The 122,155-nt window shown below is 40.3% G+C and overlaps 3 protein-coding genes across 12 annotated transcripts; 1 reads left to right on the top strand and 2 right to left on the bottom strand.

The window, feature by feature from the left end:
• The first annotated feature begins 975 nt into the window (after window positions 1–975).
• Window positions 976–18,827, top strand: stat1a (signal transducer and activator of transcription 1a). 6 transcript variants are annotated; one of them, XM_026158693.2, is made up of 25 exons: window positions 976–1,116; window positions 4,310–4,437; window positions 5,191–5,335; window positions 5,421–5,516; window positions 7,112–7,198; window positions 7,285–7,363; window positions 7,741–7,832; window positions 8,011–8,162; window positions 8,611–8,769; window positions 8,875–8,967; window positions 9,382–9,441; window positions 9,533–9,553; window positions 9,650–9,740; window positions 9,868–9,909; window positions 10,575–10,664; window positions 10,761–10,859; window positions 10,952–11,087; window positions 11,397–11,452; window positions 14,244–14,341; window positions 14,430–14,569; window positions 14,815–15,003; window positions 15,089–15,164; window positions 15,245–15,341; window positions 17,489–17,539; window positions 18,475–18,827. In XM_026158693.2, the coding sequence occupies exons 2-25, from the start codon at window positions 4,310–4,312 to the stop codon at window positions 18,505–18,507; spliced, it is 2,310 nt and encodes a 769-aa protein (XP_026014478.1). In that variant the 5' UTR covers window positions 976–1,116; the 3' UTR covers window positions 18,508–18,827. The 6 variants fall into 6 exon arrangements, with proteins under 6 accessions (XP_026014478.1, XP_080153813.1, XP_026014477.1 ...); XM_026158692.2 differs by having other exon boundaries at window positions 977–1,116; window positions 4,307–4,437; XM_026158694.2 differs by having other exon boundaries at window positions 977–1,116; window positions 4,307–4,437; window positions 14,247–14,341.
• Window positions 18,828–23,439: 4,612 nt separating this feature from the next.
• LOC113016065 (glutaminase kidney isoform, mitochondrial) lies at window positions 23,440–54,580 on the bottom strand. 3 transcript variants are annotated; one of them, XM_026158570.2, is made up of 18 exons: window positions 54,192–54,580; window positions 42,595–42,685; window positions 41,488–41,606; window positions 38,907–39,036; window positions 38,649–38,728; window positions 38,242–38,405; window positions 36,575–36,633; window positions 28,836–28,868; window positions 27,825–27,883; window positions 27,541–27,607; window positions 27,206–27,256; window positions 26,929–27,105; window positions 26,545–26,676; window positions 26,074–26,166; window positions 25,367–25,428; window positions 24,035–24,111; window positions 23,894–23,957; window positions 23,440–23,728 (listed from the first exon to the last, which is right to left on the bottom strand). In XM_026158570.2, exons 1-18 carry the CDS (start codon window positions 54,443–54,445, stop codon window positions 23,584–23,586), a joined length of 1,857 nt encoding a protein of 618 aa, XP_026014355.1. In that variant the 5' UTR covers window positions 54,446–54,580; the 3' UTR covers window positions 23,440–23,583. The 3 variants fall into 3 exon arrangements, with proteins under 3 accessions (XP_026014355.1, XP_026014354.1, XP_080153815.1); XM_026158569.2 differs by having other exon boundaries at window positions 42,595–42,691; XM_080297689.1 differs by lacking the exon at window positions 54,192–54,580 and adding an exon at window positions 50,597–50,613 and having other exon boundaries at window positions 42,595–42,691.
• Window positions 54,581–64,067: 9,487 nt separating this feature from the next.
• nab1b (NGFI-A binding protein 1b (EGR1 binding protein 1)) lies at window positions 64,068–84,432 on the bottom strand. Of its 3 annotated transcripts, XM_080297994.1 has the most exons (9): window positions 84,255–84,432; window positions 83,864–83,963; window positions 74,998–75,800; window positions 74,776–74,909; window positions 74,451–74,502; window positions 72,299–72,418; window positions 69,487–69,658; window positions 64,598–64,750; window positions 64,068–64,374 (listed from the first exon to the last, which is right to left on the bottom strand). In XM_080297994.1, exons 3-9 carry the CDS (start codon window positions 75,796–75,798, stop codon window positions 64,298–64,300), a joined length of 1,509 nt encoding a protein of 502 aa, XP_080154120.1. In that variant the 5' UTR covers window positions 75,799–75,800; window positions 83,864–83,963; window positions 84,255–84,432; the 3' UTR covers window positions 64,068–64,297. The 3 variants fall into 3 exon arrangements, with proteins under 3 accessions (XP_080154120.1, XP_026014829.1, XP_080154121.1); XM_026159044.2 differs by having other exon boundaries at window positions 83,864–84,414; XM_080297995.1 differs by lacking the exons at window positions 83,864–83,963; window positions 84,255–84,432 and having other exon boundaries at window positions 74,998–75,941.
• Window positions 84,433–122,155: the final 37,723 nt, after the last annotated feature.

Here is a 122,155-nt window from a genome sequence, read left to right on the forward strand (position 1 = left end):
AACCTGAAGCAGTCTGTGTTTCCTTGTTCTCCCAAGCTGCTCCCGACGTCGTAACTAACCCAGCTGAATGGCATACCTGAGTGTTACTTTAAATAATTAGGAATCTTATAAGGAAAGGACAGAACTCTGCTTATCGCTCACGCCACGGAGGAAACCCGGGAAGGCAATTTCCTTCATCTACCACTTCCTTTTTTCCTCTGAAAGACTTAAGTGAAGTGGAAATGTAGCTAATGCCCAAAGAAAAACTTTGAGAGGTCCTTGGAAAGCCTGGGGAAATACTGCTCAAAACCACTTAGAAAATTACAGGAAATTCTGACTTCTTGGAAGAAATGTGGGCTGGGGCAAGACTTTTGTTCTCCATTGAAGTTTTCAACTTTGTAAAATATAAGAACTACAAAGAATAAATATTAGTGAAATATTTACGTTTTAAAACCGGTGATTAGCACCTTTTTGTTGTCGGTACAAGAGTATAACTTTTGATATTTAGACTACAATAAGATTTTTTTTTAAAGTTTAGTTTTTTTGTTATGTTTTTTAAATACGTCTTTTATTTTCAGTTATTACTTTCTTATTCCAGAATTTTTTTCACATGTCAACGATCAAACATAATTTTTAAGTTAAGTTTCAGTTTCAGAGTTGTAGGCGTCCTTGCAGCTTTCGCTTTCTCTGAAAACACGTGGTCACTCTTGGCTCTTCTCTGTACTGACTTTCTCCCTCCGAAAAGCCTGCGTCATGTTGCTTTAAACTCAATTAAAAATACATTTTATGTACAGTGTCGTTCTCTTTGACTTTGTACAATGACAAAATACATCTTGACTCTTGATGTTATGCTTACAGGGGCAGCTTTAAACAAAAAAACTCCTGTGTATTTTTTTTTTCAGGCATGCTTGGTAGCTGTCAACAACAGCCGTTTTTCCCTCTTTGTGATTGGCTGTCTCGTGGAAAAGGGCGGGGGCTTGTCGTAAATGGTGTGCGGTGATTGGCTGATAGTGTTCCGTAAAGTAAGCTGCGCCACTGGAGTAGAAAAAAGGTAGGAGAGCTGTTAGGGACTCAAGCGTTTTCGGAAACACAACTTACTTCCCGTGGAAGCTTGTTCACGTTACCTTTACATTAAAGGTAAGTTACATGACTTACATGTTCAAAAGGTGACGTTGTTTTATATTAATCGCATCTGTGACCCTTTTACACAGCAAGCCGTGCTAGGAGAGCACTTAAACTTGCTAATCGGTAATGCTTAAAAAAACGACTCCTGCAAACACTTGATGGCAGTTTACGGGATATAAGCGTTCCTCTGTGTATGTGTTAATATTTGTGTATCTGTCCGTAGCCGTTATTTAAATCAAATCTTAACTTTTTACACGCTTACGTCCATACCTCCAACCATTAGGGGTCCGAAACGTAAATAATTACCTGTCAACCCCGTGTAAAAGTCGGGATCTTAGTCGATGTGTAACACCAGATAAATTATTGTATATGCCGATCTCTCAGGTGAGGCACCAACATATAGATAATCTATTGAGTCTTGTATTGTTAGACGTTAAAATAAGGGGCTCTGCTTGAATCTTAAAAAAGACACATTACCGATTAGAGTTTGGCTGAGGAGAGCTGGAAAGGACCACAGGGCTGCCTTAAGTGACTTGGGGAGCCAGAAAGATTAAAAATTAAAGCTGTGAAATGGATTTACTGGCTATGATCGTCTCATGAATGTGGAATTAGGTCATATATATATAGATACACATACGTTTAAATACTCTTAATGATATATTTTTTAACTGATGCTGGAGGCAGAGTCGCATTTGTGGGGAAATTGAAACCTAAGCTGACCTTAGACGCCTCCTACATTCAGGTTTAGCCACTTGGAACAAGATAAATACAGATAAGATTGCGTTTGATTTAAAAAAAACAAAACAACAAAATGTTAATTTGTCTCTTCTTTAGCTGTCAAACAATCCTGTTTTACAATATGGGAATTAATCTGTGCAGCTAATTACAGTTTGAGCTTCAGTGTCTATGAAATCCAGCTACTTTTAACAGAAATCAGTGTTGGATGTTCCTTTACATCATCACACACATCTTTCTTTGTTTTTACTTTCTGATCTTAAGTCAGAGCACAACTGAGCCAGGAAGGAGGCGGGTGGCAGCCCGCGACAATCCTCGAGTCAGCACTTATCATTTCACAATTTCTCACACTGTAAACAAGCAGCTGGTTTTCTGTAGTGAGAAAAATGTTTTGGAGCTTCCTGACCTTTGTCTTCTGTCCACAGTGATGCAAGGAGAGTCAGAAATAAAAAAATATTTTCAATTAGATCTTCAAATTATTGAATTATCCTCATATATTTATGGATTTAAGATGAGTTCTTAGAAAACCAAGCTCAGAACAAATGACTAAAAAATGTTTCCTTTATTTATTCAGGATTATTATACACTTCTACACTGTATATAAACTTTAACTAAGTATCCACGTCTAGCGAATTCTCAAAAAGCGTAAATTCCCTTTAAAGGGTTTTTTAAAAAGTCTCAGATTTCTGCCACTTTTATCTCACAGCCTCATGATAATAGATTCTGTATGTTTTTATTAACTGTTGTGTGTCGACAGCGGAAGACTGCAGACAGAAATGTGACATACATGTCGATAAATTTACACACATGATCTGCTTTTGTGGGCGTTTAATAACCCAGCTAGGGTTTTCTTCAGTCTTTGATGACACACCAGTGAAAAAGTATATAAAATCAGACTTTTTCTGCTTATTTCCAGCTCCATATTTTCACTCCTGGACTCTGCTAGAGTAGCTTTGCATGATTCCCAGATTAGAATAATAATAATAATAATAATATTATATGGGGGCGATCGTGGCTCAAGAGTTGGGAGTTCGCCTTGTAATCGGAAGGTTGCCGGTTTGAGCCCCAGCTTGGACAGTCTCGGTCGTTGTGTCCTTGGGCAAGACACTTCACCCGTTACCTACTGGTGGTGGTCAGAGGGCCCGGTGGCGCCAGTGTCCGGCAGCCTCACCTCTGTCAGTGCGCCCCAGGGTGGCTACAATGTAGCTTGCCATCACCAGCGTGTGAATGTGTGTGTGAATGGGTGGATGACAGGTTGTGTAAAGTGCTTTGGGGTTCTTAGGGACTAGAAAAGCGCTATACAAATACAGGCCATTTACCATTTTTATTTATCTCATACTTGGTCTCCAGTTCATTCTCTGTCTAAGCTGTTTTAGCTCCTTCACTTTTAAGCTGACTTTAAGCAGCTCTGATTGGCTGCCCCTCACTATCAAGACTTTTGTTGCACATGTTAGAAATATGTGCCCTCCATGACATCATAAAGATCAAAGAGTAGGAAAAGGAATTTTTGAAACTGAGTATTTAGAGCAGTCTGAGGCTAGAGCGATTACTCGCACATACACTGTCCTCATTATTTGAGGCTCTGGTGCATGAACATCCACCACGAAACAGGATATGTATGACAGAAAAAATGCTTTAACATTTCTTATCTGTGAAACTAAAATGGTGAATAATCTTGCCTGATGCTCGGTAGAAAAGCCTGTATATATGTAGCCACCTTTTGTGCTTTTTAGGAAAATGATGAAGCTGAGCAATTTGGCCATCACCTACCTGTTGTTTTGAAACTGAGTGGCACTGATTACCTCTTATTTCTGACACTAACACAGATAAAAAGCAATAAAATTAAGTTCATGTTTAATTAGCAAGATGTGAAAATACAGATTTTAGTGAAAAAACGCACCAAGAGAGTTTATTTTATTGGCATCGCTGAGCAGGGGAAGTATGGGCTCAAAATGTGGTCATAAATATTTTGTACTTGTAAAAAAGATTTGTATGTGTAAAAAAAAATTTGTGCATGCGTAAAAAAGATTTGTGTGTGTAAAAAAGATTTGTGTGTGGACTTAGCCCAAAAAAACCCCTGCAAGTTACAAGTATGAATTTTGACCCTATTTTTCTTCCTTTAAGCTGATTGGTCAACGTCATGTCAATCACAAATTCTGATTGGATTGTTACATTTGTGATTGACATGACATTCACCAATCAGATGAAAGGAAGAAAAATAGGGTCAAAATTCGTAGTTGTAACTTGCAGGTTTTTTTTGGCTAAGTCCACACACAAATCTTTTTTACACACACAAATCTTTTTTACAAGTACAAAATATTTATGACCACATTTTGAGCCCATAGGGAAGAGGCTATCTCACTGCTGGTCATTAGTAAGAATGCAGCTTTTAGACTCTCCTGTCTTTTGCGTAGACTGTGCCACATCGTGCAAAAAATGTCCTGACAGAGCTGCTTTCATTCACCAGAAGATGGCGCAGTGGGGCCAGCTTCAGATGCTGGACAGCAAGTACCTGGAGCAGGTGGATCAGCTGTACGATGACTCGTTCCCCATGGACATCCGTCAGTACCTGAGCAAGTGGATCGAAAGCATCGACTGGTAAGAAGTCCGAATAAAGGGCAGCGTCTTTTTTTTTTTTTTTTTTTTTGGCAAACGTTTCTCATCGACTCGTTTGAACCATTAAAAAGTTGTTTTTATTGTAATACCTGTACTGATTTACCTGAATTTTTTTTATCTGGCATATCCCCTCCATACAATAAAAAGAGGAATAACTAACACTAAAACAAGAAAATCAAAGGTTGCAAAGCAAATAAAAGCAAAGGTTAAACTGGATGTCCTGATGGAAAAGAAAACTGTAGGTGCATTTGTATCGACATCGTAGACCAAACAGAAGCGAGCTCACACTTGTGGACGTGGATCTGGATCTATGGTCCTGCACTGGAAAACAACAGGGTCACCAAGGATATGGAAAGCTTCATGACATTGTATCCACAATGCAGGGATATCTTTGCGCATATTGAGAGTTTTGGTTCAGCTGCAAAAATTTAATTACATGTGGGGGAAAAAGTCCTCACAGCCCATAAAATCCTGGTTGTAAAAGTGCAGAAATACCTGTCCTTCATCATCATTTCAGCATCTGTTCATTAACTGTTCCATTGCTAGATTTTTATCAGACCAAAGCAAAAGTGTTTGAGCTAATGAGACTGATAATCATGGACTTCTCAATATTTGGATAAAGGTTTTGTTGAAGCACAGCATTTGCTGAAAACCAATTTGTAACCCTTTCAAGGTTAACCCCAAACTGAGCGTCTTCTGTTCATGCTACTCAAAGACTTACTGTGGTCTCCTCAGGGACACGGTGGCCATGCAGGACTCTCTGGCCACGGTTCGTTTCCACGACCTTCTCGCTCAGCTGGACGACCAACACAGCCGCTTCGCTCTGGAGAACAACTTCCTGCTGCAGCACAACATTCGCAAGATCAAGAGGAACTTGCAGGTCCGACCCTGGATTCGAAATACTTCTGTGTGAGGCAGGTTAAATTCCTTTATGTAACTAAAAGTACGAGCGGTTCTCTCTCCAGGATCGCTTCCAGGAAGATCCCGTCCACATGGCCATGATCATCTCCAGAAACCTGAAGGAGGAGCTGAAGATACTGGAGATTGCAAAGAGCACAGAGGTAAAAGCTGCAGCTCGGTTTCGTTGTTAGAACATAACTATGACAGCAGAATAACACCCGACAGATCTAAATCCTTCCGTTAATCAGACTCTGGCTTTAAATACACATTTACTTTTAGGCTCACACATCTGGGGTTTAAATTATAGACGAGTGTTCAGGATTCAAACAGCTTATAGGTGGATTACAGCCAGCTTCTGGTGCAGGTAGACCATCGTAAATCCTACCAGATGCAACTTAAAGCAAGAGAAAAGATGCTTTCAAGACAAAAATAGCTGAACAAATGATAAGAATTGTATTACTTTTCCAACTTAATGGCTGCTTGAATGCTCCAAAATCATGCTGATGCATGGTGCGTACACGTCTGCATGCTCTATGAATCAAAGCCCAATATGCACACAGGGACTGAGTTCTCATTCTTCAAAATGAAAAACCAACAGAAACAACCTCAGAATCAGCTTTTTTCTTATGTACTATAACTTTAGTGCATTAAATAAAGCTGTAAAAACCATTTCACCTTCATGCTGTTTATATTCTCTTACTCTCACAGAGTAAAAAAATAAATCATCCTTTTTTTGTTTTTTTTCCCAGTAATTTTTCATCTGCATGTTATCTTTCCACTCAAACACAGAAATTTCTATTTCACAGCCACAAGCCGTAATCAGAAGATTAAAGCAACCTTCTACTAGATCTAAAAGATAGAAAGAATTGGAAAGGATCTACTTCATTACACCCCTTATACCTATTTTTTTTTTCATGTATAAAACTGCAACGCTTGTGGGATAAATTACTTTTAATTTAAAAGGAAATACCATCTGTCCATCCATCTATCTTCTTCCGCTTATCCGGAGCCAGGTCACGGGGGCAGCAGCCCAAGCAGAGATGCCCAGGCCTCCCTCTCCCAAGCCATCCCCACCAACCTCCTCCACTTATCTGGAGGAACACCAAGGCATGCCAGCTGTGTCCTGGGTCTGCCCTGGGGCCTCTCCCGGTGGGACATGCCTGGAAAAGGAAATACTTGCCTGTGATATCCTCATTGATCCCAGAGTGATGTTTTTGGCCCTGATGAGAAACTGGTTAAAATTTGCTCCTCTGCAGACAGATCAGTGGACAAAACTATGACCCAAGTGAAACGTCTACAAGTCAGAACACTTGTCAAATACCTGAAAAGTCTGAACACCTTAAAACTACAGCAAGTGTTCCTTCTTTATTTAGCATGTTTTGCGATTCTGTTTTCTTCCCTCTTCTTTGTTTTTACTTTTAAATGCCTTATCTAGAAATCTGATTAAACATGAGGGTAGCAGCACGGGTTTCTGTTCATCTACACCACATACATTAAGATTGATGCAGTTTTGCTATCAAAACTACGATATACTCTGTGATAATGATGCTTAATGTTAGCTAAGGAGAGCGGATTTTGTCTTAAGATTGAGACACTTGGAGTGGGTGTAATCTTGATCTGATTTCGTTGTTTAGCAGAACTTTAACCTCTATGTCTAAATTAATACCTGAATTCAGTTTCACTTTTCAAGGTACCGAAGAGTCTAAACCTGTTTCTGTTTCAGAGACGTTAAAATGTGTGACCTCTGTTTCGGTAGGATGAGACCGATGGGGCAGTGTCGGCCATGGTGGTGGAGAAACAGAAGCTGGACAACAAAGTGAAAGAGATGAAGCACATAGTCCAGGTAAAACTATTACGCAGCGTGTAGGTCCCAGCTCGAGGTTGGCCCGGCTCTGCTGGAAAATCTCTAACGGGCTCTTTGACTATCAGGTGGTGGATCAGAACATTAAGAACGTAGAAGACCTGCAGGACGAGTATGACTTCAAAGTCAACACACTGAAGAACAGAGGTGAGGAAATCGTCCAGGCTCAGCTGTAGAGCCAAACCCCAAAATGTGATTGCAGTGATTTGGATGGCTGAGGAAGTACTTTTGGTAATACAGTGAAGATCAACATGTCAAGGGGCAATTTGAGTTATGGAGGCAGAGAAATAATTTCAGAGAGCTGACGGAGTTTTGAGGTTTTGAGCTAAAGCGCACTTGTTGCCAAATGCGGTGATCTGATCTTAAAAAATTGGAACAAAGTAGCTCGTGTTGGTAAAATTACAGAGTGAAAGGCCTTTTCCAAACTGACATATATTAAATGCTCTTAAAAGTTCATTTTAAATTCAATCTATGTTGCTTCCAAGTTTTAATTGTGTGCATTTTTTTTCCTTCTTCCTCCACAGAGAATGAAATGAACGGCATGACGGTGAAGGACCTGGAGAAGGAGAAGATGACAGTCGGGAGGATGTGCTTTGAGCTGAAAGCCAAGCGTCAGGTGACGAGAAACACGACTAACATATAATCCCTTTGAGGTCACTGGGCTGTAACAATAAAGTCATTTTGATCTTATAAACTTTTTCTTTCTGAGGAGTTTTAAACGCCATAACAGGACATTTGATGTGACTGATGCGATGGACTCTTGGGTGTGGGTTTTTTTGTTTTGATTTTTTTAGGACGCTGTGCTCGGGCTGAACGAGCTGCTGAACGTCACTCAGGCCCTGCTGGCAGAGTTGATCTCCGAGGAGCTGCCCGACTGGAAGCAGCGTCAGAAGATCGCCTGCATCGGTGGCCCGCCCAACGCCTGCGTGGACCAGCTGCAGAACTGGTGAGCCGCCCTCTCCATCCCATCTCTTCCTCTTTAATCGCCTCTTTCTTCACTTCCTCTTCTGCTTAGCCATCAATCTTAGTGTCTTTTTCATTCTTCCACCTATATTTAATATTTCCCTCACCTTCCTCATCGTAATTTTTCCATCAGTTTTTTTTCATCAGTTCATTTTGATTAAACACCTGCGAGGATGTGAACCTGTTTGAGAAGAAAGGTTAAAGGGGTTTAATAAGATGTTAAAATAGTTTGATAAAAGACGTAACATGGTAGATAAACAGATGAAAGTGGTCACTAAACAATATGGAAAAATCCTAAATGGAGGAGATAAATGACTGAAAGTAAATGGAGAACCAAAAGTAATCCAGGGTCCAGTTCATGAACAGTTCTTCGGTCGACTGGGTGCTTCATCTGGTGTGTTATCTGATCTCCTGTCCTCGCCCTCCTGCAGGTTCACGGCAGTAGCGGAGAGTCTGCAGCAGGTCCGTCAGCACCTGAAGAAGCTGCAGGAGCTGGAGCAGAAGTTCACTTATGAGAACGACCCCATCACATTGAAGAAGGCTTACTTGGAAGGCCGAGCTCTGGAGCTCCTCAAAAACCTGCTGTCCAAGTATGAAACCCTTCACTCTTTATTGTTATCATTATTATTATTATCATTATTATTGCTGAGTGTTGTTATTATTGGCTGTTAACCTGGATTCTGATCTGTGTGAAGCTCTCTAGTTGTAGAGAGGCAGCCTTGCATGCCCACCCACCCACAGAGACCACTGGTGTTGAAAACAGGCGTCCAGTTTACGGTGAAACTTCGGTAAGAAGTTAAATGTGAAGTGTTTACGTGTCTTTCTGCCCTGACCACTAAATCATTTTTACATTTATATAAGTTATATAATAATTCATATAATTTCTCATTTATATAATTTCTAAAAAAATAAATAAAACAGAACCAGTTTATTACCACTCTTGGTCCTGTCATGCTTGGTATTGATCCAATACTGATACCAACATTGGTATCCATACTATCTATACATCCCTGAGCCTGGCTCTGCTGGAGGGTTCTTCCTGTTAAGAGAGAGTTCTTCATCCCACAAAATAAATAAAATAAGAATTTTTCCTTCTTTGTTTTGTACCCAAATGAAATGAAAACGCAGAAATTGCGTCAGGTGATGTTTATCTGTTGGTGAGCGTCAGCTTCCTGTTTCAGTCTCGTTTCCTTTCGGTTCAGGTTTCTGGTGAAACTGCAAGAGTTTAACTACCAGCTCAAAGTCAAGGCCCTGTTTGATAAGTAAGCAAATTCTCACCTTTGCTTTTGCCGCTTTGAATCATCATGCTGCATGTTTCCAAATATGTAACACTTTTTTTTTTTTTCTCCTCAGGGATGTTACAGAGAAGAAAGGGTACGTCTGAAATGTATTCATACACATTGAAATATATAACGTGTTATTCAGTAACGCAGCTGATTAATAGCTTTCCATTGATCATCTTTGAATCAGGTTCAGGAGGTTTAACATTTTGGGGACAAACACCAAAGTCATGAACATGGAGGAGTCCAACGGCAGTCTGGCAGCAGAGTTCAGACATTTGGTAAAATCAGTGTCTTAGTATTAAACCCACAGTATTCCCTTCCACTGGTTATATATTGTTTTTATTATTTAGGGAGATTTCTTAGACACCCTAATAGTGATGCCTTTCCAACTTAATCTCCATACAGCAACTCAAAGAACAGAAAGGACCTGGAAACAGAACAAATGACGTAAGAGCCTTTAAAACTTTATTCCATATAATACACAAACCTGCTCTGTGTGTTTGAGACTGCAGGTCACATACTGGCTGTTTTACAGTCATCATAGAGGCCTTCAATATGCAACAGACTCGTCTACCTGGATGTTTTTTCTTCCTCTTCTTTAGCTGTAGGAGCGCGCCCTCCTTCTCTGCGCTGATTCTCTTGTGTGGTGGAATATAACCATTAAATTAGTAATTCTGTCCAGGCCGAATGTCACATGAAAATCACCGTTTCAGCTTCCCACGGCATGTTAGTGCGAAAGCTTCAAAATAAAAGTTCTTTAGAAAAAACTGAAGGGATTTTATAGAACTAACAGTGGCCTAAAAAATCATTTTATATGTAATGCACACTAGAAAAAGAAAAGAATTCATTGTCCCGCATTACAGCTTACATAGCTATATGAGGAACCTTGTTCTACTTTATATGTAACCTCTGTAAATGTGACGTAAGGACAGATATGGACACATAGTTTGTTTTGTTGGAGAAAGATTGTAAACTACATTTGATGTGGTTTTACGTGTAGATTGGTGATGTGGAGTGAAGTTTAGTTACAGGAACGTTGCATGCTTCCTGCAGAGGCTTGGGGAAGGGTGTTGTGTGTTTTGGGTAAGCTGAGTGTGTCTCTGGGTGTTCAGGGTCCTCTGATCGTCACCGAGGAGCTCCACTCGCTCAGCTTTGAGTCGGAGCTGCAGCTCAACCAGTCCGGACTCGACATCAAACTTGAGGTGAGACCCGCCCTTTGTTCATGCTCAGAATTAAACTGGAGTTGATAGAGGAGATTAAACCCTGCTGCTTCCTCCTGTCGTTTTATTTATTTCTAGGCCATTTCTCTGCCCGTGGTCGTCATCTCCAACGTCTGCCAGCTACCCAGCGGCTGGGCCTCCATCCTCTGGTACAACATGCTGACCACGGAGCCCAAAGTGAGAACACGCTTTGATTTCAGTCCGCTCCTAGCACCTCCACGTACCCTCGCTTTTGTCTCTTACCAATCTCCAACTGTCATATTTTCCAGAACCTGAAGTTCTTCCTCTCCCCTCCTGCGGCGAAGTGGTCTCAGCTCTCCGAGGTGCTCAGCTGGCAGTTCTCCTCCGTCACCAAGCGAGGCCTGAACCAGGAGCAGCTCAACATGCTCGCTGATAAACTGCTCGGTGAGACGCACAAAAATAACATGTGGTAATGTTTTAAGAAAATTCAAGGCCACTAAATATCTTTTAAAGTCTCTGTTTTATTCATAACAGGCTTAAACCTTAACTATAACTAAAGATCTTAACCCTCAATCTGTCGTTTCTTTACTACTGATGAAATATAAGACGATCTGAGGCTCAGAAAGCTGCAGACCAAAACGAATGGCTCAAAGTCAACAAATGGCCGACTGTCACTGCTGTGCTAATAAACTTCTACCTGCAGCACACATGAATAACCTGCAGATGTTTGTACCTGGTTGTTTTTCTGTGAAGGAACCAAAGCTCAGAGGAACCCGGAGGGACTCATCCCCTGGACCAAGTTCTGCAAGGTGAGCCATAGTCTGATAAGCCTCATTTATCCAGCTGATAATGATTTCATTTATATTCAAAACCAGGAGACTCAGAGGGCAACGTAACAATCACAAAGGTTAAAACTTTAAAAAAAAATGCAATTATGGAGGTGTTGATGTAAATAGTTACAAATAAAAACAAAGTCCGTAAAGACTGTTTGATACACTGTACTGCCAAAAGTACTCACTCGCCTGCCTTCACACACACACATCAACTTGAGTGACGTCCCATTCTTAATCCATAAGGTTTGATATGATGTTGGCCCTTTGCAGCTATAACAGCTTCAGCTCTTCTGGGAAGGCTTTCCATAGGTTTAGGAGTGTTTTGAGGAATTTTTTACCATTCTTCCAGAAGCACATTTGTGAGGTCAAACTGTTGATTTGAGGACAGGACTCTGTGCAGGCCAGTCAAGTTCTTCCACACCAAGCTCACTCATCGATGTCTTCATTGACTTTACTCTGTGCACTGGTGAACAGTCATGTTGTACCAGGAAGGGACCATCCGCAAACTGTTCAAAGCTGAGAACATGATATTGTCCAACATGTCTTGATATGCTGAACCCTCTATGTTCCTTTCACTGGAACTAAGGGTCTGAGCCCAACTCCTGAAAAACAACCCACATCATAATAACCGCTCCAACAAACTTTACACTTTGCACAATGCAGTCAGACAAGTACCGTCTAGACCAGGGGTCAGCAACCTTTAACACCCAAAGAGCCATTTGGACCCGGTTTCCACGCAAAGGAAAACACTGCGAGCCACAAATACTTTTTGACATCTAAAATGAAGATAACACTGTATGTATTGTTTTTTACCTTTATGCTTTGTGTGAACAACTAAGGTGTGTTGCTTATGAAATCCATGAAGTGCTACAGAGAAAATTACATTTTATTTATGTAATGAACACATTTTGAACTCTTAAAGAAATATAACCAAAGGAAAACGATCCATGTAGCAAAGAAAAACTGTTGTGTGCCACCCTTATATCGTCTTTGGGCTTTTGGAGCGTAGCAGAGCCTTGACCTGAATTTTAAAAAATAATTGGAAAAAAGCACTACGCTACTATGCAACGGGGCGATTGTGGCTCAAGAGTTGCCGGTTCGAGCCCCGGCTCCGACAATCTCGGTCGTGGTGTCCTTGGGCAAGACACTTCACCCGTTGCCTACTGGTGGTGGTCAGAGGGCGCCAGTGTCCGGCAGCCTCGCCTCTGTCAGTGCGCTGTGGCTACAATGTAGCTGCCATCACCAGCGTGTGAATGTGTGGATGACTGAATGTAGTGTAAAGCACTTTGGGGTCCTTAGGGACTAGTAAAGCGCTATATAAATGCAGGCTATTTACTAAAAAATGAAAAATAAATATTTGCATAAATATTTATTTATTTACTTATATTTATTTTACCTGGTAAATGTGTGTGGCGGGGCGTGGTCTGCAGTGCCGCTGCATGTGAGGAGGCGGACGCACCTGAGCGGCACCCGCAATCACGCCTCGCCGCCTTAACGTCTGTGCTCTCTATGCTGTTGTGTTGGTGTGTGTCGGGCTGTGAGCTGAAAAGCTACAGCCGGCTGTATACGTACAGCAGCTGTGTGTGAAAAGTGGTCAATAAAGAGATGCTGAAAAGCATGTTCATGGAAATATCGTCAGGTCTGCCGTGGTATGTTTACAATGGAACTTCTGCTGCTGAACCTCTGCGCACAGTGAAGTGACTTTCATCTTTGCGCGGGACTGTAAGCGGTCATCTGTGAGGCGTGAGCGGTGTTTGTTTTTAACATAGTTCACGGTGGAGCTGCTGACATAATGTGGATCTGAAGATCCATAATTGGCCTACCAGGGGTTGAAAGTCTCGGGAAATGCACGGCGTTTCGGCGGGTATACCGGCTTCCGCGAGTGTGACGCTATTTTGAGCGACGAAAAATAATAAAATATTTTTATATTTCAATATCACAATAATCTTCCAATTTAGAACTACAAGTTTAAAAAGAACTAACACAAAAAATACACTTCAGCTAAATACTTGTCATTTATTTTCCCAAACCACGCGGAGCCGCAGTATAAGGACTGCGTCTACACCAGGTTGCCGACCCCTGGTCTAGACTGAAAACTGTGATTCTTCGCTCCAGAGAACACGTTTCCACTGCTCTAGAGTCCAGTGGTGGAGTGCTTTACACCACTGCATCTGACGCTTTACATTGGCAGTCTTTGGTGATTGACTTTGGAGAAAGTCTGCATCCCACAGCTGACTGGAATATTTAGTAGTAAGGAAATTTCATGCCTGGACTTGTTGCACAGGTGGCATCCTGTCACGATACCATGCTGGATTCATTCAGTCATTCATTCACTGAGCTCCTCAGAGCGACCCAAATGTTTGTAGAAACAGTCTGCATGCACAGGTGGTGGATTTTATCCAGTCGTGGCCATGGAAATGACTGGAACACCCGAATTTTAAGATTTGGATGGCTGAGTGAATACTTTTGGCAACATAGTGTATTTATATCAGTGTCTTCATCTATATCCATCTAACAAGTGGGTATCTTTGTCATCAGCTTCTTTTCTATTGGCCCTAAGTTTACTCCCAAATAAAGCTTTTAAAGATTGTTTTAATGTTGAGTATAACTGACGCTTGAGCCACGTTCCCATGGCTGCAGCCTCCTCAGGCAGCTTGCTCCAAAGCCTTGACTCTGGAGCAGCTGCCTCGTGATCTGAGCCAACAAATATTCGCCTGTAATCACTTTTATTCATCGTGCACTGAACCAGACTTTGTGATTCGTCCAGCAGCAGAGCGCAAACGAGAAGGCGTTCCCTTTCTGGTTGTGGATTGAAGGTATCCTGGACCTGATCAAAAGACACCTGCTGTCCCTCTGGAACGATGGGTGAGTGGCGCTCTAGTGAAGCTGCGAGAGTCCGTGGGGGGAGAATTTAAGCGGTAAACATGAGTTTGTTTGTTTTCTCCTCCTGCAGCTGCATCATGGGATTCATCAGTAAGGAGAGGGAGAAGGCTCTGCTGACTGACAAGTGTCCGGGCACCTTCCTGCTCAGGTTCAGCGAGAGCAGCCGAGAGGGAGCCATCACCTTCACCTGGATCGAACACGACGTCCACGGTAATACAGTCACTTCATTTGACCTTCATTTACACTTTCAACAACACAAAACTTGAAATTTTGAAGGTTTTCATGATTAAACGTCTCTAAAGATGTGGCTGACGAGACATTTTTATTTTGGGAGATTTCTCTACGACTTCAAATCAAACCACATGAACCAATAGCCTTGATGTCCTGTGCAAGAAGTAAGTTTGAAGGAGGTTTAGTCCTCAGATTTAATCTCTTTGGTCTCTTTTTCCACGCAGACAAGCCGGTCTTCCACTCCGTGGAGCCGTACACGAAGAAAGAGCTTTCCGCCGTCTCGCTCCCCGACATCATCCGCACCTACAAGGTAATGGCAGCGGAAAACATCCCAGAGAACCCGCTTCGCTTCCTCTACCCCAACATACCCAAAGACAAGGCCTTTGGGAAGTACTACCCCAAACCATCAGAGGGTAAGAGCTGCTGTTACGTTTGGTTTTCGCCCATAAATACTCTGATACTTTGCAGACCTTCATCCAAGCTTCATTTACCTTCCAGCTGCTGAACCGATGGAGTTTGAGGACACGGACAAGACTGGCTACATGAAGACGGAGCTCATTTCGGTTTCAGAAGTGTAAGCAGAGAGAAACAAACGCATCACGACTAAAGAGAAAGACTTAACGTGTAATCATGGTTTGTGTCCGTGTGGTTCAGACATCCGTCCAGGCTACAGGACAACATGATGCCGATGTCTCCGGACGACTACAAGGCTCTGGAGCAGTACGTGAGCCCCAGAGACATTGACGCTGTGGTGAGTCAGCACTGTTTAAACTATAAATTTGGTATTAGCCGAGCAGTAGTAAAACTTCAAAAAAGTACAACGCAAACCAGAAATGAAGGCTGTTCACCTTCAAAGTAAAAGTTGCAATCTTTGTAACCTAGGGTGCTTGGGAAATAAAAGCGTCTGGACTTCTTTAAGTTTCCTTTAACCTCCTAGGACCCGAACTCTTCCAAAGCATGCATTTTTAATTTCTTTTTGATATTTGGGCATATTGGGGCCCGATGAATGTAAAAACAAAGAATTACCCGATTTTTTTTTTTTACCTTTTGTTTTTAAGAAAAATAAGAGCCACATATGAGGATATTCGTTTAAAATTTTGACAGAACAGTAGCAGTATAATGTCCTCGTAGGTGTATATCAGGCCCTTGTAGAGCAAAATTGAGTATTTTGGTCTAAATAACCCAAAATGTGGTGTCCACAGGTCCTAGGAGGTTAAGATGTTTCACCTCCTATCCAAGAAGCTTCTTCAGTTCTAATTGATCCTCTATCGAATCACAAAGTCCAAGGTGTGAAAACGGTGTGGGTCACAATCAGCCAAGGTGTCGGGTGTACGCCTTGTGAAGCCCAGCCCCACCCTATCATGTGATTTACTGAGGTCAGATGGCCCAGGGTGTGAGTGGGCGTTAAGGTGTCTGGGAAGGGATCTCAAAACTGGCGTATAGATGGCAGACAGTTGGCGTTGTAAACCATCGCCTCTGTTCAAAGACAGTCGTTCACAGTGGACATAGATGGCGTCTTTCACTCTCTTTTTCAAACCATCTGTCCTCTCTGTCCAAAATGTGAACATTGGCATCCTTAAAAGAGCGACCTTTGTCCTTTAGATGCAGATGAACAGCTGAGTCTTGTCCCGTGGAGGAAGTTCTTCTATGTTGTGCCATGCGTTTATGAAGTGGCTTTAAGTCCAGATGCTTTTCTTTCCAAGCTCTTTAGACTATGATGACCTGGATGACTAAGAACCTTCACAGACACTCTTTGTCACCCTTTGCCAGAGCTTTTATTTTGAAGGCAAACGATCTTGAGCAGTTGGGCAATGTCTGTAGACAAGTCCAACTGCTCACAAGGAGGTCTTTGCCAATCGGATGGGCAATACGCATTTTTCCCTAGCAACAGGTGGTTGTCAGGGACCAAATTGTCAGTACGTTTAACTGAGGCTTTAGCAATTATTTTCCCACCAACTATCACAATTCATTTCTCTCTCACAACTGGTCTGTAAGCGTGTGTGAGTGGAACTTTATTTGCTCGATCCTACATCATCACAATGACAAAATGGCGGACAAGTTAATATCACATGCTTATTGGTCATGTGTCCTCAAATCCTCAGTTTTACCCATCATCACTTGAAGTTGCTGGTTGTCATTGACTCTCTTGTCACCACCTTGCTGCTCTCTGTGTGGATGGCCCTTTCAGCACCACCTATGCAGATTGCAGCGGGCAAGCAGGAGCCCGAGGATTTGGACTGATTCTGGTTCATCTTCACTTTCATTGTTTCCATTCGTGTGTGTGTGTGTGTGTGTGTGTGTGTGTGTGTGTGTGTGTGTGTGTGTGTGTGTGTGTGTGTGTACTTACTTTTTGGTGAACGAGGTCGCCACAAAACCGAGAGGTCCTGTCAGCAAGACCATCAAGTTTGGTGCAACCAGGAGGGTGAACCTGAAGATCAAACCTCCTAAAACATGTTACTGTTGTCTTCTGTCTATGCAAAGATGCAAATTAATGGAAATTTGCTCTGCATGCTCTGAATGGGGACAATTGTCCAAAACCCATCAGCAGTGATTCCCCTCACTTGGCCATCAGTTAGAAATGATGAAGGAGCTTATTGATGGCGTCTGAAAGCAGCTGGCGCTGAATCCTTACACTCTGATGTCATTTAGAGATGAAAAGAGAGAAATTTTGAGTAATCTTTGTCTCTTTTTTTAAAAACATGGCAGTATAAATGACCTTCTGCCCCTGGAGAAACAGTTTTTGTTTTGTTTTTCCTCTTGGCACTGCATGATGTCATTGAAAAGGGACTTCCTTTTATGGACACCAGTTTCTAGTGTTGGGACAGGCTCCAGCCCCCCTTTACTGCATCAGCTGTTCCTGTTGTCTATCCCTCTACAATGTTTCTGTCTGTCTTCTAGGTCTGCTTTCAGGCCAACAATCTGCTGGATCTCGAAGACTTTGACCATCAGGTAGATGCAGCTTCAGCGTTGCGCTGCTGTGTGTTAAAGTTTAGTCGGTGTAGCTTTGACACACCTGCTGCATGTTGCCATACTAATGTTTAAACTCCCTCAAGTGTTTAGTACATCATCCTCACTTGTGTGGGCCGCCCAGGTAGATTAAGTTTATTTCCTTTTTTTTTTTCTTCTTTAAAAGAAAATCCATCTGACAGGACAACACGGTCCATGATTTGGACAGCCCTCCTCGTTCTTATTTTCAAAGTTTAGGGTCCAGCATGATTTTGGAAGGGTTTCTAAAGATTTTAACATTTATTTGGCAGTTTAGCAGTCAAGACTTGATCGGAAGGCGAGAGGGTGCAAGGAAAGATGAAGCAAAGGATTGCTGGTCGACCAAACCCAAGCTTTCAGCTGTAAGGCATGCGTGCCTGCTAACCAGTAAACTAAACTGCACCACTGGTTTTTAGACTGGCTTCTGACATGCCAATTTCTGATATGACTTTGAACTGGTTTCTGACCCTTTTTTGACATGAGTTTTGACTGTTTTCATTTTTATTTGAGTCGGTAGCTGCGCTTGGTCTCAGTATTGTATTTTTTCACGTAATCCAGTCTGCCTCTGTGATGTTGAGCTCTGTACTGTGTGATTTAGACCACTGGCTACAGGACACATTGTTCTTCATGTAGCTGAGAATATTTCCCAGATGTATTTTGGCCTAAATTGTCTCAATTTTGTTGAAATGAGAACATTGATAATAAAAGCATGAAGCTCTTCTTCCTTGCTAACCCTGTTACCCTGTAACTGCCAGCACGTTTTGTGTTTTTCTGTTTTCTCTGTAATATTGTAGGTTCTTTACCTTACAATATAAAGCGCCTTGAGGGAACTGTTGTTGTGATTTGGAATTATATTAAAAATAAAAAAATTAAATCAAATTTTACTTATTTCTTTTCAGATGAGTGCAGCAGACTTTCGAGATGGAAACTGAAGGGAAGTCATATTCCTTTGACCTTCATTCTTCTCCTTGTACTGTACTTTTCACCAGAGGTCATCAGGTTATGTACTCGACTCTTAGATTCCTGTATGATTTTGACAGCACGGTCACCTTTCAGAAACAGGAGAAAATTTTCTCCTTTTTTTTGTACATAGTGTTTCTTTTTGATTAACTGTGAACTTTAAAGCCCTCAGTATCCTCTGCTGTAAAACTGTAGCATTTAAAACGTTTCTGCTTGCTTCATGAGAAATGATCATCATAAATGACTGTTTGGATTCATTTTATCAGTATAATAAATGCTTGTATTAAAATGAGTCAGTCATGCTTTGTTTTTAAGGTATAAAAACCTACTCTTTCACTCACCCCCTCCCTGATCCTGTTGTGAGGTTTCTTCCTGTTTAAAGGGAGTTCTTCTTCCCCACCATCGCATCATTTGATGGTTAGGGTTCTTTCAGTAATACTGTCTGATCTTTACCTTTATAATAAAAAGCATTAAAACAACAGTTGCTATAAAATTATATAAAAAGTATAAAATTAAGTTAACCTCCTAGCACCTAGCGTCCACATGTGGACATCACATTCTGGGTTTTTGCTCTACAGGGGCCTGATATCCACTTACGAGGACGTTATGCTGCCACTGTTCTATCAAAATTTAAAACAAATGTCCTCTTATGTGGATCTCATTTTTGTCAGAAACAAAAATCAGGTTAAAAAAATAAATAAAAAATTCTACTAATTGTTTGTTTTTTACATTCTTCAGGTCCCAATCAGCCCAAAGAGCAAAGAGAAATCAAAAAGGCATGCCATGAAAGAGTTCGGGTCTTCGGAGGTTAAACTGAACTAACACACTGTTAAGGTTACAGGTTTCACACTGATATTTTTCTGCTGCTTCTAAACTGGGCCAAGTAACATCAGTATAACGATTGATACATGTACTGTCAACAGAGCAACTGATTTTACAAAGATGAGAGTTTAAACAATGCAGACCAAAAACACAGATGCTGCAGTGTGAGAGGAAAAGCATTGTGAGGTAATATACTATTCAAAGGATGTTCTTCAAAAGTTTTGGCCAGTAAGGCTGGAAAAGATCTAATACATTAATAAAGTTTAGACTTTGTGAAGGCAGGAAGTGAGTTGAGACTCACAGCTCTATCACTGAGATGCAGGAGAATCTGAATTATTTCAATAAATTCATTTAAAAAAAAAAAAAGATGGTTTTCAATTTTTAGTCTTTCAGCTGCTTCGGCGCTATGTACAGTAGCGCTCAGAGTAAAGAAAATAAAAACAGAATTCAAATACGCTTAGTCTACCTGCAAAGTACAAACAGATATCCTCTTTTAGGGTCATACAGTCCCAGTCAAAAGTTTAAGACTCGAAAAATGGCAGAAAAAATCGTATTTTGCATGGTTGGATCTTAACAAGGTTCCAGGTAGAGCTTCAATATGCAACAAGAAGAAATGGAGTGAGACTAAACATTTTTTAATTGGTCTTAAACTTTTGTTTAGTAATGTTTAAAGAACAATAACTGTTGAACTGTTTACAGCCAACAGGTGGAAAAAAGTCACAGAGCAAAATTGTGTTTTAGAAAACAAATTTCACAACACAAAGACTTTAGACCTTCCTGGCGTTGACACACAGAGGTCAGAGGGATCTTCCAGGAGTGGCGATGCTGGTCATTTAATTTCAAACCTGTTGCTCTGGAGTGAGTTACTGTATCTAGATAAGATGAAATCCTGACTACTGGCCTCAGGTGTCTGCCACCATGTTTCAAACTGGTTTTAAAATCTATTTCTTCCATTATTCTGAACTGGTTCTAGACTGGGACAGTTGCTGTGAATTTAAAGATCAAAGTTTAGTCTAGTTGTACACAAAAATGTTTCCTACAAGCTAAATATTCTCCAGCCCAAAGTCAAGAGTGCTGCGGCTGACTTAAAAACCAAAGAAATCTCATGGGGCCCATCCAATCTTAACCTTCACTCTAACCAAAATACATCACTTTTACTTTCTCTTGTATTTCACTGAAAATTGTATTTAAAAACAAACCACACATAAAATACTAAAACTACTCAGTCATAAGTGTTACCAGGTGAGACATGAGTAATATCACCAACCATACTGCCTGTAAATACATTTATATAAATATGTTACTGTACATACTCGAGTAATGCCAAAAGTTGAAGTCTTTGAATATCAGGAAAATAAATCTGTTTGATCAAATACAAACAGGTGAAGTTTTATATTTTAAGACCTACTGCTCTCTTATTTAATTTCAGCCAGTTAAACGTCAGTTTTATATCATCACATTAAAGGTACTTTTTTCTTTTCTTTACACATTTACAGAGTTTTAGCACTTTTTGTTGTCTTCGGTCATTCGCAGTGTTTGCCGGTTATTCCGAGCTTTCACTGGCTGTGGGTTCAACCTCGGGCCTGTCAGTGACTTTTAGAGGCTTGAAAAGTGAAGCACAAAAGGGTTGATCTGCTTTTCATCTGACCAAGCCTTCACCTGCTGTGAAAGGAAGTAAAAAGCCTACTCACTGAGTTATCAAGGAAAAGAAATACTGAAATCCTCTTGACGTTTTCCCTTTTTTTTTTTTAGGTGGAATAAAGAAAAAAGCGTGTGGTAGCTCTTGTATCGCCTGAGCCATCTTTTCAGACGAGAGAAGAGATATTAAAACGTGACGATGGAGATGGTCGTGGGTTTAACCAGCATCATGGCGGTGAAGGAACCTCCTAAATCATTCATATAAAACTCAAACAGCCAGCTGGTTTTTCTATGTTTTTATTCTGTGAATAAATATCTGGGCCGCCTGCATTTGCTCAGTGAGCTGCAGCAGCTTTACATACACATGAAGAAGAAACAGAACGACACCAAACACGTTACATTCAGAATACTTTGGACTTGGATTTGGATCAGTTCACCTCATCCTACAATCACGTCATCTTATTGCTACTAGTGTCAAAAATATTGGTGTTTTGTGCTTCCTTTAAGTTCCTTTTTTAATTTGAAATGTAAACTGGATGAACTGATCCAAACCCGAGAAAAAAACAAAAACTGTTTGTGGATTTTCTAAGTTGTGGATTACATTACAGACTGTCTGGTTCAGTTTGTTTGCTCAAAAAGAAGTAAAAACAGTCAAGCGTGCTTCAGACACACAAAAACACATCTGCTTTTCAAGTATGACTGCTCCTCCAAAATAAAAGCCTTTAAATTTGAACAGCAGAAAATGAGAGGATCAACAAAGGAAGCAGTTCACTGGTTGTTAAACGAATGCTGGATGTTTTTAATTCCAACTTTAACTAGCTTAAAATGCAGGATTAATTAAGATGTAGATCCGAGGACTTACATGTGGAATTTTCACGTCTACAGCAGGAAAGAAAAAAATAAAGTACTCAAGCAGTTTCTTTTAATTCTCCATTTAAATAACACTGCATTTAAATGTTGTTTGGGGGGATTTTACAATTTGTGCCTAGAAACTACAGAGGCTGTCGTCAGACACTGGTAGAATTACCAATAAAGTTTTAAAAAGAAGTTCAATGAGGAGAAAGATTAAGAACCATCTATAAGATATATAGATGATTTATGAAGTCAAAAGAAAAGTAAGGTGAAACTGTCGAGTTGCTCTGTGTTATCTTAATCCTAGAGAACGTACAGGTTGCTAGGGAAACATGCATATTCATTTTAAGGTCGATTACAAAGACTAGTGTAGCAAAAACCTCGCTTTAGTGGCTAACAGGCTGCTGCATTTGTGCAGTTTGTATGGAAGACTCCAACTTGTCTGACACTTGCCAACTGCTCACTGAGTGGTAGAGAAATTATGAAGACTGAGAACAGACCTCTGCAGACCGGTCGGCATCTTCGATGCCATCAACAGGCGATCACAGCAACCTGCTGACTATCAGAGCAACACAGTCTTTGCAACCAATTTCAACTCAGCGACAAGTCTCTAGGTCTCTATTAGCGAGACCTTAAAATGTTTAAACTGATTAAAATGTGACGCTTTCTGTTTTCAAACAAGGCCACTAAAGGATTTGTGATAATAACTAGAATAGTAAGAGTAGTAGTAGCAACTTTCACAGTACTCCTTAGTTACTTTAAAGCAACTCACAGGGACCAATCAACTCACTGTTTATGCCACATACTGAAATACACTAGACAGACTTTCAAAATAAAAGTATTGAAATATCTCCATTGCTGAGTGCATCCATTTTCTGCTGTGACTTCTTTAAACTAAGACAAAGTGTAAGAAAAACATTTTCTTGCATGTTTACAGTCATTCACTCTCCCTGCAGGAGCCCTGGCAGTGTCGCGTCTGATATGCAGAAACGCTTTCAATGGTCAGGAGACGAAGTAGGAACTGAACTTTGGCTGGCTTGCTAAAGTAAATAAAAGAAAAGAAGGGTGAAAATTCCAGTTTTAGTGGAAAAACAACAACAATAAAAACAAAAAACCCTTTAACTCATCTGTCGCCACATTAAAAAACTGCTTACGAAAAAAAATAAGAAGAATAATTTTATGGTTCAAATACTATCCAAAAGTTTGACTGAAACACACACTGTCATCAAATCTGAACCCATCACCACACGAGACCGATCGACTACACATTTTTACACCTATTTACAGAGACTCGCCGTCCTCGGTTAATATACACAAACACTACAGTAATGTACAGTTTATCTTACATCGATTATCACAAACGCACATCAAAAAGTGTTTGGGGGGGAGGAGTTACATTCCATAACAAAGGTTTTATACTGCTGCTGCTTCCTGTTGCTGATGTTCAGAATAAAAAGAACCGTCAACGTAAAAGCTGAAACACGGAAAATAAGAGTACTTCCACACTTCCATACAAAAACCCAACGACACCTAAAGAGAACATGATGACGAGCATTTACACTCGGAGGGAGGCGGCTGCTGCGCTAACAGATACTGTAAAGGTTTGTTTTCAGTTATTTCAGCGATGAGTCTACTTGCGATCTTTCCAGTTTTTTGTCTAAAGCACCGCCTGATCTCTTCCCCTCGCCGGCGTAGGCAAGCGCCCGGCCTCACACGCCTGAGCAGCGCATTCTCCATCACAGCAGCCCGTCCAGGTTCTCTTCGTTCTTCTTGGCCGTGCTGCCTTCCTGATGGGTGTACTGATTGTGGTAATCGCGGAGGATGGTGACGACGTCATGGTGGCCGAAGTGCACGGCCTCATCCATCGGCGTGTTCCCCCACCTGCACCAGACACGAAGAACTTTAAACACAAATCCACCTCGTTTCATTTAACACATCTGGCTCAAAGAAATTCCCTCCATCTCCATCTATCTAGATAAGGTTTTTGTTTTTTTTTTACATGTATTTATTAAAAAGATAACTAAAGTAAAGTGTGGTCTCGGTTACCTGTCTTTGGGAACTGGGTTGACCTTGCAGGCCTCCAGCAGGAAGCGGACCACCTCAGCATGTCCTGAAACACACAAACATCGGGTCAGCTGACCAAACAGAGTAATTGCCATGACGACAACCTGACTGTACGCATTTCACCTTCAGCGGCGGCCACGTGCAGCGCTGTCCTCGAGTCGTAGTCCCTCTGCTCCATGTCCATGGAGGACAGCGCAAACCTGCACAAAGACAGAACAGCCAAGCAGGAAGGAAGGAGTGAGAGCCATGTGGAAACAACCAGACTAATTTGGACTTGGTTCAATCATGTGAGTTTCTTTAAGTTTCAAGCTCTTTGCGATGGTGCTGAAGGTAAATTACCTAAAGACTAGAAGTGATGTTTGCAGACTAAACTGGGGGGGAAAAGCCATCTAGTGGCTGACATCTTCATATCAGACCTCTACCTCCTTTTCCTTGGTGGACATGCTGCACCTCAGCTGTTCAGAAGAGACTCAAAACAGGCAAAGATGTCTTTCCCTTTTTGCAAACTCCCTGATTTTGGCTTCCCACAACTGCATGACTATTACTGACTGATATTTAAAATGCAGGCTCTGCCAATGAAAATGCAAAGAGCTAATTTCAGCGGTCCCTAAATCAGTACTGATGGTGTGTCCCCATGTGCTAATCACAGCCTTCCTCTGCACTGAGCAGCTTGAAGTTTACAGGACTAGTCTGAAGACAGACAGGCACACAACAAAAAATAAATGTGGATACAATAGATGGTGTGGGCTACTCCCACTAAGCAGTTCCGATTTAATGCAAGTGACGTTAAATAATAAAAACATTGCAATGATTTCTAACGCGATCTGTTCAACATCAGTTCAGATGTCCCATAAAAGCGAGGCTGTATCCATCCAGCTCTCAACTGAAATGGACTGAAATCAACCAATCACTTTCCACTTGGCCATAGACAACTATCCAGTAAACATGATTCGCTAGTTTCAGGAAAATGATCAGTTTACTAAAGATCCCCCTCCAAAGTGTCAAAATCCTGCAGTGTTTGCAGAACATCACAGCAGAAAAAGAGGAACCGTCAAGTAGTTTTATTCACATCCATCGTGGGAACCCAATGAATGGAATGAAAGACTTTATATTATTAGCCTGCAAAGATTAATTTAGAAATATTAACTTACAGGAACGTAGCAGAATGTAAAGATGAGAGCAGGACCCTGCTGATTTAAATTGGTGCCAAGTTTTAGTGCAGTTTTTTTCCCCCAAACCAACAAGTCAAATAATCCAATTGGTGTGCCTGGGCCCAAGTGATGTAGATGCTGTCATCAGATGGTGAGCGCTCAAGTCTACACGGAGGTTTGTGTACCTGCCTGTTATCTGTGTGTGGTGGCCAAAAATCATATATGAAATTAAAATCAAATGAATGTCTCCGTGCTGTCCAACGGTCCTGAGTGTTACTGACACTAAACCTGAGAGCTGGCGTACCTCCTGAGAGCTGACACGTCTCCTGTGTAAGCAGCAAACAGCAGGTTGATGACAGACTTCACCTGAAACACGAGAAAACAAAGCAGAGACCGTGATGCTATAATAATGCATCATAGCTTAGTGTTACTGTGTTTTTGAAATATGGTAGAACTGAAAAATCTAATATTTGTTGTTTTTCATGTGGTTTAATGTACAGTGAAAGACACCAATGATCAGGTTGTGTAAAGCTGGGAAATAACACAGCTGATGCAGTAATCTTCCAGCAGATGGCGCTGTGGATTAAGCTTCCACAAACAAGGAGGGTAATCTGCCTTTTATGGTGACACTTAAGAGTCAAAATCAACACAAACTGCTCTAAACCGCAGAAAATAATCAAAATAATTACATCAATGATCTCTGTTGGTGCGTTAAAAGGAACTTCCGCTTATGTTAGTTATGTTGCAGTGCAGTCTGGGTAGTGATGTCTGGTGATTTCTGATCAGTCTTTTTCAATCTGAACCCCACAGTAATGTAACTCAGACATTACTCACTGTGAAGAAGATCACAGCACACAAGCTAACAGCAGCTTTAATGGCTCAAAATATGCATCAAACATTCAGGATTTTAACACCGCACTCCAGCAGAAGGACATTTACAGCGTGTAAAGGTCAAAATAGTCGAGGTTGTGAAAATGGAGAAGGATGAAGGCTGATGGTGCTGGCGCTCACCCTCTGGTCTCCTCCCTCCCTGCGAGGATCCAGCTTCTTTGCAAAGTGCCTCAGGTTGTCATAGTTGTGGAAGTTACACAGGGAAACCAAATCCTAAAAGGAGAAAACATGACCCAAATATTAAAAAAGAATAATAAAAGTATCTTAGGGTGAGATAAAGGAGATAAAGGATTATTTTGAACTTTGAACTACTGGTGGTGGTCAGAGGGCCCGGTGGCGTCTGTGTCCGGCAGCCTCGCCTCTGTCAGTGCGCCCCAGGGCAGCTGTGGCTACAATGTAGCTTGCTATCGCCAGTGTGTGAATGTGTGTGTGAATGTGTGTGTGAATGGGTGAATGACTGAATGTAGTGTAAAGCGCTTTGGGGTCCTTAAGGACTAGAAAAGCGCTTCACAAATGCAGGCCATTTACCATTTTGAATCATGCAAAGCTACTCAAGCATAGTCCAGGAAATGACTTTAAAGATGATGTTACCGTGCAGAACTGGATGCCTCTGACGCTGTTGCCCAGCTTGTCGAGCGGAGGAGACCAACACATGATGCCCATCACGTTGGGAACGACCAGCAGGATCCCGCCAGCCACACCCGATTTAGCCGGCAGACCAACCTGAGGCAGAAAGAGAGAATGTGTGATGTGAGATTACCTGTTAAAAGTGTGGCTCACATCTTTCTTAAAGTAACCAACAGATCCCAACCCCCCCCCAAAAAACCATTACAGTAGAGCACTGTATTTTCAATTGTCTAAGTTATAGGAAACCCTGCAATTGCAGATTGCAGATTTTTAAAGTTCTGGTGCAAAACGGGAAAACAGGGAGATGGTAGCAGGTTGAACATGAGATCAGGACGAGGAGATACTGACGTGAAAAGCAAACTGTCCCGAGAAGTCATACATGCCGCAGGAGTGCATCAGACTCAGGGTGTTTCGCACAGACTCAGGGCTCAGCACACGCTCGCCCGTGATTGGACAGAAACCGCCGTTGGCCAGAGTTGCCGCCATAACGCTGGCACTCTCACAGGTCACCTCGATGGAGCACAACTGATTGAGAAACAAAGATTCGTGAATGATTGGATCACAATGACAAACAAAAATCCTGTCCCATTAGTGATTCCACTGCATCAGGATGAGCTCTACTCACCTGGAAGTAGAAGTCCAGGATGGACGTCATGTCCGTCCCCTCTGGAAAACACTGTTAAAGATAAAAACACTTTAAAATGGGAACTCATAACACACCTGCTGCTTTTCTTCAAACAGAAAAAAGGAAAACCAAGAGACATCAAAGGATAAACCAGGTGATAAACTGATTAATTACTGGAACAGAAATCCTAATATTTATGCAGAAATACCAAAAATAAAATTCAAAATACAAAAGCTAAGAATGAAATCACAAATATAGTGTGTTCACAAAAGGAAGAAAAGCTTCCTTTTAAACAACAAAAACCCGTCTCAGTTGTCAGCAGCATCTAATCTCACCTTCTTCTCCTTCAGGTAGTAGCCAATGGCGAAGTTTCTGTCTCCAGACTCACGCTCTGACTGGAAACTGAGCCACACAGAGAGAGGAGAGAGGTTTATTTCATGATGCGACTCAGATCCTGTTACATGAACTCAAACTGAACCAGGAAGTTGCTGCGAGACCTGAGATCCACCTCAGAGATGCAGAACTGTTTTGTAAACAAGAAATCTGTCAAAGACATTAAAGTGCTTCATTTCATCTAAACATGGAAAATCTGTTTTATTTCTAACTCTGCTGCACTCACGTGGCATTGCTGAAGCCCACATACTCGTTTCCTGCCAGCTTGTTCATGAAGTTCATGACCTGCAGAGCAGAAGAGCAGATTCAGAGTAAACACGCAACACAAACACAAGACTACGAAGAAGGCTCAAGGACACTGAGCATACATATAAAAAAATAAATAATAATGATAATGCAGAGCAGCTGACGCTAAAGTTAAAATTGAAAGAATAAAACTGAAACTTCTACAAATAAGTCACAATTGCTGGCATTAACACTTACTCAATTTAAGAAAACAAATATACAAATTTGGGTAGAAAATCATTGTTGTAACTTCATCAGTTATACATGAAATTACAACAATACAATTAAAATATCCAAAATAAACTTATAATTTTAGTACAAAATCATAAACTTAAATCTAAATTTTAACCAAAATATTGCAATTTGGAATATAATACTGAAATTATACAACTAAAATAATACTTAAAAAAGTAAAACTTTCACAATAAAATCATCCTTTACAGTTTAAAGATTACATTTTAAAGACAAAGGGATATTCAAAGTATTCAAAAAATAAGAGTAATTGTAATTTTAAATAGTCTAAATATTAAGAATATTAAATATTAAGATTTAAACCAAACTTTTGAGACTACAAAGTAAAAACGTTATGATTAAAGTAAAAACTATGTCAAGACTAAAGACAACAGAAAAGTTAATTAAATAAAAATGTTTAATGAATAATGTCGTATAAAACAACAATATATAAAAATAAAATTCAAATTTGACAAATGTCAATGAAATTTTGAGTGTGAAGCTAAAATTTCAAGAATAAAATTGAAAATAAAGTAGAAATATTCACAATTAGAATCAAATTTTTGAGAATAAAAACAATTTTAAAGTGTAAGTGTTGAAGAAAAAGGTATAATTCCAAGAATAATGTAGCCCTGACATTTTTTTTTATATAACTTCAGTTTGGAAACTTCTCCTTCAGTCAATATTTAAATATTCAATAAATCTTCCCAATAGTACTCACATAATCAAATTTCTCAGCGTTGCTTGCCCCTTGCTGTAACACAAACAGAACCAATCAAAATATTCATAAAACAAAAACTGCAGTAATAAAAGCATGAAAAACGGTCACCCGTGTGACGACATTAGCACTATCACGTATGATCCACGTCTCTATGAAATTAAGCTACGGCAGGAAAACAGTGCAGGTTTACATCACTACTCATGTGACCAGTTAAAAAGGCCATTCAGGCATGACGTCAGATGAATTAAGATTAGGGGTGGGAGACTAGCTGGAGATGGAGGTGAACGAAAATTGTTAAATCCACTCGGGGGCTTCTGCTTTTTTGAATAGAGAATTAAATAAAAGGTTCATTTAAATAAGTGACTTAAGAGCACAGCTACTGATTACTACAGGCGTGTTTACTGTATGGTTACGTGATTAGACTTTAAGGTGCAATCACACTGCGAGCCACAAAATTAAGTTCATATTTATCAATCTGCTGCTTCTACAGCTTTCTGCAGTCATTTACAGTAACTGGTGCGTTGGTGTGGCGTGGACGATGGGGAATTGTGTGAAATATTACGTTTCTTTAACACTGAAGCCTTTTTTTTGCATTTCTTTTCACTTCCAGTGAAAAGAAATGCAAAGAGATTCAGTGATTTCCAATCACTGAATCTCTACAAACCAGATGTTTGTAAAGAAGACTTCATTACAGTTTGTGTTGATCTCAGAGTATTACAGAGTCACCAGATCATCTAGATTTGGTTTGTCGAGGTATATTTGAATGAATTATGTATCACAGTATGTTTGTATCATTTAAGTTTTTCTTCTACTTGGATTGAAGTATGAGAAACAACAGCAGAGTCATTTTAAAGACGTCTGCTTTATAAAATATAATTTCACTCCTTGGTCATTTTAGTCCCTAAAATAAGGGGTTATGGGTTAAAGGCTCCGGTTTACAGGTCAAAGTCAAAGAAAACTTCTGGTGCATTGTGGGAAATGTAGGAGCCACTGTATTTTAAGCCCAACAGTTGCTTCAGCCTTTCTGAGGCCAACATTTCTTTGTCCTACCTGTTTACAGATTTTATTGATAATTACGATAACTGACAAATACAGATGTTGATGTGGAATGAAACCTTACTTATTTTACACCTAATGTCATTTAAATTGTTTCAACTCTACTCGATTCTATTTGAGTCCTTTCATTAAATCATGTTTCCCTACATTTTTTATTATTATTACAGTAAAATTATAAACATTTCCAGAAATATTTATACAGTTGATCCAGATCAAGTTACGGAGCACTAATGTATTTAAACCTATAAAGAAGAACCAAATTTAAAACTTTACTAAACACTGCAGAACTTCATCATTATTACTATAATACAGCAGTAGATGTAGATGGAGTGAGTGACTGTTATCTCTCAGATAACAGACTCAGTCATGTGGTTCGCAGTGTGAACTCACCTCCTTCGATTTAAATCAGACAAAAACCAAAACTTTGGCCAAATGTGACAAGAACAACAAAGCCTGAAGCACGGGGAACGTTACTGCCTTTATTCAACAGCCTGAGCATGAATTCTCATTTTCAGATCATGTAACAGTCTCCCTGAAAGCTGCTGCTCTACTTTTAAACTGCACCTCAGATATTTATAATTACTGCTGCCTGCAGAGTTTTTCTGGGCTCCAGCTTCACCTTTACGCTTTCATTTTGCTTTCCCAAAGTGATGCATGAATCTGCTGTGACCTCAGGTGAAAATCAAAGGTGGGACCCGGGGGTCCTGATCCCCTATTTCTAGGAAGACAGTGTTGTCCTCCCCAGTGCATCACTCTAAATATGACTGTATAAGGTTAAATAATATTATATGAGGCACCGAAAGCCCTCGTGTTAATTACACATGCAAAACAATAGATCTACATAAGTTCAGTCCAGTGCCTACTAGTGGTGCAACGGATCCAAAATCTCACGGTTCGGATCGGATCATGGTTTTAAGCTACGGATCGGCTCAATTTTAGGATCAGCAAAACAAAACAAAACAAAAAAAACAACCCAAAAAGACAAATTTAACGCGCCATTTACTTATTTAAGTATTTTTTGCCTATTAAAAAACATTCAACTCAAGACTCATTCCACGCAATTATATAAAAACTAATTAAGCTCACGAATCTTGCCGTTGCCATGGAGATCCACCCATTTGTAGTTAGGGCAACAGAAGACACCTGGGACAGTTCAGCCATAACTTTAGACTTTTCCTGTTCATACATGCTTGGAACGATCTTGTCACTGAAGTGGATGCGCAACAGGATATCATGCAAGCACGTTCATCACAGTTTAAACCCCTTGTTTTGCACAACGGAATACGGCCTCACGTCTGCAGCTAAACACCCCAGTAGCTTTTGTAATAGCTTTATCCTGGACGGACTGGGCAGCAAAGGGCTGCTTAAACGCCGCAAACTCCTCTGCTTCTCCACCTGGACCGCTAGCGCTGGCCATAACTATGGCTTGACAGACTGACCACGCACACCATACACATACTTTTTTTCTTCTTTTTCGAATCTTCGGATCACGTGCGCGCCGAACCGTGGAGTGGGATCGGTTCGGATTACGGATCAACAGTGATCCGTTGCACCACTAGTGCCTACCAATCCCTAACTCTCTGACATCGTGAACAAATGATTGCTTCTGTAAATAAACAAGTGATAAAAAGAAATAAATAAATCCAGTTAGGCACTCTGGAGATGGCTGTGAAAACATAACTCACTCTGGAGTTATATTGTCCTTGTTGCTCATGACAAATCATCACTCTAGGGCTGCTCGATTATGGCAAAAATGATAATCACGATTATTTTCACTGAAATTGAGATCACGATTATTTGACGATATTTATTTAACCCTTTAAGACCTACTATAGAACCAAGTCCACCAGAGCTTATATTATTTTTTTTACATGCTGTAGTGCCATTTGTGGGAGCATTTCAAGTTGCTATACATCAATACAACTGTTATAGCCCATATTTTAATAATATGTATGCATTAAGTCCATAGTAATTACATAAATTGCAAAAAAGTGCAATAAACTACAAAAAAAAATTGAAAATCGCTTTTGTTTTGTTTACATATATTTCTACTTGGAGAAATTTAAGAGGTTTATCCCTCAAAACTTTAAATACAATAAAGTTGCAAAAAATAGTTTCCCACCACAGGAAATTTATTTTGAGTGTCTTCATAGTTTTATTTTGGAGATACAGCAATTTTTATATACTGCAGGAAAAACAAAAAACAATCCTATGATGCAAATTTGCAAAGAAAACAGCAGGTGCATCATTTCACTGTGGGAAGTGTTACGAACAGCTGATAGGAACGGCAAAGCGTGTTTCTGGAATATTATGTTTTTGTTCCTGCAAGCGCTTTTTATGCAATTTTTGCAAAGCTATATGTGGAACGAAACCGTGACCGAGGACAAGCTGATGGCATAAGATGTAAGTACAACTCCTCCGGTTTCATATGCAAAACAAATTATTGCGCTAGCTTACACGGTTCAGGTTCTACAGGGATTTAAAAATAGTTACGCAAAACGGAGCGTGCTGCTCTGACCGGCTTTAAAGGGTTAACAATGACTTTAAAAAATAATATAAAATAGTGTGCAACACCACTGAAGTTTTTTTTTTTTTAAACTCTCTTTTCAACCAACGGCAGTCACTCTCCAAATAACTTCTGCTTAGCTTTCCGAGCTTCCCTCGGGTCCTCTTAATCAGCGGTCTCCAACCTTGTTTGCGCCACAGACCGGTTTATGCCCGACAATATTTTCACGGACCGGCCTTTAAGGTGTCGCGGATAAATGAGGGAGGGGCTAATAATCGGCTCAGTCATTTTTAATGATCGTTGAAAGCCCAGATCGTAATCGTGATTAAAATTCGATTAATTGAGCAGCCCTACATCACTCTCAGAGAATTAAAACGGTGACTCTTCCTGCTTTTCTCTAACATATGATGGAGCTCTTAATCTGCCGCCAGAAAAGTTTCTCAAACTGACGGACCACACTTTTGAATAAAGACAGCAAAACATCCCCATGAATTTACGAGCATCGCCACTAACACGACTTATTCTTTCATACCGATTACTAAAGACAAACAAATTGCTTGAAAAGAAACATATGCACAAAAAAAGAGCTCCCTCTCCAGAGAAGAATGGAGTATGATATAAAACCAGTGTTTGTGCCAGAGCTGCACTGTTTATAATCCAGGTGTATAAACAGTTTGGTTTTTTTGAGGGGGGAGGGGAAATGCAGGCGGAAAAGTATAAAAAGCAACATTAAAACATTCATAGACAGCCATGTGGAGGCTAAAGCTTCTCACAAATCCAGATCAAATAAGGGAAAAAATAATTAAAAAGGAAAAATTACCAACGTCATTGACCTGAGGCTGTGTGGTCATAATTTCCCAAAGATCCTAATGCTGTAAAATATGCAACAACACATAAAACCACACAACGGGCCTTGAAAAGGTACATCACAAAGGAGAGCGTTTAAAGTGATTTAAACAGTGATTGGCTGGGACTCAAGAAAGCTGATTTTACATCTTGTGGGAATGATTATCAGAAGTGGAAAAGTTCACCTTTTTCCTCTGCTGACGACATACATTATGTCCACTCAGCTGGATATTCATTTGAAACAATCATCTTCATACAATGTTTCTACCAAAAGAGATACACGAGATGATTCATCATAACATTACCAACATAAAATGTTTCTTTTTAAGGATGGAAAGCTGGGCTGTTTATCCGGTTGTTCAGTCTGACGTCACTAGCCGTGTCTGGGTCTAAACTCCGCTGCAGGTCCATATATCACTGTGGCATTACTGAGAGTTGAAAAACTGTCTAAAGTCTTTCATCTTTAATAAAATGATCAGCGTTCTGCTCTACCAGGTGTAACAATTGAGTTTAACATCCAGGCATCCATGAAAACGGAATTTATGACATTTAACGGAGTTAGAAGTTAGCAGGAAGTTAGCTCGCTAGCTTCTATCTAAATACAATATAGCATGTCCTGACTGCGGGGTTTTGGAAACAAATTAAAACGTACAGCTCTGCTATCACTTCCAGCATAAATGAAGACAGAAAACTAAACAGCAGTGACGTTTGTAGGGTTACTGAAGTTTGGCTAGCTGGTATATAATGATGTGCTACGTGACCGCTAGCGACACAGCTATGTTAGCATAATATAAACAAACTAACTTTTTTTCCACTCGATAAAAGTTACCGTGAGTGTTCTCGGTGGTCAGGAACAAATGTAATCGCATGGCAGGATGCTGTAAAAGGACCAAACTTCAGCCAGGAGAACAACTGAGATAATCCATCCATAATAGGTCAAGGGTCAACAGTGATCACTGACTGTTTTAGGAGCTTTTTGAGATCAAATAGAAGAAAATACATAACATTAAACATGTTAACAACACAAAAGCCATATTAAACGCAGACTACTTTAGACCCGGAAGTAGGATTTGTCGCGTCATCACTGAACAACCGGATAGTGTTGGAGGGAGGAGATTTGGATAAGGAAATCAGGAATAGAATAGCTGACCTCTCTCACACTTAAAACTATTAAATAACTGGGTCATAACGAAATGACAAACTTAAAGAACTCAGTTTAATTTTTTTATAGATATGATTTTCTTTTTCTGTGGATTCCTGTAGATGAATCCTAAATCCTTCCTCCCTCGAGAGTAAACCGCCTACAGTGTGACTCATAAGGACCTTTTCAATATAAAAGCATAATGATGGAGACAAAGAATTACTAACCCTGATGTAATATAATCCTTTCCCTAAATCTTCTACATTTCACAGTCCAGTAGATGTGTTAACATCATTTTGGAGTTGTGCTGCTGTTTTTAAACAAATGATGAAGCAGTGTTAGTTTATGGAAATCTTTTCAAACAAACCTTTATGAAAAGAGACGGTACGATAGTGGAAAGCACAGCGGCTTTATTTTCCTTTTGTTGAGTTAATTGTGCAATTTTTTTGCTCTTCTCTAACATCAAGTCTGAGGCTGAAAACTGCTGTGATTTTGCTCTTTTAGGATAAGGAGGAGTTCTGGGAGGGTTCTTGCTGTCAGGGTAAAATAGATTAGAGATTTTTGTATTGGGTGTTATGGGCAGCAAATTTTCTTCTTACAGCTAGTTGAGGAGTTTGCCGTGTTTTGAGTTTGTAAGTCATATCTCTACATCTCCAAGATAAAAACTGCAGAGAACACAAGAGTATCCGCGTTTCTTCTCAGCAGTCGGCACGTAGAGCTCTGCAACATCACAAACTCACTTTCATGTAGTTTTCTTTTTACTTCCCTCTAGTATCAGATCTGGGACATAACATACTGAAATGTTAAAAATACAACCATCAGTGGAAACACTTTTCTGCCTACAAGTGGCTGAATCAGTTCTTCCCTTTACTTTAATATTGTATCTGGGGCCTCGCAGAGCTGGCAGAAATAGGAGCTTTGGCACATTTAGAGTTGTTGCTCAGCACCAGGTTTAGAGGGCAATCACTTTTTCCCCTTAATAACAAACACCTTCATTTAAAAACTGCATTTTGTGTTTAATTGTGTCATCTGTGGTTAACATTTAAATTTGTTTGATGATCTACAACATTTACGTGTGACAAACATACAAAACAATAGATAATCAGGAACAGGACAAACACTTTTTCACAGTGTTGGGTCAAAATCTGATGGTAACAAAGGCTGCTGTGTTATCCTGCAAGTCAGCTATTACAGTTTGAGGAGTTTGACCTCAGATGTGTTCTCACTCAGCTGCCTGTCCTTGATCTGAATAGCTGTACTGTTTCTGGAGATAAACATGCATAAAACTTGCCCTTACCCTGTATCTCCCTCATTACATTTGCTCAGTTTTGACCTGCTAATTTATAAACCACTGCACTGTTAGCAGCCTCACTCTGTCTATTTCTATTTTCTGTGTAATGGAAATGCTTCTTCACCTTTTCAGCCATTTTGTTGCAATACTGTATTTGTTTTAGTAAGCCAGACATTTTTGGCTGCTTTAACCATTTTCCAGCTTTTGGGAAAAATAAAGTATGCAATGCTGTTTCCTACAAGCACTCCAACATGTTCACTTCCAGGATTTGCCTGAAGATTTTCCAACTTGTTTGATTTTGCGTTCCATCTCTCTCTTATTGAATGTAATTAAACTCCTCTCTAAAAAGCCCTCCTGGACTCATCCTCACCGGCCAAATGAGGAAGGAGTTTTTAATTTTGATTCAATCAGCAGGTGGTGCTCTTGTATTCACCGCAGCTCCCTGTGCGTCTGTACGCAGGTCAGAGGAGGATATTTAATGAAACTCCCGGGTAATAGAAGAGTTCTCTGATTAAATGTGGTGGAGCTGACCTGCTCTCCAGCTCCACCCACTCTGTGGAGTGTGTGTGCGCAGGATCTCCGAGCGATGCCGCTTTCAACCAAATCCCCTTTCAGCATGATTATCTATAACCTTAATCTCCCTGTATACACTAATCTGGCGGAAACACGTTCTGCACACGATTATAATTTTATTCCATTCAATTTCTCTCCAACTATTTTACTCCCTGCTCCAGTCAGACATCCAGAAAAATCATCTTTAGGGGAGTAAAACGTAAATCTACATATGTGGATTTATAAAACGAAAACGAAGCAAAAATCACAGGGGCCTCAAATCAAATTTACGGGGTTGTGATTGAACATTTGCTTCCACAGTGAATATATGTAGAATAAAAGCTTACCTTAATGAGGGAGGTGCAGACAATAGCACCAGCATTAACCATGGGGTTGTGTGGTTTATCTGCAGGACAGGAAATAGAAGTTAATAAGAGCAGGTTTTAGCAAGCTAATGCTACAGGAACACCTTCACTGAGCACATCACAGCCACATACTACTCTGTTGTATATAAGCTGATAGAGTCCACAGTTTATTATTCCGTATTATATTGTTTGATGTTCTTTTTAAAAATTGGCCACTCTGCCGATGGAAGTCCTGCTCATGTTTCTGATTAGCCAGATACTGCAAGCTCCGCCTCTTTGTTCTACAAGCCCTTGGAAAAGCAACTTGGGAACACAGTAATTTGTGACTTACTGTTTACTTTCTCAAAAAGTATACAGTAAAAGAAAAAGAAGGGAAGCCTTTTTGTGCCAGAGATCAAAACACAAGTGAATAATCTACTGAGTGAACTAAAAAACCATATAGGGCACAATTACAACACTTCCCCTCTGAGTTGTAATTGTCGTAAGCAACAGGAAGAGCCATGTTTCCTTCTTTTCACTTTTTTTAAAGGGAAAATAAACAGCTGGAATATCTGTGCCACCACCGACTTCTCTGCTCGGTTTGATAACAACAAAGAGGAAACCTGGAAACGTTCTCACACCAGTTTCCGCTCAGAGAAGCTACAGACACAATAAAACCCAACTCTATTCAGGTTGAACAAAAACTGCTAACCGTATTTGTATTCAACATATGACATTACTTCACTTCACCAAGTTACTGCTCTTTAACATTTCGACATGGTGAGTATTGCAGCAACATGTGTTCCAATGTATAAGCTTTGTTCAACTGCAAATAAAATCCTCAAAGTTAAACTTTGTCAACATCTCTTATCCAAGCAAACAAAACCAGAATAATCTCACAGATATAAAACCAGAGACAGACATAAAAAAACAAAAAAACAAACATATGAACAAGGAATGGAAGGAGTGTTTTAAACATGTGATATGTGCAAAGTACAAACACACAACAACAGTCAACATATGGCTTCCCTAAACACTCCCGGTTGAGCACCTAAACACGCCATTAAATCTAAAATAAATTCAAACTTATTCACTCATTTCTTGGTTTTTTTAAATTGATTAAAAGCATATGCTTCACAATGATTCAACCAAAACCCCAAATCTCCATGACATTAATGCCCACGATAGGTGAACGTAACCTTCTGACCACAGCTGTATGAGGATTACTCTGAACTGTGCAAGATGCAAAGTTACTCAAGTAGAGTCCAGAAATAAAGTGTTTTTTTGAGCTCATAAGGCCCACTGTGCTCGAAGAACAAATGACCTGCTCTATATTGAGATAACTGATATCGCCTGACATCCTCGGTGTATTTCAGACCTGTGGGAAACCACGCTCTGATTCCCCTGCACTGCAGGACTGATACTAAAAGAGCGCCTCTGTGTCTCGGCTGCTCCGTTCTGCCTGCTTTTTAAGGAACCACATGCCAACAGCTTGTTGTTTTTCAAGTTTTTTCTGTCTCCGTTACACACTGCCCACTTTGTTTTATCCAACTACGCTCCTTAACAATTTATCATGGCGCCATGGAAACCAGGCCACGTGAATGGCTCCTCTTACAGAGACTGCATGCACCTGTGCGCCATGTGAAGGTGTGAAGTGACCGATTCCTCACCGTCCTCGTTCAGGAAGAGCTTGTTGAAGCGCAGGCCGCTGGGCTCTTTGCCGATGAAGCGATGTACGTACTCAGTGCCGTGGTCGTGAACGGCGATGGCGTATTTCAGCGGCTTCACGCAGGACTGCAGACAGAAGGGAACTTTGGTGTCGCCGACAGTGTGCCTGCGAAAGACACAAGTGTATCACTTATACACTTATACCTTCAAACTCTTAAGGTGTATGTTAGTAGTTTTTCAGAGTCAGAGGAAATAGAAAATCTCTCTAAATCTACGTAATGATAAGTCTGGCTTTTACCACATCCCCATTTTCTCATATCTGACAGCCACTTGTGAAAAATACATTTACTACAAAGCTTCTGGTGAAGAAACCATCCTCTGTAGGTTCTTCTACACGTAGTCAGAATACCTCTGTCCGTCGACTGTGCACAGGGCGACGGCCCACAGGTCTGGGCTGAAGCGTGCCAGCTGGGGAATATAGTCTGCCACCTACAGGGTGAAGAAACAATGAGGTTTAATCTGACCTATTCCTCACTCCCAACCATCTTGTCCTGGCTGTTATTTAATGTCACAAAGTATTCGACAAACAGACAAATGACTCACAATGTTAAAACTAGTCTATAAGGAACGGTTAGATACAGTTCTACTCAGCTCTGCTCTCACTGACCTGCCCTCCAGACATTTTTTTGGCGTTTTCGTACAGCTCGTCGATGTGAGCAGAGAAGGACTGGAAGTCTGGAATAACAAACTTCTTCCTGAAGGCCTGGGTGAGCAAAACGATGTTGCTCTGGACACATCTGAGGCAGGAAAGAGAAATATTTAGGCTGAGGAGTACAGAATGTCCTTATTGACCTTTATGACTGCTTCAAATCCTCTGAGACTTTAATGACAAGTATGGAGCTAGTTAATGGACACAAAGCTTTTAAGGTCACGCATTACTAAATATAACATTAGATATAATTAGGGAATGTTCTGATTTTTGAACACTAGATAAGACTAAATACAGTGAGTCTGCGCTCCCTCGCTCAGCTCGTTTCCTCTTAATAACACCTAAACTTGAGGAGTCTGAGTAGAGAGTATAGCCGTGTATGCGTCACAATTCATCCTGCTGCTTCTGTCAGCAGGCATATCATCAATAAACACCAGTGGTCTGGTTCTACTGGGAGCCATACATGCCCATAACCATAACACTACCTCCACCATGTTTGACAGATATGCTTCAGACCAGGAGCCGTTTCTTTGGTTCAAGCTCATTTTGGTTTCATCTCTCTAAAACATTTGTTTCCAGATCTGTGGAGTCTCTTTCAGATATTCTCTGGTAAAGTCTAATCTGGCCTTGCTTTTTTTGAGTGTAACCAGTGGTTTGCATCTTTTTATAAACCTTATAAAAGGCTGACGGACTTGTCAGTCAATTGTCCAAGTACTTTTGAGGATCTAAAAATTGTAAAAAAAAAGAATTGTGTAAAAAAAGAAAAAGTCTAATTTATAAAAAAGAGTTAATAAAATACTTTTATTAAATCCCTTGAGTTAAAGCTGAAAGTGTGCATTTCAAAGACCGACTGTGGTGCTGGTGTACAGACGGGCCTGACTATATTTGCTTTTCTGGTTCAAAGCTTCTATTTCCAGGCTAAAATTTTCCAGTAAGCGTTCTGGGAGAGCTGTATCCTCAGCTCGACTCGGCCGACTCTGTTGACCTTTCGCTGTGGCTGCTGTAGTTTTAGGAAAAGATCCCCACTTGTTCCCTCGCAGCATGGAATTAAAATTACACAATAAAAGAAAATAGGTACTCCTTTTCCCAACATGTTCTGTACTCTAGATCACCCCTAAAGCAGCATGGTCTGGCTTTTTTTTACCACTTATAGATTTTGTCCTGGGCGTTTTATGCGAGCGATTATGGATGCAGACCTCGTAGTAAACACAGCTCCACGTAACAAGGCGGTGAGATAGAAGCTCTCCGTTAGCAGAGAGATTTACAGCTTGGCTATCTTACTGCATCCGAGCGGTCTAATCCCTGCAGAGAAAACACACGCTACACTCCACCGCCCGCTCACGTGCTTCCCTCTGAGAGGTTCTATAAATAAGCCCAGGGCGCGGAAGTGATGGACGCCAGCCAGGAGTGCCGGCTCGGGGTCTGTTCAGTGAGGATTTTTTGCTCCCCGGTGAGCCATCATATGCCTGATCTCACCAAGCTGCCACCCAGTTCTGTCTCACTGTCGTTTCCTCCGGGAGGGTGGTGGGGGTCACACAGCAGTGATCCAATGACACAAGGGGGTGGGTGGAGGTGGGGATGTCATTTTACTCCACATATCTTTCTTTCCTCTCCAGCTGTGTTTCAACAACTGGTTTGGGTGGCTAAAAATGTTCTGATTACCAAATAAACATGAATTTGAAGGTCGTGTGATGGCCCCCTGCAGACCCAAGTCAGCAACATCCACCATCACAGAACATATCGGCCGTGATCGAGTGCAGTTGTATTCTCTGAGCACTGCCGTTTTTCCTGTTCCTCAGTCCTCGGGTCAAAGTAAAGTCATGTGGAAAAGGAGGCAGGAGGTAAACTTGTGGACTTTTCAAGTGCACCATCATTCTGAGTTAGATTACAAGGAACATTGTTAAGTTTTTTATGCAAAGTGGAAACTAAAAACACCTTGTTTTTCTTCCCCCTTTCAGAATAAGCAGCCAGTATCAAAATTAAACCTCCAAACACTGAAACACAATCAGATTGCGCCAAATCTACTCCAAATCTTCACCTATGAATCTCCTAATTATCAATTTGATTTCCAGTTATTGAAGTCTACCAGTTTCCCTGAGCAGATTTTTCTGGGTGATGAAAACCTGAAGATGAGGTTGCTGACGTGCAAAGCGAGGGATGATGAATGATTAACGGCAAGCGGTGACCCTGTTCTGCTGCAGGGACAAGCAGAGGACTCTAACCAGCTTTAATAATTCTTGTGATGAAACATTGATGCTGGTCATAAAGGTGGGACAGCAGGCAGGGTATTAAACACGGGATACACAAAATCTATAAATATATATAAAGAATATCCATATAGTCTCAATAATGCAAGGTTCTGTCTTCTTATACATAACATTAAAATCCAACATCTGGCTTTTGACTCAAACTGCACATCTGGATCTTTTATTAAATTTTACGGAGCCAATTAGGCTGCAGTTTGTTAAATGAGAGTGCAAAAAACTCCTGCTCGAGCATATCAATCCATCGTTGCTCAGTAAATTAAAGACAGGCATACTTTTTGAAGAGGTGTCGGTCCAGCGCTCCATCTGAGGTTGTCTTCAAGGTCACCTTCAGCATCTCCATACATTCTTTCAGCCGGGGGTCTCCCGTGCGAAGACCTGTGGCCTTAAGAGCCTGTGCGAGGAGAGGAGAGAGACACCAGGATTAAGACAGCCTGACAACAAAATCAATAAAGCTGCGAGCTGTGATTCCTCCAGAGCCTGGCAGGAGGAGCTCATAATTCAGAAAGCTACAGGGCTGAATCACTGCCAACAAGTCAGTAATTTATGTGTGACATGCATTTATTTAGCTGCTATGCTGTAAATGCTTTTTGTCGTACATTTTATGAAAGTCTTTTTTCAGTTAAGTCACCACAGCATTATTTATCCATTTGTAAACATTGTGTGGATTTCCCATCTTCTTTTCACCTTCATAACTGATTCAATTCAGTTGTATTTATATAGCACCAAATCACAACAACAGCTGCCTCAGGGCGCTTCATATTGTAAAGGCCTTACAATAATACAGAGAAAACCCTAACAATCATGACTCCCTACGAACAATGAGTGGGAAAGAAAAACTGAATTTTAAACGGAAGAAACCTCCAGCAGAACCGGGCTAAGCGAGGAGTGGCCATCTGCCGCAGCTGGATGGGCTGCAGCGAAGACGATAACCACAACATCTAGTTAGTAGTTTTTATAGGTCATTTATCCAGGGGAGGAACTGTTGTATAAAACCACCCCGAAGTTCCTGTTTCAAGCTGGTTTTAAACTGGTTTCCAACACTGCAGAATGGTATTACACCACTGTACTTTCACTCCAAGAGAAATTTAGACTACATTGATATCTTCAAAAAGTTTGTGTGATTCTAAGCCAACACCTGATTTCACTTCTAAGATCTATCCAAATCTGCACAATGTTTAATGACTTAATCTTCTCCATTATTCCCCTAATGAAGTTTAATAATAAGTGAGATCTGCTCTGTTACTCTGTCTCCATTCCTGTGGGCGATTTGGGGCCATTTTCTCTTGTGTAATTTATTTCTAGTAATATTTCTATTTAACAAAAGGTTCCGACACCATAAATATCCAACTCTCAGACATATCACTGCTGTGATAACTCACTGTGGTAAATTTGTGTGCAGGGATTTTTTCTTGGCCCTCTGCGATGGTGTAGAACAGCAGATCCTCCAGGCTGGGCAGGATGCCCGCCTTTCTTCTCCTGCAGGAAGCAAAAATAAACAGGCAGAGACAGAAAGGTGAGAAAAATAACTCCACAGTGAGGAGCTGTGGTGGAAATGTGGACATACAGGAGGAGGGGGGGAGGGGGGGGGGCTGCAGCAGAGGGAGAAGAAAACGCTTTTTCACTGCAGGGAGAAGCAGTGAGTAATAACAGTAAGGAAAACACGGCCTCAGCTTGCCTTACCTCAGCATTAAAACCTGTGGAAAAGTATACCTCCATACTTTTAGTAACATACTTTTCCAGGAGGTTAATATGCTACTTTGAGGCCACAGGAATTGTTAATTGTACCTTGCTTGAATACCAGCCAGGAATGTGTTTGAAAAGCTCCCAGCATGCAAGCTAACGAAACCCAAGATTTAACGATTTAACCAAGTTTACACAGAATTTAACCAAAAACGCTTCAAACCAAGAAGAGAATTTAGTGCTAAATTTCTGTCCTAGTTTTAAGTTTGGAGACTGCAGCACAACAAAAACTACCAACACTTCATGACAGACAACCCTTACAGGCCTCGTCATTCACACTGTGTGAGGTGGCAGTGTCGGTGCAATCAGCTGGATAAAAGCACAGTCTGGGATGTGATGACTGGGCCTTAACTGTTGCAGCTGGGACAGGGAGACTAGCCAAGGCCTCCGGCATGCTGACGGTGTTCAGTGGCTGGAAGAAAACCCAAAAAACAAACAAAAAAAACAACCCCACACACGCAACCAGAGTGATGGGTTAGCACTCGACGTGGCAGCTAAAACCCTACGTCAGACTTGCAGCGTCACCAGAGCTCCATTTTTATCCTTCAGAGCTGAGTAAGCAGCAAATAAAGAAATAAATGACAAATAGACAGTGATGGGGTCCTTTACAGTTAATTGGCTCAGATTTGAAACATTATCTTACTAAATTTTTAATGTAAATGGAAGATTATAGTTTAAACAAAAGCAAATCTATGATCATTAAAGATTTTTTTAATGTTTCTATTTGTATTAGTTTGTGTATTATAACTGTCTGATTTTATATTTGATATGGTGCGTCTTAAAAGCCTAACCAGGGACAAGGTCTTAGCTGTGGCTACAAGTCAGTTTTTTGGCACTTTGGTCACAGAGCTTTTAGTAAAAGGTAAAAATCATCACAGTTAACCGATTCTGCTCATGTCCATCTCCATGTTTTTTAATTCTTGGTCTTTACCAGAGCAGCTCTGGATGATTCATAGTTCAAAATAATCCTTCTTTAAATTATACTGCAGCCCCTCAGTTCCCCCTCCGTCTAAAACAAGCTTTTTTAGCTCCTCCCCTTTTTAGACAACTTTCTTCTGACTTCCTGTCCCTCTCAAATATAAGGTTCTGGACAGGAGGTGGGTGGGATTCTGTGCTCAGATGGCCTTATTAAGGGTTATCCTCTCTGAGAGAGCCACGAGTAGAAAAAACTACCTGAGTGTGAAACATCGCACACGTGACCGAAATCAGAGCAGAAAATGTCCACTTCAAGGAAACCTGAGCATCTAGCACCGTTTCCTGGCTGGTATTTGGAGCAGAGTGTCCACAGGAAGTCGTCTCTGGGAGGAAGGTTAGTAGCGTGTCAGGAGGCAGACGGGACGAACGGTTCACAGCAGGCTCTCTGCTATGATTCATACCAACACCAAATTGGATTTGTACAAAGCTCTGGGTGCTCACGATGACCTGCAATGCATCATGGGGGTGGCTTGGTGCTAGGAGAGGATGTCTGAAGGTCAAACTTGAGTTGGCAGGCGGCTCCTCTCAGCAGCCAACCAGAAATAAAGAAAAGGAGCCAAGTTTGGATACATGAGAGCAGAAATGTACCAGATTATAATTTCAGCATCAGCAGTTTCCTCTGGAATCATGCAGCAGCAGCAACCATCAGAACATTACAACATCTAATAGAGGAAATGGACAATTAACAGAAGCTTTCACTCTCAGCTTCTTGCGCTCACTCTTTGTCTCCATCGGATGCAACATTTGATGGAGACAACATGTCACATTACCATTAGCATAAAAGCTTCCAATCAGTGTCTACTCCACTCTGTGTGCAAGGAGGGGCACTCACAGTAAAGGAGAAACCAGAGACTTTATTTAAGCAACAGTGCTTTTTACTTCAAGCTGCTTTCGTCCTTGTGATGACTGCACTTATGGAACTTAATTAAACTGAGTCTGAACTGAATTCCTGAAACTAAAGTTTGTCCTTCCAACTAAAATAAAAAGGATTTCCTCCTGATAATTTCTATTTATCGATGTACTATATTCAAAAGGGGAGAAAACCAATGTTTCTTTGTCGAGTCTCGTGTGGTTTTAAATATAAAAGAATGATTCCCAGTCTTTTTCCTCAGGGTAAGGAGTACAGCTTATTATTTACATGGGTGTGGGAAGTAAAAAAGGCTGGATTGGAGCATCTCTGACATACATACATAGCTCCTGAATATGTGAGAAACACAGAGTGACTTAGACTGAAATAACAGACGTGAACGGGGGTTTTCCTGAGCACCACTGCTGCAGAAACCAAGAGAGGAAACACTGGCAGCGAGTTGAAGTCAGATTTATAGCTTTTGTGCCAAGTTCCACTCAGGGTGAAAAGTCAGGGAGTCTCAGCGAGGAGTACATATAGTTTAAAAGTGTGTCTGTTTGAATAGAATACATTAGGTTGCACCTCTCAGAGGAATACCGCCCCATACTTGAAAATCGGACTCCTTAACAGTTCCTTAGGAAGAAGCTCTGACTTTCCAGCATCAGTGGAACGCAGCAGTAACACTACAAACAGTTCACACGCTGTCTGGGTTAGCATGTCGGGGTCGCTGCATCGTGCTCCACCTCTCACCGCATTAATGCAGGCTGCTGGTGAGGAAGGAATACACATCAGAGAGTGTGTGATTGAGGAAGAGGAGGAAGACAGGATGGAAGGATGGAGGGTGAGGTAGAATAGAGAGGGACTGAAGCGCACCCACTGGGAGGAAGTGAGGTCATGTCTAAGTAAAAGCAGTTGTTGGCTTTCCGTAGAAAACCTCTACTTCTACTGGATTTTATTTTGAAAAACTTTTGAAAAAGAGACTAAAACGACAAAATAGAAAGATACTTACAAATGCAAAACAAGAAGATCAACAACAGGGAGACAGAGAGAGTGAAGAGGGATAACACTGAATTAGTAACAGTGGCATTAAACTGAAACAGTAGCAGCGAGCACACATATGATCAGCACAGAGCACGTCTTCAGATCATGCTGCAAGAAATAAAACAGAAGCTGTGACATTAAATGTAGCGTTTCACAGTGAATCACATTAAAAACATGCAGCATTGAAATGCACTATGAGACATACAAACGAATAGTATAATCTGAAATGACTACTATGACTGAGTACTACTACTACCACTATACTTTTTTCCCACCACTGAAACAGATGAGGCCCAGCCGGCTTGGGAGCCAGAGGTCTCAGCTCTAATCGAAAGCAAACAGCCATTTCCACATAAATAAACATTTGGCCTAAAACTGAAACAGAAATGGCTGCTGGTGGATTTTAACCGTGTAACACTTGAAATGAACATGACACTGTAACCAAATAATAGTGAAGTAAGAGGGCCCTTCTTGAGTGAGAGACTTCCCCTGTGGGAGCATCATTAACACAGGCAGGTTAGAGGTGGACACTGGAACATCTGGATGGTCTCATTAATCTACCTCTGCTGGTCTCATTAGTACTCTCGCTCACGCTCTCCCTCCCCCTCCTCTCGCTCTGTTTGCTTTTAAAGGTCAACGCGAACAGAAGCTGAAACAGCAGCAGCCACTCCACAAAACTCTCTCCTGCACTGCAGATGAGTGAGCCTCTTCCAGAAGAGTCATCGAAACGGCATCCAACTGAACTGAGGCAGGAATCTGGAGACGTTTCCTTCACACGTGACCTTTCTGTGCCTAGACCCCCACAGGATCAGTATTTTACCTGGCACTACTAACACAAATGCTTCAAACCTTTTTCATCAATGCTAAGGCGGCTGTTTAAACATATGCAACTCACCCACATTATGTTTTAAAATGTTTTAAAAACCCAGCAAATTAACAAGAATTTACTGGCAAATTTGTGAGAAAAAATCTAATTAAAATTTATGACAAAGAAACTGCCAGATATGCGGGGAAAAGGCAGAAAAATTATGCACCACCATGGCTCACCTGAATAAGCAGGTGAGCTCTCTGCCTGCTCTCCTGTCACCTCGCTGAACTATCCTGCCTAAAAAAGGCTAAAAATTCAAAGACATGTCTATATCTAAGTTTTACAAGAAAAATTAGGAGCATTTATCAAACCAAAATTTGCAAGAAACTCACAAAATTATGAGGAAAAAAATATATTTATATTTTATATATAAATATTTCCTCTGAATTTCACCCTCACATTACATTGTTTTCTTCAACCAGGCCCTAACACTAATACACCACCATCGTAGTCTCCCTCTGAGCCCACCATCAGATGGTGCGACTCCCTTGAAGTCGGGGCCTGAGGTGTTCGCACTGACAGGCGGAGGTCTCTGTGTGAATTGAGCCGTCAGTATCTGCTGCATTTATTTAATCTGATCGATGGCGCTGGTTTCACCGCCTCACAGGCATCATGACAAATTGTTGCTGGTGGGTTGGAGAGGGCGGAGGCAGACATTAGACTGGAAGCGCTGAGAGAGAGGTGGCGCTGCACGAATCGATCTATGCGACTGACTCATCTGCTCGAGGCCCTGACATCTGCTGGGCGGCACGCCAGCTCACGGTACTTAAAATAAATAAATAATTAAAAAGCGAAGACATGATTTAGGCAGGATGAGCTCCTCTGCATCGCATACTGCTCTGAGCCCTTACTAGCTGAAGCACAGCCTCAGAGCCCTCAGAGTCAGCGTGCAGCTCAGGCTGAGCCTGTCTGTCTTTTCTTTTCAGACTTCAGTGTTTGAAAGCAACAAACACCAGGATGTACATCTTATGTGTTGAACTCTAACAAAACAATCCAACAACCTGACTGAAGAAACCCTGACTAATAAATATGTAATACTGTTATGTCTTAATAAACAGCTGTGGGGTGGTCGTGTAAGAAGGTGGTCTGCATGTCGAAGTATCCTCAGGTGAGACACTGAGTCGCCCCAGATGCATCCATCAGAGTGAATGCGTGCACGAATATTTCATGTTGCAAGCTAAACATAGGACAGCAACCTGTTTACATCTACAAAAAAGAAGAAAAAAAAAAGCTTGCTTCCTGGATGTATTAAGGTTTTTCTTGAGGGTGATTGCCTTCTAACAGGAGACCTGTGCAACCTTTCTGCAAACAGCTGCAGTCTGACTTGGACTATTTCAATCACTCTCAGAGAGAGCGCAAATAATTGCCGTCTAGTTTTTAAATGCCGACAGATGCCGTTGCCATTCATCTGGACCAGTCTTTGTGAATGAGCACAACTCGACTGGTTGTATTCTGGTTATCGGAGGGCTAAAATGTAAGACAGCAACAGATATGTGATTTTCCATGATTTATCAGTTCATTGCCATTTTGTCAGAAACAGTTTGCCAGTAATTTCATTTAGAAGTGAGATAACTTTATCTTACTGTATAAAACAGATACTGACTGAGGTTAATTTGAGGACATAATTTGGAGAGCAAAACAGTGATAAATCACAGTGTGTGTTTCTGCAGTAGTCAGCATATCACAAAAAGTTAAATATCGCATATCATGTGGGGTGTCTGGTGACTCCCACCTGCAGTATTTTAGTTCAGAATGTGAATAAAAACATTCTAGAATTGAAGAAACAGCTGGCGATGTTGTAGTTTAGGCCTACAGAGGGGCAGAGTCACAAACGAGACAGACTGTAGTCACAATCAAAAACTTTGCAGGTAAAAAGCCAAACTGAGTCCTTAATCAAACTGCCTGATCAGCAACAAAACAACATATTACAGATTAAACTACAGATCTTTACATTTTTATGGTTTGCTGGATGTTGGAGACTGCTATTTAATGACCCACAAGAACCCTGAAATGCTGAAAAACTAACCCAATAATCAATCCCTATTATGGAAATAAACTGATGAGTGTGGCTATGTGAAGGTTTTACAATGTGTTTTGTGGGAGTATTGCTGGAGGATTTTTAGACTTTCTTTGCATATCTTCTTATATTACTCTCTTTTATAAGGTTTTATATTATACAGGATATTTAATATTGTGTGTAGCTGTCCAGGAACTGCAGATGGAAATCACCTGGAAGCTAAATGTGCTGTCTATATACGATCCCTGACACATAAACAAAGCTCCTTTAAGCTGCCTAATAGAGAAAAGTCACTGAGTTCCTCAAAAGCATTGAGTTTTTCAGGAAGACGATGAACCTGCTTGCTCACCAAGATTCACGCTGCAGATAAAATTCACACAGTGATCTTCACAGAACAAGCAAAGCTTGGCTCAGACTTGGATTAACCTCCAGGGGAGGCACGCTAGTGCTGACAACCAGTCAGCTGAGCAGAGCGACGGCCTGAACGCCGCCGGTAGCTTCAGCAAATTGTCTGTGAACAGAAACAAGTGGGGCAACTCTGTCCTGCAGGGGCAATGAGGCATTTTATGATTATGGAAGCTCTCTAAGGAGACAGGCTGGTGTCAGAGCTGCTCCGAGGGGAAGAAATGATCGGCCAGCTGGTTATCATGCTGGATCTTCAGCAACTATGTGTATCTTTATATATTTTCTTAATGAGTTGCCTCTAAAAATAATGAAATTATAAACCCTCCACTGTGGCTGTCCTGCAGCCCCCTCTCCTGATGGTAGAGTTAATTTATACTCAAAATTCTGACACTCATATTTTCATTCACTGTATTTGTACGGAGGTCCAAAAGAGAGCAAATGTAAATTAAAATTAGGGCTGCTCAATTAATCGAATTTTAATCACGATTACGATCTGGGCTTTCAACGATCATTAAAAATGACTGAGCCGATTATTAGCCCCTCCCTCGTTTATCCGCGACGCCTTAAAGGCCGGTGTTGTGCCAAAAAGTGATTGTCTGCCAAAAACTGATTTCCAATGTTTCTGTGTATTTTTTATGTGTAATATCTTTACGTATGTTCGTAAATAGACTTCGGTGAACAGGGTTTACAAAGGGGTTATATAGAGAATTAAAACAATATCTGTTTTTCAAGTATCTTTACAACTCTCTGCTATTGTACTTACATTATAACCAATCCGGTCCTTTATCCCCACTTAAAATATTTTTACAGAAATATTGTAATATTTGCTGCCATTTCTGCTGTCCTCTTGGCCAACTTACTCTTACAAAAGACATTTTTAATGTTAATGAGATTTTTTTAAACTGGATAAATAAAGGTTATATAAAAGTCACTGCCAAAAACTGATTGCGGCTTCTACCTTGTTACACGAATGTTGTTTGTGGCTCAAGATGACTTTATGTCATCCATGAGGGATGCATTTGACATATGTTTCACATATTATAGCCCAACAAGTTACTTATAGCAGTTTAAATACGAGCAATCAGTTTTTGGCAAATACCGGAAATCAGTGTTTGGCAGACAATCACTTTTTGGCACAACACCGGTCCGTGAAAATATTGTCGGGCATAAACCGGTCCGTGGTGCAAAAAAGGTTGGAGACCGCTGATTAAGAGGACCCGAGGGAAGCTCTGAAAGCTAAGCAGAAGTTATTTGGAGAGGAGAGTGACTGCTGTTGGTTGAAAAGAGAAGTAAAAAAAAAAAAAAAAACTTCAGTGGTGTTGCACACTATTTTATATTATTTTTTTAAAGTCATTGTTAACCCTTTAAAGCCGGTCAAAGCAGCACGTTCCGTTTTGTGTAACTATTTTTAAATCCCTGTAGAACCTGAACCGTGTAAGCTAGCGCAATAATTTGTTTTGCATATGAAACCGGAGGAGTTGTACTTACATCTTATGCCATCAGCTTGTCCTCGGTCACGGTTTCCTTCCACATAAAGCTTTGCAAAAATTGCATAAAAAGCGCTTGCAGGAACAAAACATAATATTCCAGAAACACGCTTTGCCGATCCGACCAGCTGTTCGTAACACTTCCCACAGTGAAACAGACGTCAGCGCGAACGGTGCATGTCCGCCATTTCCTGGCCGAAACCGGAAGTGACGTCATTTTCGCTGAAATGTAGTTTTTTTTTTTATTTGTAGGCCTTAAAAACCTATACTGGTCATGTTTGACTTTTCTGAATAGTTGCTGGGATGCTTAGAACTCGAATTGCACAGCTGGAAATAGTTTATTTTGATGCTGTTTTCTTTGCAAATTTGCATCATAGGATTGTTTTTTTTGTTTTTCCTGCAGTATATATAAAAATTGGTGTATCTCCAAAATAAAACTATGAAGACACTCAAAATAAATTTCCTGTTGTTGTAAACTATTTTTTGCAACTTTTTTTGTATTTAAAGTTTTGAGGGATAAACCTCTTAAATTTCTCCAAGTAGAAATATATGTAAAAAAACAAAAATGATTTTCAATTTTTTTGTAGTTTATTGCACTTTTTTGCAATTAATGTAGTTACTATGGACTTAATGCATACATATTATTAAAATATGGGCTATAACAGTTGTATAGCAACTTGAAATACTCCAACAAATGGCACTACAACATGTAAAAAAATAATATAAGCTCTGGCGGACTTGGTTCTATAGTAGGTCTTAAAGGGTTAAATAAATATCGTCAAATAATCGCGATCTCAATTTCAGTGAAAATAATCGTGATTATCATTTTTGCCATAATCGAGCAGCCCTAATTAAAATTACACAAAATTCAATTAATATGCTGCTACATGAAAACACAGCACCTCATCTCTGTACTGCTTTTTATCTCCAAGATTTTTCTATTTTTTTTTTTTAGTCTGTATTTTCTTTTATGTTTTTTCTATTTATTTACTTATGTATTTGATGGACAGTAAGCTAACTTTTAGTATAGCTGAATTTCATGATTTTAAAGAAAGATGATTCATGACAGTGTATATCTGTGGAGGAACCAGTTACGTAAATAAACAAAAAAACATAATACACTTCAAAAATCATCCAGAATTTAATTTATTTAATTCTAATTTATACTATTTTTGATACAACTAATTAGGACTTATTCATTTTTTTTATTTCTATATTTGGAAGATTGTTGTTTTTTTTCCAACTGGCACACATACTTTTTTTTTTTAATTCTGTATTTTACTTTGACATTTTTCTGTCCATTTCAGCATCATTATAGAAATTACGGGACGCTCACCTGTTTGGTCTCATAACAGAAATAAAAACTGACATCCATAATAAATCTATTGAATTTTTTTCATATAGCGCCAAATCACAACAACAGTCATCTTAATAAGCTTTTATATTGTAAGGTAAAGACCCTATAATAATAGAGAGAAACCACAAAAACTAGATAACCCCTTGCCTTTGGCAACAGTGGGAAGGAAAAACTCCCTTTTAACAGGAAGGACCTCCAGCAGAACCAGCATGACCAGATGGGAGTCAGGGGATGAAGACGGGACAAAGACACACTTTCGGAGAAAGAGACATTCAGGAAAAGGAAAGGAAACAAAAGGAAAAGAAAGAGCTCCTCAGACTGGAAGCTGGTTCCACAGAAAGAGGGGCCTGAAAGCAGAAGGCTCTGCCTCCAACTTTACTTTTAAATACTCTAGGAACCACAAGTAAATCTGCAGTCTGTGAGAAAAGTGCTCTACTGTGGTGATATGATACTATGAGGTCTCTAAGATAAGACAAGGCCTAAATATTCAAGACCTTGTGTGTGAGGAGCAGCATTTCACATTTGATTCCAGATCTTACAAGAAGTCTGTGCCAAGAAACCAACCAACGTTAATGAAATGCCAAGAAGACTGGTCAAATATCAGCCACAATTATACCAGGAGCTTGTTGATGGCTACCACCCAATCAAGGTGCAACATGCTAAGAAACATTTAGTGGGAGTGTATGTATATATTTGAGCCTGTATGTATACTTTTAACCCTGTGTGGATTAGAGAAAATCCCAAATAAATACAAACTTGTGCACAAAATTCTCGTTTTCTAAAGTTATTAAAGATGTATGCTGTACGATCGTTCCACCCTAGAACATGTCCACAACTATATATGTGTTAAACATTTAACATGGCAAAAACTGATTTTAACTTGTGTCTATGTTTTCATTATTTTATCTTTATTTTATTTTGATTCATTGTGCTATTTTTTTTGCTATTAGTAACGTAACAGATTAATTTATTGTTATTATTAATGTTATTTATGATTTATACTGATTTATGATTTATTCTACTTATTTTGTATTTATGTCGGTAGTTAGAGGCATTTAAAATAAAACTTTGTTTCAGCCACTGAATAAACATTTTTTGGCATCCATAAGGGACAATTTCAGGTTAGTATCTCTATCTTTTTACTTACTCTGAAATACCTGGAAGTTGTGGCTTGGCTCTACCCAGCAGTTTGTTTATGTATATATATATATGTATAGTTTTTTTTCTCCCCCCCCCCAGAGGCAGAAACAAGCCTCTATACTTTAGACTTGCTTTACTTTGCCTCTCATCATGTGGCATACACTGTGCTTTATAATTAATGATATAAGTGTATTAATTCAGGTCAGTAGCTGCACTCTTATGGAAGCAATAGTGGGTGACCTTCAATATGCATGGAGCTGATGCTCGGTGTGGAGTGGAGATTCAAACATTAACCAGCTTCAGTTGTCCTTAATTTTTCGTTTAAACTGACCCGGCTGGGTAACCTGGTGCCGGCTGATGCCTTCCTGAGTCTGGATGGATGAAGGCATCAGCCTCCAGCAGCTGGTCACGATATCAGGCTTGCCCCACTGCATGTGCTTCCATTCTCGGACACGTCTCAAATTTACTTCCTTTCCACCAGTTTCCATTGAGTACATTCTGACTAATCGCCACCCGCTTAGAGCAAGTTAATGCCACAAAACATCCTTAAGGTTCATACTGGAACTACTAAGTCATCTTAGATATATTAAACTTGTCCGATAATGGCTGCTGGATTTACCTCCATCGCTACCTACCGGAGCTCTCCACTGGCCTGAGCCTGTAGGTGGGCGCACTATCACCGGTCACTTGCACCCATAATCCCCCTCATCTACAGCCCCTGACCTGCACAGTTCCCCGGCAAACTCAACCCTCCTTGCCAGCCTTTAGCAGGCTGAGCTAAATGAGCATCCGAGCTAGCAGCTAGCCACTTCGCGTGATGCGCGTTAGACCCTTCGCACCAAACTACGTTGTAAAAAACCTAAATTCAAATAACGTCCCTTTTTGTGCAAGTGTTATACATAAAGTGATTAATTTTTAAATACAACGAGAAATTAGACGCATTTCTTAAATTCCGCGTACTTTCTGTAAGTAAAACTGGTTTATTTTTTTAAATGAGAAGCCTCAAGGTAAAGGCACCTTGATGTCATGATTGTTTACCGCCCCATTAAAAATGCTCCTTTTTTTCTATTGAGTTCGTCCTACTGTTAACGTTACTCACTTCTCTGTTGAAGAGTCCTTGCCGGTGGAGTCATTGGAGCAAAAGCCTCTCAATGCGTGCTTCCTGGCCAAGTGCTGAGGGGCTCTCCAGCCAGAAAACCGCCCTCTACCCGGTGACCGTCCATCAGGACTCAGGGTGCTGAAGCAGGCGGCGGGAGCAGGTGCTGCTTTAACGCCGACCCTACGTGTGAGCGGCCGCTTCAGCTGAGTCTGGAATAACTCCTTGAGCGTTACTGTAGACCGAAGATGTAACATTTCAGCCCTGTGGTACAGACGAACTGTGCAGTGGAGTTACTATAGAACCGCGTGGAGGGATCGTAGAGGTCGGTTCCCGGTGAGAGCGCCGCTTTATCGGTCGTGTAACGGTTCTCCCACTGACTCAACAGCGGAAAAAAGCTCCCCAGCGGGATACAACCAACCTTATCCACCGCGTGAGCTGTGATTGGACGGACTTGACCCATGGGCGCACCTAATTGGTGAGAAGTCCTAACAGTCCCGCCCACGGTTGTGAATCGTGTTTTGGTCCCGTTATCTCCATCACTTCCCGTAATTAGCGAATAAGTTTATGTTATTTATAAGTATTTGCCCATTTTTGTATGTTTTTAGGTACAGTTTCGATATTTTTGTCTTTATAAACACAATAAATAACGAAAACAATCATATTTTTGAATTTACTACATTTAATGGCTGTTTTTAATCTATTATAGTTAATCCTTTTAGCTCTTTTACTTTAAAGGGCCACTATATTGTATTACGTCACGTTTTTACAAAGCATTTCATTGTATTTTATTTACATTTATTATTGTTTATTCAATTAATTTCCTATTTTATTGTTTTACTACACGTTTTCTATTTATTTGAACTGCTTTATGTTAAGCATGATACATTTTAGACCTATTTGTTCATGTTATTTTTATTTTTTACTGGCCCACTCTTCTTTATCCACGTAGGCTTCTTTTTCATGTAGGCTTTGTTTGTGGCTGCTGTAGCACAGACATAACTTTTGGGGAGACAGAAAGTATATGTTTTATCATACAATGGAATCCAGTTTTAGTTAAGTAGAAAAAAACTAATTATCGGATGAGTCACAAGTACGTAGTCTGCATTCATTTTAAGTTAAATGCACATTTTGCACTCTTAGTTGTAGAAATGTTATTATTTGTGCCACACGAATGCTGGAAATCACATAACACATATACAAGAATTTAAGAATAAACACAATATAAGTGAAGTAATATCATAAACATCACTATATTGAAATAGTTTAAGCCTAATATTTCCTGACTGACTCATGTGCATGAGTCTTCATGCTTGGCCTGCAGAAATCATGTGCAGATGATTCAAATAAACAAGTTTGCACAGCTATATAACTCACACTGCTGTGCAGAAATCTTGAGTCACCCCTCATTTCTTTATACTTTGGTAGGAAAATAGGAAGTGATTTATTGAAGCATGTGCAAACATACATGTAAATACAGTATATAAGGCAAAATCAGAGATTGTACAAGTAATGAGTTTGAAAGTCAATATTTGGTGTGACCATCTTTATTCTTCAGTACAGTCTGAACTCTCTTAGGCAGCTTTCTTGCCATGTCTTTAAGTAGGAGTAGTTCTCCAGGCTTCTTGAAGGACATTCAAAGCTCTTCTTTGGATGTTTCTGCCTTTTGTTCTGTTCTCTGTCAACATGATCCCACACTGCTTCAATAATGTTGAGGTCCGGGCTATGCTACGCCTGATACCTCTGCTTTTGTGCCCCACTTCTCCATTTTCCTCAAATTTTTTAAGAACACACTACACACTATGCAGACATAAAACAAGTTCTCAGATTAATATTTCTTTGGGAATCACCTCATTGGTGCAAAAAATAGCATTTTAAGCTGTCAAACTGTGTGTGTGTTTTTGGTTCAGTGTTAAATGGCTTAACCAACAAACAAACAAACACAGAAACAAAACATTCTGGACCGGACTGAAAACGAGCGAAGCAAACGTTACTGAGTTTATGTTAAAATATTCTGCTTCTCCCTTTTTTTAAGCTTCCTATTCATTCAGCTGAGTTACAGTCACACTCTCCACCAGTTGTCCATGCCTGTAACCTGTAATAAATAAAAATGAAAACTAGACTTCTATAAAAAATATCATAAAATGCAACTATAAAACATTACAGGGATACAAGTAGAACTTTAAAACAATAAAAACAAATAAACAAAAATAAGGAAACACACCCTGGAAGAGACCTGAGATATAAAAGTGATTAAATAAATATTAAAGCATCAGGTCTCTGCACAGTGGTGAGGAAAAAAGAGGCTTAAAGCAGCCCTGTGCAGGACTGTCACTGATGCGTTGTGCTGCTCTGCCACCTTGTGGTTCAATTTGGTGTTGCACACATTCAGGGCTTTCTCTGCAGACTGTCGCCTTGTGTGTGTGTGTGTGTGTGTGTGTGTGTGTGTGTGTGTGTGTGTGTCCTTGAAAAAAAACATCTACAGCGCCATCTCCCGGTTAGAAAGTGATGTGAGACTATCTTACAGGCGTGTAGGAGCCTCTTTCCATTCATGAAGTGACAGATTGATAGAAATCTGGGAACCACATGCACACTCTGCAGAAAAAACACAGAAAAACACATCAGAAATTTCCCAAACAGTGTCACACTCAGGTCTAATTCAATCTGCAGAGCTCAGTGTACCAGATTACAGATTATCAGCCTGTTCCTCCTGAGTCAGGCAGCATTTTAATGCTCGTTTTGACCTCCTTTGCGGCCTGCGTGGGTGGAGCTCGACGCCCATCACTAAATAATGACCTACACCGCAGATTACTCACCGGAAAGTGTTTGCTTTACTTTTCTCAAACTTTTTTTTTTACATTTTTTTTTTATCTGACTCTATCTTGCTAAACTCCACCCACCCGGAGAGCCAAAAGAGGATAAAACAAACACATTAGAGCTGACTAATAAAGCCTCCAGTGCACTTGAACATGAAACATTCATGAATTTGGCCTTAAAATCTGATTTCCATGTCATCAGAAGCAAAGGGGACTTCCGACCAATTGCACGCAGAGGGTTTTTACTTGACAGGAATCAACATTTTTACGTTAAAAAAAAACCTTTTTATGCAGATTTGAGCTAAAGTAGATGATCTGACTGTGGCTGAGGAGGTTTGTCAGCAAGTAGCGGCAGATGAATACCTGCTGTTTTACTGCTGTTCATTTGGACTATATAAGACATCTTTTGGTGTCCACATACTTTTGCAGCCCTTGCACAATCGTGAGCTTCTAAAAATAAAATCAGTGGGATTAAATGTGCCCCAACATGTCCCAGACCATGTGCACATTTCTGACAGAGGATTCGTTCTAAGCTAAGAGGTTTGAACATACAAGCTCGCTGATGACCTCCTACTTACTGTAAAACCAAAGAATATAAAGAACTTCAGTCTTTTAATGGTACAATCTGCTTGTAATATGCTTGTTTGTGTTACAACAGCTTCTTATAGTCTCCTATTTTATTTCTCTTAAAACATTAAAAAAAACTCGTGCGAAATAAGGCACACTCTCTTTAAGTTACAAGATTGTACCAACGCAGGACATCATGAAAATACTCCTTAGCGGGACTTAAAATGAGATAAATACAACCTCAAATGAGCAACAGCACATGACATAGTACACTGTGTCATTATTTATTTAACAGAAACTGAGCCAAAATACACTAACAGTCCTGTGAAAACCCATAGTACCTCTATAAAGCAGATGTTTTGCTAGTTTGATTAGTTTGATTTGGGCACCTTGCAGTCACTGAGTCCAGACCTGAACCTGACTGAAATGCTGTGGTGTGGATTTAAGAGAGCTGTGCATGAACTTCAATGACCTGAAGCAATGTCCTAAAGAAGAGCGGGCTAAAACTCCTCCACACTGATCAAGTGTAAAGTTACTGCTGTGAAAGGTACTTCTACAAGCTGCTGAATCATGGGGTGCACTTAGTTTTTCACACAGTTTCTGCATTTTTGTTTGTTTTATGAGATAAATAATGTCTAAACATGTCTTATGTCATATGTTGCTGTTCACATTGAGGCTGTATTTACCTGATTTTCAGACCAGCTTATTCATGTGTATCTTTTCCATGTTCATGATCAAACCGAGTCAAACGTTCACTCTTGGTAAAAGTTACATACTGATGTGTTTACATTGACTCTAGTGTGACCCTGACGGCTGGGAAATTGCATTAAAGGGGAGGGGAAGCAAGAAAGACTGGAGACAGTCCTGCTTTGCTTTTCTTCACTTCATCTAGTCATTTAAAAACTACAAACAACTTATTTTAAAGCCTGGCTTCGTGTCTCTTTCTTTCTCTGCTATATTGCATAAAAATTTAAAAAAGCAACTCCAGGACTCATGAAAACTTGCCAACTCAAAGCAGCCCTCAAAGTTTAAGCTGCGTTTTCTCTGCATGTGGCATTAAAACCAGAAGACAAAGGAAGAAAAGAGAGGAAGGGAAGGAAGGAAGCGAGGAAGGAGGGGAGACAAACATCCCTAACGAAGCTGCAGGGAGGAGAGGCGATAATTCACCAACACCCACACCTCAAAAGCAGTCGGATTCCTGCTCCTTTCAAAATGAGGGTGATGGGTGCACTCGGCAGATCCCTCCCACGCCGCTTAGCGGCTGGCTTCCGCCCACCGCCCGTGGAGCCGCCCACCTCCTGCCGTTGCCGCGGCAACACATCATCATCATCATCATGAGCAGTGACTTGCACTGGAGGAGGAGGTGGAAGGACAGGGAGGGGAGGGGTGGTTGTTTGAGCAGGGCTGCCACTGTGAGCAGCAAAACGGCGTGGGTGTTCATGAGCTGAGTTATTCTCCTGAGAAAATCTGTCCACGTGTGTGTGTGTCTGTGTGCGTGCGCGTGGAGAGACAGAGGGGGAGGAGAGAGGGAGAGGATGATGGGAGGTATGCGAAAAGGACCTGCGTCAGAGTGAGTCATCGGCCGGTTTCACAATGTGTTGATGTGACGCTGATGCAAATGGTCGGCGCAGGGATTCATCTCTATTAACCAAAATAAATAAAAAGAAGTTGAAGAAGAAAACAAACACAAGAAGAAGAAGAAGGAGGAGAACAAGAGAATTCTTTAGAGGTGTCTCGGTGGCACCTGGAGGACGAGCGCTCCTCACGGCTCGAGTTCTCGAGTAGCTTTCGGAGCTCCGCCCTGCAGCGGGAAGCTAATATGTAATCACACTAAACATTGTTATCACTAAATGTTAGGTTTGTTACTATGACTACAACCTGTTATTGGAGGACCACAAAGAGCTTTCTGCCTCATTAGTCACATACCTTCTTATTCTGCCTTAAGCAATGGCTCAAAATGCTGTTTTTGGTGTGTGCGTGAACATGCCAAAGTTTCTTAAGAGGGCTTATTTTTTTAAGTATGCTTCTTTTTAATTACCAGGAGTTTCAGTTTCACTCAGAGGCGACCATATTTGGGCAAGAGGGCGGTTCAGTTTCCTCTGATTAGGACAATGTTTACCATAAACTCATGAGGAAAGCATTTACTGAGGTCACAGATTAAGAGAAAAGCAGTGTTTTTTTCATCATAGACTTCTATGCAATCAGACTTACAGAGGAGTCGCCCCCTGCTGGCCATTGGAAAGAATGCAGGTTAAAGGTACTGTTTATCATTACCCTACTAACCTTTCACCACCAGGGGCCAGCATTTTGCCACTACTGAGTGTTTCAGATGTGTGCTCCTTTAAACTTTTAATATTTCTTTTCAGCTACTCCACATTTACTAAAGAGGGTCTGCGGTTATAAATAAGGATGTGTTCTTAATGAGTTACTTGTTATGGACCGGCCAAACAGGTCACTGTGCTCCCTGAACTGAATTCTGATCCACTTTTGGAACTAAAAATATCAAACCAAGTGATACGATTTGGTAATGAAAGTGTTAAAAACTCAAACTCGACTGCACTATAGTACCCAAGCTTAAATTAATTTTTGGATAAACAGTATCTTAGCGCAGTGATTCCAAAAGTGTAGGCCGGGACTCCCTGTTGGGTGGTGAAGATTTGGTGGGGCCCATGGGATTTTGGGGTTTTTAAGTGGGCTGGTGAAGGATATAAAAGTGGCAGCATTCATCTCTACTATTTTTTTTGTTGTTCTTGTTCTTTTATGTTTTTATTTAAATGAAAGAACCAAAGTGAGTTGCTCTGGTGCTGACCCCGTGACTCATCGCACTGCCTTGTGGTTCTGAGTGGTATTGCATGAAATTGCAGCCTTGCCCTTTTTTAACAACAGTTGATATCGCTTCAACGCACCACATGGAAGCTGTTACCTTGAACTAATTTTAGAACCTTTTCAACTATTTTCAAACATTGCAATAAACAATAAGAACCTTTCAAAAATAATAGTAAAAATTTTATTTAATTTTAAAGGTCAGCAGTATTTCAGGCGCAACAAGTAACGGAGGCATTGTGATATACTTTGAGTATTATGGCTGACAATAAGCTCAAGTTTTGGGCCAACATCAGTTTTTTTTTTCAAGGGAATTCAGCAAGTCTCTGGCAAATGGGCAGACGATCAGTTATAATAGTGAAGTCCCAGGACCATCCCACAGATGCAGGCATACCTTTCACGATCAGGTTCAAACCGGATTTGGACGACATTGATCACAGAACTCGCCACACAATAGAGTTCAAAAAAATAAAGTTTAATGTTTATGTGCTGTATAACAAATAAAATATATTAGTGTTTAAAAAACAGGTGCATAACTAGGTGAAGCCTAATCTATCACTTTACAATAAACAGTGAGGAGAAGGGTGATCAGTGAGACGGCAGCTCAGACATGCGACAGTCACGCCAACCAGGCCAGTGTTTGAGCCGATCGGGCTGGGAAAAAACAAAATAAAACAAAAAATTCCCAAGCGATATATATATGTATATATATATATAATTTTTTTTTTTACAAGCCCAAGTCTTTGCTAGTTAAAACAAAACCACCTCATGGAGTTTTTGTGAAAGGAGAATGATGTCTTTAAATACAAACATGGTGCTCTGTGCACTAAAAGCGAGACAACACAAACATTTCCCACCCTGATGACAGACATACAGTTACTGAGCACAAAAAAGATGAATCCATATAAATGCAAATAGACTTATTACTTACATAAATATTGCATTGGCCTGTCGTTACGCCGAGTGAGACTAAAACTATCTGTAGAGGGGGGCAGGGTAAGAGTCTGACCAAAAACTGTCTGGACGTCATCATCATCATCATCTCGGACCAAACAGACATATTTACACAATGTGGCGAACACGTAAAAACACAGCGAACACTTAATTGTTATGTATCTACCTCTAAACAGCAAAAACACATTTGAAATATGCACCGATGGCCATCACAGGTGGATTAAACACTGTTAAGAGCTAAGGCTAACAACATTATCATCATGTAAAGCATGTTTTTTATATACCAGACAGGTTCACGTGGTTGTATTTTTTTCCCTTAGTGACACTTAAAAGATTTCTTTTTCTTTGTTTTTAAATGTTTTTGCTCTACATACATAAACATTGTATTGACACCAAAATCTACAGCAGAGTTACACTCGACAAAGGAAAAACCCTGGTTTGAGAGATTAGGCTAGCACTATTTGTTATCACGGTACTATTTACAGACCCAGGCTGCTGCTCCACGCACAGCAGCGGCAAACAGGAGTTTTCCTTCCCCCCCCCCCCCAGCTGCTGTTGAAATTAAAATAAAAAAACAAAACCTGCAAACCTGCAAGATTTTAATTCTGTCTTCAGAAAATTTTTCCTTAACCCATGGGGCTGCTGGGAGCTTGTTGGATCTGTTCTAAAAAACCTCACAGGCATCTTTTTATTCCTGAAATACTCCCTGTTTGCAGATGCGTGGTTTTGGTTCAACAGCAGTGTTTTGCTAAATTACAAAGTGAAATGAACCAATTAGCTCGGCCTCTGGCATGCCAGCCCAGCCATTCTGCCAAGACGGATGACAGAGGTCCCCTGGTGCTACTCCACAACAGCTCTTGTACATCCTCTTTTTAAATTACCTCCCATCCCATAAATATACACAAGACAAGAGCGAGGCAGGGAGGATTAATCCCACCTCGCCAGTTTCCCAATTTGAAGTGAACGATAAAAAAATGAAAAACACAATAAACAAATAGGAACTGCTACAGGGGCTGTATCTTAACTCAGTCTCCCTACAGTACTTACACCTTTGTTTCAAGTTACAGTATGCAGACACCTACGTTAGGATTGGGAGAGTGACGGAGGCTCAAAAGATGACACAAGCTAAACGCAGCTAAAATAAAAAAAATAAATACATTTAAAAAAAACAACAACTTCTTGTTATTCTAAAAAGTTAAGCTTTGCTTCTAAAGTCATGAAAAAAAATCTACCTTTATCACTTTTATCTTAAAATGCTACTTTAACATATTTTACAATAAAAAAAAGTTATGTTTTCATGTTTGGTCATTTTTAGACTTTAGAAGGTTTATGGATGTCTTGTTAGCTTCTGTTTAGTATTACACTGATTTAGAGACACCCTGTATGTGTGTTGCTTTGAGCTAAATGCTAGTATTAGCAACTAAAGTGGTCACAGTGACATTAAGCCACCATCTTGCTAAAAAGCACTAAATACAAAAGCAGCTGAACGTGATGGGAAGGAGCTAAGTGTAATTTATGTCATGAACAACAAAAACGTTTGTCTCAAAATTTGTGCTACTTTATCTCCTTGTTATAGAGCTTTTTTTGACTTTATTCAGACTGCAAATGTCAAGAGATAAAATCTCTTCAGCATGACCTGGGTCTAACCCAGGGCTTCATTCCAGGAGGATGTGCCTAAAACACTTTACCTAGAAGTCCAAGAGCTATCCAGGTCAAATGAACCAGCTCAATTCGCTCTTTTCGCTACTCTGAGCTCCCCCCAATTGATTGAGCTCCTTTGGCCCTCACCAGAACATAGGTGAGGGCAGGAACATAGATCTGCCGGCTGAATAGAAGCGTGGTGTTTCTTCTTTTTTTTCTTCTCTTGTTGCTAGTCAGACTTTCTAAAAACTAAACTGCAAATGTCAAAAAAATTAACTAGCTGTGTAGATGTGCCCCCTTATTCATCTTCTGGGGAGTATGAATGTCAAAATTTGATGCTAGTCCAGAGATATTGACCAAAGTAGGTAACTGACTGACTCACTGAAATTCCGATTCCTACATATACTGAATAAAATACTCAGACACGACACATAAAATATTTAGCTATTTATCCTGAGTTTTGGCACAGATGTCATCGCCTTTAAATATTACTTTTATAAAGCGTTAACAACAATGAGGTGAGATTAGCCCAAAATTAGCTTTTGAAAGTCTACTTAAATCCCTCATTTTAAGGAACCTCCAAATGGGGTGTGGCCCTGTTTGGAATAATCAAATTTCATGAGTTTTTATTTTCCAAATTCTGAACAGATTTGAGCTAGCAGCCTGAATAAGGCCTGAGATTCGTCCTCTGGGGACCACGAATGTCTTTTCCAATTCATTTAGACTATAGAAAGTTTTCAAAAACATGGTTGTTAAATATTTAATAAATAAATGCCAAATCTGATAACATTCTCTTTCAGATTTGGGAAATATAAAGTGTTATCAAGAAGCTAAACTTACAGCACCATGGCAAAAGTTTTCCAGAAATTAGCTTTTTCCCCCATCTTTGAATCTACGCGTGAGTTAAGATTCAGCCCCAGCATCACAGCCTGCACTCTGGCTGTCCAAAAAAAGCAGGAAAACCAACACCAAGGCAGAGGTAAAGAGGACACAAATGTCTGCAACAGATTACTCTTAAATTACAGGTACATCTAATGTGTACAACTAATCAACAGACAAAGACCAGAGAGCACTGAAGAACTTCTCAAAATGCTCTTTAGGTGCTTTGGCAGATACCTTTGAAAACAAAGAAACAAACATACTAAATCAAAGAAAAATAAATGCTATTCATGAGGCAACATTGGTTGTTAAGGCTCTACTGTGTCTGTGCTTGCTTAGTATCTATTGATGGATAGTAACTGCATACTGTCAAGTGTGAGTAGAATGAAGTGGGGGGGGGGGGGGGGTCGAATGGTGAGGCGGGAGGCACTATGTGGAGTCTTCAGGCTCTGACTTGATGGTCTTCTTCTCTGCGTTCGTGGACGCCCGCTGTGACGTTCCATTTTCTGAAGGAAAAAGGAGAATGTCATCAGCAAAGAGCTTCATAATAACAAACAAGTCCTGCAGAGCGGTTACTGTAAAACACTTTTGTTGTATGTATCCTTCCATGAGCTTAAATCTTGTCCAAAGTGTCTTTGAGTAAGGCACAGCCTTTTAACTTCCTGCTCATTTGAAAAATCATTACATTTTTTGTATGAATATCATTTCAGGTTAGTCGCCATCACTAACCTATTGCTGGTGTTTTGGTCTCATCTGTGTTGCTGTTGTTGCTGTTGATGTGGTTGTGATGGCGCTTCAGTTCATTGGCTAGCTGCTTGCCCAGTGGGAGGTCGCCTTCCTGCATGTTCTGACTTACCACCCGCAAGTTTATTGGTCGTTCATCTGGAAAAAGTAAAAAATAAAGGCAAAAACAGTTAGCTTTCCCAATCAGTTTCTCAAAGAAAAGTGAGCTAAAGAACCTTTAAAGTACCTTAAACAGTTTTTTATAACTGCCCTCTTCGCCACTATTTTCACCAGGAATTTCAGGGAATAACAACCAATAGTGACATAAAAAATATTCAGTAAGCAACAGCCCAGTACAAAATGAAAATTTCACCTACTATCTCTGAGATTAAGCTAAAGTAAATCCACTGGGATAGAAGTCAACATCAGCCCAGATGTTTGATGTAACACCAGCTTTGTTTTACATGTTCAATATTCCCAGTGGCAACAAAATGAGTGTGTTTGTGTGTGTGTTAAGCTGCTGATCCCTCATGTTTGCCTTTTATTCCCCCTGAGAGACAAAAAAGAAACAAAGACGGAGGAGAAAAGGGTGGATGAGGGGAAGCTGTGACAGTATTTTCTACCACATTCGACTGCTCGTGCCCAATGCAGCTGTTATTTAGTTGTTTATATGCACATTAGCCTCCTGTCTTGGGATTGTTTTGCTGATATTTTATCATGTATAAGGTATGAATTTTACACACAATACAAAGAAATGTGACATTAGAGCCAGATGACTTTGTCATTTTTGTAGCTATTTGCTAATAGTGCAGCTTTCAATCACACAACATGTGCTGTACTAAAAGATATGGCCTTTCATATATTTCCTGCTTTCTAAAGTTTCCATGCACTTTTTCCAAAAAAGGAGATAGAGTTCTGTTTTTGGGATAAAATTATTCAATTAAGCTGAAATAGATATAAAGGTCCTTTTCTTTTCTTTGGAGGGTAGACGAGCTTTAATAAGAAGAAGGTAAGCGAGGCGTCGTAAAGATTTACTTCTGTCTGAGCCTGTTCAGCTGGACTTCATATGAAGTGTTTACACTGTCTGTGTAATCTCCGATGACTGTATAAAAAAGGCACTGCATAAACTTAGAGGACAGTGACACTGCAGCTTTTCACTTTCATTTTTAAGGCGGTGTCACACATAGTGTGTAAAATAATACATTTGCTGTTACAACTAACATATTCAGGTTTAAATAGTTTATCCAGAGACATTATAAACAGTGGTGTTTGATGTAATCACAGTACATTAGAGTAAACTGTAAGCTACCTGACAGGATCATTAAATGTTCATCATCATAAATCTCCATCTCTGCCTGTCTGATTGTCTTCCTCACTTCTCTGTATGTGTCATTTCTCTCTCTTTTTGTCATGTTTCTTAAAAAAAAGTAAGTCTGACATTTATTTCTTCAGCATGTTGAGGATGTCCGCCTCTCGGCCTGTGACGGCTGTACCCCCTGATCACGAGACCCCAAATTAAATAAGCTGTTAAGAAAATGAATGCATGTTTCCGAAAATGTTTCACAATAAAAGCTTTGTTAAGCAACCAAATGTACTTTATACACTATTTGTACAATGCTGAGTTTGTACAAACAGTGTAATGCAGTGACTCTAACAAAGTCATTTACTAAAATTAACTAATTGATTAATATTACATCACTGTTTGATTACCAAATAAATATGCAGTAGACTGAGGTTAATTATACCCTTATAATGAGGTCTGCTATTATAACATGACATGACATACAGACTTCCTAGTTTTGGTTATTTTAGCTCTGCTAGAAAAAGTATATTTCGCAGACCAGCAGCTGCTCCAAGTGTTGCTTTTAGCCTGACTTTGCAAGGATGCCATGTTTCATCTAACCTTCCAGAAAATCTGCAAAATATCTAAAAATATCCAGATGTTTTAGCTCAAACGGTCAGAAGCTGCAGTTATTTTCTTTCTTCTTTTCAAATTAGGTGAAACAGACTTGCCTTATTGGCCATACAAGTCTCTATTGCTCTTATGGAAATTTAAGGAGCTGGGTGCCATTAAATTATTGTGTAGGAAGATGATGAAATTAAAAGAGCTGCAGTCAAATCTCAAATGATGGAAAGCCAGGATGGACGCTGCATGTACCCCATGATTTAATCCTTAAGCCTCTACAGATAAATCAACTGTTTTATTGAAAGCCAACTTTTTAAAAACTATCTCAGCATCCACGCTGTTTAAAATTCCCAGCATTAACACTCAACATTTCTTATTGTTTTTCATTTTAAAAAATGCAAAAGAAGAGGTGCTTCTACTGAGCAGTTTGTTGTTAAATTTCAGGGTTTTATCCCAGTGGAATAAAACATAAAGGGGCAGAGAACGAGAGAATAAAAAGGAAACCTGCAGGAGAAGAAAAATGACAGAAGGGGGGAAGAAGAAGAAAATAAGAAAGGAGAGCAGAGAAGAAGAGGGGGAGGAGAGAGAGAGAGAAGTAAACAGCGAGAGAGAGATAGAGACGCCCCCCTCCAGGCAACTGGCTGGAGGTAAACAGGTGTGGGCGTGATAATTACAGGTGCATTGTGGGATTTGTGGGAACAGCGATATAATGAGCTGTCGGGAGTGGGTGAGGGAGGAAAAGGATAAAAATGAGATGAGGCCCGGAGGAGAAGTAAGATCCTGAATAATGATGCACCCCCCCCCCCCCCCCCACCACCTCTCTGTTTGAGAAATCGGAGTGGGAGCAAATGGAGATGAAGAAAAAATACAAAATAAAAGGTGACAGCTGCCACGGCGGCCGGGTGTGGAAAATCAGCACCTATAGGTGTTGTTTCCATCCACGCATCCTGTGACATTTATGACATGAAGCATGTCTGCAAATTACTTGGTGCACTCCAAGAATGTCGGCCTCTATTCAGCTTAAAGACCAACAAAGAGCAAAGATTTGGCTCAAAAACAAAACCCCAGCTGGGTGTTTTCTCTTGACTGGACACAAGGGGCAGCAGTGAGTCACTAAAACAAAACAAAAACAAGAAAAGATGCTAATAATGCTTAGACAAGCCAAAAAAGGGATATGTTTTTCTAGACTCAAGCTTTTTGATCTCTGCTCATTAATCACAAAAAACTGACTGGGCGCCAGTTTAGCTCAGTGCGTTGAGCGGATGACCACATGCCATATGACTGAGAGCGGCCGGGTTCAACTCCTGAGATGTTTAACAAAAAAAACGGACTGATTTATATTATATATTTGGTGATGTGACCAGAAACTTTAAAAATATAAAAAGACGAGACGACAGAAACCCACTTAAACCATTTTTTTGAGTGTTGATTTTGCACAGTTTGTCCACCAGAGGTCCGGTGCAACTTAGGGTAAGCATGTGCTTGGATTGCAACAAACACAACAGCTGATCCATGCAAAGTCGATAAGAGCAAAAACCTGAATATCACATATTAAATCACTACACTGTTATCAGTTTTAAAAATCTGAAAATTAGCCAGGCAACTTTTGTTCAGTTATGTTTCAAAACGAAAATATTAAAATTACCAAGGAAAGACGTGCTGGGTGCTTTCTTTTAACTGGACACAGGGGGCAACATTGAGCCAACTATAACAATCGCGCAGGAATCTAAAAAGACTCGAACACGCCACACAAATATGAGGTTTATGTTTTGCTGAAAACAGATGTGAGTGACTTAACATGTTATTAAACTATTAGTATATTATTAAATTATATTTTTTAGCTTATAGACAGAAAAAATGCCCAGCATAGTCTCCATTTATTGGAGATTATCATACACTAAACATATAAACTACCAAGGAAGCTACAAAGGAAAAAAGCAAGGAAAAAAAAACACTAGGTGTTTTCTCTTGATTAGACACAGGGGGCACCAGTGAGCCAGCCACAACCAACAAAAGATACTAAAAATACTTGAAAAAGCCAAACAAATATAGAGTTTTTAATTTACTGGAAATCAGTTCTGGGTGTTTTTATATTAAAGGTTTGTTTTTGGCTGGATCTTCTTTTAGTGGATGCAGCCATAGATTTAAAAAAAAAAGAACATTTCCAGTGAATGGCAAGGGGTAAAAACAATCAGGTCAAAGTTACTTACTCTGAGATTTACTCCTTTTGCTTCCAACTGTGATTAAGACCAACAACAACTAGCAAAAGGTGCTAAAAATACTGCAACAGAGTGGAGATTTATGCTTTTGCTGAAGCCGTCATGGGCAGTTTTGCATAAAAAAAGCTTTTCTTCCGCTAATATGTGACAGAAAAACAGATTTATGGTTTACTGGAAGCGGTTTGGGGCTCTTTTTTTTAATATTCCTGAGTTTCAGTTTGCTTTCAGAGTTGCATCTAACCTCATTATTCAGTCAGGATCGTCTTTCGCACGTCCTGGGAGATTTATTACTAGATAATAATATGCTTCAAGAGAAATGTTTGGTAAACTTCACAGAAACATTTAAATGCCAGAGTCCTTTAACTTTATGATCACACCTTAAACGTTGGATTGACTGGTTTGGAGTCAAAAGTATTTTCTCCTTGCACAAACCAAAGCGAGGCATCATAAAAATTTTAAAAGACTCCACCTTTTTAAATTCCTTTGTTGTGTAATTTTAATTGTGTTGTTATCGGCTGTACTGACAAGTATGACCTCTTACTGAGGAGGTGTGCCTGTTGCGACCAGAAATGTTTTGATAAGTTCAGGTTTCCGCTGATAAGCATCAAAGACGGCGGGATTTCATGAGGGCCGTGGGTGGTTTTTATCTTCATCCCTTTTTAAAATGTAGCCTCATTTCCATGTCACATTTGAATTCATTCCTTATGTTTTTGTAATAGTACATATCTAACAGTGGGGGTGAAACACGCCTCTGTTAACGGCCGCCCTACCTTGGCTGTCTCTGCTGGCGTCAACGGCTGCGTTTCCGTTGGTGTTCTGTGCATTGTTGAGGTACTTTAAGGCGGCGGGGGGGATCCTCCAGTCCAGAGCCTGGAGTCGTTCCTGGACAGCGGCATCCTGCAGGATCTCCATCTGCCTCGCCAGCAGACGCTCCAATTGCATCTGGTGGACACAAACAAAGAGCAGTCAGATATGAACTGTGGGTAAAAATATCTTCTGCAGTCTCTCGATCAGGGGTCTCCAACTCCAGTCCTCGAGAGCTACTGTTCTACTACTGTCCTTACTCCAACACAGTTGAATCAGATGGTGGAATTACCTCTTCAGCATGCCATCAAGTTTGGCAAAGGCCTGGTAACAAGCTATTCATGTGATTCAGGTGTGTTGGAACAAGGATGCATCTAAAAGCTGCAGGACAGTAGCAATCGAGGATTGAAGTTGGAGACCCCTGTGCTAGATGTTAGAAAATACAAGCTTTCATATGAAGATGTGACTTTCATCTGTGGACTCTCAGTAAGACTGTGATAAATGGATCTGCTGAGACATTATAGGTAGATAAAAAAGTGGATTCTGAGCTTTACTGGTCTTTAACAGGTAAAAATACAAACTAGTACGGTCCAGAGGTGCACGTAAAGACGACCTTGAACGTGAGAACAAAAAAATTTAAATCCAGTTCTTGGTTTAAAAATCTTCAAAGAAACTTTTAATCAAGTACCAACCACAATGTGGACTTTGTTCCAATGTTATAAAATAAACAAAAGAGGAATTCAATGCACCTTTAAGAAATAAAGGACATTTTAAGTGCAAATTACTTGTAACTGTTGGATTAGGATTACAAGTAATCTCTAAAACAAAAAAGAAACAGTGTTAAATCCAATAGATTTGGGCCTCATTCTTAAATTTTAGACCTTTCATAATTAAACATAATTAGCCTTTTTACATTTTAAAATATAATCAAAGTATCAGTTTAAGTTTAAATCTTCATTAAAGTAGGAGTTAACGCATAATGGCAGGAATTTTTCACTATAAATTTGACCTTCAGTTATTGCTAATACCAACTACAGAAATAATGACTCAAGTAAATACAGTGACACTCAGACCGTTGGGGAAAAGGTCATGGTCACACACACGGGCGTTTCCAGGATTTTCTCCAGGCACAAAAACCAGTCGGTGGAGGTGGGGAGGCTCCGTGGGAAATAAAAAACAAACCAGTTAAAACTATTTAGTCGTGGATAAACTTACTGCCTTCATAAATGTGCATCAGGAGACATCGCTGCCCTCTAACAATATAGCGGCTCGCCTGAAGCATGAGATTTAACGGCGAGCTAACCCAGTGTTTTAGTTTACTGAGTGGTAGAAGTTAAGAAAACATCTCACACATAGGGAGTCGCGAACGACAGGCAAAACGAACTCATTTATTCTTCTCAACTTAAAAAACTTTTTTTTTGTTGTTGTTTCAAATTTGCTTTCATTGCATATTATTATGTGACTTGACATTTGTAATATTTTGTAAGGAGGACAACACAGATTTTCCTTAAAAAGAGAATCAACACCTACAATCGCTGTAACTTCCACACATGGTTGCTCTGGTATAATTATAGGTGGGCACCAAGGCCACCCCAGCTCCCCCTCTTTAGCTACACCTCTGCATATAATTGCTAAACAAGCTGTGAGAGCACGAAGAAGCATCTGAGGTTAAACCAGTTTTACCTTCATACACAGATTAATTGATACATATGAATAAATCCTTTAAAATCCACCGATTTTTGCTGAATTTTATTCTTTTTGATAAATGCAGTGTCTTAATTTCAAAGTTATTACCTTCTAGTTTCTGATATTGTACTTATTTAACATGCAGGTTAAGTAGAAAAGAGAGAAAACGCTTTCTGAGGTTTTTTTTGCTTCATTTATAATAGATAATACCTAGAGGATGACTATGAAGCACGATGAAGATTTCTAGATCCTTTTTTAATCCTGTCATCCACCCGTGTGAGGGTTCAGACCTGTAAGGTAAACGGCATGTGCGATATATCTGAACTGCTTTGAGGTTTGACCTAAATCCGAGTGACCTGACTGAGGGTGAACTTTTGCCCCCTGCATCTGCCTCTTGGGTGCGTTAAACCAACCCGGGGAAAGAGCTTGAAAGCAGGAAAATGACCTCCTTAAATGAGCTTCAGCGAAGTGAAGTCTGACAAACAACAGCGCAGCGTGGTTGCTGTCAGTCGGCACATCTCTGTCACTTTAAATTACTGCAGGACACGTCCATGCACGGAGAGACAAGCAGCAGTTCAGAGAGGCCTGCCGTGCGAACACAACCGTGAAATCTCTTCTTCTCCTGAATGCTGTTTGTGGAAATCACATCAGCGTGACGGGTGTAACAAACACTGAGTGATCAGCTGGAGTACATATACGTTAGGCCACATGTGTTCACATAGGGAGCAGGCGCTGAAATGTTTTCTGGCTAATGAGTGATCATAAAGCTGTCCTCCTACACTCCGGCTCTAATTATGAACAGCAGCAGCAGCGGCGTGGAAACCAGTGAAGAGTCTAACTAGGACTGCCTCAAACATCTGGCGACATGGTGAGGAACGACAGTCGTTCCAATAAGACAACTCTGGGCGATCAACCTCAAAAGACATCCAGATGAGGAAAAGAAATACAAAGTGCTGACGTCTGCTCTTAGGAAACAGCCTTTTTGAATGATCACCACTGCAGTAGATTTAGCCACTTTTTTATAAACTCTTTAGGCTTCAAAATAACAGCTGCTTCTCTGGAATTGAGATGGCAAGTGTTTGTTATGGCTACCTGCAGATTTCGTCCAACGGTTTCCTCTCCTTTCGACTTGGCGCACGCCAGTTGCTCCCTCAGCATCTCCTGTCGCATGTGGATGGCCTGCAGCGCCTCCTGGATGTCGAAGAAGTTCTCCTGTTGGTGTGACAGACAAACACGTATACATGTTTTGGGTTTCCATTTTATTGTTTCTTTAAGATTCATTTGAAGGTTCTGGTTGGTTCTCAGAGCCAAGAAGAAATTGAGTTTCTCTCAGTAGTCAAGAAAATATGGTGTTTTAGTATGAAACTACAAATCTCAACCCTGCAACTGACAGCTAACATCTTGGTGAAGTGTCAGTCACACAGGTAAAGTATAATGAGGTCAGTGTATGTGCAGGTAATCCCCATGAGCCGAACTCTTTAAAAGCTGCTCCAAACACACAAACAGTTTTTTCTACTCATGGGTTTTTATGATGTCAGTAAGAGGGAATTCCTTATATGCTCCACCCACCTGCTTTTTAAATCTTCTGTTTGGGAGTGGTAGCCAATCAAAAGAAAGTTGGCTTGAAGGGGGAGGAGCTAAATCAACGAGGCTCAGTATGATATAAAGATGGATTATTTTAAACTGTGATTCATGCAAAGCTACCTTAGGGGAATATTTTCAAAGCACGAAGGTGTTTTTTTGAACTGACATCCAATTTGTGGCTGATATTTTTTAAATAACATTTAACGGTTAGTTTTATGTTTCACCCTTCACTGAGCACATGAAACTGTATACAGCAGAGCAACAGAGCAGCAGGTCAAAGACAAATTTATAAGAATTTTTAGAGGTTAAATTTGCACAAAATACACTGACGCTGTTCAAGGCTTGTTCTGGTTTTAAAAATGATAATATTAATGAAAACTCCAGGCAATATAGAGAACATTTTAATAGAAAAGAACAATTAAACAATTAAAATAAGAAATATCATTTCTGGAGGCAGATTTTATTAAAATGAATAAAGTCGCTAAGAAGCGTTTTACTCTGTTATTAATTAGTTTGAACTTATTTTGTCAACATATAAATAATTGCAACTATTTTCTTTCACGTTACAATTTAAAAACTAATTAATAACACACTAATAAAGCTTATTTATTTAAAAGAAGAACTAGTATTGCTGCTATTTCTTGCTACTTATTTTGGTTATTGGGTTTATCAAAGCTTACACAATACAAATTCCTTTGATTTGTTTATTAACAGACTCGGGGGAATTTTTTCTCACTGTGGATTTCTGCAGAAATTCCCCCATCTTTAAGAGCTCAGAGTAGTTTTTGTGAGCAGGTGTCGGCTTATCTGCAGCTCCGAGGTCCCAGCCGAGTGTGCGTCCGCCACATGTTTTCGATCAGAGGTCTACACGCTGAGAGGAGCTATTCAAAGACAACTCTCTCAGTCAACTGTGTCAGGAGAGGAGCACTGAGAGTCCTTTGTACTCTATTCAATGGTGATGCTGATTCGCCCTTAATGTTCCTGAAAAAGTCTTGCAGAGGAGCTCCAGCTGGCCACATCTTTACATTTCACACATTGTAAATACTGAAAATTAGCCAGCAAGGCAGTTCCGGTCATCATGTTTTCAAATAAACTGGTGAACTTAATGAATAGGAAACATTTCGTAGGGATTACTTTCTCATTTTAAAATGACTGTTTGGTAGAAGACAACCCCTGAGGGGTCCAGAAACTGTTCAGAAGCTATTCAGGTTGCAATCAGTTAGGACAAAACAAGTTAAAACCTTTTATTCCAACAAAAAAAATAGATCTTTCCTGAATTTCTCATTGCCTCTTCCTGTTAAAGGGTGGTTCTTCCTCCCCACAGTCGCCAAGTGCTACTAATATTGGATTATGTGATAGCTGAGGTTCTTTCTGGTTCTTCTGTAATATTTTAGGGTGTTTAAATTACAGTATGAAGCACCTTTTAAATATTAAAATCATGTCAGATAGTGATTTTTGGATATCAGTAAATTTTAAAATCGAACAAGGAAAACTAATGAACACCATGGAGAGTCTGAGAAGCTTTTTTAGCTTGGAGGAACACTCCAGAGTTAGGACAGTCTCTTGATAGTTTAAAGGAAATAGAGACATCTCAGTAAAGCCCAAAAATATTTGACAAATGTTGAAATCAAGACGCAAATTGAAAAAAATCTGACCATACCTCTGTTTTAATTCTTTTAGGTGACGGCTCGTCTCGGTCTCCACAGCGAGACCTGCAGAGAAAAGTCATAATGCACACATGTCAGTTCCATTGCAACCACTGACATCCAGTTTTTATGCCGAGAATTCGCTGAGCTGACAATTTACCTGGGGAAAGCTTTTTAAAAATGAAAGCATCACAAACGCTAAGAAATGTGAACACGTGATTCATGATGGGCTTAGACAGATGGTCACATGTGTAGTCCAAACACTGTCGGCTCATTTTAGCTTTAAAACCAAACAACTTAAATCTGAAGTCGGCTTCAGTAAGGAAAAGGGGCTCTTACTTGCTGGTGCGGTAGGTGTATTTGTAGGTGACCTCCCTGGAAATCTGCCGGGCGAGTCCGAACAGCTCGTCGCGGCGTGTCAACAGAGCCATGTCCCTCATGCAGAGCTGTGCCGCCGCTTCGTTCACCGTCAGCTGTGGGACACACATGTACAGATAAATCAGGTTACACAGGAAGACCCCCACAGGACAACATTAACCAGAAAAATATGCATTCACCCACTTCGTGAAGCGTCAGGTGCTTGCCGTCCCTCCTCTTGGAGTCAAAGCGTCCATAGATGGCGCTGTACTTCCGGATCTCCTCCTCCCTTCGCGGATCATCATCGCTCATTTCAAAGATGTGTCCGATCATCTTTCCTAGCTTCTTGTTGTTCTTCAGCTGCTCTTTTACCTCAGCCAGGTCCGCCTTTGGGAGGCCAGGCGCCATTCTGTCCACACACTCCATGACCGACTGGACAGCGGCTGCGTCCAGAGCTTCTAAAGCCTCTCTGGGCGAAGATGGGGAGCCGAGGTCTGACGGAGACAGGCTGTGCTCGCTATCATTGCTGTGGCCCGACCAGAACCTCACCTCGCTGCTGCCCTGCAGTGGTGATCCGGCCGACACTTTGTCCCTTGCCACGTCCAGCTTCCCCGGGTCAGAGCAGGCGGCGGCGATGGCTTTGGGCATCTTGACGCTGGCGGTACTGGCGCGGTCCTGAGCGCTGAGCAGCGTGGGTGAGCCCTCGGGCAGTTTGTACACGGGGATGCTGCACACGGGCAGCGAGGTGAGGGGCTGGTTAAAGATGGCGGGGTTGGTGACCCAGTCTCGCAGTGCCTTCTGCAGGCGGCGCACGTGCAGCGGCTTGCTGGCCATGCCGACGAGGGCCATGATCTCCAAGAACTCCTCCTCGCCGGCCTCGCAGAGCTGCTGCACGTCGTCACCGCCCTGCTGGATGAAGGCCTCGTAGTAGTAGAGCAAGTTTGCCCGCTGCAGGATCCTGTAGAGCTGCAGCTCACCCAGGGTTCTCGGCAACACCGCTGCCATACCTAAGAGACGACAAACAGAAGGCCAAAGGTCACTCAGGCACTAAGCTAAGCTAACAAACAGTCACACATGAGATATTGATCTGAAAAAAAAAAAATACCACGATTGGATGAACAGTTATTATAACCTATTAATATAGTGGGAAGATGAATGTGTGGAGGGCCAAAAGTGCCAAATCCACCCCCCCACCTCCAAATTGAAGGTGCCACATAAATATTGCAAAACTAATAACGATTGAGGCATTGATCCAAATAATAATAAATAAATATCAGCAATTAAATATGTTATTTGTGATGATTTTTATACTGTATTATTTACATATTATTACTAATTGGTTCAGTTGTACGGAGGACTGACACTGTCAAAATTAAAAAGAAATAAATAAAAAGAAATAAATAAAAAACAATAGAAAAACAAATAGTGAAAAATAATATATAAACAGAGGCATTAATACAAATTAATATTTTCTTTCTTTTTTGTTTCTGGTGAAATTTAGTTATAAAAGTGCCACCATTTAGATTATACTCTGTAAAATGTGTGGGTATAATAAGCTAAAGCTACACCCTGCAATTTTACAGTCAATAATTTGTGTTTTTTCTGCTTTATTTGTTTGTTTAATTTTTTAAAAGCATTCTCCAATTGTTGTTGAAAACTGTAAATAACCACTGAAATACAATCCCCCCATTTATTTTTACTTTTGGCAATTTTAGACTTCCGTACCAGGAAACAATCTTCCTTAATCTTAATCTTCCATAAGATAACAATAACAGATTGTGGTAGTTCTCTAAGATCGAGTCGTTGAAATGCTTCAGATGTAGAAATGTCAAATCAGTCACGTTCTGACTGAAATCCTCCTGCTGAGTGCCAAATGGTGAGAAACACCAATTTGCCCTTTAAGGAGAAAACAGAAAGGGGGAAAAAATGGTGCGCTCACATGACACTAACTCAGTGCTTTGTTAAGATCATCAGCAGTCAATCTCAACAAAGCAGGAACATGTGAATTTCTCTCAATGAGCAGACACTAAAACTGAAAAGAGAGCATGAGGACTTTTGACCTTGGAGACAAAAAACGGTCAAGTCAAGTTTTTCACTTGAATCTTCACAGCTGAAGAATGTGAAGATGAAAAAAAGAAATGTAAAAATAAATATGCTGTTTTTACTGTTTTCACTGGAGGCTCCATTGCTCATCTGAATTAGCTGCTGTGAGCCGACATGGAGACACATTTCTAAGAACAATGCACAGGAATTATATTTGGACTGCACTTGTTATCCTTGGCATGTGCAGGGTTCCTGTTTATCAGGAGTCCACAGGTGCGTGGATAGGTGAAATCTGCCTCCACTTTTCCGCCAGAAACCACAAACAGCTTTCGCTTTGCCCTGCTTTAACTAACCTACGTCGATCCAAGTGTCTCAAATAAAGAAGTAAACGTTAAAACCAAAGAAAAGGGCAGAAATGAAGTGAAATAATAATTATGAACAACAGTAGTCCAGTAAAACTACTAAAACCTACAACTGAAATTTACTTACTAAACATCCAAAACACAATCAAAAAACAAGGTAAAATCATAATTAACAGCAGATGCGGGTGCGTAGGCAGCTCATTTAGTGTTTTTTTTCCAAATATCCTTGAGCTTCTGTGCCATATTTTGCTTGAATGAACATTATTATTGCTTTTAGTTGATAGCACTGCATCAACCCAATCCTGGCTTCTCTATATTCGATCCCTGTGTGGTTTACAATTAAAATTCAGGGAGACATCACACTGAAATGTTGGCTGTTTTCAGCCTCTGATCCTCCGGTGAGTCCTTCTCCTGCTCCAAAGTGGAGACTTGAATCTACAGACCAATGCACGAGCAGATAACTCTTGTATGTAGCATTCATACAACACATGTAGATAGATGGAAATCTTTACTGGAACACGTGTAAGATTTAACTCCAGTGCGTGGAGGAAATTTGAACTTGATCAAATGAGTGTGGAGAAAACACGGTGCACATGTTGGTGATCATACCTGGATATGGTCTAGCATACTAATAAATCAGACACATCACAGGTAGGTTGCTACAACCTGCCCATCCAGCATACAATATCTGCACTGAGAAGGTACAAGAAATATATACGTTGCAACAAAGTACTTATTGCATTGCATTATTTATTGCAATTACAATCCTGTCAACAATTACAATCCTGTCATGCCCTTTGCTTTCTTGTGTATACACATGTATACACACAACAGTGGTTTGTTTTCTCCGTCTGAAAGCTATAAATCACATGGATATAGCTTTAAAAACTGGGAAAACAGGAATTATAACACTTACACAGTTGTGTGCACAACACATTTTTACAGGGCTGTTTAAGTGACGTTGTTATTTTACTGTCAGTTTACTGTCTTTTTAATTTTACTGTTATTTTAATCTTTTATTGTTATTTATTACAGACATTTTAAGTTCTTGTTTTGTAGTTTTTATTTTAAAAAAAACAACTTTTTCTTAACTTTAGTTGTTTTTTCTATTCTAATTTGCCCTCTGAGCTCGCCTGCCAAAGCACTTTGCAAACTCTGTTCTCAAACTTGTTATTACAGTAATAAAATGTACAAAAAATGTCATTTTTAAATTGCTGCTTTAGCTCTAAATGTGGGTCTACAAACATCTGTGAATCCCTGTGAATAAACGTCTTCTGCGGGCCCACTCGCCGTCCTTTGAGGACAACGCTCGCTTGGCCTTTAATTTTAAAGAAATGATTGAATCTCGTCACTTGCCATCTCAAACTCAGAGAAAACAGGAGAGAAGCTCAGAAACTGGCTTGTTTTTCGACTCTCCCTGTGTGCATGTGAGGCTCTGCGGAGGCCTACAGCTAACAGAGGAGTGGCAGTCAGCGAGCCTGGGTTACTGGGAGGACCACATGCCTCTCTCCACCCCTGCAGGATGTGTAGGTGGTGGGCTCGCCTCGCCCAGAATAGGCTCTGAGAGCCTCAGCCCAGGGAGCCAGGCAGGCAGGCGTCGAGTGAGCAGGGAGAAAGACAAAAGCTGCCTAAGACAGAAAACTGAAACCATCCTCTTTAAAATACGTGGATTTATTCAGTCTACACAGATATCAGAGATCACTGGCACTCAAGGTGACCTCCAGAAGAGCTCCTCTAACTCAGTTTCCTTCTATAAAAACGAGTTTTAGGCAAACAACCCAATAAATGGAAAAAAATAATAATTTTTTTAAAAACGGAATCAGACAACTTTTGAAACTTCCACTCCACGTCCTTATCTTAAACTCACAAATTCTGTTTAGAATAACAACTTTTGTAGCATCTACACAAATGACCAACTGAATAATAACAGTGTCCCTCAGCAAACCTGTAAACATGTCTAGACTAGAGGAAAGATGCCTCCTTTTTTTCTTGTTTCTTCCAGCTGCAAACAGGTCAACGTGCTTTCTGATTGTAGAAATCTCTCCATTTAACCAAAAAATAAAAATAGTCTTTCCTGGAGTGACGGTTGGAAAAGGAGGAACGATTACGGGCGGTAATAACAGGTAATTTAAGTTCACAGGTCTGCATCACATTCACTATAAAACTTTTAAAAAATGTGGATATAACGTGTGATGTGAAACTCGAGAAAGGCTTGTTGTTTCCTGAGCACAACTTCTCAGTGCGCTCGCTTTCCATTTATGTCACCTCAAGAGTTTACGTTAGCCTTTCCTTACAACTACGGCGGCTTTAACAGAAAGTAATGACGCGGCAAAAAACAATCACTGTGTCAAAGCAAGAGTAAAATTTCACATGAAAACGTGACTGTTTCCAGTCTTTCAATGACAAAAGGTTTGTTTATTTAAGCTCAATGTGAACAAAATGTGACAAAAACTGAAACTAAATGAAGCTCGAGTTCACAAAGAACTCTTGAGCTTTTGTTTTAGCGCTTACACAAGCTTCTTATCTTATGAAAACAGCAAAAATGACTGATCTTAATGATTTGGTTCATTTATGATTCAAAACATCCTGATTTGGCAGCTTGCACACAACATTTGATTTAATTCTTGGAATAAGGATGTTTTTTTCTTTCTTGAAATGTTATTATTTAGTACTCTGAGAAAAGGTGCAATAAAAACCTGAGATTTTTAGAGTAATTTGGCTCATTCAACTCTGAACCTGCAGACGCTTCAGAGCTTTTGCTCGTCTGTGTGTGAATCTGTAGGCGAGGGATTTTTGCTTCTGGAAGTTTTCTGGTTTCCGCCTGTATTCTGAGTTCTATTAAAACTGGATTTGGCTGCAAACAGGTGAACAGTCTGTGAGCACAAACTCAGTCTCAAAATCATCCTACTATCAGGTTATTATTAGCTTCTTTAAAAAGCCTTAATAGATTGGGAATCCTAGCCCGGATCTTGAATAGAAACCCTGAAAAAACTGCCCGCTGCTCCCAGAAACAAGTTGGCAGACTGTCCGATGGGCACTACTTAAAAAAAAACAAACAAAAGAGTTTGGTTTTACACATTACTTTCCATTTTTATCTTGTAACATCTACCAGGTCACCCAGGTCACCCATCTAGGGATAGTGTTCAGTGAGCCTTCACCTCTTTTATGAAATATTTGCCTTTCTGGAAAACAGAAAATCCTCTTTGACTGAAAGGTAACAACATCCAATTTCTTTCCCCAAAACAAAACCCAACCTTAATCGTAGACTAGTCTCTGAAGTTATTCATTCCCAGTTGCTGATTTTGTGTCTTCTTTTATGTCTTATTTGGAAATGTGCCATCGGTTAACTAGCCTAAACTAGCTTACATCCTGATCCTGAACACAAAGCCGAAAACCAGCCCAAAGAGCACTTTAGTGATTCTACGAATGAAGGAGGTACAAGCAGAAAAGGGCGGCTACGATGCTGCGTGCCGTACTTTTGAAAATACAGCTCTGGCTGCTTGGTTCGGGAGTTCGTCTAGGGAAAACGGCATGCTCGACACCTTTTTTTCTATCTGCCTCTCATGCAGATAACTGAGGAACTTACCATAACTGTTTGATTAGTAACTGTAATGTGGTTACAGTTGTGTAGCACTGCCCACTTGGCCTAAAGCAAAGTTTTCTGAGGAGCAAATTCTCACCATGTGACTGTGACCAACCAATCAGGCATTAGGCCAGAAGAAGCACTGTAGCAACATCCCGCTGTCCGCATGTGATTTGCTGATACATGTACCAGTTTATTCATGTGTTTTTTAGTAAATGTCGGCATCTCTGTTCTGTTCAAGATTTTTTCAAATTGATTAACCTGAAACCATGCAGCAACTCATTAATGATGACCCTCCAGTTGCAAATGGATAATCTCAGACATGCTCTAGGCTATGAACTGGGAATTTACCAATTTGACCCTTGTCCTACATCTATCTGTGCTTATATTAGCCTAACCATACCTCTGTAGCCACCCACCAGGTAGAACAAAAAAACCCTAACCCTGAAAACATTGCTGGTATTTAGCTTTCTGTGTTTGTTTGCATGCAACGACGTTAAACTCGAATGTACGCCCGGTTAAAAAAGCCACACTGCTCATTTAACTCTGAATGTTCCAGTGTTTGTTAATTTCAGTTCAAGTCAATTTTAAAGCCAAATCACACCATTGTATTGTAAAGACCCTACAATAACGGAGAGAAACTCCAAGAATCGGACAACTCCCTATGAGCAAGCACTTGGCGACAGTGGGGAGGAAAAACTCCCTTTTAACAATAATAATAATAATAATGGATTGGATTTATATAGCGCTTTTCAAGGCACCCAAAGCGCTTTACAATGCCATTATTCATTCACTCTCACATTCACACACTGGTGGAGGCAGCTACAGTTGTAGCCACAGCTGCCCTGGGGCAGACTGACAGAAGCGAGGCTGCCATATCGCGCCATCGGCCCCTCTGGCCAACACCAGTAGGCAAGTAGGGTAAAGTGTCTTGCCCAGGGACACAACGACCAGGACAGAGAGCCCAGGGATCGAACCGGCGACCTTCCGGTTACAGATGCGATTCCCAACCCAGGGAGAAACCTAAGGGATTCCTCCTGAAGGAGCGTTTTTACCCAGAAATGGCTAGCAACATCAGATTTATTAAGGGCTGTCTCGAGTTTTCAGGGCTTTACTAAATAAACGTTGTCCAGGCTTGCATTATTTTTGCAACACGCCACACTCATTTGTTCCCATGGGTTCCCCCCTTTTTTGCATTTAAAATAATTTACTTCACAAGCATATAGGCTGAGCTGCTCTCATGTGTTGAGGTCATTTTGTTGAGTAAAGGTCATGGGCTCACTTACTTCTGAAAATAGCCTCTATTTGCATGTCTATGTATTTCTGATATGATCATTATGTTTCTGGGATAGAATGAACCCACATTTTGAGCCTTTAGAATTGACCCCATTAACCCCCACATACACATGCTTTTTTTCTCTAAATGTTGGTTTAGGAAATGGAATATTTGAGGATAAACTCATTATTGTTATTATTTTTCAGGTCCACTGTTAAGCATGTTGCACACCCCACATAACTAACATATAAATTAAGTTTCATTTTCTGATGAACACGAACGCCTCTCCTATCATTTTAGCATTAATGATAAAACCACTCATCCTCCTTCAGATGCTCAGGAGGCACTCGCCAACCTAAGATGGGTATTTACCACCATCTTAGCCCCACAGATGCTTTATTGTTAGACTGATAGGTTGGAAAAAGTGGCAAAAAACAAATAAAATTGACTGTGAAAAGACCCAACCCTGCTAGATCATCATATACTCAGGTGTTTTACTCATCTGTTCCTTGGCATTAAGCTGCTGTGACTTAAATGCAGCAAAAGCTGTAAAAGTTGAACAGTATAGGATGATTTCTTTGGGGTTTTCTCGGTGATGTAAGATAGTAAAATGAATACGAAGCGTGCCTCCTTTCAGAAAAAAGAGAATAACCACCAGATGAACTAACAATGAAATGATTAGAGGAGTTTTCTTGTTCAATAAGTGTTTTCAGCAGCAGAAGGTTATCTGTCCCTCTACACTGCTGTGTGCCTACAAATAGAAACACTGAATTCATTCACTCCGCTTCAGTTCCACTTGTTGTCAATTCTTTCAACCATCTGCACAAACACTCCCAGCCATCTTACTCTAGTTTCATCACAGCAGGCGTGTGTGTGTGTGCGTTTGTGTGCGCGAGGATGATGAATGCGTGTGTGTGAATGGCAGAATCTTAAGTGAAGTCCTGCTCCACAAAAGCGAGTTTTGCCAGTTGGATCTTTTCACCTGGAGAAACGAGGCGTGCGCTGCCACAATGGCACACACACACAAAACACATGTACACGCATTCATGATGAGTGGATTTCCAGGTGAAGTGCCACGCAGAAGCAGCAGTCCTCCCTCAGCGAGCTGAGAAATCCTTTGATTTCACTGTGATTCAGGAGGAAATTCCCAGAACTACTGTTTGATATCATCACCCGAGCGGCCTGGAAACCATCAGCTCATCTGCCAGACTGTCTGGGATGTTACTCCAACCCTTTGTGAAAAAAGAGCCACTCAAACCCGGCATTCGCTCCAGTGATGAAGCAGCTAAAAACGGCACAAAATGACGCACAATACATCGGAGATCCTCTCGCTCTTTCCTCAAATATTCCTGTAGCAACTTGTCCGTTGACACTCTCGTGACACTCTCCGCAAACCAACCCACCCTGCATAGGATGCTAGAAATTTGGATATAAATGTTTATTTAGAGGCATTCCCATCCCGTTTTTAAAAAAATAAATAAACGGTTTCTAATGGACTAGCGCTTTGGTTTGTGTTTACCTCCCGCTCATGTGGATATTATTATCCCTACAGTGCTATAACACAGGCGGATAGTTTTGCTACAGCGCGTAAAAATGACTTTAGAGCTGTTTTTACGTCCCCTCATAGAATTTTTAAGCTGACTTTAAAGCACATGCAGTAATGTCTGCAAGCATTTCCAAGAAAATAAAAAATAAAAATCATAAAATGTGTCTTTGCAAAACATTTCCAATCACCATTATTATTATTATTATTATTATTAGCAGCAGCAGGTTACATGCACGGTCACCGTCTTTAATTGAGCCTACCTGGTGAGTTTTTGCCCCCCTCTGGTCCGCCCTGGTCCGGTTCCTCGTCTTCCCTTTTCTCCTTCTCCTCCTCCTTCTTCTTCTTTTCACACTACCACTCCTGAGTGTCAATTTGCGCACAAAGAAACCCGCAAAGGAGAGGTCCCGCAGCAGCAGCGAAGTGCGTAAAATTCAAAAGAGAGGAAAAAAAAATCTAAATTCAAAAGACGAATAAAGACACGAATTATCTCCAAGGCGCACACAGACAAAAAGAAGCGCGCCTGCTTGTGTTTGCGTGCTCAGACCGAGCCACTCTCCTCTCCTCTCTGTTTCTGGAAACTTTTCTCTCTCGACTGCCGTTAAGAGAAAGGAGGGGAAAAAACCGCAGAATATGAGTAAAAAAGCCGCTGACCTTCGTGCGTCTTTCGGTGCGTCTTCTTCCTCCTCCAAAGTGTGTGTGAGTGAGTGTGTGTGAGTGTGTGTGTATGTGCGAGGATGATGAATGCGTGTGTGTGTGTGTGAGTGTATGTGAGTGAGTGTTTGAGTCCTCTCCCAGCGTCTCTCCACTCCCCCTTCCGCACCGTCAAGTCAGACGTGGTAGTGCGATCCTGCGCTTCCGCCTGCGTTTACGCAAAAAAAAAATAAAAAAATAAAACACAAGGTACTGGGTGAAGGTGCGGGCGCACTTCTGAATGGAGGAAAAGTGGGCGGGAAAAGAAAAGAAAGAAAGAACACGTTTAAATAAGAGCTGCAAAAATGTTGGATGTTTTATGATTAATGGCTCTGTGAGTTATAAACGATGACAGGAGAAGCTGTTGTGAGCCCTAAAAAAGAAAGAAGAAGAAGAAGAAGAAGAAGCACTAACGTGTTCTCTTCAGATTGGTTCATTTACAGCATTTCTTTATCTGGTGGAAAAACTGAGACGTACTGTTGAAATCGCAGTTATTCTTCTATTAAGACATCTCAGGGATTAAACTGAATTAAAGATAATGTATGCAAATGACCAGTGAACGTGAGTGCAGGGGTTCCTCTGCTTGACTAAAACGTCAATCACATCAGTGACCCTCCATGGCGGACGTAACAGGGAACCAGATTCCTATTTTAAACTATTTTACTGAAAATAGAACCAGGGAGTGTTTTTAAAAGTGCTGACATGCCTGAATGTTCAATCAATAACTCAGACGTTTAACAGTCACAGAGAAACTGCACAAAGTGTTCAGACTGTTTGAGTTTAAGCACAGACAGTGTCTGTAGTTTTGCAAAACTATGGAAAAATGCAGAAAAATTAAATTAAATGAAAGTAAAAACGAAATAAATAAGTAAATAAAAAAACTCTATTAAACGTTCACTACATACATTAAACTGCCATAAAGAGAGCTTAAAGCAACTCAAACAGAACGACGCTTTTATTTTGCCAGCTCTTCCTGTCTGACGCGTCGTGAGCGCGCACGGCTTGATGCGGCAGCCGCAGAAAGTGGGATATTCCGCGCGGTTGCCACAGAGCCTCTCTCTCTCGCTCTCTCTCTCTCGCTCGCTCCTTCTCGCCCACGCTGCTCCCTGCGTGACGCAAATCCGCGCGTGGGCGGACACACGGGGCGTGGGAGGCTTTCTGCACGGAATACCAAACACAGGCAGGTTCAACACCCACAGAGAGACAGAGAGACACAGCAGTTTGCACACTTCATGCTCTCAAACTGAACGATTACTGCGGATGTTATCTCATTATTTGATCCTCAGCTGTAAATATTGTCAGAACTAGTAGTCGGTGAATACTGAACCTGATCACCGTGCATTCTTACAAGCTGCTCCACCTTCAAACTTTCTTATATGTTTTAATGTTGTTTTGTTTTTCACATTAAGAGTGTGCATGCCTGTGAATGTGGGCATCAGTACTGCATCTCTATATATAGTCATTGTTTTATGTGTAAATGTGTCCCTCTCAATATATAAACCGTTCAATATGCATCTGCATTTATGCTTATACACCTGTAATGGCTTGAGCTGCTTTAGACACTAGCTGTGTTTAGACTCACTGTCCACATCATTACATACACCTGTTCAATTCTGGTGAGGTTGTGTTAACTGCAGCCCCTCTTTCCAGTTCTTACCTGCAAGGAGTAGCACCCAGTGTGGTCTTCTGATGCTTCTCTTAAAAAAGCCCCGACCCAAAACAAAACAAATGCATGTCTTTATATTATATATAACTTAAAATGTTTCTATAAAATGCACTTTATATACCTCTCTTAATGATGGACACCTGTAAAACTGGTGAGCATATCAGCGTAACCTTGTAATATCTATAAAATACTTTATATTATTTTCTGTATAAACAGTACATTTCCTCCATACATGTATTTCTACATACACACACACGATTGGCAACACATCACACAGTGAGTTTTCTTTCAAATTGTGCATAACTAAACATTTTTAAATCCCTATAAATGTCTATATTCTATGTCGTTTTTTTATATTTAGCTACATAAAATGCTTTCATATATGCATTTTCTTCATGCAGTGTGTACATTTACATTTGCATTATCTATGTTTTATATGTACAATGTGTCCAGTGTAGACATTTACCCAGAAAAATGTACATATGTTTTATAGCTGTGCATTTAGTTATCACATATTGTCTATGCAGGCGACACTTTCACTGACTTTTACATTGTTTCTGCATATACATTTACAATGTTTACAGTATGTTTATTACATTTATTTTATACTTAAATATATATCATTTGAACATTGTAAACATTGTCTATATTCTACATTTGCAAACGTGCATGTAGAGTATACTGAAAAAATACCAGTATGTCATCTTAACCTGTTTTCACACATGAGTTTGGGCAATTTGGGGAAAGTCCTGGCTGGGTATTTTCCACAGCATTCCTCAGCAGTTGGCAGGTTAAAGACTGTTTAACATCCTGTCAAAGTGCTTTAGACATCGGCGCGTCTGCTGGACAGCTGTCTAGAAGAACTCAAGGCTGCAGTGCAAGCATGTAAACTGCTCTAAATGAGGCATAAAAAATGTAAAAGTTAATGTTTTTCTATAAATAGATGTTAGAGAAGTGCATCTTCACTTCTTAAGTATTACTTTTACTGTCATAATGTATTGTAGCCTACTGTAGTATATACACTGTGTCCAAATGAACATGTAGTCCAGAATAAAGTGTATAATGTGCTCATATGAATATATTTTTGTTACAGCATGCCTGTCAGTTTATAGTTTGTATTGGAATCAGGTGGAAGCAGTATTTATAAATTTACATAAGTTAGCATTTGGGGGAAAATATAAAACAAACTTGTTGCATTTGATATATTTTACATTGTAAAGCTACTTTAATGTACTGTATTGAGCTTTTTTTCATAGCATTTTATTTTTACTTTATTTGTATTTTATTTATATTTTAACTTACCAAGCACCATTTTTGTTATACTATCGATGATATCCTACCTCTGTTATAGGTCGTGTTTAATGTTTTGACTGCTTATACATTGGAATTTCACAACATTTGGGATAAAACAGTATCTCGTTTCATCTGATCTTTAAAAAAAACTCACGGCTTGTTTCTGGAACGAATAAACTCCACTTTTCTAATGTGTCAAATGGAAATTTTCTTCCTCCTCGAAAAAAGTTGGTGGAAATATTCCAGCCGTGGTTCTTACGGTTCCTACTTCGGGGTGACTGTGACAGGAAGACCCTTGCATAAGTAAACAAAAAAAAAAAAAACAACATTCCCATCATCTGATAAAAATAACAGTGAGTTGAACCCGGACAAGCTTTGATTTTGACTTTCAAAGGCGTCACATTATGACTGTGGCAGCAGCATGCTGTCGTTATCGCTGAGTGATATCTAAACAGGCAGATTTGGTCACGTGCGAGTCTGTAAAGTTGTGCACCACGCAAGTGCGTCAGTGAAACACGCCCGTATGCAAATGTTCAATCGAGATTTCACAATTTTTCATTTGGCTACGGTGTCACAGGGCATGCAAATGGTTTCCAACACAGGGAAGTGGGTAGCAGGAAGCCCTCTGAAATGTGTGTGTGTGTGTGTGTGTGTGTGTATGACTATGTGAACCTGACTTAGCATTTCAAGTGTTTCCCAAAAGTGACTTTCACACACAGCATTATTATTCTGAAATTTTTTATTATTATTGTACAACAATTACTGACAACACAACCATTACTGTAGGTAATTTTTACTGGAGGGGGTAAAGCTGCTGCAGCTGTGGTGTCAGTGACAGTAATACTACTATTAATACAATTACTATGACAACTACTGGTACTTTTGCTATTGCTTGTACTTAACCCAGTGCTTTAATATTGCTACTACTAACACAAATACCCCAACTAGGTCTGACAGAAACAGATACCAATGCTTCTTTTGTTGTCGATGCTACAAGTTTGCTAGTACTAAACAACACATACTTCTACAAGTAGTACTCATTCCAATGCTTATTTTACTTTAACGCCTACTATTGCATTACAAAACCATAAATACAAACTTTTTATTTGTAAAGTACTACCATCATAACAGACTCTATTACCAATATGCATAGTACTTATTACACAGTACCATTACTACTATTCCTGCAACTGAAACTATATTCTCTAATACTGTTACTACTATCAGCTTGAATAATTAAATCTAAAATCATGCATTAGTTAGAATGAGAAAAGTTGGATGTAGACATTGTGGTGTCACATGTATTCATTTCAGACATTTTGAAGCCTTAAAGCTGACTTTTTTACTTTTTTTTAGGGGGGGCAGAATTGACCACAGAGGAGTGACAAACTATTAACTAACACCAGCAAGCTTGGTAAGATCCCAATCACACAGGCCTAGAGACCGGTTGGTGACCACCTGGCAACCACAAGCTAACTAGGAACAAATCTGTATTCCCTGATTGGTTTTGAGCGGTTGCCGTCATACGTTGTCAAAGTCCTCGTCGTACATGCCTGGAGACCAGTCAGTGAGCCTGGAAACTAAGAGTAGGTAAAAAGGTATAATTCCCAGCTGGTTGGCAAGTGGATGCTGGAGGTTGCTAGCAGTAGCTGGATGAAATGGTTGCAAAGAGTTCTAACGTGCTGCAATTAGAAAACCTCCTTGCAGTTGCTTGGGTCATTAGCAGGTTCCTGCATCTGTGAATAGTTTGCATTGAAGATATCGACTTGTCTGCAAACACTTACCAACTATTTGCCAAATGGTAGTGATAGTTGAAAAAAGTGCAACATAATCAGAAATGCAAAACATTCATCTTCAAGTTAAAGTTGTTCCTTTTGAAATACACTAGTGTCAATGGTAATGTACAACTTTAACTTTGAAGGAGAATGTTTTCCTTTTGTGGTTTTCATCACAGTTTTTCAAGTTTCACCACCATTCAGCAAGTAGTTAGCAAGTGTTTGCAGACAAGTTGGGGTCTTCCATGCTTCTTATAGACAACTATGGCAATCTGCTAGTGACCAAAACAACTACAAGGAGGTTTTTAGTGCTTAACCCTATTTGCGACCCAACAACCACTCACTAACTAGTCAAGGAATACACATTTTCCCTTAGTGACCAGAGGTCACTGTGGCTGTTGCCTTTACATTTACTACCTGTCTGTCATTGTCATTTTTATTGACGTGCCGTTTTTTTCTTAATGAAGGGTGAAGCTTGGCAAGCTGAGTGGAGAGCAGCAGCAGAGCCCCTGGCTCAGTTTTCACTGTTATAGTCAGAGACTATATAATTTGGGTCCATAATTTGTAACATTAACTTCACATTTTATTCATTAAGTCTTAAAGTTTTAAAATCAGTGATTAAGCCCATAAATGCATCAGGAAAGTTTACTAAGGTCACTTAGCCAGTGAGGACTGTTTTCCCATAGACTTCTATAAGACAGATTGGTCAGTCTTTCTCACAGACACATACTGCTGGACAACAGACAGCAGCACAGAAGCACCTGGTCTCTGGCAGCTTTTCAACATAAAATCTCTTATTTAGACACATAAAGTTATTCGACCACAGTGGTGTCTGGTTTTCGAAATAAAAACCCTGGGATAGTTATAGGAATTCAAAAGGATTATTTTTTTCCATCTCACAGAAAAACAAAACAAAACAAAAAAAAACAACTAAAAACTAAAACAAAAGCCTGTAGTCAGTTGCAAAAGTTTATCAGATAGGTTAAAGGTGCCAGATCTTTAAAATAAAAACCTCCTATTTACTTTGTCCAACTTCTAAGTATCAGCTGTTACCTTCCTGCATCATTAGGTTTAGAAAAAATAAATGTCTGGGTTAAAAAAAACCCTAAAAAACAAAAACTTTAGACACTTTTTGCAAAGCTCCATTCTGTTGGTCAACAGGGTGTAGCATCTCCTCACATTAGTGTGTGGACAAAATTAAAAAAACAAGACAACTTCATAGACCGGGCAGAAACATTGGGGCCAGTATCAGTCAGTTTAGACGAGGAGTCCTTTACACGTTCTTTTCACGTTTTGCCACAAGTCCAGGGTGGATGTTCCGGTGAAGTGGATGCTAGCTGGTTCATTGGCTGAGTTTGCTTTTCTGTAAAAGCCACTGCTTATTACTGATTTTCATCTCACACTCTTGTGCAAACATCAATAGAAGTTTCACTTCCTGAAGCATCATCTTTGCAACCAACAAGTGGGTCATGGGGTCATCGTGTCACAGTGCCCGACAACCGTAAATGACAAGCATTACTGACACTGAGGCAACGAGTTAAAGCGCGTCTCCTGCAGCTTTTTGAAGGATCGACTCCATAAAAAACTGCAGATAGCGCTCTCACACACTAGGTGAAGCTTTGTGTATTTGCATGTAAGAGGAAGCGCATAAATGGCGCTCTCCCGGTAGATTGCAGAGCGACGACCTCGACGCTCATCAGGACCGCCAGCAGCTCGGATCAAATCTCCACGCGATCTCTTTGACTGTTCCTGATTCCCCATCAATGAGCTATTTTGGGGAATTAGGCCAGCCGCCACCAGTGAAACACCCAAGGGACAAGAACTAGAGCAGCTTCTGTCAACGCCCCCTTGCCCTCCCACCACCACCGCCATTGCACCCTGAATGCAGCAGAATAGAATAAAACAAAATACAAAGAAGTACAATTTACACTCAGAGCTGCAACTCCTTTCATGTGCTTTGAAAAAGCCCAAATGATGAGAAAACTAGTATTTGCAGAGTGGGGGAGTGAAAGAGCTAGTGAAAGGGGAGGTGGGTGCAACTGCTTGCTTCTCAGATCCTTCTAATTAATTTCAGAAGGAAAATAAAACAAATATCAAAGCTAAACTGCAGATTAAGCTGGAATATAAAATCCTGAAGGAATACTGTGTTGATAACAAAATGTAACATTAGTTAGCAAGTCTGACAGGATATCTGTACGCAGGTATTGATTGACTCTGTTAGAAGAAAAATTGAATGTTTCTGTTGTAATCTGCCTCTGACACGTTTGTTTGTTGTATGGAAACAAACTTTGTACAGGAGACAGCTTGCGTGCGTTTATCGGTTGAAGAAGGCCATGTCATGTGTCTTAAAGCTCAGGCAAACGCAAATAAAAGCAGCCTGAGTTGGACTGTTTTGTCACACAGCGTGCATCTAAGGTCGAGGATGAACTTTGATGCTCGTGATGTATTTTCCAAACGCACACATGGAGCAGGTAGGCAGGTAGGATTCCAGTCCGCCCACCTTCAGCCTCTAGATCCACGTCTGGCTGCTCACTGTGTGTGTGTGTGTGTGTGTGTGTGTGTGTGTGTGTGTGTGTGTGTGTGTGTGTGTGTGTGTGTGTGTGTGTGTGTGTGTAATTATGCAGATATGACCTTCTAACGGTGTTCCCATGGATCAGCTTCCGAGCAGACGGGGATCAAATCAAGCTCTGAAATAAGCGAAGAGGAGAATATCAGCTCCATATCTCTGTGATATGACCTCTCTCCTCACCCACTTCACTCCCCCAGTCTCTCCCTCCTCTCACCTACACACACATATTGCGCTTGATATCTAACAACCAGCACCAAACAAGAGCAAATTAAAACACTGGCAGGAAATAGGATGTCCACCCACACTGTGAGGTAGGTTGACACCCAGGCTGCCTGTTCCCACAAGTCCCAGTTTCCCAGTTTACCACATTTTACACAGCTGCCCTTATTCAGCACTTAATGAGGGTTTATTGCATGAAAACCGTACCGCTTTACCCCCCAAACTGACTCAAAAGCATGCTTAAAAATAGCATGACATTTTGGAAGATCCTCCGGTTCACTTTCTGGCTCAGAGTTGGATGAGAAGATCGATTCCACTCTCATGTCTGTCTAGTAAATAAAAGGCCACAGCCTGCTTCTGTCTGGGAATAATTGGAAAAACAATCTTATATCATTCTCCACAGATTTTGGCAGGGAGGAATCATTTGTAAAGATGGTTGGGTGTAGGTTGATACTGCAGCTACTGTACACACACAGAAGAGTATAAAACAGTTTTTTGACATGTTTGTGGAAACTGTGAACACTGGAGCTGCCGCTGTAGGTAATTTACACAGAGAAGAAGGTCGTGCTTCTGGGAGGGTATGAGGGAGCTGGACCATGACTCCCAACTACTCATTATTCAACGTGTTGGGCAACTGTGGCGAAGGAGCATGTTTTACCCAAGACTACCAAACCTAACTAGGCAGTTGTTATTACGTAAACTGTTACCTCAACCAAACCAAGTTATTTTTATTACCTAAACCTAACCAAGTAGTTTTGTTTATGCCCAAATCTAACAAAGTAGCCTTTAGTACTTTCAGTGAGGTTTAGTTACTAATAATTACTTTATTAGGTTTATTTCACCAGAAACTACTGTGTTAGTTTAACTGTGTTAGTTTTAAGTAGTTTTTAGTGACTAAACATCACCAAGTAGCTTGTTTATTGGTGAATGAACCTAACCAAGTAGTTTTTCATGTCTAAAACTACTAACTAAACATCAGAATCAGAATCAGAATCAGAATACTTTATTGATCCCTGGGGGAAATTATTTTTTGTTACAGTGCTCCATTTTAAACCAACATTAAGACAAGACAGACAATACGCTAACTAAGAATAGTACAATATATACATATATATACATACATACATACATACATAAGTCACTTATAAATAAATATTTGGAAAAGAAACATGTGTAGTTGTAGCAGCAAACATAACCGATTAGCTTCTAGTACTTATACCTAACAGAGAAGTTTTTGGTCATTAAACCTAACCAAGTAACCAGTAATGCCTAAATGTAACCAAACAATTTTGATTACCTAAACCAAACCAAGTTGTATTTTATTCCTAAATATAACCAAGTAACTTTTACTAATTAAACCTAACACAGTAGTTAATGGTGAATAAATCTAACCAAGTGGTTTTTTGTGCCTTAACCAAATTGTTTTAATGATTAAATCTGAGTTATTTTTAGTATCTAACATGTACAAAGGGTTAGTAATGATTACTAGGGTTACTAATATAATTATTAGGATTAGTAATATAACTGAGTAGTTTTTAGCATTTAAATCTAGTTTTTAGTGTCTAACAAAGGTTTGATAGATCCTGCAGCAGAAAACAGTCCAATAGTTTCCATCTAGTCACTGCTGAACTGAAAAAGTGATATCAGAGGTTGTTCAGATCATGATATAAAGCACAAACCATCCTGTTTCATAATTTTTTTAACTTAATGAGCTGCAAATCAAAGGTCATGTTCAGACCAATGTCAGCTCTGACTCAATCAATGGCGCAATGCAATGAAAGAACTGCATTAGCTAATCAAACACACGCAACACGCCAAACTTTGGGTGTTGAACTTGCAGTCACTGCACAATGAAAGACAAAAGCTTTTTTTTTTTCTCTGACTGTGTCAACTTATTTCATGTTATGACACGGCACCAGGTGTTGACCTACAGGGAGTGCAGAATTATTAGGCAAATGAGTATTTTGTCCACATCATCCTCTTCATGCATGTTGTCTTACTCCAAGCTGTATAGGCTCGAAAGCCTACTACCAATTAAGCATATTAGGTAATGTGCATCTCTGTAATGAGAAGGGGTGTGGTCTAATGACATCAACACCCTATATCAGGTGTGCATAATTATTAGGCAACGTCCTTTCCTTTGGCAAAATGGGTCAAAAGAAGGACTTGACAGGCTCAGAAAAGCCAAAAATAGTGAGATGCAACATCACTGGAGTGCCCAAAAGCACAAGGTGTGCAATACTCTGAGACATGGCCAAGGTAAGAAAGGCTGAAAGACGACCACCACTGAACAAGACACACAAGCTGAAACGTCAAGACTGGGCCAAGAAATATCTCAAGACTGGTTTTTCTAAGGTTTTATGGACTGATGAAATGAGAGTGAGTCTTGATGGGCCAGATGGATGGGCCCGTGGCTGGATTGGTAAAGGGCAGAGAGCTCCAGTCCGACTCAGACGCCAGCAAGGTGGAGGTGGAGTACTGGTTTGGGCTGGTATCATCAAAGATGAGCTTGTGGGGCCTTTTCGGGTTGAGGATGGAGTCAAGCTCAACTCCCAGTCCTACTGCCAGTTTCTGGAAGACACCTTCTTCAAGCAGTGGTACAGGAAGAAGTCTGCATCCTTCAAGAAAAACATGATTTTCATGCAGGACAATGCTCCATCACACGCGTCCAAGTACTCCACAGCGTGGCTGGCAAGAAAGGGTATAAAAGAAGAAAAACTAATGACATGGCCTCCTTGTTCACCTGATCTGAACCCCATTGAGAACCTGTGGTCCATCATCAAATGTGAGATTTACAAGGAGGGAAAACAGTACACCTCTCTGAACAGTGTCTGGGAGGCTGTGGTTGCTGCTGCTCGCAATGTTGATGGTGAACAGATCAAAACACTGACAGAATCCATGGATGGCAGGCTTTTGAGTGTCCTTGCAAAGAAAGGTGGCTATATTGGTCGCTGATTTGTTTTTGTTTTGTTTTTGAATGTCAGAAATGTATATTTGTGAATGTGGAGATGTTATATTGGTTTCACTGGTAAAAATAAATAATTGAAATGGGTATATATTTGTTTTTTGTTAAGTTGCCTAATAATTATGCACAGTAATAGTCACCTGCACACACAGATATCCCCCTAAAATAGCTAAAACTAAAAACAAACTAAAAACTACTTCCAAAAACATTCAGCTTTGATATTAATGAGTTTTTTGGGTTCATTGAGAACATGGTTGTTGTTCAATAATAAAATTATTCCTCAAAAATACAACTTGCCTAATAATTCTGCACTCCCTGTATATCTGAATGCCCAGTCATGGGCTTTAAGAGAAATCTCTACATTTAAGGTATTTAACCTTATTTTAACATGAATTCATGTTTAAGTCCTGATCCTTTTTTGTTTATTAATGGTCAAAATGTTCACTAAGAAGTACAAAGTGTTCAAGGCTAAATGAGGGTAAATTCAATTTAAGTAAAAGTTTAAAAGTAAAAACAATTTGTAGATGTTAAGCTGACAGCTGGCTGTTGTTTCTTTTTTTTCCTTTTTTAAATTTACTCCAAAATTTAAAACTTAAGATAGAACAGCAAAACTGATAAATAAATCTGTTTACTTAAGTTAAAATATTTTTTTGTCACTTGAAGTACAAACTGGGTTATGGTGTAAAAAAAAAGTGCTGTTTACATTTACAAAAACAGTGCAATGAGAAGATGTAAGCGGTGCGAACTTGAGATGTTTGTGACTGACCCTGTTCCATATGTCGTGCTGGGAGTTCTTTTGGGAGGAGAATGTTTAAATTAACCTCACAAAATAATTTACTAACATTTAATACTAATTACACCCAAAAAACACGACTTATTTTTTGTGCTTAAATAAATCGTGCGATTGTGATTTAAGAGTTGGCAGTTCGTCTTGTAATCGGAAGGTTGCCGGTTCGAGCCCTGGACCTGACAGTCGCGGTCGTTGTGTCCTTGGACAAGACACTTCACCTACCGCCTAGTGGTGATGGCCAGAGGGGCCGATGGCGCGATATGGCAGCCTCGCTTCAGTCAGGGCAGCTGTGGCTACAACTGTAGCTGCCTCCACCAGTGTGTGAATGTGAGAGCGACTGAATTGTAAAGCGCTTTGAGGGTCTCGAAAAGCGCTATATAAATGCAATCCATTATTATTAAATACCGCTTTTCTGTCTTCTGAAGTCAATTCAATTTTATTTATATTGCACCAAAACACAACAACGGTCACCAAAAAGACACTTAATATTATAAGATAAAGACACTACAATAATACACAGAAGCCCCAATAATCAGACGATCCTTATGGGCAAGCTCTTTGGCGACAGTGGGAAAGATAAACTCCCTTGCCGATCTAGGCTTAGGTAGAGATAGCCATCTGCCGCGACCAGTTGGGGTTGAGGTTCTGTAAATCACCTGTAAAACTAACCAAACCCATGAGTGCTGTTTGGGAATTGCACTCACGTGCTATTTTGGCCCGTTTAGTAAGTCTGGAACTTGGTGTATTAAACATGATGATAAATTCACAATCAAGATTTTCTTACAGGCAGTCTTCTCATTACCGTCTCAACTTTGTGTGGCCGAAGCCTCAAATAGTGTGTCTAAGACCCCCTTTTATGTAACCCTCTGATGTCTACATCATCATATGTGCTAACCCTAATCCTACTCTACACATTGGGAGAGCAGCACCAACCACTGCCTGCAAACAGTGCTTTGCAATATCAAACTAAAACAAATACCCAAATCCCAAACGTCTATCGAGATGATCTAAATTATATGTGATTTAGAACATTTTTGCGTTTTGTATGTGTTATTTGACATAGTTTAACAGTATCATTATCACAGCATAAAATATCTAAAATGCTCCTGTGATACTTACAGTAAGATGTTTCTACAACATAGATGACTTAAGCATGGTTACTTTGTTGGTTTCAATCTATTTTTGTGTTGTATACATTAAACTGTCAATAAAATCCACAATACAGCACTGTTACGATCAAAAACTGGTATTTAGTGTGAAGTCTAATTTTTGACACAAGTTTAAAGGGGCTCGGCGAGGCAGCATTTAGCTGCTACTTTATCTTAAATCGCTAATGTGATTTGGACACGTCAGCAAGTCTGTAGAATCCAGAGGATTAACAGCTCGAAGCTAATAATGAAAGTTGATGACCATCGTCCTGATACTTTTTATCTCTGACTGGGGTTTCATGTTTCGTCAAGCCAGCTAATGCAATGAAAACCTGGCTATGTTGCTTGTGCTAGCACTAGCCTCAATGAGGACAATGGAAATAAATAAATGTGCCAGTACATGACATTATTATTATTCTGCTACTCTGACGGGACAGCCTGATTTATTTCTGTCTCACGGGTACTGTAAGCAGCACATACCCACCAGCTTACCCAGCCCATACATTGGAACTACATTTTTAGCACAAGTCAAAATGTATAGCTCCCTAGAGAACAATAACATATAGAAGAACTAGTAAAAGTATTTCTTTTATAGGACTAAACACCCAAGTCACAGCGAGCACTAAGAGTAGACTGTATATGCCCACATCTTATTAACTGTAATGTTTTGACTTGAAGAGCTACTGCTTTTGGCATTAATCCTTGCATCCCAGGTTCATCACCCTTTTTTTTCAGTTGATGCGATTAGGTTTTGATATGTTTCCACAAACTAAAGAACTCGACTCGTCCTCCAATTCAGTCCTAAAAACATTAAAAACCCCCGAGAGCAAGAGTTAGAAGGTTTCCACATGACAGCAGCAATCTGCTTTCATGTCGCTCTGTCAATCATCTCCGCAGAGTAGGCGTCACTTCTTTTTTTTTGCGTCCTCCCCTCCCCTTCCAAGCCTCCGAACAGTGGATGTGTCTCATTTGGCAGGGAGCCTCTACATATTTCACTTTTCATGAGACGCCTGTTCGTTTAATTTCTCCACCATCTTTTCTCTCTCTCCCTCATTTTCTTCTTCTCCTTTTTCTTATTCCCTGCAACTTTCTTTTCCCTTCGTCTTCTTCTCCTTCTTCTTCTTCTTCTCCCCCCTGGAGTAGAAACACATTTCAATGACACGCCCACGCCTGGGCCTGTCAGCCCCTCGCCCTGTCAGAGCGCCCACGCTGCTCTGCTCCCCTTCTCCCTCCCCTCTGTCTCTTCCCTTCCCCTCTCCTCCCTTTCCCATCAACCCACATCCTCGACACTTTGCGCTCTAAAAAAGCAGCTCTTTTCATCCAAGTTCCTCTTTAGGAGGAAAGGAAAGAAAGAAAAGAGGAGGAACAACGGAGCGGCGTGATTCAGTCTCCAGGCGGTGGTAGTGCTTGTCATGGAGTGTCCCTTTTCATTTGGAGCGAATATGGGTTACAGGATGACTGTGATGCCAAAAACAGGAGTTAAAGAATTTAATAAAGAGAGAGAGAAAAAAAACTAAACAAATGCCTCTCTTGTCTGGAGTTTGGTGCCTCTTATTGTCGTCTACACTCAGAGTTGTGTTGGTGTTTTTTCCCTGGGTGGCAGGCACATTTTAGACGGGCGTGGATGTGACTTCACATTGTGCAATTGTTTTTTGGGGTTTTTTTTGTTAAATCCTACCAGAAAGTTGCTGAAGCAGCTGTGCAGGTTGTCTTTCAGCAAAAGCAGGACATATTCTTTGAGTTTACGATGCAGTACGAGGCCACAGCTTGTGTGTACGGAGGGAATATGTGTGTGTGTCTGTGTGTGTGTTTGCACAGCCTCCCTGTTAGCAGAGTCTTACTTTGTGTCTGTTGAGAAAGTGTGGGATGGTATGAGCGGCTTATGTCTGACTGAACACGTGTGTGCCTGTGTGGGCGGGGAGTGTGTATAGGGGCGATGTGTGTGTGAGTGTGTATGTGTGTCTTTGCACACATTACACTCGTGTGGGCGTTTTGGGCAAGGATGTGTGTGGGTGTAGTGAGCGTAGGCGGAGGTTATGTGACATACAGATAGAGACTGCAGTGTTCCTGCAGTGTGTTTATGTGTGTGAAACTTTGCTGCAGAGTGTGGACTGCACAAACAGCTATAGGGGCCGAGCTGCCTGCAAATGTGCCAGCATGGAAATCTGCTGCTTTCACTTCGCATCTACTGCTACTTTAAGTTGAAATCACCTCAGAGAAGAAGAAACACTCTGAAAATGTGTCACGGCAGAGTGCTTAAAAGGACACCACAAATAGTATTTCTTTTGCGTTTGAGAATGAAAGACTGGACTTGTCTCGTCCTGACAGGGGCTCCATTTTAGATCTCTCTTCCAAAAATACTCCAATATTCAAATCAGTTTTTTACTTTCAATCACTATGTTCCATTTGGTCTTTTTTTGCATTTCTCCCTGACACCACAGGGATTAGTAAAGTCAGACATATGCGAAATAAAATGGCATCCTGCAGAACAAAAAACCCACAACTGTTAATTCAGTTCACTAAACTGGACCTCTCAATATTTCTGTGGGCCCTTTGGAGCATTTTTAATGCAATTATCAGAGTCAATAAGACTTACTATGTGTTTAAATAAGGCTAGCAGCGCTTCCAATAAGTCTGTGATTGAGTTCTGGTGAATATGAATGCACTTTGCTATGTTAGTGATCCATAATCTTATCTAGATATGGCTAAAAAAAACCAAAAAAAAAAACCCCAGCATGGCTGCAGAGAAAATGTTGATGCTTAAAAATGTTCAAAAGCTGTAAGTGAAATGATGGTGCCTAGGATCATCTTTTATATGTAGACTATGATAGAAATGCACATTAATTTGGCAAAAACCTGGAAAATTTTTAAGTGAAAAATACAATAGTCATGCCAAAGTGCTTGTTTTGAGATCCTCTTTCCCCAGAAAACGATCCCCAAGGTTGTTTGTGCAAACTGTTTTGGCCTATAGATAAGAAACCTTCAGCAGCAATGTGAAAAAAGTATACAATGTGCAAAGTTATCTGACACTGACACTACTTTGTAACCCAAACCAAGAGGTTTCAATGCATAAACCTCAAATAGAGAAAAAGTAATAACAAAAAAAAAGACATAAAAACAATCAACTCCAAGGCTGTTAGCTCCCTACAGGGCTTCTAATGTTGTTTTTTCTGTATGAGAAACTGTTGGTGAAATAACAAGACAATTTGTCTCCATGTACACAAATAAACAGTTTCCTTTGTGTTGACTATTGCACGTTTTCCCATGAGAAAATCATTAATACTGAGCTTCACTTTTCATAGCCCTATTATAATGTAGCAGATGGCTTTGTGACAGTAAAAAGGCAAAATGGCTTCATGACTATATTTCTGGCAGAACTCAGGCATTTCTAAAGATTTGAGGTTAAGTCTCCTTGACATTATTTAAGGTGTTCCTCAGGGATCCATTCTTAGTCCTCTTAAATTCACCACATACAAAAATTACCATTGCCACCCAAAATCGTTGCACATTTTTTTAAATGCAGATGATTCTGTCCGATATTCACTCAAGCAGACTAAAGTCTGCTTTTAATATATATCAGAAATCTGCCAAAAATGTATTTAGTTCAAACTCTTTCAGCCCACTATAAATATTCAAACCCTTTATGATCATAACATTGAAACTGTTGATTGCTATAAATACTGTGTACTCTGAATGGATTCTAGCTAAAGACCACTGAAGGTAAAACTTGGATTTATATGCAGGATTAAGCCCAGCGCTTGCTCATAGGGGGTCATATGATTGTAGGGCCCTTTGCCTTTCAATATAAAGTGCCTTGAGCCAACTGTTGTTGTGATTTGGTGCTGCGTAAATAAAACTGAATTGAAGATACATGAGAAACCAAATAACCAAAACACACTGACACAATATGAATACAGAAATGGAGGAAAAAAAAAAAACACAAAGAACAACAAAGAAGTAAAAGAGGCCACTGTTACACATACTGACTTACTGAGTCCCACAACTAACCACTTTCGTCATGTCTGTGAATGACCTAAAACCACACATTTCTTTTATTGTCCGTATGTCTGCTCTTTTAATTAAACTGTTTACATACAGAACACGACACAGCAGATTTTAGATTCTGGATTTTAAACTGGGTGCCCACTAGGGTGACCAGATGTCCCATATTTTGATTAGATCTACAGGACATGTACTTTTCCAACGGCTGTCTTTTATTTGATTCACACAGAGAGCTCAAGGACAGGCATTTTATCATAGGTTAACCTGTCTTTTGCTGCCCAACTGTGAAAGGTGACCAAAAAAATTGCCAGCTCTACTGCTTTGGGCTAAATTAATTGGAAACCACCACATAAAAGAAGTAAGGTGATTTTTTTTTAATATAATTTTCTAGACATGACTCAAAACAGGAATATCTATGGATGCAACCCTACTGATGTTTACCAAAGATGAATAATGGTTACCATTGATTTAACAATTATATGGGGGCAAAAAGGGAATAGTAATATAAAATTAATATCACATGAGAACAAATCCAAGCTTGCTTTTATTCTTGTTTTTATTAAATATTTAAATGTATTACAAATAATACAAATAATGAATTAAAATGCATGAGTCACACTTCAGTCTCAGGCGTGAGCCCTGAAATGATTCACTCCACCACTGACCTCACCAACTCTCAAATCTGGACTTTTTCACCCTTTAAAAATGGAAAATATTGATTTCATATACATGGATACTAATCAGAACATATAAGAGCGGAAAGAAAAATGAAAAAATGTGTTCAGGGAGACAAAAAAATTTGTTTTGAGTTCAAAAACAGCAGATCTGTAGATCTAATCAGTAGATTAGAATTTGGGACTGATTCACAAACTGCTGTGAGACTGAAGTCTCAGTCATGAAGGATTATAGACCAGTCAGGTCTTAGCATCTGGTAACCATAGGTTGCTAAGGAAAGTTGTATTCCCTGACCAGTTTGGGAGTGGTTCCTGGATGTTGCCTGCTATGCCTGGTGAAACTGGTTGCAAAGTGGTGTATGGGTCTGCACTGAAAACCTTATTGTGGTTGCTTTGGTCGATAAGAGATTGCAGCAGCCACCTTTACGGCCCATTTATGCTCGCCACATTGGTCGCTTCACATGCCGACAAAATGTCATAAGACAGCCACATCCATTTGTATTTGCAATCTTCTCCACCACCACTGCACATGAGGTTGCAAAAATTAAGAGGAGCACAGCTGACCAAAATAACAACAGTTGTACAGTTGTAATTCCGCCAGCAGATGGGGCGCCTCTTTTGCGCCCCATCTGCAAAGGCCAGAACGTAGTTTGCGTAGTTTAAAAGATGCCAACTTGTTGGCAAATACTTGCTAACCACTCACTAAGCTGTAGAGAAACTGTGAAAAAGTGCAACCACACAGTAAAGAGAGTCTGTTCACTTTTAAAGTAAAAGTTGTACATTCAAACCATCATGTTTAAAAAGGTAATGGCAAATGTTCTTAGCTTCACTTAGTTAGGAACTGTTTTTGCCGACGTGTTGGGTCTTCCATGCAAACTACAGGGGGCGACCATGGTGAAGGGGGTAGAGAAGCTCATCTTGTAACCGGAAGGTTGCCGGTTCGATCCCCAGCTCTGTCTGTCTTGGTCGTTGTGTCCTTGGGCAAGACACTTCACCTACCTGGTGATGGCAGCTGTGGCTACAACTGTAGCTTGCCTCCACCAGTGAGTGAATGAATAGTGGAATTGTAAAGCGCTTTGAGGGTCTCGAAAAGCGCTTTATAAATGCAGTCCATTATTATTAACTACAGGTAGCCACGGCAACCTAGTAGGGGTCACTGATCAGTCTGTATGTTACTGTGATGTTAGTGATCAATTTCACAGCGACTGTGTCAGGGGTTGTGTGTGGATGCGAGGAAGAGCACCCAAACGCCGGACTCACGGTGCAGGATAGATGGAATTGATGACACAAAGGGAGCAGGAGATAGATGGCTGGCTGGCTGACTGGACTGAACACACGGGATTAACAACATCAATGACAAGACAAGGGATTAATGAAACTGAGGAACTGAAATACACAGGGTGAATGATGAGTGATTAGGAGAAGGTGAGTAAACAGCTGGACTTAATCTGACTAATGATAAATGGGAAGAGAACTAGAACATAATGCACACAGACGAAGGCTAACACAATAAAACAGGAACATATGGAAGATAAACATGAACAGAAAATACTGGGTCAACGACCCAGGAACCCTGACAGACTGTGATATCCTCCAGTAAAACTCATAACTGGTTGCAGAATACAAATTTTCCCCTAGCAACCACGTAGCTGTTCTGTAATGGAGGCTTTAAATGACCTCTACCTAAATGACTTATTATGTTTTTATCTTTTTAAGTTAGACATCTAAATTTCAGACGAGCCCCAAGCACCACGGTCTTGTGGCTAATTTGTCTTCCTCAACACGACTGTCCCTGAGCGCAGCATGTCATCTGTCCAATTTTGTTGTACTGGCTTGAGTCCATGTAGAAAAAATTTATAATTTCACACTTTTCTTTTTCAAAAGGAAAAAAAGTCTACATTTGGAAGTTGGAGGGGTGGCATCACAGAATTTGGTTTACACAGTCGCCTAACAAGCAAAAGATCCCTGGTTCAATTTCCCGAGGAGACACAAATCCCTTTGGAGTTGTGTCAGGAAGGACATCTGATGTAATAGTATCTTCTTCTTCATTTCATTTTCAAATACGATAGGATTAAGTGAGGGTTAGGCACAAAAAATGACTAAAAACTACCAGGTTCAGTTTAGAAAAAGATTACAGTTTAGTGTAAAATACAACACTTGCCACATCTTTTAAAGCTTTGTTTTCTTGGTCACATGGGCTTCTGACACAAAATGTCCTTCTTATTAAAAGACATTACTTACTAATTTGTGCTCACTGTTTCACATTTTGTTTTGAGACAGGGCTGGACACATTATCCCCCAGAAACACCACTGGGATCTGGTCACTTTAGTGCTTTAACGGCGGCTGTTTTCGCCTAAAAGGAGAGCGTGGGCGTTCTGGCGGCAGGGCAGTGATTGCTCCACCTCTGCCTCGGGTTGCATGAAGTTCTGCAAGGTCGTTTTTGCACGATCTTGCTGACGAACAGACCTTCACATTACTTCAGTGAGGCGAGAGGCATAAAAAATGGCACCAAGGCGCAAAGGCGGTCTATGCTTGCTTTTTGTAGACAGACCCTCAACGACAAAATGACTAAAATACCAACTGACTCACTGACAAACGCAGCATGGTTCAAATCCCAACATGCAAATTTGCAGCTTTAATATTAAGTTTTTGAGGGAATATTCAAGGTGCCACGTTCCCATGTGTATATCGATGTGACACATGTTGAAAGTGACTCATTCTCCTCTGAAGTGGGCTCAGTGTGCGGCAGAATGGCCTTGTGATTAGAACGACTGAACTGTAGCTGAAAGGTTAAATCGCTACAAAAGCCAATCGACCGTCACACTTCCTCTGATGTGTCACTTGAGTCGGTGCTTCTTCATCAATATCAAACCTCAAGGTCCACTCAGCATTGCACACAATGAGTTTAACTGATAACAAGATGCTTTTGAAAAAAATACTTATATTGAAACCTATAGCCTTAATCAACGGTTCTACGCGACTTTAGCTAAAATACAACCAAACAAAAATTGCAGTGAGTGAAGTAAGTGTGGTAAATTCTCAGATGACAAATGGAAACAGCTTCTTCCTCCACCTCCTCTCACTACAAACTCTACAAGGTTCGCTTTGTTCCCATTTTCTGCCCTAAAGCGATCGAGTGTCTGACATACTGCTCGTGAGATATCACATATGTATACATCACGTATAATCAGAGTGTGTCTGATGAATAGAATAATCACATCCCAGAGATTAGTCATTTTTACTCAATAAACTGGGGCTACATTACTTACTCCGCTCATGTACTTTGCTATATTTGTGAAAATCTTTGTTTTTAGCATAATTTACAGAATACACAGCTGTAAAGTTAGATTAATTTTTAAAAAAAATGATGACTTGGTTACAATAATATGAAATACTGGCGCTGAGTTGGGTCGGTGGCGCGTCAAAACTTTTTTATAAGTAGGTGGGGTTCTTCTGGGGGATTTTAATTTAATCTCATCTGCGTATTGAACTTAATAAGCACAGCACATTCTCATCTTGTTCCCACACTGTGTACCTTTGAAATTTTACAGTGTGATGCACATTCATAAAGAGAGAATAAGCAAAAAACAAATACGTGTATCATAACAGACGCACCATTGAGACATTTAAGGATTTATCACAACTGGAAAAATCCTGACATTCAGAGGAACATGATGCTTTCTTTTTAATTTTTGCAGATTTAAAAGGTCACTCTCAGGCCAAACCTGCATCATTTACTGTGTAATGAAAGTCCTGGGTTTAGAAACAAATGGGCCAAGCGTCACTGAGGTGGTGGAGTTTTTCTGCTGGTTTAAAAATGCTCTGCATAAACACCTGTAAAGCTTCAGTGGGAAGCCCTGCAGCTCCCTGCTGACAGGCCGTGGGCTGACGTAGAGGGGATTTGCCCATTTTGGCCACGTACAGGCCTCAGCGACCCTCACCGCCCACAGCGTCTTCACCCTGAGAACGCTGCTGACGTCTGACATGTCTGCTATCTCCAGGCAGAGGCTGACACTCCCTCAGCCACGACCACACACTGCAGTCAGAGGGAAACCAGCGGCCTCCAGTGTGGTGTGTGTCTGTGCGTGACAAACACCTCAGCTCTGAGCTGATCTGAAGGTGTGATTAATCTGTTAAGTGTATTAATTTGGGGCTGCTGAAAAAAAAGGTCACGACTACCTATCAGATCGGCGTTTCATCTCGCATGCTGACAGGCTGAAATGCGACAAAAAGAATGGGGGGGAAAAATCCCTTGCAGGAGAGGAAGGAGTAGAGAAGAAAAACTGGTAGAAATGATGAAACAATGCAAGCTACAAGGGTGTGAGCAAAGTTGAGGCAGGCTTTGAAGTGCAGCCACACATTTTGCATGATTATTGCTGTTAAGTTTTTGATCTCGAGCCAGCAGGCACGAAAAACAACAGCAGCTTGGGATTAGTCTCCCCCCCACTCGCACGCCTACCTTGCCAGCATAAGTCCCTGACTCAATTAGAAAAAAACCTCTGCAACTTAGGGCTCCTCACGCACAAGTACCCACATCACCCTGCCCACGTCCCTGCAGCACATCACAACCAGCATCACTTTAATCGCCAAGCACAATGAATGCACAGGGATTTGTCTTGGTGACATTAATGCAGAGACGTGCTGACAACTAATGTACACACTGATAAGACAGTGCAGGGACAAGAGGGCCGAACACACAGAGGAAATAAAGATTTATCCGCCTTTAATTAAATATCAGATATCATCCATGGAGATTACTGCCTGCAAGGGCTGCACAGAAAGCTGACTGCTGCAAACAAATGCTGTTAATGTCTAAACTGGTCAGGAGTGTTCGTGGTTTTAGAGTTTTAAATGCACATGCATGTTGAATATGAAAGCATTAAAAAATGGTACCGTTCAGAAATGTGTTGGAAATCTCGTTTGCGCATGGAAACTGTGGTGGGATTTATGGTTAAGTATGGTGAAGGTCTGAACATTTAGTGTGTTAGAAAGTTGTATATTTGCACCTTAGGTCTGCTTGATCCAGATGAGAGCAGATGCAAATACATATAAACTGGGTTGAGTCATAGTTTCAATTTAGTCATGTTGTTCTAAGCTACAGTTCTTCTAAAGTCCACTTGAGGTTGGCTTTAACAGTGAGTCACACCACATAAGCTATGCCCAACTCCTAGGCTGCATCCTTCTAAGGACCTGGCCTTCGCGGTCCACGTGGGCCAGGTCCTTCAAAAACCGAGAAGGCCGGAAGTGCGAGGCTGTGAAATGGGACGGTCAAACCTTCAGATGTCCGTCACCAGTTGTCTCGGTGGAGTTTAATAAACTCAGCCCTCTGCTCCTTGCTCCCTAAAATATAACACGAGTAAATTTTCGACCATCTCACACTTCTGTTTAATCAGTTTTCTGTTTGATGTTTGTTCAGTTGAACTTTAATTTAGCACATATCTGTGTCTGTGTGATGCACTCATACTGAGTATGCATTCAGCTTGCTAACCAAACTAGCTAGCATTACCCAGTACTTTAGCAAATCACATTGTTGGGGCAGGGATAGCTCAGTAGGTAAAGTGGTCGCCCCATGATCGGAAGGTCGGCGGTTCGAATCCACTTAACGGCTACCCTGAGGTACCCCTGAGCAAGGTACCGTCCCTACACACTGCTCCCCGGGCGCCTGCTTAGTGGGCTGCCCACTGCTTCACTGAGTGAATGGGTCAAAAAACAAGTAATTTCACCATGGGGATCAATAAAGTATCCATTATTATTATTGTTGTCTGGGCACTCCTGGCTCTAGAAAAACCAACATGGCCACAGATTTCAGTGCAGAAGATCCTGTGTTTTACTTATAAGGTATGGATAAGACCAAAATCCTTTGAGAAGCAAATATTTGTCAGCAAACCAGGTAATGATGTTTATGGCGAGTAACTTTGAAGTCCTGTTCACCAAGATATGAAAACAGTCCAAATCTGAGGTAAAACCCCACTTAAAAACATTGCTAAGGCCTAGAGTCACACAGGCCTAGAGGCTGGAAGTTGCTTATTATCACTGAGTGACACTGGTTGAAGAGGAAGAAGCTGCACCAAAAACCTCCTTGTGATGGCTTTGGTTGCTAGCAGATTGCTGTGGTCACATTTTTGCATGGGAGAAGCTGGCTTATTTGCAAACACTCTGTGTTTACTCTCTGTGTGTCAGGGAAGCTTGAATAGTACAACACAAACCGCAAGTATGAAATGTTGCCTTTTAACATAAAAAGTTGCACCTTACTGCTGCCACCAACAAATTTCAGAACGTTCATCTTTACTTTGAAGAAAAATGTTCTACATTTCTGGTTTGCACTGCAATCTTTAGAGTTTCACTGGTGCTTAGCAAGTTGTTTGTTTTGCACTACTTGCAACTATGCTAATCTTCTAGCAGCCTTGCAATCATGAGGTTTTCCATGCAGCACCATATACCTCTTTGCAATCTATTTGATATTAGCAACTACCAGCAAACTCCAGCAACCACTCACCAACTCCTGGGAGAATGGGCACTTTTCGCTAACAGGTTATGATTGCCAGGCTCTAGGACTGTGTGAATGAAGTATTAGCATTAATACTGTCATAGTGACTCCCAGCAAACTTCAGGAAATTCAAATTTGTCCATAGCGGATGCTAATTGCAAGTTAGTCACCGACCAGACTAGCCTGTGTGACTGAGGCCTAACTTTGCCCTGAAAAAAAAAAGCTTTTTGTCCAACACTTATAGATCTAAATTTCAAAATATCACTCAAGCTCAGCACATTCAACAACTCTTGCTCCTCACACGAGAACAAACATGATACTAAAATACAATGAATACAGTTTCCTTTTACTAGCCAAGACAGTTAACTTTACTACATTAACAAGTTGATATCTCTGCCACTGCACACCACTGGTGAACCTCTACCCTCAATCCAACAAGGCGACTGACTCTTTGAGGACAGAACCAGGACAACCGCTGCCTTTACCAAATTCTCTGAATTTCTTTTCAAGAGCTGTTGAGTGCCATCCCTCTCTCTTATACCGTGTTGCCGTCATTTTTCACTTCCTTGACGTTATTGTTAGTTTTTCTGTGGTTGTTTTTGTCCGTCTGAAGACCTCAAGTAATGCCGTCAATAGCTTAACAAACAGGGCTCTGCCCAAGGTGACCTCACTTATTTCAGGTAGTTCATTAAAACTCTTCATAATTAACTATATAAATAGTTATATAGTAAATAATGGTTATAAAGTATAAATAAATACACTATAATAATTAATATACTATACAGTGGGGCAAAAAAGTATTTAGTCAGCCACCAATTGTGCAAGTTCCCCCACCTAAAATGATGACAGAGGTCAGTAATTTGCACCAGAGGTACACTTCAACTGTGAGAGACAGAATGTGAAAAAAAAATCCATGAATTCACATGGTAGGATTTGTAAAGAATTTATTCGTAAATCAGGGTGGAAAATAAGTATTTGGTCACCTCAAACAAGGAAAATCTCTGGCTCTCACAGACCTGTAACGTCTTCTGTAAGAAGCTTTTCTGTCCCCCACTCGTTACCTGTATGAATGGCACCTGTTTGAACTCATCATTTGTATAAAAGACACCTGTCCACAGCCTCAAACAGTCAGACTCCAAACTCAGCCATGGCCAAGACCAAAGAGCTTTCGAAGGACACCAGGAAAAGTATTGTAGACCTGCACCAGACTGGGAAGAGTGAATCTACAATAGGCAAGCAGCTTGGTGTGAAAAAATCAACTGTGGGAGCAATCATCAGAAAATGGAAGACATACAAGACCACTGATAATCTCCCTCGATCTGGGGCTCCACGCAAGATCTCATCCCGTGGGGTCAAAATGATCATGAGAACGGTGAGCAAAGATCCCAGAACCACACGGGGGGACCTGGTGAATGACCTGCAGAGAGCTGGGACCAAAGTAACAAAGGTCACCATCAGTAACACACTACAACGGCAGGGAATCAAATCCCGCAGTGCCAGACGTGTTCCGCTGCTGAAGCCAGTGCACGTCCAGGCCCGTCTGAAGTTTGCCAGAGAGCACATGGATGATACAGCAGAGGATTGGGAGAATGTCATGTGGTCAGATGAAACCAAAGTAGAACTTTTTGGTATAAACTCAACTCGTCGTGTTTGGAGGAAGACGAATACTGAGTTGCATCCCAAGAACACCATACCTACTGTGAAGCATGGGGGTGGAAACATCATGCTATGGGGCTGTTTTTCTGCCAAGGGGACAGGACGACTGATCCGTGTTAAGGACAGAATGAATGGGGCCATGTATCGTGAGATTTTGAGCCAAAACCTCCTTCCATCAGTGAGAACTTTGAAGATGAAACGAGGCTGGGTCTTCCAACATGACAATGATCCAAAACACACCGCCCGGGCAACAAAGGAGTGGCTCCGTAAGAAGCATTTGAAAGTCCTGGAGTGGCCTAGCCAGTCTCCAGACCTCAACCCCATAGAAAATCTGTGGCGGGAGTTGAAAGTCCGTGTTGCTCGGCGACAGCCCCAAAACATCACTGCTCTCGAGAAGATCTGCATGGAGGAATGGGCCAAAATACCAGCTACTGTGTGTGCAAACCTGGTAAAGACCTATAGTAAACGTTTGACCTCTGTTATTGCCAACAAAGGTTATGTTACAAAGTATTGAGTTGTATTTTTGTTATTGACCAAATACTTATTTTCCACCCTGATTTACGTATAAATTCTTTACAAATCCTACCATGTGGATTCATGGATTTATTTTTCACATTCTGTCTCTCACAGTTGAAGTGTACCTCTGGTGCAAATTACTGACCTCTGTCATCATTTTAGGTGGGGGAACTTGCACAATCGGTGGCTGACTAAATACTTTTTTGCCCCACTGTATTTAATTCGTATAAGGGAGTCTTTCCTTTCCACTTTTGCCAAAGTGCTTGCTATGATTGTTGGTGTTTTCTCTGTATTATTGTAGGGTTTTTACCTTACAATATAAAGTGCCTTGAGGCAATTGTTGTTGTGATTTTGCGCTATTTAAATAAAATTCAATTGAATATGTACTACTCCAGCTGCATCAGATACTTATGTCTTTGTCCATTTTTGTCCTGAACCTGCAGAGGTGGGACACTGTAGGTGTAAAATCCAGCCCCTTTCTCAGTTCTGCATCATAAATCAATTTATGATCATCTTTATATTTTCCACAGCTTCCAGCGTCCCCGGCTTCAGGGCTCTGCCTGTCACTGTTTCCTTGTCATATCAATGATCTAGGAAGTAAAGCAGAGTTACTTACTGGAAGTTGCTCCAGGTAAAAGAGCTCCAGCTAAGTGAGTAAAATGCAAATGTAACTGGGAACGTCCTGACTGTGGGGGATCAGTACATTCAATCTGCTTTCTGTTCGGTAGAGGAACAGCGAATGACTAAAATGTAAATGCAAATGTGCCCGCTGCTTGTTGGTTGTGATGTTGGTGCTCCAGGAATTTAAGCTCACTGTAATGTCTTCCTCATTAGGAGCCACTCTGAATCAAAGAGTCAGCTGTAACCAGACGCCTAAATTACCCATTTAAAACTCCTTGTTGTTGTTAGATTGTAAAGCTTGTCACCCAGGAAAAGAAGCTTGTTCTGCGTAAAAGACTGAACTGTTAAATGTTCCAGTCACTTGCTTTGTGGCTTTTTCCTCCTGCACATTTTTTCAAACAAACTATAAAAACTATATGAAACAGAATTTAATTTTTTTTCCCGCCTCTATGGTTCTCTATATAAATGACTCATTTATAAAAGTTTACACTTTTATGGCACTGCAAGGAAAGGCCATTTAAATGTCTATATGTTGCATGTTTAATTTTTAACCTTCACTTATTCTCTTACTGTTTTCATCCACTAACAGATGATCAGTTCAGTGTCAGCAAGGTGCATTGAATACAAAATTTTTCAGCTGCAGTTTTTTTATGCTTCAAGACCTAAAATGTGTTTTTCATTATGAATCAAAGCCACATTTCTAAAAAGAAGAGAGTTTTGTGTTGAAGAATAAAATTTTTTACAAGCGACTCTGAGATTTTGAGCGTCAACATCAGAAAATACAAGAACGAATGAACATTAAAGCCGGCATAGGCGAGAAATCTTAAGAAATCTCATGTAGGAGTTCCCAAGCTATGAGTGAAATTGTTTTTAAGCATTTTCAGTCTGTGTATAAAAGATGGACATCTCCCGGGTCTGAAAAGTGAAGCTGACACTGGAGAGCTTTAAAGCTGTATTATTTCTAATAGTCATGAGGAGATGAGACTCTGTGGATGCAAATGATTTCATACCTGCCACTTTAAGACCATTTCCATTCTTCTGTACGTGACCCTCACACTTTGTTATCAATAATTATAAAAGAGAATTAGTGAGTTTTCTGTGTTCATCTAATGCTACCATTAATTTCCAGTCTACACACTTACAACCTGGCAACACCCAACCCGATTCTAATCTGAGCAGACAGATCGGTGGATACTTAGCTGCTGTTTGACGATCCTAGGTCAGTAAAGAACAGGTTTTTGCAAACACACAAAAATAAATAGCAGCTTTGATTCACTGCCGTGTGTGTGTGTAATGGAAGGGTTGTTGACTTTGGTAAACTTTAATAGTGCAAAAAACAATGCAAAAACAGAAGCAATGTGTCTTTCCAACCATAGGCAACAAGTGTTTCCATCAAAACTTTCCAACGTATTGTGAGATGACTGTGAAGAGACAACGTGCAAGATTGTAAAAACTGACAAGATACAAAAACAAGAGAGCATGGTGATAATTTCAAACATCACTTAAAAGGCGTTTGCATATTGCATATTTAACTTTATGAAATACAATATTTAATAACTGCACAAGTGTAACATTGTATCAGGTCAGGTGTATCAGGTCAGGTTTCTCGGTTTCCCAGCTCCACCCTCACTCATCATATCTACTTTTAAAAAGATGATTATGGTCAAATTGGTGATGACAGAATGGTGACGTCTTTCATATGGTATATATTAACAGCATGGTAGTGAAGGGACTTTTAGATTTTCTTTGGCCAGTTTTCTGGAAATTTTGCTCTGTATTACTTGGAAATCTCCAAGCTATGAAGTTACATTTTAAAAAAGCCATATTTCACACTTCTGCAGCTTTTCCCATTGCTGAAAGTATGTAACTGACCTTTAAGGCTTTCATGATCCTGACTACCAGGACAAAAAATGTTGTCCAATCAAAACATTTTTTTTAATCCCCCAATGTTTGTAAGGTAATTAGAAGACTGAAATAATTTTTTGGGAAAAAAAAGTTTACATTTTTTAGATATCACATGTCCACTGCAGAGGACATTGGAAGGCCAAACATGTAAAAATGAACTTTGATGGCAAATATTTGCTTCAGCTGTTCACCAAGAAGTTTGAACTCAAGGAACTGTAATGGTTTCTTCCCCCAAAACTGCAAGTCATTGCTATACTGAAGCCATGAGTTGGTGATTGCCAGATCAAAAAGTAGAGAACTACACATACTGTCAATTTCTGAGTGCGAGAGACCATCCTGTAGAAACTCAACATTCGGCAGCAAGGTCCACGTCACCTATATTGGTAGTGTACTCAGCAATTGCCAGTGGACTTGGCACATGGACAAACCTTTTGTTTTTCTTAGACCATCTTGTGTGTCTGTCCTGAGGTTGATTGCCATAGGCAGAGGATGCCATGACAACTGGCTTGTTGTCCAACCACTTAATGACAGCAAGTTCAGGTCTGAGTACCATCTCTGATGCTCCTCCTTCTTTCTTCTTCAAGGGCTTATTCCCTATGATCTTCTTCATCAGACAACTCAAGATCTGGGTTTCCCTCATCAAACTGCAATAAATTTCTTTCTGCTTCTAAAAAGGACTCCTTTTCTGGTCATTAAAAAAAACAGAACTAAATGGAGGAAATGGACTACAAATGTCCACTACGGAGGACATTTTTTTAACACTTCAATACTATACTAAAATGAAGTTAGAATTAAGCATACTATGTTTTAATGTGTTATTAAGAGACTTGTTTAAAATATGTTAACAACATTTATAGCTAAAAATTGCTTAATAAGCAGTTTTATGCACTTACTTTTCTTCTTCCCATAAAATGTGCTTGCAGCGATGGCTGCCATGTTCCTTAATGAAAAAACTAAAGTTCCCAAAGCTCCACCCCTTCACATTTGGTATCATTGGAAAGCCCTAAATGTCCTCTGTAGAAAGGAGGCAATTCTGTAGTATGCAGTGCATGGGAGATATTCAGGTTTAGAAAGGTACTCTACAGAGGACAAATTTGCATTGCTGGTAGTCAGGAGGTTATTGTTTTATTTATAGTCTATTTTATGAACCAATAAACTTATATTTACAAAAGTAGAGAATAGGAACACAAGAACACGCAGCAGTACCTTTAATTAATATATCTTTTTTTTTCTCTTCTCTGAAAGCTAAAATGCAATTAGAGTTTTTAACAGAGACCTTGTATCTTTCTCCCCCTCACATCTGATTGGTTGGGAGAGATCCCTCCTTCAGCAGAAACTAGATCACAGTAAAAGAAAAACTGTCCTTCAGTGACTTTAAAGTTCACTGGAGTGCCAGCTGAAAGCTTTCAGATGTAAAGCGTGGCTCTCCTGCTGTGCTGGCCCTGCATGCTGCGGGGGCCGGAGGAGGGCCCAAGCAGGGCTGGACTGGGCCGGCCTGCTGGGCTGCTGGGCTGCTGGGCTACCGGCCGCCCACAGAGAGGCCTGGCTGGGTGGGCGTCATCTATGGAGCGATTGATCCCAGCCAGGACAAAAAGTCTCCCTGTTGTCCTGCTTGAGCAGCAGCAGCAGAAAAAGTGCTCAGAGTCACTGAAACAATGATATACGACTGCAGTATTTTGCGTGGTAAAACAGCATTGCTTACTGAGGTTCAATACCACTGCTAATGCTGCTTCTTTATAGGCTAAACCTATAAAAGAGTTTTGGGGTTTTTTCTACTATTAACAGTGCTATCACTAACATTAAAACTATTCATAAGATTTCCAGAAATAACTACCAATTTACTGTTTGATTGTTTTCTCTGTTGATATTTCCAGCTGTAAGATTTTACTGTACTCTACTAGAGTAGCTTTGCATGAGTCACAATTCAAAACAAACTTAATTATCTTATATTGGGCAAGTACTATATATACCAGCTCCTTCCTTTTAGGTTTGAAGCCCCACAAACAGAAAAGATTTGAGCTGAGAGGAACACATAAGGATGTCTCCTCTCAGTGACATAATGCAGGTCCAAGACTAGAACAAACTGTGTGAAACTGACCATTTAGATTGGTCTGAAGCTTTACACACTGACCTCATTCATTATTTGAAATGCTGACCTTGTTTAATATAAACTTCCACCAACGGAACAGTTTTGACAGAAAATGAGAAAAAGGAAAATAGGTCAACTTTAAATATCAGCAGTGAGTTGAAAAGCATGAATCGAGTGGCTTTTGCCACGTCATAAACAGAGGCAGGAGTTCCCCAGGGCACCTGTTTTAGTCCTCTTGGATTTTATATCTTTTTTGTAAGACTTCTTTATAAACTAGTTTTGGCTTGTTGTAACACTTTTATATTTCCACTTCCAGCAAGTTTCATTTTGTTCTTTCATCACTATGTGGTTTATTTTGTCCTTCTATTCTTTGTCTTTGCTTTTATGATTTTATTTTTGATTAGCACTTTCAGACTTTCTCTATTTATACTTTGCAGGCTTCTTTTGTGTTGTCTTTGTCTTTTTAATGACATGTCTGTCTCCTTCTAAATGCAGAACATCCCCATTACCATGAAGTATGTAATTAGTATTAACATGATTAAAACTGCCAAATGACAGCTGGGATAGGCTACAGGCCTTTTGTGACCCTGAATCTGATAAATAGTTAAGAAAACTGATGAATGAATGGGTAGATGATTACATCAGAAATGTGTTGTGATGCAGTCTCTCATGTTCACCTCGAGTCACCCATCCTTAAATTTGCTGACCTCTTAGGGGAAACCTGGTTTGTATCTCATAGATATAAGATTACAAGCGCAGCAAAAGATTTTGCAGCCTGATTGCATTTGTGCAAAACGTCAAAAACAGTACCAACCGTACAGGTCAAAGGTGAGAAAGTTCAGCAGATGGAACAAACTGCAAACCAGTTAATACCCCTTTTGCTAAGATTAACGGTTTCCATTAATGTGGAAAAAGTGAAATGAGAAAGGAGACACAGAAGGTAAACTTTGTGCTGCAGTGCGACTTTGCCATCGCGCCACTCTTCCTCCTTTGAAGTCCAGGCAGCTGTGCCTGGGGAGGTGGGAGGGTGGTGGCTGCTGTGAGTACGGTGTGGAGGTGTTTGCCTGTACAAGGGGAAAGGTCACAGCTACAGAGCTTGCATCTTTTTGCACTTTCTCCTGCACGTCAGAGGTGTTTGTTTAGCTGCTGAGAAAAAAAAAGCACCTGTAGTTTTTTGGCGGTGTGGGCTACACGCTGACAGAGTTTTGGAAACTTTAGGGCAGGAAACTAAAAGCAGCTTGTACAGTCTTTATAAATGACTTATCTCATTTTCTGTTTGCAGGTGCTTTATAATTAGTAAATTATGTCACGGTTTACTCATGTCACACGTTTAAAAGCCTTACCTTTCCTGACATCACCACACAAAGCATCTTACATCATATCCTGTCTCTCTGCTAGATGCAACCAGAACCTCGACCCTTTTATCCTGAGAACAAAGAAGCCCTGTAATCTGACAACTGACTGTTCAGTCTTTATGTTACCTGTTTGACTAGCATTTCATTTGAAAGAGTAGTCGATGATTGCTTTTGCATGTCTGTTAATTGCTTCACATGATGTTTTTATTATATCATATTTTCTTGAAGCGGGTACCCGAGGGTCCACATCAAAAGACACTGGCATCACTAGACCCCATTTACTGGGACTCGACAGCTGCAATAAAATCTCAGGTTCAAGTTTAAAATGTGCTGTGGATTCATTATTAGAATAGCCCTGTGATAGGCTGTTGACCTACTGACCCCCCCATTGACACAGAATTTGATAAACTGATAGATTGATTATCAAAAAAGCAATATTTTGTTTGTGAAGCACAGATTTCTGCAGGACTGTAGGATTATTACTTAAAAGACATTCTAATATAACCGAGCACTCTTGCCCTCTGGACTTCATTTTTTTCTAGCAATTTTGGTCATGTTTTTGATAGAACAAGTTAAGGTGAAAGAAATTGTTAAATTTCTTTGCGCTTCCAACAGGTCCTCTGCTCATAAATGAATGGAAAACCAAAGGAAAAACATGCTTTGCACTTGATCCATGATGCTGGTAAGCCTTTTCTTGATGCTTTTATGAGTTTTAAGTCTTGCACGTAATGTTCCTATTTAGAATATAGTATGACACAATCACCTAACATGCAAAAGATCCCTGGTTCTCAGAAAAGACACAATCCCTGAGATGGTTTGTGTCAGGAAGGTCATCCAGCATAAAAACTGGTGCCAAATCAAATATGTGGTTCCATCTCACGTAGCTACACCTGTGGCAGCATCTGAAAGCAGCTTTTTTCTAAGTCACTATGAGCTTGCAGTGTCCCTCAGTTTCTTAGTCAGGTCTCCCACTTGCCTCTTACAGCTTTCAAATAAAAAGGTGAACTCAAGGCTTTAAGATGGAACTTTACAAACCAACAGGTGGCATGGTGACTACATCCATATTTTATATACAGTCTATGTAATGGTGGGACTTGGAATAGAATGGATCTTACTGACAGCTCAAAGAGCATTAGAAAAGCCACTCAAACATTAGATTCCTACACTGGTCAAACTTTATCCACCTCAAATCCACAGCCAATTTGGAATTCTTAGTACTATTCTTTATTAGCGTATTGTCTGTCTTGTCTTAATGTTGGTTTAAAATGGAGCACTGTAACAAAAAATAATTTCCCCCAGGGATCAATAAAGTATTCTGATTCTGATTCTGAATCACCAGTGGCAAACATGGAAACTCCCCACAGAAAGGCCCTGAGTCACCACCATCACATCCTTTAAGCTCTTATTTGCAAAAAACCTTCAAAATGTAATCACACAAAGCTACGAAAATCAGAAACAATTTGTACTAAACTTAAATGAGAGATAAGCTGAGAGACATATTTTAACTAGAGTGGGATAAAAGGCTTTAAAATGTGACATGTATTAAGGTAATGTTGTAGATACACTAGATATTCCCTTTTGATGATTCCACTTTTGTGCAGATGTGGGTCATGTACTCCATTTGACAGCAGGATCTGTTGGAGGCCGCAGATGTTGATACATCTGGAAAACAAGTTTTTTGTCATAATTAGTCCACTCACTGACAGTATGCACTCTGCAGGCTCTTTAAAGCACTTCTTTCTCATCTCAAGTTAATTACTGCCATAATCCATCATTAACCAAACCATTGAAGAACACTAAGCTCACAGGCAGCCTGCTCTAACTGATTTCTAATGATTAATAGAGCATATCCATTATAAGCACTATGTCTGCTCTCTAATCCATATAGTCAGGCTATATCTAAATGGCACAAGCAGCAAAGAGAACAGAAAATGTGACTCTGAATCATTACATTTCAGCTTTTCTCTGCTACTCCTCTGATCAGCTCACAACAATCAATATAAAATGGAAAGAAACAACACTGTCTGAAAATATTAATCTGTTAAAGGTAGAAAAATACCACCAGCCTGCAGCTACATGCCCGTAACGTCCCATCCCAACGAGACTGCTTTACAGACATCATATTTGGCTGGTGAAATGGTGAAAGGCTCTGGCAAAATTTGGAAGGCACCAACTATTGTGGCCGGTGGATGAGAATGTTAATTTCCTCCCTTGATAATGATGCATGTCGTTCCCAAATGTGATTATACAGACAGAATGGTGTGCGGCACGCTCGTAATGTGCTTAAGATATTTTAAAATACACCATCATGCCTGCACACTGTGAAATATGAAAGGCCCCAACAGAAACCACAGGGGTACCGGGCCAGTTCCCTGAGGAACTCCAGGATCAAAGGTTTAAGAACATAAAGGGAATTTGTGGCATTTGTAACACTTAAGAAGATTATTATTACGTGCAGGGTTAAATTATGAGAGGAAGGGGTGAAGAATCACAATTTTTACATGAGTGTACATTTTTACAGCACCTCAGTCGTCAAAGGAGCTTGCAAAGAAAAGCGTCTGGACTTCTTTAAGTTACTTGAAGACGTTTCACCACTCATCCGAGAAGCTTCTTCAGTTCTAAGGTCAAATGGTGGAGAGTCCCAGATATAAACCTAGTGGGACAAAAGGACCCCCTGATGATCCTCTAGTCGCCTGAGCCAAGGTGTGAAACTGGGTGTGGGTCCAAATCAGCCAGAGTTTCGGGTGTGTTCATTGTGAAACCTGGCCCCACCTTATCATGCGAATTCCTGAGATCAGATGGCCCAGGATGTGAGTGGGCGTTAAGGCGTCTGGGAAGGGATCTCAAAATTGGATTATAGATGGCAGAGAGTTGGTGTCGTAAACCACCGCCTCTGTTCAAAGATCGTCGCTTACAGTGGACATAGATGGCTTCTTTCACTCCTCTTTCAAACCATCTGTCCTCTATGTCCAAAATGTGAACATTGGCATCCTCGAAAGAGTGACCTTTATCCTTAAGATGCAGATGGACTGCTGAGGTTGTCCTGTGGAGGTGGCTTTTCTGTGTTGTCCCTGTCGGCTGGTAGCCGAAAAATAGCTTTACTTTGTTGTGTGGGTCAACTTTTCTTGTGAGAGACAGAGAGAGGCGTTGAAAGGCTGCTCCAACGGAACTTATTGTTTTTGGAGGAAAGCACGAACACGGTGTACAGTCGAGTCTTAATAGCTTACTTACAACTGGGCTCGTCAGGCACTCTTCTTGGCTGAAGTGGTTATTATTATATTTACATGCTTCCAGCTCCCGTTTTTCCTCGATGACAACTCGTACCTTTCCACTCCCCTTTTTCTCCCTCCTCGCTCACAGACCCATAACGTGTATGGCAGCCCATTCTCCCTGCAACACGGACTACACTGCCCATGATGCTACATTCTTTAGAGCTATGCTTGTAGCATTCTGCCTGTTAGCTTAGCACAACAACAACAACAACAACGAAAAGGCGCTCTCTCACCCAGGAAACACACAGTCGCAGAGAGAGAGCGAGCATCGCCCTGTAACCATGGCAACCGTAACGCTGCCGCCTGGAACAACAGAACATAGCTGTCAAACAAAACCCAAACAGTCCTGACCCGCGACAAAATGAAACAGGAAAGTACCGCAGTGTAATCCATTTATTTCAACAAAGTAACTGTATTCTGAATACCACCTTTTTAAACGGTAACTGTAACGGAATACAGTTACTCATATTTTGTATTTTAAATACGTAACGGCGGTACATGTATTCCGTTACTCCCCAACACTGCTTATGAATAAGAATGTATGTGCCTCATTTACGATTATTATTACACATGTAAGAATGTGTATATTTAGTGTGTACATGTGTGTGTGTACTTGTCTATAAATAGGAATAGTAGTGGTACAATAGCTATATCAAGCTATATAGTTTATGTCTCCCATATTTCCAACCATATCCATAATCATATACTGTGTATGCTACCATTGTATATAGTGTATTGTCTTACTTTTTTTCACTGATTGTACTTATTTGTATTTTTGTATTTCCTTCTGATATTTGTACCTATGCTGAGGTGACGCAAAAATTTCCCCATTGTGGGATCAACAAATCTTATCTTATCTTATCTTATCTTAATGTTTTGGTTTTGTTGTGTTTCTGAAATGCCCGGTTTTGTTGTGTAGTTCTTGTGTGTTTTCTTTAAAATGTTGTTGCATTGTGTTGTGTTTTCTGAATATGTTCAGTTTGTGGTTTTGTTGTTGTTAAAATTTTTCAATATTTTTATTGTTTGTGTTTTCTGACACTTTTGGTATTTTTTATTTATTTGTGATGTGTTTCTGTCGTTGTGTGTAAGTAGAAGTAGTGGATATTGTCTACAAATGTAAAAACATGTGTAATCTTTAAGTCACTGGATGACTTTGACAAAAGAATATAATAACAGATGAACAGTGGTGATTTAAAAAAAAATTATGACAGCAGGCTAATACTGCATACACACAAATATACAAAAATGTATGTCTTCTAATATCCAGTATGCATGTAGATTTGTGATAGCTGGTTATATTTGCTCAGTCAAAATGGGTTTAATTTAACCATAACCTTTAAACCAAGCAGCGTTTGTACTAGTAATCCCACCACAGTGATTTTACACAGTAACTGTGTGAATCCCAGGTTTGACCGGAATAAACACCTTAAATAACTCAACCATAACCTCCAAAGCAGAGATGACTAAAAGACTTACCCTCCATTTGGCCCAGCTGCAGTCATGAATATGATAAACTGTTTGACTATAAAGCATCACGATCACCCAAAGCCTCCCTACAATAAGAAGACAACCCAATTATCATAACATAAGACTCATGAATTTGACTTTGGGTTATAGAGGAGCAGGGGTGTGCTCTCTGGGGACAGGTAACACTGCTCTGCCCTCACTTTGTGTAAACAGAGGCGAGGTTGTGTGAATGCAGCCAGTGGGTTGATGCCAGACCAACCATGACAGCTGTCTACTCTTATATATCGTAGTCTGCTGCACCCGGTTCACACTACAGCGCTCTCACTGCTCTGCACACAGATACTGTTAATGTTACAGTTACAGGAGGCGCTAATGATGTTAAGGGTGGGGGTAAATGCCATATAAACACAGGCCTTCAGTTTCATTATGGCAAATGTTTTCCAGCAAACTGTGCTTATAAACTAGAAAATTATCCATTAGTGAAAGAGACACAACCAGCTGTCTGCTTAAAAAAAGCTGTGGTGGATCCACAGCAGTAAATGCCCATGCTGGTCCACTAATGGTAGGCGTGGGTTTTCTGTGGGGCAGCATGGTAGGGAACACTGTATCCAGATGTGCCCAGTGGTCCCAAACATTAACCTCAGCCTGCACACACTTGGTCTGCTTTGAGGCCCAGGTGTAGCCCTAAGTGTGGGCCTACACTGTGGGTATACGGCCACTTCAGAGCTCCACAGTCACATGTCCTTAATAATTGGTGGTAACATTGCTCAATATGGCCAATTTTCAAGCAGCAGTGGCTCCACGGGGGCAGTTAAACTTTTGTAAATTTTTACCAGCACTTCACTAACTACTACTAATACTTGTGTTTTATATAATAAATATTGTAATATATAAATATATATGTGAAACCACAGCAGCCTCCTAGCAGAGGACCAAAAGAATTCTTGTTAGCAAAACGTCCAAGTATTTTATTTATAGCAATCATATAAAAACCATAATATGAATTACTGAAAGTAAAACAAACAAAAACGCAAATGTTAACTTTTTTGTGTCTTTGCTTTTTTGTATAAAAAAGATACAAAGCATTTGATTCTTGCTTGTAATAAATAAATATTTATTGTAAGATATTTGACCCCCTTTTCCCTTCAAACCAGTTTAAATTCTTCATGGCACAGATTCAACAAGGTGCTGGAAACATTCCTGACAGATTTTGGTCCTTATCGACATGACAGACAACATGTTGCTGCATAGTTACCTACAGTTTGCTGATTTTAGCTTACAGGAGTGGCATTTGGTGTGGACTTCTGAGGCTGTAGCCCATTGGCTTCAAGGCTGCTAATAATGTGTCATGAGTGTAAATAATATAATATATAATAAGCGACTTCTCTAATT

This window comes from Astatotilapia calliptera, chromosome 23 (assembly GCF_964374335.1).
Source record: "Astatotilapia calliptera chromosome 23, fAstCal68.1, whole genome shotgun sequence".
NCBI lineage: Eukaryota > Metazoa > Chordata > Actinopteri > Cichliformes > Cichlidae > Astatotilapia > Astatotilapia calliptera.

What these genes read in the sequence shown, in the direction of transcription:
- stat1a (XM_026158693.2), top strand. Translation starts at nt 4,310, where the DNA reads ATGGCGCAGTGGGGCCAGCTTCAGATGCTGGACAGCAAGTACCTGGAG. An exon ending in CAACACACTGAAGAACAGAG is followed by an intron (nt 7,364 to 7,740) that starts GTGAGGAAATCG and finishes CTTCCTCCACAG; the next exon opens with AGAATGAAATGAACGGCATG. An exon ending in AGCTGAAAGCCAAGCGTCAG is followed by an intron (nt 7,833 to 8,010) that starts GTGACGAGAAAC and finishes TGATTTTTTTAG; the next exon opens with GACGCTGTGCTCGGGCTGAA.
- LOC113016065 (XM_026158569.2), bottom strand. Translation starts at nt 54,445, where the DNA reads ATGTTACATCTTCGGTCTACAGTAACGCTCAAGGAGTTATTCCAGACT. An exon ending in CTGCACACAAATTTACCACA is followed by an intron (nt 41,607 to 42,594) that starts GTGAGTTATCAC and finishes CTCCTCGCACAG; the next exon opens with GCTCTTAAGGCCACAGGTCT. An exon ending in TCCTGGACTTCTACTTCCAG is followed by an intron (nt 27,106 to 27,205) that starts GTGAGTAGAGCT and finishes TTTCTCAATCAG; the next exon opens with TTGTGCTCCATCGAGGTGAC.
- nab1b (XM_080297994.1), bottom strand. Translation starts at nt 75,798, where the DNA reads ATGGCAGCGGTGTTGCCGAGAACCCTGGGTGAGCTGCAGCTCTACAGG. An exon ending in CGCCAGCAGAGACAGCCAAG is followed by an intron (nt 64,751 to 69,486) that starts GTAGGGCGGCCG and finishes TACTTTTTCCAG; the next exon opens with ATGAACGACCAATAAACTTG. An exon ending in GACCAAAACACCAGCAATAG is followed by an intron (nt 64,375 to 64,597) that starts GTTAGTGATGGC and finishes TTTTTCCTTCAG; the next exon opens with AAAATGGAACGTCACAGCGG.